This window comes from Patiria miniata, unplaced genomic scaffold, assembly GCF_015706575.1.
Source record: "Patiria miniata isolate m_02_andy unplaced genomic scaffold, ASM1570657v1 HiC_scaffold_20, whole genome shotgun sequence".
Lineage (NCBI taxonomy): Eukaryota > Metazoa > Echinodermata > Asteroidea > Valvatida > Asterinidae > Patiria > Patiria miniata.
The window spans coordinates 25028488-25172666 of record NW_024037059.1 but is presented as its reverse complement, the minus strand read 5'-3'; the positions used below and the strand labels follow the sequence as shown (position 1 = coordinate 25172666).

Sequence of the window (144179 nt, the reverse complement as noted above, 5' to 3'; positions counted from 1 at the left end):
GACTTTGATGGATTCAGGATCTCAACAGTTTAACTCCTTGGCTACATGTTTGGAGTGTACGAGGTATATGTACTACACCTGTGGATTATGATGGACTCACTGGTGGATTTTGATGGACTGAGGACACCAACATTTTTTTGCATGACAAAATTGGTGGATTTGGGCGGATTCAGGATACTTTCTAGTAAAAGTACTCAAGGGGTTAGGGTTAATGACTTTCTTAATCTTCAAATTCTCGCTGATCTTAGGGATGTAGTGGCCTTGTGGTCTGGTTCCTAGAACCCAAGATCTTATGGGTTATTCTGCAGATTATAGTTTTGGATCCAGTCTGTGGGATTGTGGTGTATGTGTCCTTGGGCAGGACACTTTTCGTGTATTGCTACTCCCAATCCAGGAATAAAATGGTTACTGTGATGGCACAGATGGTTACTGTGAAAGATTTACAATTATAAGGCTTTCCCAAGGAACTTCTTTAACATTTGAGAATGAAACTATTATATGTGTAATGTGTAATAAAACTGTTTTTGTTTTTTTTTCGGGGGGGGGGGGGGGGGGGGAGAAGTGCCAAAAAAAACCTGGTTTCTCGGTGTTGGCAGAGGGAGGTAGACAAACCAGCGAAAGCTTCGGCCCAGTAATTTTGCACTACTTCCCCTCAAATTGTGTTGCATTTGTATGCGAGGAATTCCATAAATTATTGGGTCCAAAGTGTGACATTTTTCCTGTCCCTTTTACCGTGGTACTTTGTAATATGCCATTTCAAGTATCATTAAAAATGACTTCAAATTATTGTTTGTATTTGTTGGGTAGGTAGTTCGCTATTCATGATCACTCTTGGAAGGCGACTGCATTTAGGAGTGCATCAGAATTATAAAATCGTAGACGTCAGATGTCAGACGTTAACAGGGACAGGAAAACTCAAATTGATAAAATGACCCATATGAATTAGCACACCAAGCTAACAGGCCCAGTGACATCTAATAAGTGTTTTGCCAGTCAATATTGAAGCCTGCCCTATCTACAAGGGAGTGAATGTCTTTTAATGTCTGTACCTGCAGGTATTTATGCAGATACCAGGCGGCCGTTTTCCCGTCGTTGACCGACTCCACGGTGGTGTTGGCCTGACCAGCCAGGTCACCGCCACAGAAGATCCACGGCTCGCTGGACTGCATGGTGTCAGGGCTGACCTCCGGTAAACCCCAGGAATTGAACTGGATGGGGGACATGGCCGCTTTGACTGGGGGGAGGGGGGGGGGGGGGAGAGATGACAAACAAACATTAACTTCCAAGATAAATGGAAGACATCAAAGAAAACTGTACTTTATTTGGTTACTGTACTTTATTTGAATACTGTACTTTATTTGGTTTGAATCCTGACGGGGAACATGGTGCTTGTGCGCTTGGGCAAGGCACTTTACTACGATTGCCTCTCTCCACCCAGGTGTAGTAAATGGGTACCTGGTAGGAAGAAATGCCTTCAGTGCTTGAGCGCCGTAATGACAGCCATGCTAAAGCCAGGGTAATAATAAGAGTGCCAGGAGTGTCACTTCGTGACGGACATGAGCGCTATTCAAGAAGCCAATATTATTATTATCATGCCGGTACCTTACATGTAAGTAATCACTCCTTAACGAGCCCTAGTAAAGCTAGTCCCAGAGACCACAAAATTCCAGAATTTCAGAATGGCTAAAAAGTTTGTAGGAGAAGCTGGGACCAGCAGAAGTGATAACAAGTGCGTCTATAAATTTGCCTACAGTAGCCTACCTTGCTGATCATGGAGCGTTGAGCCGAATGCCGAGATAATGTAATCTGCCTTGAGACGGACTGTCTGCTCCTCGTCCTCTACCCACTTGCCGTTCTCGTCCTGCTCAGTGCGGCATAGCTCCAGGCCAGTGATGCGATCAGCCTTCATGATGACCTTCCGTGGAGACAGGAACGGCATGAACTCACATCGCTCCTCTCTGGCTAGCTCCATCTACATGTATAAGAATATATGAAATGGTAGAAAATTCCCAACTTCCATTTAAAACTTTAATAAAGATGAAGGGTTTGTCCTTGAAACTCAGTATACAAATATTGAATGCTTCAAGTGGTGTAGTAAAACTAGCCTCCCGAGTTGATCCATGAAGCTTTCTATTTTCCCGAGGCGAAGCCGAGGGAAAATAGAATGCTCCATGGATCACTGAGGGAGGCTAGTTTGACTTCACCACGAGATAAAGCATTCACTATTTGTTTTATAACACTTCACCCACAGATTCTACTTGTTTTAATATTTTAAGTTATTTAAATCTGAACACAGTGAAAATATACTGCAATTTCAGTACAAAATTGGTAGAAATGTATTTCTCGCTTCCAAACCACCCCTTCACGAAATATTCGAACCCAACTCTGTGGCGCGCTCTCTTGGGAACCATACGCGCTATGCACAATGCTCAACGCGCACACCAGCATACATGTGCACACAAATACCGCGCCATGGGTATAGTACTTTGGTCGCTAATGGTATAGCACTTTGGTTGCTACGGGTATAGTACTTTTGGCCGAGCACAGAAAGATAGCAAAAAAAAGTGTCATGTGACTCGCTCTCGGGCAATCAAGACACTGAATCTGTGGGTGAAGTGTTATAAAAGATTCTATACATATTGACCAGCTATGTGGTCACTAATGCAGCCTATGGACCAAGAGGGACTGCGAGTTACCAGAGGGACTGCGAGTTACCAGAGGGACTGCGAGTTACCATAAACCATTCCTATTTCCTATAGACCCTGAAAGATGCACAGACATGCACTAGTGACCGAACAATTTGTCAATATGTGACAAACAGACATTTAAAAAATTCTTGGAACTTTCATTCAAAAGAGTGCAAAATCACAGTCGGCCATGAAGCATTTTCTGACCATTGGCTATATTTTCCCAACTAAAACGGATGGGCTCAGTTAAACTTTTATTGTTCATGCGTTCTCAGAGAGTGAAGGAATTTGACACTTCGCATGTTACAACTCAAAAGGCTAGTCAACAGGCTGGTCATTAGGCTATATTTTTGTAGCTGGGGGTGGTGGGGGGATTGGGGCGGTGGAGAGGGTACGTATTACTGACCTCTTCAGGCACAGCTCTGATGGTGGTGAAGCCTTTACGGAAGACGATATACACCCTCTTAGCACCACAGCGGAGCGCCGAGGTGGCGCAGTCAAAGGCCGTGTCACCAGCGCCTAGGACGATGACGTTACCGTGAAGCTGGGGAAGCTGAGATTTACAGCTGCACATACCTAAATAACAAAAGGAAAAATACAACATGGTTTGAGTGCAAAATTCTTGGTCCTGAAGTGTTGGCTGATTTGACGTCCTGAAGTGTTGGCTGATTTGACTTCCTCCAAACAAAACGGAGGGAGGTACCGGTAGTCAAAACCAGCCAACATCTAGGGACCAGAAGTTTTGCACTTTTTTATTTTGGCCAGAAATGATGCAGAACGCACGAAAATGCAACAGCCTGTCTGATGGGTTGAGTTTACCTGCTTTGCTAGCTTTGGCAACTACCGGTAAGTAATCTTTGGATGTATAGAAGCCCTGCTCCTTGGTCAACCGCTCAAAGATGGGAATGCGCTTGGCCTGAGGGAGTCCGATTCCTAGGAAGACGCCCTCGTACCCAGAATCTTTCAGTGACTGGAGCGTCAATCCATTGTCTCCTAGGCCTTTGCCAAGCTCAATCTGTCAGTAAAATGAGGATAGGATTTGTACGATCACAGACATGAGTACTAGCAAAGCAACTATGGATTATAAGTAGTTAGTGTTGTGTTCTTTCCTAGGAACTAACTGACCCTGTTTTACCACTGTGCCTTGGATATGATTTTTTTTTGCACTGCTGTTATTTCATGAAGGGGCTGTTTGGAAAAGTGCAAATAAATTTTCATCTTGGAGGCTATTCAAAATTAAGTTTCAAAGTTTTGAATTTTTCAATTGGTCTGACCTGTACCATTGGTTTGGCCAGGTTTACCACACCATTCAAAGCAGTCAATATTTTGAAACTACAAATCGAGACAGACTAGTTGAGCTGGCCGAACAGACTTAGCAGTGGTTAACTTCAACAGATGTTCCTGTGTGATCAACATGGAGGGTTCAAACGAATGACGACGATCTACTCCATACAACAGGAATGGGACTGATTCAAAGACCGTCTCGATTTCGATAGCCCACCTTCACACCAAGGTCTTTCATCATGTCCACCTCAAACGAGACCACGTCGTACGCCAGTCGGAACTGGGGGATCTCAGAAGAGCTCAGCCCACCGATGTAGTCCTCCTTCTCGTAGATGGTCAGGTCCGTGTAGCCCAGCCGGGCCAGGAAGGTAGCACAGCTGATGCTGGCCGGTCCGCAGCCAATCAGGGCTACCTTGGAGTGGTAGCTCTCAGGTAGCTGGTCGGGAGGGGGCAGGCTTGGGTTCCGAATTTGGGGGATTTTCATGAACTTGAAGACCTGTGGAGAGAATCCTGGGTGTCAGTTCAGAAAAACTACATGTTCATGGTCTCGTAGGCATAGTTTTCTACAGAGGGCAACTTTCAAAGATACAGGGTGAGTCAAAAAAGCGGAACCCAAACCCCAAAAACTATTTTTCATATTTTAAAAAAATATGTAGCACCAAAAATAATAATGACTGGAAAACTACTTTTAGTTGAAAAAAAAATACTGAAATTGATCAATGCGTTCAAAGAATATCTTCATTTAAAAACACAATGACCCCAAAACCTCTTTCGACCAAAAATGTGATTTCAAGAATTGTCGTCACTCTTGTCATCAAACATCACCAGCGATAAAACCTCATAAAAGTTACAAATATTCAACAAAGTCCTTTTGAAGGCCCGTCTTTAAAAAAAAAAAGGGATTTTATAAATCATACTGTTTGCCTAACCATGGTTGTTAATAAAGATATGCTTACTACAGTCATTGACAGTTGTTGAAACAAGTAATCTGTGTCATTTTCTTTGTTGTTCAGTAGCTTATGAAATTGGCTTTCCAGTCATTATCACTTTTAGTGCTACGTATTTTGTACAATGTGAAATATAATTTTGGGGGCCTGTATTATCCTTTCGGACACTGTTTCTGATTTTGACAGCTTGGGACACCATTTTCATTGGCGATTTTAAGAAAACAAAATACATATGAAAGAAATATTGTTTCTTTCTAATGAAGCAAGTTTGGCCAGTTTTTAAAAATTTTGGCTGAAACTCAGGTCACAGCACAGTGTGATGTTTGAATAAAATCAAAAGTTCCCCAACATTCATATACAGGGTGAGTAAAAAAAAACGAAACCCAAATGTCGGGACCATTGTTTTAGTGAAGTTCTGCATGTAGCACTTTCAAAATCTAGTATATGAAAGCCCAATTCATAAGCTTTTTTTTAGTTCAACAATCATTCAAATCACTCATGTACTTTTCAAGTTACAGAGTTTTAAACACAACCCCCGTTTTAAAGTTCTGTCCACAGATCACAAAAAAGGTGTGCGTTCTTTCAGCAAAACGAAAACAATTCACACACATCCTTATGTGATTTGTTTTCGTTTTGCTGAAAGAACACTGAACTTTTTGTGATCCGTGGACAGAACCTTAAAACGGTGGTTGTGTTTAAAACTCTGTAACTTGAAAACTACGTAAGTGATTTGAATGATTCTTGTACTAAAAGAAAGCTTATGAATTGGGCTTTCATATCCTAGATTTTGAAAATGCTACATGCAGAACTTCACTAAAACAATGGGCCCGACATTTTTTATTTTTTTTTTTTTACTCACCCTGTATTCCCATTGATATCCATGTGTACATCATTACAACTGCAAATTTGGCACTTTACAGACAAAAAAATGGTTTCTGCATGACTGCTGCCAATTCATGCGTGTAGTGGAAGACCCTGCATGTGATACCATGCAGTACGAACCATGTGGCTTTTTAATAACTCTGCATTTACACAACTGCGTCAGCATTGTCACCCTCAAGTAAAGCTCTGTTATTGATGTATAGATAAACGTGACATACATGTAGGAATGCTGGGCACAACATGCTTATTTTGACAGAAGTCAACCTATTGTAGGCATCAGCTTTAAGTTAATGATGCATGTCGTGATTCATTATACCACTGTTGCCTGTTGTGACAGGGTCCATGGTGTTTTTACACCCAATGGGGCAAATGTTACCCGAAGCAAAGCTGAGGTTGCTATTTGCCCCCGACGGTGTACAAAACACCATGGACTCGTCACAGCAGGCAACAATTGCTTTGTTATACCACGGTAATAGATTACTAACGTCTGAAACTAGGGGTCTTTTTACTGTTGCGGTACAGAATCTGCTGCTTTTGACAAACTTTTCGCACGGAATTTTCCGTATTGGTCTTCCTGCTGATGCTGTCCTGTTCAAATTTCTGATCTCGTCTTTGGAACAAGAGAGAAACCTCTTCTTTGGAGGCGACCTGTTGTCATCTGCTGACATTATTACAGTGTAATTATGGCAAAATTTGCACAGTTAAAAAAAGCAGACGAACAGTGACGAATGATGTAAACAACAATGGCGGTCATAGCAGAAATATTGCTTCACTGTCCCCCGTGGCACATCTAGTAAAAACATGTACATAGTAACAGCATAGCTACAACCTCATACACGACATCACACAAATATAATCGTGACCTATTGAGGCAAAATGAAGAATTTCCCCCAAAACCTTGTTTTACGTAATCGACGTCTAAAATCGTATATGCTAGAAAAATCATGTAAAAATCAATATTGATTGTTTTGAATTTTTGAGTAGCCAAGGTATCGAAGATTCATAATATGCATTTTTGTTGAGAAAATATACCCACAAAAGTGGAAAAACTGAAGAACATGTACCAGGTATGGTGGCCTTCATCGCTGTACATGTGTGTTTTGTGGCATGACACGTTTGATCGACGATGGAATAACAAATCATATTGTTGAGCCTCGGCAATAGATTGTGATGTTATATTGGGTGAGAACCAAGCATGTGATGTGCTACAAACACGCATGTATAGTGTCAGGGTACACCCCGTGGTACATGAGTGATGTACCCCACGGGGTACATTACCTTGATCGTCCCCACTGCTGAACGTGTTGTTTCTATCGCCTTGTGTAATAGAAATAGCCCGGGTAAGAGGCTTCAGACAGCATGCAGACAGCGCGCACACGCGTGTACGCATGTCGGATAACGCGCTCTCATAGAACATGGTCACAGCTGTGATTGGCTCCTAACGGGCAGGGATAAATGCATTGGTCTATTCAGTGAAAAGGTAAATTGATTTGTGTTCCCGTGCAGTGAAAAAAATAGATTGTGCGAATATTCACGGTGCAGTAATCGCGGATCTCTTCAAAATAATACTTCCGCTATTACTGCACGACAACTGGAGGAAATCCACAATTTCAGACGCTTGGAATCTATTACCATGGTATAACAAAACAATTGTTGCCTGCTGCGATTGGGGTCCATGGGTTTTGAAAACCCTCGGGGGCAAATGGCACCCTCGGCTTTGCCTCACCATGGACCCCATCACTACAGGCAGCAATTGAATATTGTGACATCAGAACTGTGGTACACGTTGGTTTGCGAAAAAGCGATATCTTACAACCTCTTCTTTCCAGGATTATTCAAAGTATCTTACCTCGGTGGCAAACTGCTGTAGTCCGCCGATGTTGATGGCGCCCTCCTCTGACGCATGGAGGTTACATCCTCCAACGCAGAGGTCACTGGTAGGGCATACCATACCACATGTCAGACCCAGGGGATTGTCTGAGAAGATTGCCTTAGATGCTCCATAGTAGTTCTGACAAAAGGATATTTGCAAAACAAAATCTTCCATGTTATAAAAAGTACATTTTTTGAACTCATCTTTAAAATCCCAGGATATAATAAGATACACCCACAAGGATCTTGGCTGGTATACTGCGCTCCGTTTAATATGTACATTATAATGGAAACCATTGTTGGAATTTGCATCAATGATCAGTTCCGATGATGGAAACGGGTAGGCCCAGGGGCCAAACTAAAAGACGTCATCCCAGGATATACAAACTGAACACATAAATAAGACACACCCACAAAGATATTAGCTGGAATAATGCACTTCGTATTAGGCTTGGACGGTATTTCGGTATAACCGGATAGTCAAGGTTTTTTTTAATAACCGACTAACACCGACTAATGATTCATGAATACCGAAACACCGGTGAACTCGGTATGGAATTTCAATACCGCGGTATTCTTCCTTAGTGTTCAGAATCTTCGCAAAAGCCTTTCAAACAGAAAGACAAGCAACCTCTTTGACATGTTTGATTCCATTCTTTGTGGTTTCAGGCATCCAGTTTCATGTCTGCATTGTCAATTACCGTTGACAGATTGAACACAATTGTCAAGCTCTACTAGAAAATCTGATACTTCGGCAGCTGCAATACCACAAAGGCCTTTGAAGTTCTGCTAACGCCGCCGTGTTTGCGGTTTTCTTTGTGTGTAAAGTGTCTTCACTGAAAGTTCAAACAATGTTTTACACATGGGAATGTTTTGACGGTCGTGACAAAAACTGGTCGTCTTAATTGTTTCTCCATGGTTGTTTCAGAGAAATCTTACATCATCATGCGTAATTTTTGCCAAGAATATCAGCAACAAGAAAAAAAACCGTATCAATCTTGGTTATATGACCGCCAAAACTTGCAGGCTTCAGTCTAGTGCTATATGCGTGCGAGATGCACGTGCAAAGGGAAGGGACGCCTGGATTCACATGCGATGCTGAGCCGTCCGATCCGGGGAAAATGAGAAAAAAATATTTCAAGGAAAGCGCAATATCAAAGCCATCATGATGTCTCATCATGGGCCTTGGGAATAAATGTACAATCAAGCAGTGTCGGCACCGACGCGCAAAAGGAAAAAAAATCTGGACTCGCCTGAATATACGATGCAGCGAGTGTGAACCGTCCGGGAAAATTAAGAAAAGAAAATATTCCAACGAATGATTTCTCATCGTGGGTAAAAACTCTTGTACGATCTGGAAGCGTACACTTTAGTGTTTACGAAATTCCCCGAATACTCCTACGTCATGTGCGTCATGTGCGTGGCCGTACATGCCAGTGCATGATACGCATACACGTGGTCCCACACTGGTTCCGCACAGAGAGAGTCGGAACACGTGCTTTTCCCCACCCACTGCATTTATCGATCTAAAGCCGTGTCCGCACTCGCCTTTTTTTTGGAAGGTTTTACCGAGACGCGACGATGGTGAGATGAAAAATGGTCAAACACCCTTTTAAAAGAATCTGATTGGCCATCTAAATCCACGCTCGGAACAATTTTTTCATTCATGTTTTGGTTCGATTGGTCCGTTAGTTATTCATCGGTACCGACGTTCAAAGGCAAGGGACTCGCCTGAATATGCCGAGTCGTCCAGATAAAAATCCAGAAAAGAAAATGCTCCAAAAGAAAGCGTAATACAAGAGCCATGATTTCTCACCGTGGGAAAACCCCCCGTAATGCCCGCACGATCACACGTAAAGCTACGCCCGTCATGCTGGGCCGCGCCCCCACAAGCACAATTGCACGTGCTTTTTCCCACGCACTGTGTAGATCAAGCTGATTGGCCATCTAAAACGGCGCTCGAAACATTTTCCATTCATGTTTTGGAATGATTGGTCCGTTCGTTATGAAGGTCGCGGCACCGACAACTTCATATTTCAGCGTCCACAATTGCGCATGCGTAACGTTGTGATGTTTACTATTATCAATCACGGACCGATCACGTGAGAAGGAGTACGATATTTTTTATAGGAGTCCGATTTTCACATGACACCGGCGAAGCACGTAAGGAGTCGCTGGTGGCCGGCATAAATTGCATGAGCCTTTTGAATCACTCACAATGGATACCAACTGAAAAGCATACGTTCGCTAGGATCGGGGGATCGTCGCGTGGTCGGCCTCTGGCATCGGTCGACGATCGGCATTATTTTTTAGTGGACCTTGTCAAGTCAATGACCTACAAATTCGAAAATGCAATACCACAAAAAGTAAGCTTCCCGTGTTTAATAATCTGTTACAATGATATTTTGTTTTTACAAACAAATGGACTGATAATGAAACCAAGACACTTTTAGTGTAGGAGATTTGCGGCGTGAAGCATTTGCGTGATTTATGCTGCGCCGGCGGCTTATCAACTCGGCGCGTGGTGCCTGGTGGTTAGTTATTTTTTCTTCTGATAATGACGTAACTAATACCCCACTTAACATAATACCGCGGTTTTAGTGAATACCGCGGTTTTTTTGTCACGGTATACCACGGTATAGTACAAGGCAATACCGTACAAGCCTACTTCGTATATTGATCACAGAACTATGGTACATGTTTTTACACGTACAACGCAATGGGCTGCCGAGGAAAAAGAATAAAAATGAAGTGTAGCAGACCAAGATATTCGTATCATCACTTGCGCAAAGTCAATGGATTTGATACACTTGTCATAATAAAAAACCTTTTCTGACAAGGCATTTGTTTTTTACACACACACACACACACGAAGTTAATTGTAAAACAAATTTTGAGGTTATATTTCTGTTATTTTTACAACATTGATATATAACCAATTCTCCGTCTTAAATCACATTTGCAAACCTCCGTGGTTCGTGACATCCCTCAAACATTGACAATAACAATCAAAACGGTCACCGCGTACTGGACGGATAGTAAATCATAATTCCTGACTTCATTAACATAACAATAGCGCACTTTCCACGCCTATCTTATAAACTTGCCTTCGCTTGAGTGATTGCGCTGCAGTGAAAACGTGTTTTGTATTGTCGTTAGCAACCCGGAAATAACGCGGCGACCGGAACGGTCAAAACGTGGCGATCTTTAAGAGAAACAGCCTAAATTGGGGGCAGTATTTGAAAAAAATCCAATTTTTTTTTCCAACGCTGGTCAGCCGACCAGCATTGGAAATTATTACAAGAATACCACTTTTCTTGAAACAGTCAGCACACCAGGTGCCTTGATTTTACAGGATGCTTTAGACTGTCATTCACTAGCAGTCCAGTAAGGTATTTCATAATAATTTGGTAGTTTTGTTTTTTGATGTTTGCAAATGTTGTATTCCCTTTAAAATATCAAATACATGTATATGTTGTTACATTTTAACACATGTTGTATACTGGAGCTCCTGCAGAGTGTGTGGTTTTATAATGATGTGGTTTTCTTCAAAATGACAGCATGCCAGAAAGCATAATTTCACAGCGAGTTTAGTGCCATTACTATCTTTAAACCAAGTCAGCTTTTGAACAATATCTTTGTCAGTTACTTTTTGGATAGCAGCAAATGAAATACAATGTACTCTACCTTTAACTGTTATCTGTTTAAAGGGAATATACATCATTTGCTTTAGCTGTAATTTTCAGAAATGGATGGAATTGGGGGGTTGGAAATATATAGCAAATATAGTTACACTGACTTTTTTGAGGTTTTGGGTTCGAAAATGCTATAAAAACCAAGAAAAACAATCATTTTCCTGTAGTCTGGTTCCCTGACTCCATATAAGAAGAAACAGAGCAGTTTACATACATTGGGGAATTGTAAGGTCAGGGAACCAGTCTAGCTGGCTCGTACCCGTTCATAGGTTTGTTATCGATTGCAAACAAGTGCGATGGTCAATTGGGGCCAGTATTTGAAAAAAGCCAGTTTTTTCCAACGCTGATCGGCCGATCAGCATTGGAAATTGATACAAAAATACCACTTTTTTTTAAAATGACAGTATACCAGGTGCCATGATTTTACAGGATGCTTTACACTGTCATTCACTAACAGTCCAGCAAGGTATTTCAAAATGATTTGGTAGTTTTATTTTTTGATGTTTGCAAATGTTGTATTTTCCCTTTAACTGAAACCTTGAAAAAAAAAAGAGTTACCAACCAAATCATTATTTGATTTCATACACACATTTTGATGGCACGGGCCACTTATACATGCACATGTAATCAGCTACAAAGAAGCGTGTTATGTCTGGTATTTGCGTCTGTGACTGATTCATGTTAATTCCTGGAAATTTTGTAATTGTATCAAATTCCTGAAGCTCAAAATTCCTGAGAAGTTGGGCTAGGCAGGAAATGCAGGTAGGGCTCGAAACAGTCACTAAATGATTGATTTAATACAGGGTCCAATTGCACAGCCCTGCTAACCACAGAATTCCACAAATAAATTTCAAAATGGCAATACAAAGGCTCAAATATGAAAGTAAATGCAACCCAAAGATGTGCTTGAAAGATTCTATTGCTAAAAATGACTGTACGGATTTCTGAATTCATTGGTGTGTGACCGTAACCTGCCACAGTTAATTACAAAATAGTCATGTCACTTAATGCTGAACAATAAGATATACACTGCTGTATTGTGATCTACAGAAGTATGTGAGTTGTGAACTGTGTATATAATCATTGTAGTGTGCAGTCTGGTAAAAAGTGCATTAGTCATATGCGGTTTTTTTATTAGACATACATGTACAAGAGCTTTTGTTTGGCACAATAAAGCCTGCCCAACCAATAAACCCAAGGGCATCAATCGCTTTTCAAAGGTTTTTTTTTTGGGGGGGGGGGGGAAATACCTTGATCAGAACTAATGCAAGCGTGAAGCGCTAATGGCATGGGGTTCGGGGCCCGCTTAAGGGCCCCAAACATTTGTGGATTCTAGGCGCTCTGTGGTGCGATCTGAGGCAATTTCTGGCCAATTTAACAAGTTTTCTTCAGCAAAAGATTATCATTTAAACATCATTTTCAAGTTTGGAATAATTGAATCAGCTATTCTGAGCTATAGAATCATGCTGCAATTTTTATTTGGAGACAAAAAAGTGGGAGGGGGGGGGGGGAACAGGAGCATGCCCCCGAAACATTTTTGGATTATAGACCCTCTGTGGTACAATCTGAGGCAATTTCTGACCAATTTAACAAAAAAAATTTGCAAAAGATTATCATTTAAACATCATTTTCAAGTTTGGAGTCATTGAATCAGCTATTCTGAGCTATAGAATCATATACAGGCTACAATTTTTATTCAGGGACGAAAAAAGTGGGGGGACAAACGATATGATATCCCCCACTTTAAAAAGTTGGGGGACTTGACCCCCCCCCCCCCCTAAAACCTGACATGTCCACTTACCTTGTTGGCAATACTGGTGATGAAAGATTTGACATCAAGCTGTGTAGGGCAGCTTTTCTGGCAGGGCGCGTCGGCGCATTTCAGGCATCGTGCGGCCTCCTTCAGTGCTGCCCTCTCACTAAGCGTGGTGTGCTTGATGTCGTCAAAGTTGTTGTCCAGATCCCCACATGTCTGTTGGGAAAAAAAGTGTTTTTCAAAATGTTTCTTTGGGGATAAAAAAAAAAAATTCTGATGTTCAAAATAGACATGTGGCCAGGCCCATTGCAGCCGTGAGCATTGGGGGGGGGGGGGCATAGTACCAACTACGGAGGCCCATTACCATAAAAAAATACAAAATACATATGTATGGCTTTTGCCGGGGGGGGGGGGGGGGGGGGGCAAGTGCTCGCCAAGGGGGGCCCGGCCCCACCAGGCCCCCCTTGGCGACCGGCCTGCATGTGGCACTAATGACAGACAGGGACCAGCCTAGACAGTTTAATTTGTACCTGACTGACTGAATGACTGACTCTCTGTCTGACTGTCACTTGAGATTTAGCCTGGTACCATAGTTGGCTGATGAAGAGAGTGCTATTGTATACCCCATAATAGGTTAAATCCAGCCTGAGTTCAGGGGGGGGCCCATAGTACCAACTAGGGAGGCCCACTACCATAAAAAATACAAAATACATATGTTGCTTTTGCCGTTGGGGGGCAAGTGCTCACCAAGGGGGGCCAAGTGCTCGCCAAGGGGGGGGGGGGGGGGGGGGGGGGGGGGGCGCGCGCTAAGTGCTTGCCAAGGGGGCCTGGCCCCACCAGGCCCCCTTGGCGACGGGCCTGCAGGTGGCACTTATGACAGACAGGGACCAGCCTAGATAGTCCAATATGAGACCCATTATGTGGCACCAGGGTTTACAAGGTGCTGCGGCCACTGCCAGAAACACCAGGGCGAACCCCTTCTCTTAGCGACAAGTGTTACTGGGTTCTCGCATTACACAACACACGGGACCTACGGCTTTACGTCCCATCCGAAGGACGAGGCAATAGTGGTAAAGTGCCTTGCTCAAGAGCACTTAAGCACCACGTTCCCACGGTCAGGATTCGAACCCGTGTACCACGGCACACGAGTTGAACACCCTAACCATTGGACCACAGCACCCCACTAATAATATATTAATAATAAAACTAGGATCTTGGTCTCTAAATTTTTGCTATAAACTATAAACATTGGACTCTCAGTTTTTGCTATAAACATTGCAAGCTTTGAACAATTATCCTCACCATATAACTGGTTTTGTATTTTAGAAAATACCGTACTGTGGATCTTATTTTTAAAAGCGTTACGTACGTAACGAAGGACAGACATTTTAGATAAGGTCACAAAGCAAGCGTAACATTTAATGATCCCCTAATGTTGTCTGATTTAAGAAGATGCCTACCCTGGAGGAATGCCATCAGTCAAAACCTAGAAAACTTGGAGTCAATGTGAAGAATTATTTGATATTTTATAATTAGGATTTATACGTACGACCAGACTGGACATTTGTCACAAAAAGTCTGTTCCTGTTCGTACATAACCCTAATCACATCATAACTTTGAAACCAGTGCAATAACTGTTAAATTTTCGCTTGATAGCAATTAAGATGGGTTGATAATGTCAAATGAAGGTGCCTATTAGAAACTTTGTCCTGTTAAAGCACCCTTTTCCTTGCAGTGTGTCTGTCCATGTTACGTATGTATAACACAGAAAAAACAAACAAGTTTGCAAGTTTTCATGCTACGAATTCGCAAAAGCTTAACGCATTTCAACTTCAGTGAATTTCGCAGCAAATATTTTGTAACATCAAATTCACTTTGCACTTGCATCCATGCGAAGCATGACCCGGCTCTAAATGTAGTCAATTTGGATGTGGTCGGTACTAATAGAGATTAGAGATGCATTCCGTGATAATCTTACCGCACAGGCCTGGGGTCCATTGCGTTTCCAATGCTTGCGACTACCCTTCGTCGTCTTGGTGGTGACCACGCTGGCGTGCTTCAACACTCGCGGGTTCAGCGCCAGTAGATTCTGTAGTTTGTGGTGAAACAAAACAAAAACCATGAATTATCCTGTTTTTCGAAAATGTCATTCCAAGGGGAGCAGATGAAATGGCAACAGTACTGAAACACTAGCGGGTACCTGACTTATTCAGGCTACTGCAGTGCACCTGCCAATCAATTAAGAAGTCAACACAAAATACACATTTATCTGGTTAATTAACACTAACCTTCCCAAATCCTTTAAAATCCTCTATGCAAAATGGAGGCTTTTGCAGGATTGAGGCTACATGGCAAAAATGTATGACTGATTTTGGATGATGCACTGTGTCAAGGTCTTGGGCCGGACCATGTGTTGTTTTTGCTCAGCCGTGCATAAATTTAGGCCTACATGTATATTACACTTGAAATCATCTGCACTGCTCCAGGATGTCTCTGGCTCTGCCTCAACATATTGACAGTGATTGCTGGAGGATTTTGCAGGATTGGGGCTGTGGTCACCCCTCCAAGGACCACATTTAAGAAATAACGGAGGATTTTTGCAGGATTGATGCTGTATGCTATTTTTACATGGAGGCAATTGGAGGATTTTGCAGGATTGAGGTTATATCCTAGCAAAAAGTCATGGGGACATATAGGTTAATGAAGACTATTCAAGTGAGTAAAAAGGTGTTCACAAAAATGTTCTACATTGTACAAGTAATGTTCTGCAGCCGAATTTACGTAAGTAGCTAAAGGCAAAAAAGTTCTGCTTTCGATTACACGGCATTTGAAAATAGGGTAGGACATGTAGGTAGGGAAATGTTTTATTGTTGCAAATTTTGTTTGTGTACGATCATATGGAGTTGTCTGCGTGTAGTCAAGTGTAAAAGGTAGTAAATGATGGTTTTGTTTTGTTTTTCCCTAAATTCTCACACACAAAAATTAGGGTAGGGGCTGTCAATATACGGTAGGTACATGTAGGGTAACTGGAAGCAGAAGTAATTTTTTTTTTTTTGGCCTAAGATCCACACAACAAATAAATTTCAATGAAGAAAATACAGAACAGAATTCTAATTGACACAGGCTCTTAATGACAATTCAATATGAGCTTAACCCTTATCCTGCTAAATGCAACAGAAAGCAACAAAGGTAAACAGTTGTTGCATACTGTTGCATTTTTTTAGCAGTACACTCTAGTCCCGTGCTTTGTTGCATTTAGCAGGGTAACTGCTCATAGGTCCAAGGCAATTCAACATAATCCACTGTTGCAGTTGGTTGCATTTAGCAGGGCAACTGCTTGGTGCCAAGGCTGGTATGCATTGGGTTCACTGCACATTGCAACAGAAACCACTGTTGCAATTTGTTGCATTTAGCAGGGTTCTCTTTTCAGCAGAGTTGCATTTTGTTGCATTTGGCAGGGTGGCCAGAGAAAACCTCTTGGGGTAAGGGTTAATGTACTTTAGCTCATAATTAGCATTCAAATTGAAGTATACATGTATATGTATTTTTAGATGTCATTATTTTTTTGCCATCTGACCCGACCATTGACGTCAGGAACTGGTTTTAGATTATGGGATGGGGTACCCATAACCAACTTTACAAATTACTTCTCAGACAATAAAAATGAAAGGTTTTGAATGTCATTCGTGGGGAGTTTTCAAAATACAGGAAAACAAAACATATTTCACGTTTATGATTGCTGCTCAGGAAAGTTGCAATTTACACCGTAAGCTATAAATAAAGCTTACTGTACACACTTGCATTGATGCACAGATGTGGTAGTATTATCGTTCAGACCTTTATGGGATTGGGTTTTTTAAAGGGAATGTACATCATTGGCTTTTGCTGTAATTTTCAGAAATGAACTATTTGGGTGGTTAGTATAATAGATCACATATTGTTACACTGACATGTTTGAAGTTTTGTGTTCGAAAATGCTGGAAAAACCAAGAAAAACAAAAATATTCAAGTAGTCTGGTTCCCTGACTCCACTAAAGATGAAATGGATAAAAAAATGCCGGAAAATTGTAAGGTAAGGGAACCAGTCTAGCTGGCCTGCACCCATTCATGAACATGTAACCAATAGCAAAACAAACTTTAGACTAAAAAAAAATTGGTAAATTTGGAGCAGTAGTTGAAAAATAGTTAGGTTTTGCCAACGGTGGTCGGCCGACCACCGTTGGAAATGTATACAAATATACATACCATTTTCTTGAAAATGACTTCACACCAGGTGCCATAATTTTACAGGATACTCTAGACTGTCATTTACCAACATCCTAGTAAGGTATTTTGTAACAACTTGGTAGTTTTATTTTCGATGTTTGCAAATGTTGTATTTTCCCTTTAACGGGTACCCGTGGTGTTTTTTTTCAGTTGGGTACCCCGTTCCGGTACTACCCGTACATGCACACCACCAGCATAGCTATATCAGGTTTCATAACAATCACAGCCAGTCAATCCTGCTGTATGCAGGCAGGGAGCACTCAACTGTTAAAAAGGTCACTTGATTTATTTGGACTGCTGGGCTGGCCTTGTTGAAATTGCCAGCCAGATAGGGAGGGTTAAATTAATGATGCATGAAATTTGAATGATTTTTTGGTTAAAAAAAAAAAAATTCTGTCACCATCTGTACTTTTTGGTAAAATGGCATTTCCCTTTTTTTTGCATACAGTGTGCGCTGAGTGTTTTTTAATCACTCAATCAGCTGTTTAATGAAGCATGTAATTTGAAGATATTCTAGATCCTCAATTAGAGCCATCGCCATATGTTCGTTTTGTGTAACTTCATAATATTTTTTAACTAGACAGTTGACGCTTGTGTCCTTTTTAAATGCCATGCAGTGTATGCTGAGTTCCTGTAACTGAGGCAGTTTTATTTTATCACTTGGCAAAATCTGTGATTTTTTGGGGGGAATAATCAAAGAAAACTGGGAGAAGCCAAAATCTTCGTCTCAATTTTAATACACTAAGTTTTAAATTAAAAAAGTATTCCATTGTATTCAAATTCTTTATAAAGGGTTAGTAAAAAAACTGCAATAATGCGCAGGAACAATCTTTTTTTTCAAAACCAAGTTGAAGTTTTGAATTTTAAAACTTTGTAAGAATGACATATTCGTTAGTAACCTTGTGTGAACAGATGAAGTACAATGTAAATCGCATTTACCGTTTGTCTTTTGTAAACCTTTTTACTGCGGTAGCCGATTTACGTTTTTGTCCACTAAGCGTCTAAAAATTGCATAAGAGCACAAAATGTGTCCCCCAGAGCCGTTCTTTCCATGAGGTCTAGAGCTGAGACATGCATTGCCTTGCAGGGTTGCCAAGTAGTGGGCAGAGCTGCAATTGTGTGAACAATGAAGGACACATAAACTACAGTTTAGCCCAGAAAAACGTTGCATATAAACATAAAGAAGTGAAACAGAAAAAAAAAATGCTTGAGCTAAGGTTGAGTCAGTTTTAAATCTGTGTTGTCTCTAATGTCTTTATTGTACCATTTTCGTTTTTAAGCAAAATTCTGATGCTTCGTGGACAAAAACGTAAATAATGAACCGCAGTAAAATGGTTCACGAAAGACCATTCACAAGGTTACTACGAATATGTCATTCTTAAACAATTTAAAAAGTTCAAAACTTCAACTTGGTTTTGAAAAAAAGATTGCATTATGGCTGTTTTTGTTCACTGAAACTTTCAAACTTTCGCGAGTCCCAAATCCACATCATGAACACATGATGTTAATACTATCTAACTACAAAATCTCGCAAAGGATTTAGTAAACATAATATTCACAATGGTTGTGTTCTAATATTGATATGAATTGTCCATTTTATAACGGAAACTTGAAAGTACTACCAGTACATGAAATATAAAATTGCGTCATTGGTTTTGAAAGTACCAGCCTAGTTGAAGTTTCCGCTTCGCAATTTTCAACCGCCACTGACCCCAACTGGGGAAGTTGTTACCAGTTGTTTGCTTGAATTTCTCGGTGCACTGAACGCTACAGTATGCTATAGAATTGGTCACGAACAGGAAGATAACAATAGCCCTAGTCCTCAGTGTGTATGAATGCGTGGTTGCTGAATAGCTGTGGTTATAATTATTGTTATGCTTAAAGCAGGGTTCGACCTTCACTTTTTTGTTCACCAGTCAGCCAGAAAGAGACTCTTTACTAGCCCACAGGCAAATTTCACAAGCCTGCATGATTTTTTTTTTTTATAGAGTGCATCACTAACAACAATGTGCATACGTGTAAAACGTGTATCCTGAGGTGATATTGTCAGTGTGTTTAACAAACATCTATGATATAACCCTAGATATAAAATTAGATATGACAAATTGATAGGCCTACTACAGGTTTGCTGTCTGAATTTAATGATTTATTTTTCCTGTTCTTTCAACTTTGCTGTTTTTTTTGACTCGCCAGCCGGGCTACTAATAAAGAATAGTTTGACTAGCCCACTGCTGTTTTGACTAGCATTTGGCTAGTGGACTTGTCATTATGGAATTTTGTTTACCTTGTTAAAAGTTTGATATACAAAACTGGTTGTATTAGGCCGAGTAAAAAAAAAAAAAGTTTCTCGTCCGGGGTTTTTGAAAAAAGGGAGGAGCGGGGCTTTTTATTTTTAATTTTTATCAAGATGACCGCCTTTTCAAAATTTCCTGCAACCGTTGGTGTTCCACTGTTCAAAGACACTTTTAAAGATGAAAGACAAGTTGGACAAGAGAACTGAACATATTTACAGTGTCATTTAGAGTTGTATTGGTATTGGTATTTATTTTCCGATGAATTTGTAGACTTTTTCAGTGTTTTTCTACTACATTTTTCAAAAATAAAAAATAATAAAAAAATCCAGGCGGCCTCCAAAAAGGAAGCGGGCGGGGACGAGAAACTTGTTTTTTTTTTTACTTCGCCTTAAGTACAACCAACCAGTATTCATTTTGCGTTTCTAGATTCTCTTGACCATATTAACCTTGAAGGATCTTTATTGGGACCTGGGGATCGATGATACAGTTATCTAAGTAAACAAACGTTTAGAGATTTACAATGTGTCCAGGTCAAAAGCTTCACCCCACTATCAACTATGTAAACACAAACTGACCTCTGTTTTGTAATTTACTGTGCAGTGGGTTGTTTTTTCTGATACTTGTTTTTTACCTTTTTTAAAGGGAATATACACCATTTGCTTTTGCTGTAATTTTCAGAAATGGATGGAATTGGGGGGTTGGAAATATACAGCAAATATAGTTACACTGACTTTTTTTAAGGTTTTGGGTTCGAAAATGCTATAAAAACCAAGAAAAACAATCATTTTCCTGTAGTCTGGTTCCCTGACTCCACTTAAGAAGAAACAGAGCACTTTACATATATTGGGGAATTGTAAGGTCAGGGAACCAGTCTAGCTGGCTTGTACCCTTTATAGGTTTGTAATCGATTGCAAACAAGTGCGATGGTCAACTGGGGCCAGTATTTGAAAAAAAGCCAGTTTTTTTCCAACGCTGATCGGCCGATCAGCGTTGGAAATTGATACAAAAATACCACTTTTCTTGAAAATGACAGTATACCAGGTGCCATGATTTTACAGGATGCTTTACACTGTCATTCACTAAGAGTCCAGCAAGGTATTTCAAAATGATTTGGTAGTTTTATTTTTTGATGTTTGCAAATGTTGTATTTTCCCTTTAACCTACATGTAGTCTGAAAGTTGGGACTGTAATTCACAAGACCTAGGTAATGCAAATAGATTTACATGTATGCATGAAACAACTACTCCAACACTTAATATCGTTGCATCTAAACCCATTAGCACTTGCATAAAAACCACAGAATACTGGGGCGGTTTGGGGCGGTGTAAGGAGTAATAGGCAGGGCACTTTTGGGCGGTGCTGGGACGAATCATTGAAAGCATGTATGCAAAAGAAACACTGAGACATTGAGTGCTGAAAAACATGCAAAACGAAAACCAGGCCAACTTTACTCACTATTTAGCCTGCAAAATTCTGTAAAATTTTCATTGGCAAAGGAAAGGTCCTTGTATTTCACCAACCAAGTTTGAACTTTGAAGATTAAACTCAATTTTGGAGACTTTTCTTCAATTTTTTTTGCACATGAGAGGGAAGTCAAGTGATTTCAAAATGAGGTTAAAGACTAGACTGGTACATGTCCAACCATGGTCCAACTATTTGAAAAGACTGACCTCTTCATTCAGTGTCATTAGTCTGAAGGCTGACTATGGAAAAATGTGTAGAAATAGAGACTAGTACCAGACATGCCAACTGTTTCTTTTGGAACAGTTGATTGATGCAGTACTGAAGGGTGCACCCATGTAAATAGGCCGAAAATCCGTTGTGGATTTGAGCATTTTTTGCCTTGGGAAACATCACCTTTGGTCTATTTCGGACTGGGAACTTGAGTTGCAAAAAACATGCAATAAGTCTCGTTCAAATGACGTCATTTCCTACAGACCATCCACAGGCATCGGCATTTTGAGCATCAACTTACATAACGTGCATTGGCTGCGTCGTATTTTGAACACATTTTGAGCAACAAGCGCGCGTGTTTGGAACATTTCAACACTGCGCAATGCGTGCTTGATTGCGTAAAATACGCAGTTGTAGTTCTCCTACAGAGATGGCTGTCATTGAGCGAGCCCTATACAAATTCAGGCCAACTTACTCACTGTTTGGCTCACTAAATTCTCCAAAATTTTCATGAGTCCAAGACAAGGGCCTCAGTATTTCACCAGCCAAGTTTGAGGTCTCAATTCAATATTAACTAAAAAACACTTTTTTCTTCAACATTTTGCACTGAGTGTAACTTTTAGCCAAGTGATTCCAATTCGTCCAACTTTTTGGAAGGTTGTCATGGATTTTTGCATAACATAACGTGAATGGTTCTCAACTGTTCAATGAAATTGCACAAAGTAATACCATGGTATAAAAAACTAACAATATATGGATACTGTGTTATTTGAAAAGAGTTCAATCCAATGCAGAAGATGTGAAAGATGAGATGAATGACAATAACAATGTAACAGTTTCACAAAATACTGTGTGCAAAAGTAGGACAAAATCGCTATGAATGTGGTATCCTGATGCCACTTTAGAAACAGAACAACAAGTTGTTCATTTAACTTTGTCACGTTTTGATATTCACATTTAGACTTTATTAATTTTCTATCGCTTTAAAGGGGTGAGTGTGCTTCTATTTCTAAAGCATAAATAAACAACAAAGTCTAAATGTGAAAATAAAAACTTGACAAAGTTCTACATTTTCTGGTACATGTTCCAAGTGTGGCCTTTATTTACGGAGGTAGTCCAGTAAATTGGCCACATTTATGGGGCTAGTCTGGACCATGTCTTTATCATTGTTTATTTTAAGGGGGATTTGTGGAATTTTTCTGTGTAAACTTTTTCAAACAAAAGTGGAAATTGTTCTGTCCCAAATGATTGTCAATGATTGTCAAAGTCATGTTTTTTTTTTGCAAATAAACCTTGAACAAACACCAAGCCTACATACCTCAATATCGGCAACATCTTTGCTAAGAGCCATTTTCTTCGTGGTTTTGTATAAATAACATCCGTTGGTCGTAAACACTCGTCGTTGGCACCAGCTGTTTTTCGGCTCAGATTTATACACGTTAAGTTGCGCACACGAAGTGACACGTCATGCACGTACAAATTTACAAACAATACAACAATGGCGAAGACTTCGTTGAGGGATTCGGAACTTCGGTGTCACGCACGCACGTTTGAAGTTGAACTAGCTAACTTACAGTAACTCTACAGTTAGACAAACTCTGGCCTAGACTGTAGTGTCTGTGATTATGACCCTGTAGAGGAAGTGATAAAACTCTTGGTTTGCGTCTAACTCACAGACATGAATTTACCACAGAATTTGTGGTCATCGAAACCGTACAACATAGGCCTAGCATGACATAATGTGCGATCAATACCGCGTATACATGTGCATGTACCTAGAATTCGGTTCCCAGTGCGCAGAGTAGACTTCCATTGACATGATCGATGGGAGCCAGACTGCATTTGGCGACTGGCCAAAGTGCGTGACCTTGAGCCTCGCCGTGTTAGCCAATGGAAAGACGTAGTTATGGGGGCGTGCGTGACTATTCCCCACACCCACACACACAGGCGTGTAGATCAGCAGAGCTACCTATTTATACATACAGCTCTATGGTGACACAAATACAGATATGACGGACCCCAAATAGACAGTCCCAAATTATAGGGGGGGGGGGGGGGGGGGGTATTTAAGCCCCTGGGGATCGTACTCAGCGCAGAGTACTTCTGTTTTGCCCCCCCCCCCTAAAGTTTATATAGGCCTATGAATATTGATTACCCCTGTCGAAGATGGCCTTTACAAAATTAGGGAATAGCTTTTTTTTCAGACGTCGACTTTTATGCTAATTTACAAATGACACTTGATTACAATAATACTAGATCCATCAAAAATATTGCGGTAGCCGCTTATTTAAAGGCATATAGGATCATTTGCAATATATCCCACAAAGTAACCGAATTTGTATCAAATTGCTTACTTTGATTAAAGTTTGTATACTGGTACGGTACTAATAACCTGTGAAATTATTGGGAAGTTATTGTCTTACTTGCTTTCTTTTAGAAGGAATCCAGAACTGTAGGTGATTTCCATCGATCAGTTTTTATTGACAGATTTTTGGAATTTTCGTTCTATTGACGAAATCGAGTTGCGTAATCAAAATGATCGCGGTTATATTCACTGTTTTCTGCAAAAACTGTAATATCAACTAGCTGAAACTTCATCAGGTATAGGCCTAAGGTTTTGAACATTCTTATGTGAATTTTGAGCAGTGATATATTGGAAACGAATAAAATGCATGAAAAGCCGGATGATCCTATCATTATTGCTTTTTGTGACCTTCCCGCTAGACCCCTGCAACGGTCGGTGGCTGAGTGGTTATTAATTTAACGCTCCTGTACCAGAAAGGTCTTGGGTTCAAGACCTACTTGAACATGACATGCTTTATGACATTTTTGCTGAGAAGCCGTGTCGGACATGTCATCACCTATAGTAAATAAGTTTTTACGTCGGTGAAGGGTAAAACCCAATCTACCTGATGGAAAAATGATCATATAAAAATGATTGAAGCTTTAACTGATATTATGTGATCGCGATAATGTGTGTATGTTTTATATACGCCGAGGCTTGTCAGCCCGCTCATAAGGAAAGAAGTTCTTTGCTACCATGCATGCATCCCTGACTATACTGGCGCCGGACGAAGGTGATGCCGCCCTCTCTGGCATGCCGTGGGTGCTTGTTTGGCGGTTCATGACTCTATTAATGTGTTCTTCTGCCAACCCCAAAGACGTGAACCTGGGTCCTCGGTAGTGCACAAGCTTTATGGGACATGTCAAAACAAAAATTGGAAGTCCCCCCACCGTCCAGCACAGGCTGACGTTTGATTTTATACGGGCCTGGTTACAGACAAAATCTCCTGGCTGGGTTTCCAGCACGGATGGTCTCAGTTGGTCTGTCGGCGCGGCAAATTTGATATCACACAAAACAAATTCGGCCATTTCGCCGATTGTTTTGGTTCGGGCAGAGGCCAGTCGTGCAAAATTCGAATCGATGGTGGGAGGCCTGGGGGCCGGGAGGGGGTCATTAAACGATTGGGGGCGCTGTTTGTAACGCACAGACATTAAAAGAATGCGTCTACTTCCTGGTGATGGCCGTTGACACGCTGCAATAGCATCACCTGCAATGAAGCGGTGAAAGTGTAATCAATGATGATGGGAATGATGTGGTCTGGACTGAAGACGTGAAGCGTGTTCGAGTCTTCAACAGCGGAAGACGTCCGGTCGCCACACAGCTAAAAGCATGCGTCACTGCTTGTAAATAAAATTTGTTAGCTTATCTACAAAAGGGCGCCCTAACTATGACCATAACTTCGCTACTTGCCATGCCCCCAAATTGGTCAGTCCCTTGACCTAAACATCTGAAAAACAAAAGGCGAAATTATGCATTAAAGTTTAACTCCTAACTAGGTCAATGTTAAAGTGTTGTCTGTAGTCTCTCGCCGGGCTTTTGCCATTGTACCTGTCCGGTATAATGTCCGGGTCGTCTTGACATGACGCTGGGTTGATTGATGTTATACCTCTGTCTTGCAGGGTGTCACCCCTTGGTAGGGACTTGCTCTCATCTTTACTCCTTGTCGCCGGTACAGGATCATCCACCCCGGCCCGCCACTCTGATGAATGCAGTTGGTCGAACCGCGCTGTCTCGACACTCGAAGTCCGAGTGCTGCCGTCTAATCATAGCTAGGCTGCTTCTTTCTGCTGTTCAGTACCAGACGTACGTGCTGGGAGACGGGCAGATGTGCTCTGAAGTTTGGTGCGTGGTTTTGGAGTCGGCCTCGTCCGGGGTGGAATAATATAGGCGTAAGTAATTCCATAGTCGAGACATTACCAAAATGGGTTGTCAACTATACGTGCACGCTGACCCTCCGAAGCCTGAGTACTTCCTCCGATTACTGCTTTGCTGGCGTGCCCTAAGAAGGCGGAGTTCTGCTTCCAGCAGCTCAATTCTCTCGTCGATCTCCACATCTGATGTGCTTGTTGACGGTAGTTCGTCTTCTTTCCCCTGTACTGTCCAACCGGTTGTGTGGTTGCTATACCTCTCCCTCAAAATCAGTGAATGAATTCGTCGCCTTCCCGCCTTGGAAGGTAATGTTGCTATAGGTTAGCGCTTTCCCAATAATGTAGTATGCAAGAAGTTCACTACAACGCCTATCACTTGTGACACAATTTGTGTCTCGATCGACACAATTTGTGCCAAGGATTGCTCTCTACCGACCCAACGAGCGGTTGTAGAGACAGGCGCTTGCAGTTGCTTCCATCCACACACCGGGTTGAACTAGACCCGATGAGTTTTACTTAGGCGGGCATAGGGGAAGGGATTGGACTGGAGTCTGATGTTTCTACAATACATCACTCAAATTTGATGTAATTGAAGTAATCATTAAACATACTATCACCTTGTATGATTAAATAAGTAGCGCCTATATCTCGCTAAACAGATTAAAGGGAATATACATCATTTGCTTTTGCTGTATTTTTCAGAAATGGATGGAATGGGGGGGGGGGTTGGAAATATATAGCAAACATAGTTACACTGACTTTTTTGAGGTTTTAGGTTCGAAAATGCTATAAAACCAAGAAAAACGATAATTTTCCTGTAGTTTGGTTCCCTGACTCCATATAAGAAGAAACAGAGCAGTTTACATATACATTGGGGAATTGTAAGGTCAGGGAACCAGTCTAGCTGGCTCGTACCCGTTCATAGGTTTGTAATCGATTGCAAACAAGTGCGATGGTCAATTGGGGCCAGTATTTAAAAAAAAGCCAGTTGTTTCCAACGCTGATCGGCCGATCAGCGTTGGAAATTGATACAAAAATACCACTTTTCTTGAAAATGACAGTATACCAGGTGCCATGATTTTACAGGATGCTTTACACTGTCATTCACTAACAGTCCAGCAAGGTATTTCAAAATGATTTGGTAGTTTTATTTTTTGATGTTTGCAAATGTTGTATTTTCCCTTTAACATTAATTATAGTGACCAACACAGAACACACGATGATTCTTTTAATCGATGGGAAACTTGATCATATCGGCTTCACCTACTGTGATCTATTCACTCTCCTGAAAAGGTGCACTTGACTGATCTATACGTAAACAGCTTACTATAGTATTGGACGTGACTCTGAAGGGACAACAACGGACTGGACTCGGCGTGACGCGGACTCCGGAACTATGACGGACTGTATCAGTTTCTTTCTATTCCAACAATACAAAAGTAAATTGCCCCCTTTTTTTTTTGGGGGGGGGCAGATCACCCTATCGCCTGATCCGCCGGATGCTGAGAAAAAAAAAACATATCAATAGCTTCTTTATATAGGTCGACTAGTTTTCAGTATTCGCTATATGAAGGGGGGGGGGTCAGGAAAGTCAGGATGTTTTAAATTTTATTTCCACCCCCCCCCAAAAAAAATAAAACTTAAGTACGGACACAAATGCAGTATAAAGTTTAAAGATGCATTCACCAAGATGCTCTTCTAGTTTTATCCCCAACATATTCCATTACGTTGCAATTTTGAATTGAACTAATTTCGACTTATTCTTTTCCTGCGGGGTGGGCTGGTTCCAGCCCTGCAATCAGTATTGATAATGTAGAGACCGGCAGCCAGTTAGTTCACACAGTTTTTTTAGAGGGTGGCGGACGTCTAAAATGAAGGGAAAAATAACAACGATTGCGGTTGTATTGTGCAACGAAACATGCAAATACTGATAACTTCTGGATAAAAACTGAATTTTGTTTGGTAATGGGTTACTTTAGAGGCTGCAAATAAGTCTATTTTTCGTAGGGTTATTATTCACTCTCCGCATCAAAACCCGGATCTACACCACCTGTGCCTACCAATCCTCTTATATGGATCTGAGACATGGACGCTACTCAAGAAGGATGGACGTAGACTCCAAGCTTTCCATATGCGTTGTCAACGCCGCATACTTGGGGTGAGATGCTCTGATTTCATCACCAACGAGGCCAGCTCTCAGAAAAACCAGGCTGGAGGATATTCGCTGCATTATATCTTCACGGCGTCACTCCATCTTCGGGCACATTCGTCGACTCCATAGCAACACCCCAGCACACGCCGCCCTCAAGCTGGCCGTTGATGCATCTACAGGAGTCAAGCCTGATCCTGGTTGGTCACGACCACGCAGCCGACCCCGAAATACCTGGGTGCGACAGCTTGAGGCTGACCATGCTCTGTCAGCCCCTGCCTTTTGGCTCATCTCGACTGATCGGTTGGCATGGGTGGCTCAACGTCTCATAGCTGGATTTGGAGACTGATGATGATGATGAATCGCTGGCGGATTTTTTTTTTTTGATGTCTCACTCGATGTAAATAATTTTTTGTATTACTATTACATGTACAGTTTAAATTTAAAAACAAAAAACATATAATTACTCTTAATGGATTGAACTTGCAAATAGCACCAGGAAAGCAATAGCGTAGCCAGATTTTGGATCAAGGGCGATCTAAAGATGCACTTTTTTTTTTACTGAGAAAGTGACCACAATTAAAAAAGCGGGGTGTGTTAACCCCTATTTATACATTATTCAAAACAGTTTACCCATTGCTAGTGGTGGAAAGCCCATCACGTGGTGGCCGGTCTTAAACGGATGAAGGAAAAAAAAGACCGGCTGACTGGTCTTAAACACTTTTCCAGTGTCCTAGAAATCTAGTGCCTTTTACCGTTTTATTGGTTGAACGTTTGCGCAATACTACCAGTGAGTCAGTATTTCATAGTTCTAAATTCACAACGCACCGCCACAGCTACGTTCTGCGCGACATCGCGCAGAACGACTTACTTGCGAGCTGGAGCAAATTATTGAATGAACTCAAAGTTTCAATTTTGACTTGTTTTGTTTTGGACCGAAAAGTTTTGATTTTTTTGGTAACATGTGCTTGGTCGGTATTAAACAATATGTTTAAGACCGGTTGGAGTCTGGATGCTGATTATTACCAACGCCTTCGGCTCGAGTAATAATCAGCATCCTGACTCGGCTCAGGTAATTACAGGGGCGGCGAAAACGGGGAGGGGGGGGGGCGGGGTTAGTTCCCCAGATTTTCCCAGGCTAACAAAAGTGCCCAGTCTCGCTGTCATATACCGTCATCGTCACCACGAAGTGACCTTAACCCACGCAAAGTGGAAAATGTGTGTTTCGAGATACAAGTGATTTAAGTTGACGATGATTTGCAACGGTGATCTGAATATCGTTTATCCTCAAAATTCATATTTTGTTGCATTGACCGTCGCCACGTAATAGATCTGTTCTGTTGCAAATTTTACCGTCAATCTGGGCGATGCTTCTGCCTCCCTTGTGCCTCATTTTGGCCAACCAACTTAGCGTGCATTGAACGATGAGTCTGGCGACCGCTGTGGCTCCATTCGGCGCGGCGACCACGGCAATAACCCTTGAGCCACCATGGCCGTAGGTTGCACAGGGGAAGCACAGGGGAGGCAGGCAATTGGCTCAGTGGACGCACAGGTCGCTTGTAGCTCGACATGAAAATGCCCGACAATTTGGGTGGTTCAAGGGGGTCCGCTCATAAGTCCGACGCCTCAGGTCCGACGCCTCATAAGTCCGACAAAATCGCATCCCCTAACCAAATAAAGGCCCATAAGTCCGACGCCTCATAGCTCCGACGCCTCGTAAGTCCGACAAATTAAACGCCTCGTTTTTCCGTTGTCGGACTTATGAGGCGTCGGACTTACGAGGCGTCGGACTTATGAGGCGTCGGACCTATGAGGCGGAATTGTATGCCTTATGGTCCGACGCCTGCGTCGGACCTATGAGGCGTCGGACTTATGATACGGCCCCGCTCAAGGGATGCACAAGGATCGATGGAGCAGTTACATAGAAATATGATTTTCTCGGTTTAAGCATTTTAGCGACCATTGACCGTCCTGGCCATTTTTTGGTCGCTCATAGGTTGAACTAAGGTCGCAGCCCTGTGTTAAGGGGGCCTAATACCCGGCCACGCTGCCACCCGGCTGCCGGATGTTAATTGTACCACTCGGTACTTGTAAATTGGGAAGTAAGAACTGGAAAGTAAATTGGGAACACGGTAATAATAATGGTACAACCTGAAAAGTATGACTGGAAAGTAAATTGGGAACACGGTAATAATATGTTACAACTTGAAAAGTGGAAAGGAGCAATAATATATTGGTCATTGAGTGGGACAATCTCCATCGAGTCCCGCGATGGAGAATGATCCCCATTGGGTGAACAGTAAAATTATCACATGGGGTAAAAATGTAATTGTAAATATCTTATAGGAAAGTTGCTATGGAAAAGTTCCGTGGGAAAATTTTGAATCTCTTGGGAAATATGATATGGAATCATTCTGAAGCCATTCATGGGAAATCCCCATGGGAAAAATCCCATTAGGAAAAATCCCATTGAAAAAGTCCCATGCTACATGGTGGCCAATTTTCCATGTTATTCCAATGGGAGATTTTTATAAGGAGTTGCTTACGTACCCCTTTAGAGCACACCAGAATAATAAAGTGCTCCCCCCCCCCGCAAATGTGATTCATTTCTCCAAAAAATCAGTTCCAGAACAAGTTCACATCTCTAATTGAATGGCACCACAATAATGAAATGACTACGTAACGTGAAATAGGGGCAGAAAAGAAAATGTGAATATACCCGGTATTCCCCTTCTCTTACACGTTGATAAATGCAAGGGAGGGGTGGAGGGGGGGGGGGAATGTTTATGTTTATGTTTTTAATTGTGAGGGGGCGTGTCCCTGCTGTACTGCACTCTGTGCGCTAGCTGCGTAGGACTGTACGTGTACGATGTGTCACATGATCAGCTAGCTGATCCAAATTCAACATGGCTGCCACCGTGTATGACAGATGACATGGACGAAGGTTATCTGTGTACAACTCAATATCCCATCGTTTTCAACCTTCTCTCAAACTGCATTGGCCACTGAAAAGTCGAAATGTCATCCATAGAATAATGGAGTTCCTAAACAAACCCATGTCAGAGTTTTGGAAAAGCACTAAGGAGACGTTTGCCGAGATTATGGATATGAACGACAGTGTAATCGGCGGCGGCAAGCAACAACAACAGCGGCCGGGCGCGGCGGGCGGTGCGGAAGGGAGCGGCCCCGGTGAAAATACGGAAGGGAACGGGAGCAACGAAGGACCCTCGCAACAAACAACTAGAACTGCAGGTAACACGGGTAGTGCAAACCAAGAAACTGCCAGACCTCGTCGGGAAAAACCCCATCTCTATCAAAAGCATTCCGTTTCCAAAACAAAAAGACCACTTAGCGAGGATTTTCGAAAAAAGGAATACGATCCCCCTTCAGAAAACGTACATTCCACCCACCATGCACGCAACCAGCCGAAAGAACAAAGTACACGCCATTCACTAAATGCATCCTTTGGAAAGTTGTGGAAGGATATAAAGACATTCAACATGAATCCTGCATCAAATAGTGGAAGTAGTAAGTCTGAAACAACAGCTACCAAAAAATCTCATCATGGCAAAGTGAAACCAAGTTTACTTCAGAGCAAAGAGCACAAGACTGTAGATTCCACCGTAGAAAATGAGAACCAGAAGGTGTTACGAAGTCACCGGACTCACAGCCAAAGTCGATCGCGACAGGGCTCGCTGTCGGACAGCCAACATTTCCGCAGCAACTCCACCGACCGAGCCTCTGTAATGAAATACAGAGAGGCCATTGACAAAAGCAGACCGTTTCTGCGATCGGCATCAGATGATGCGATGCTCTCTCAACAAGTATCCGAGCCGGTCATGCAGCGTGATGGTGAGGAGGATGCGGAAGACATCTCAGCAGAGAAATGAAGACAAAAATTCTCTCAATGTGGAACAATGTCAGATATGGTAAGATACATTACCCAGCCCCGCCCTGCCTCCAATAGCATTGTAATTGTAACATTATTATTTTTTTTGTAACAAGCTGAAGTGTTTTTTCCTTCGTTTTGTGTGAATCAATTCCCCCCCCCCCAAAAAAAAGCGGACATGGTAAAAACAAATAAAGTAACAATTTCATCTAAGTTCAACATTTTATTAATTAATTATTTGCACTTGACTTACCAAAGACTCGACGAAAATTGGACTTGTCACTTACTGCACAAGTCAAGTTAGTTATAGAGCCCTTCCTGGAGTGGAAAGAATTCCAAAGCTGGACATCACTTGACACCCTGTGCACAAACCCTATAGTATGAGACTTGTCTGAAAAATTCTTAGTGTTTTCTCAGTAAATGCTTCAGTATTTTTCCTACTAAATTGACTTTTTAGGACATTTATCGCTTTCTGATGGCTGATAGGTGATCGCAGGGAAAAATGAGTGATGTCCATGTATGGAATTCTTTCCTGTAAACTTTGTAAACGAAGCACATCATGTACATGTGTGATGTACTGTTGTGCATCGGGTCGGGTTGACCAGGCCAAACCGACCCGACGAAACATTGAAGATATAAACCGAATTCAAAACAAAACCGCTCTGAACTCCCTAAAACCTACCGATCCGATGGGACTCAAATTCAAGGGAAACCGAGCCGACCCGAAACCGAACCGAACCCCTCCTCCCAAACCCCCCCCCCCCCCCCACCGATCTGCACTCCCTAAAACCTACCCGACCCGACTTGACGGGACTCAAATTCAAGGGAAACCGAACCGACCCGAAACCGAACCAAACCCCTCCCCCCCCAAACCCCCCCCCCCCCCCCACCGATCTGAACTCCCTAAAAACCGACCCGACCCGACCCGACCTGACGGGACTCAAATTCAGGGAAACCGAACCGACCCAAAACCGAACCAAACCCCTCCCCACCCCTTAAAAATAACCCACCGATCTGAACTCCCTAAAACCTACCTGACCCGACGGGACTCAAATTCAAGGGAAACCAAACCGACCCGAAACCGAACCGAACCCCCCCCCAAAAAAAACCCCACCGAATATCTGGCTTGGGCAACTGTGTCTACTTTTATGTGCCTGAACTTACCCGCCTCGCATGAAAACCATCTCTCAGTCACTGAATCATACTGTACGGCACTCACAACGTGACCAACTGGTGGGTCTTCATGTTACTAACTGTGCATGGTAGACTGCATTTTGGTGGTACTGGGCACAGTGACTCTGTAATATACATTGCACTGTGAGAATTTCCGAACTGTTTCATTTTTTTCTGGTTTACATTATTTCATTAAGGGTTTTTCCAAAATGGCTTAACCAACCCAACTGGACACGAAAATCGCAAATGCAAAACTGAAACTGACCCGACCCGACTCGAGGTCGGTTTTGGGTCGGTTTTGCACAACACTACTATGCAAGGGTCTATTGTTCATGATTATTGTTTTGTTTTGGTGCTTATTTTGGGGATACAGCGCAGGGAATAAATTTCTGAACAGAATTTAATCGTGCATTAAAGGGGCACTAGGTCCTGAAATCCCCGAAAATGTTATGTTTTGGATTGTTTACTTAGCCTATTTCAAACATCTGGTTGAAAGGAAACCAACCTAATGTCTTACCGTTCCCGAAAAAAGACAAAAAAACCCCGCTTGTTTACATCGGACATGACGGAGTAGGCCTACGAATACGTTTTTCGTGTCGTTGTCATGTACGCTATACACGTTGTGTGTCCCGGGAACAGCGCGCGGTGACCAATCACCAATGCAAAAAATTGTGGTTTCTTCAACGTCCACAAAAGGCGAACACTTTACGCGTACGAATGAAATCACAACTAGCATCCAAACAATTCGAATTTATGGGGTCGCAAAAGTGGACCCCGAAATTTGTTCTCGCACGCATAATACAGGGATAGCACAAAAACGCCCAGTTTTGAAAGGATATTTGTGTGGATGTTTATACCCTACTTTTAAAAGTTATTTCCGATTATCATCATCTTGTTCAAAGCGCGTTTTGTAGCCCAATTGGGCTGTTCGAGGACCTACATGTAGTGTCCCTTTAATTAGTCTATGGATGCAAGTGTCTATGATGTATGCTTTTCAGATCATGCACAGCTACACTGCATCTTGACCTCCAGATTCTGACTATTTAGTGGGCGTCTTCAACCTGATGTCGTACAAAAAAAACAAAATATGGCAGCAATTGACCAATCAACAGCTTTGGCCAAATTTCTGCTCTAAATGACGTCACATCTTGTAAAGATGTGGCTGGCGCATGGGGGCACATAAAAAAAGTTGTACTGTTGCATTGAACGTCTGAATCTCAGACTAATGGGGGTCAGGGGTCACTTCTGAACCCCCCCCCTCCTTACCCTAGACTAAGCTCTAATCCATGTAAATGCTTTGATAATTGAACCAGCGGACCAGGCCAGGTGCCTCCAGGATCTGTTTCTGCCCGATTACAGACCAATTTCCACCCTTAATCCACAAAATCCTTTGAACTTGAACCCGTTTTCAGCATTTTTTCGCTCCCACCATCTTTTTGCCTCCTTCAGTCCCTCACTCAAACTCAGATGAAGGAAGAAAAGCTGAAAGCTTCTTGGCGCGTTTGACTGAGGGTGATATTGCAGATTTTCCCAAGCCCACATTAGAGGAACTATTTTTCCATTCCAGAAATCTACCTGAATCCTCAATTAATTCTGCTTCAACCATTGGAACATTCATGATGTAATAGTCGGTTGGCAACAGCTGATCAGACTTGTCAAAGTCACAAATGTTTAATAGGCTTGGACGGTATTGCAGTATACCATGACAAAAAACATGCGGGATTCACTAAAACCGCAGATTTATGTTGGGTATTACGTCATTATCAAACCCAAAAATACGCAACTCAACCACGACATGCTGAGTGGATAAGCCGGCATAACCACGCAAATGCTTCATGGCAAACTCTCCAACACTTACATGTGTATGTAAGTGTCATGGTGTCATTATCAGTCCATTTATTTGTGAAAATATATCATTGTGATACATGTAGATTATTAAAACTTAAAAGTTTACTTTTTGTGGTATTGTATTGTTGTTTGAATGTGTAACGTCTCTGACACAAGGCTGATAATGCTAATCATCGACCAATGACAGTCATAGCGCCACGACACGAACAAGCGTACATGTGCTTTTCAGTTGGTATATCCTGTATCACTGATAGTGATTCAATAGGCTCATGCAATTTATGCTGGCCACCAGCGACTCGTACAGTGTGTGTGCATGCGCAACAACAGCGCCTGGCTTCGCACTCCCGCTCCCGCACGCATGCATTATAAATAGATGACGAACTTTCTCCAGAAAAAAATTACTAACTCAAAATAGTTCTACTCAAGATACGATAGAGTCATTCTTGCTCCCCGTTTCATCACTCTATTTAAATCAAAAAGTTGATTAAGTGTTGGCGTAGGCTATAATTAAATAATAAGCTATTTTTTATCAAAACTACCCGCGTATAAGGAGTCTTTCCAAATCTGTTTCTACAGCGGTTTTCATCCTCGAACCTGTTACTCTAAGCCGACACTTGCCTTTAACGGCGATGATTTCCAGACGATATACAAATTAACACACGCATTAATAAGCCAACCCTCAGACTGATCTTAAGTTAAGACGAGTTTAGCTACATTGCTAAGGAACTTAGGACGTGTTGCACACGTCTTACGTTTGGTGAAATTGCTCCTGGGCCCAGGATGGGACGACTCGCGAATTAGGAGGAGTTACCCTTCCTAAGACGCGTCTTAGCATTTCGTGGAATCGGTCCCTGAGCATTTTCAAAAACAAAAGCAGCACTAGACAAATTCAATAATCAAAGTTTCTTATGTTTTGTTAAGCTTGGTCGAATTCCATTTATTTTTAGCTGCGGGATAGCAGCTCAATAATCAACATGTCTTGCCGTTAGTCCGTATAGTTGGTTAGAAACAAATGATGACATTGTCTATTGCTCCTACATGTACATATTTTGACCAATTTCATCCAAACTTTGTCAAAAGTATCAGTAGCCCAGCCCCAACATGTCACATGACCAAACTGGGGTCATAGGTCATCATGGGGTCACTGGGGTTAAAAAGCTGATTTTTTTTTAAACTCAAAACATTACTCCTTCCAGAAATTACATGGTACAATCACGGGACTCATGCATGAACACGAATTTGTTGGCCCGCAGCTTCCAATAGGATATTTCCAATCAAGCTTGTTCAAAGAAGCAATTCAGTATTAATTAATTAATTTTTCTGGTTCAAATTAAAATAATAGTTACCTTGGCCTGTTGTATTGTCAAAACATCCTCTATGCCTACCACTGTTGTACTATCCATGTGGGTCATTCTATTAATTGTGGGTCCCAGTGTTACAAAGTGGTAGGTTTTTAGAAATTTATATTAATTAATTGATTCAATTATAAAAGAAAAGAAGAAAATTCAAGTGCAGATTAAAAACCATGTACCCAGTTTCTATTCACTGTCACATGCATCACAACAAAGACGCGTACATGTAGTATGCTTCAGACTTTGATGTTATCATCAGACACGTGAATATGATTGGGTTGGGAAAGTTGGCCAAGGCCAAAACAAAAAATAGTTCTGCTTCCGATTACATGGCATTTGACTTTTTTTGTGTACGATCATATGGAGGTGTGCCCGTGTAGTACAGGGTAAAAGGAAGTAGTTTATTGTTTTCGGCGTTTTCCCCCCTCATTTTCCCCAAAACAAATTAGGGTAGGGGCTGACAAATAGGGTAGGTACATGTACGGTAGGGTAACCGGAAGCAGACCTATTATTTTTTTTCGGCCTAATGAATAGAGTCAAAGGTCAACCCTTTCAAGATAAAAAAACTTGACTCAACTTGACTCGAGTCCCAACGGGTAACTGACTGGACTTGACTCGGGTCACTGCGAGCAAGTGACTCGACTCAACTCAAATCCTTCATCAGAAGACTCGACCCAACTCGAGTCGAAGCCTAATGACACTCGAGTACCAAAACTGTGCAAAAAATATATTTACGGTACATGTACCGTCAATTTGTGGTCACTTATTGCGTAAAAATATAAGCTGCATCACAGATTCTTTAGTCCCACCTCGTGGTTTTATAATGTAGCGCAAAAAGTACTTTCCTGGAACCAGACGTTAAACACATTTCCAAATTCTTGGTTTAATCATTGGCTTCGGACGATTTCATAAGCCCTTAATGGAACTCAGGCTAAATTTACATCCTTCGGAAGTACTTCGGAAGTAATTGTTTTCTACATCAGAAATAGTTTTGTATGCTGCAATTTGGTCTGACGTTAGCGTAAACATTATTTCAGACCCGAAGGCAAAGCAGAGATAAAACCGAAGTTTCACTTTGTGGTTTTTTGTAACTTTTACGTAGATCTATGGTAGAAGTCTCCAGCAGAAACTGTCTATTGGTACCATGCAGCATATTTCACGTCTTTTGATTGTCATAATAAACTGGTGCCTTGTATTCTTTCTTCCATTCTGTAATTTCTTAGATGGTGTTAAAATATCAGCGACTCAGCTAAACTCGAGCATAAATTTGACTCGACTCAACTCGACTTGACCACACACTGTGACTCGACTTGACTCGACATTCTTCACCCAATGACTCGATCGACTTGAGTAACTTCTTTGAAAATGACTCGACTTGACTCAAGTCACACAATTCTGTTACAACTCTGTAAAAAGCAGATATCCGATGTTATGGGGATAAAAAGCGTATCCTAAGTTTATACAAGGGCCAATAAATATTCGCCGTCACAGTAAAATTGCACAGGGAACCACTGACCCAACCAACGAACGCAAGGGCGTAATCCCCAAATTATTCGGCTTGTCACTCAGACGTCATCCAAACGTCTCTCAAATTGGATCAGGAAGTTGGACAATGTGTCATTTCCATGACTCTTTGAGGTCACGGTTATACTGGGGATAGAGACCACATGATCCCCCTTCCTGACCCGTTGGGGCTGCCTTGTCAATCAAGTGGTCTCTCGGACTTGAATGCAGCATTGTTGATGGTGTTTCCCCTCAAGGCAGTTGTGCCACATTCCGGTGCATCTTACAATGTACATGCACATGGGAACATCAGATATTCTGATAATGGTGTTTACTTTGTACCAGTGGCATCATGGGCGTCAATCGCTTCTCAAAAGTGTCAGGGGGGGGGGGGACATACCTTGAAACGCAAAGCCCTTACGGCGTTGGGTTCGGGGCCCACTTAAGGGCCCCGAAAAAAATTGGATTCTAGATGCTCTGTGGTGTGATCTAGGGCAGTTTCTGACCACTTTAACCAATATTTTCTTACCCAAAAGAAGATAATTTGATCATTGTTTTCGAGGTTGTACATAATACCGGAAAGGCCCTGTAAATGAGACACGAGATCAAAAATCTGGGGGGACATTTGATATTGTGTCCCCCATCGTTCAAAAAGTTGGGGGGCGTGACATGTCCCCATCCCCCAGGATTGACGCCCATGAGTGGCATAACTACTGGGGTTGGGGTTAAGAACTCCCATAACCACCCCTCCCCCCCAAAAAAATACAATACAAAAAGGGGTAGGGGGAGGGGGGATGGGCGGGGGGAAAGAAGGAAAGAGGAGGGCCAAATGTGCTGGCTTAAACTACATGTATCAGTCTCAGGCCATTCCTCAAACCCTGGCTTCGTCTCTGTTTCATATCCGTGTGACAAATAGAAATTTCATTTGGTAAATCCCCCATGGAAAATTTCTCGCCACACCACTGCTCGGTGCGATAGCAAATTTATGCGAGTGTTAATTTGTGACCAAGTCACAGCAACATCCACGCTGCCAGTTCGCAAATTGTTAAACACACTTAAACTTGAGAAAACCTGGTGTATGCAGATTCACTTGTCAAAATATGAGAAACAAGACTACGGTTCATCATGGCCTGACCTGCTGATACAGGCCAAGTTTCCCTGCTTTGTTACTCACCATGAACTACATGTTATTAAGAAGATTTCCTCTTTTTATCCTGGTCTGTGTGTATTTTAAGGAAGCCACCTTTTAAGAGGGCCAGTGGGTTCGTCCCTAGGTTGCTCTAACTACGGTAGCTGTGCACATACGCACACACAAGAGTGTCGTCACAGATCAACACGCAATAGTCTGATGCTGAGAGTTACCGTAGTGCTGGAATATTGAGAGTTCTGCATCTCCAAAGGACTATTCCACTTTAATTTGCAGTGCCTTGGAAGACTCCATTTCTGGAAAATATTAGGACTTTTGTACTAGTTGTTAGTTCTTCAAGATGTGAAGATTCCTCAGCCTGACAAGAGTCGTTCCTTTTTGAGGGACTGCTCATAGATGTAGAAATCTACACATGTATTCAGTGATACATGGTGTGCCTTCCCCAGATGTCAAATTTGTACTCGCATACCATGGAGCTTCAGCCCCTTTGGAATTGTAACAGCATCAATGAGAAGACAAGACATTAAGATCTAGGAAGAGAAATTCTAAATTCCTCGCTTCCAGTAGAAATTGACAATTTTTGATGCTGGTTGGTATCTTGTAACGTGTGACCAGGGAACAAACCTGATTTTTTTAGAGACCGTGAATTTGAACTTGCAGGACAAAATTGTTGCGTTGGTCTTTGATGTCCGTCTAGTTACAAATGTACCTGCAGCTTTGGCGCAAACTTTCTTTTAGTGGGCAAGCAGCATTTATAAACACCTGTGGATTGCTGAAAATTTCCTAATATGGACCATGAACTTTCTGACTCGTTTCTGAGGAGTTTGCCGGGAAAATTGATTTCATGGAATTCACGTTGGAAGTATGTTTCCTGCTAGTGATGTACTGTCATGTGTCCACAACTGAAACTGTGAATCTTAAAATAGAATTTTTTCCTCATCCATATGGAAGTTTTGTGGCATGACGTATATGTAATTTCATAGTATTGAATGTACAGGATAGAATGGATAAAAGGAAGTAACATCACTGATTGAGTGTGTTTGTTACGAGTTCTGTTGATCACAATGCCCCGGAGACGACTCCACCGTGTTCTTGAAGTGGCTCGTAGCGGCAAGACACAGGCTGTGTTTGTTTGTAGGAACTATGTCATGAGCAGCTTTCTCTTCTCAGAATTGTTTTACGGGATGAAAGTGAAGAAGCGTAAGTCTAAGCACCGTGGATATATCGATACTACTCGATTATTCCATATTATTGTGATATTGATATCGCCGATGGCAATTTTTTAATCATATCTGAAAAGTCATTAGATGAATATTTATAAAATTTCGCTCAAAACTTTCTGAACTAAAGCACGCTATTAAAACCAATTTTCAAACTGTAAAAAGGCCTACAAATGTAAACAAGCAATTATATTTGTGACAGGACATTGTATTCCCTTAAAATTCTTTCGGATTTTTTTTTTTGGTGAAATTTTGAAAAGCACGTATATTCCAACTTTAAAGGTAATGGACACCAAATTGGTTTTTTTTTTGCTGATTCAAGGAATGACAACACAATAAATCCGAGGCGGGTTTATTAAAAACGAACCTGTCAAAATTTCAGCTCAATCATTTGCAGAATGCTGTGAAAATGCATCTTCATTATTTTTCCCTAGAGAACCTGTCTCTAGAGAAAAATAATTCTCATTCACGGATATGTAGGCCCCTAACCGATTGCAAACTAACCTAATTTGGTAACTTGGGAACAGTGTTTGAAAAAATAATTCTCTCGACCATTTTACCATCGTTACCTTGCAATGGTTTAGTCCGAACCAGCGTGGGAATTGATGGTATCCTCTTTTCTTGAAAATGACGGCGTAGTACTGGTAAATGCAATATTTTCACAGGACGCTTGATGCGTTTTTTTACTCGCGTAGGCCAGTTCCTAATATTTTGGCAGTTTTGTTGATGGTATGACTATCCAATATTCAAAGTGCACGCAAATGTCATTGTCAGACTTTTGACAGACTTGATTGCACAGTCATGGTTGTGATTGATCTAAACGTCATGGGGGTGGGGCTTAACGGGGTTAGTGACAGTGAATCAGTTGGACTTTTTGTTTGTGTATCATGTATTTTGTCTGTGTATGTACATGTATGTGGTGTTAAGTGTGAGGAACATGGGTTAGGTTCAGATATTGTGTATTACTCTGAGCCAAATCCTTCATGACTCATCAATTATTTTCTAACCCCTCTTTCTGTTTTGGTGCAGAAACACATTGAACGTGCACGTGTGCACACACTCTTGTTTTACTATACTCTCAAGGACAATGCTTTGTGTTTTTCCCTTTGTCCCTTAATATAGCACTCTCCAAAAGACAAAGTACACAAACTTACTACCGAGGACCGTTCCAACAAAACACTCAACTCCAAAGGACTGAAAGGATCTGTTGTTGTCCCTTTGTGTGTCGGTCCTCGGGGGTTATGTAGAACACGTACAATGTACACCCATCTTTGGAAACACGGGCCATTGTGGACCCCCTATTGTCCGTAATCCTCAATCAACTTTTTAGCAACAGCTCTCATTGGGTTTGTACACGAATTTCAATCGTGGACTATCTGTCAATCATGGACGTATGTGCCCTAACCCTTTTGTCCTAGGTCCACAATCGCTGATGTTTACACACGCACACATTCCTGCTCCGTAACTGTGGGGACTACACATGAGTTGTCCCATGGTACCGGTACCATGGGGACCAAAGATGATGAGAAGACAGCAGAAAGTCCACATAATATGGTCCTAATTTGCCTAACAAAAAAAACTTCCCCATAACGCGATGACGGCTCGCCTGGCACAAGTATACACATGGGGGTGCAACTTTACGTTTCATTCAGGCAAACCCTCGGGGCTCTTGAAAGTGGTAAAAAGCATCCTGTCTGGTAAGTGCACAGAGCCCATTGCACGCACAATGCCATAGCATGTTTGCCTGGACGTCAGGTGACGTTAGCAATGAGTTTGAGTGCCCCTCCCAGTGGTCTTCCCACACTCTGTCTTAAACCATTGAGGGGGTACTTTTGCCCAGAGTCCGTAGGGTTGCAGACCAGTAAATAAACTGCCATAGACCTCAGTGATAAATACAAACAATGTACGCGCACTTCCAAAAATTATTTAGAATACCTATAACCTTCCATGGTGTTTGAGACATGCATCAAATTAAGGCTGATTTCATCATCTTTCATTTTCTGTTCAATTTTTTTGGGGTTAACCAATGTCTTTTTGGATAAAATTCCATCCAAAGATGATCACCCCTATAAGTAGTCCTGAAGCCTACGCTCCATATATAGAGCAGAGCCTACATAGAGCATACCAAAAAGAGCCATTTAAGGGCCTACCATACTTACGTCCAAATTTCACAGAAATAGGAGTTTGCAGTCCTCTGCACGGCTTCCACCCTACTTTTTTTTACAAGCATTCAATTTCGTGGCCCTCAAAATGCTCTTACTGTAGAATTAGGGGGCATGCAGATCATGATTTGACCAGCGTAGGCAATTTTGGGCCTGTTTACCTGCCTGCAGCCATAGGCAAGTTTTCATGGTAAGATGATATAGAAATTATATCAAAATCGGGCTGAAAGTTTATATGAGTTTGTGGTTTTTATTTTGGCAGGTTGGACTGTGAAAACAAGAACAGCATTCAGCCTAGCCAAGCCGATCTATATCCTGGGAAAGTGTTTCCAGCATAGTATAGAAGGTGAGACCCCGCCTAGAGGATTTGCTTTTCACGCCTGAAAGTTACAAAACTATCGCAATGACAGTTTGGGTACAGTACATGTATCTTCCATATGACAAGGGGACCACTTTGAGTTAGCAGTTTTTTTAATTTTTTTTTTTACAGTACCTGAAACCACCCAAAAAGTTTTTGAAATGTGAATGGACATGTAGGCTTATAATACATGTAATATGTGTTGAATCATTTCTTTCTTTCTTTTTTAATTTTTAAAATCACCCTCAATATTCCATAAAAAATGTACGGGAAAAGTTACCTAAGTTTCCCGTCCATTATTTGATGGAAATTTGAGAATAGTGTCAAAAAGCAATATAAATAATCACTCAAATTATCTTTGGAAAAAGGCTGCATGTCCATTCATGTGTTGAAATTCTTCTTTGGTGGTTCAGAAATAACACAAAATCACAACCATTGGGAAAACTGCTAACGTGACGGTAGCAAAGTGGCCCCCTTTATTGTGTTTCTTGTCATACACAGTAAAGCTGAAAAATGCAGCAGTGTAATCTCATGAAATACACTGTGCATGTGAGTGGCTCAGAAATCAAGCTAATTTAAAAAAAACCAAAAAAACAAATCTGCATGTGCAAGAGAAAATGATATCAGTTTTTTTTTTATTTGCAAACTAGTAACAAACCTATCACATTGTGAATTGCACACTTGTTTGATTTTTGGAAGAGTAGTAGGTACACAATACAGGTTGAGTAAAAAAAAAAAAAAACCCAAATGGCATGACCAATTTTTGAAAGAAGTTCTGCATGTAGCACTTTCAATATCTAGAATATGAAAGTCCAACCAATGAGCTTTCTTTTAGTACAAGAATCATTCAAATTACTCATGTACTTCTTAAGTTGCAGAGTTTTGAACGCAAACACAGTTTTAAAGTTCTATCCACGGATCACAAAATGGTACACGTGTTCTTTCAGCAAAACGAAAACAATTCACATGTATGCATCCCTATAAGAATTGTTTTCTTTTTGTTGAAAGAACACTTACATTTTTTTGTGATCCGTGGACAGAACTTAAAAACTGTGCTTGTGTTCAAAATTCCGTAACTTGAAAAGTTAATGAGTGATTTGAATGATTCTTGTACTAAAAGAAAGCTTAATGACTGGGCTTTCACATCCTAGATTTTGAAACTGCTACATGCAGAACCATCTTTTTAAAAACTTGGTCCTGCCATTTGGGTTTATTATTATTTTTTTTTACTCTCCCTGCACACTGGTCACAGAAAAGATGAACATGTATACATACAAACTCATTATGTGAACAAAAATTCTTCAGAAAAAGTTGACACTGGATGATGAATTTGGCGTGTCCTCTAACTGTTTTTGTGGGATGAGCATCCGTATGAATCATATTTGACACGTGTATTAAATTCTGTCAGTTCTGACACGTGCATGTGATGGGAGTCATTCAATGTACATGTACAATGTATGAAGACTGAACACAGGCAGATTGTCAGACAGGAAATCATCAGTAAAATGCCCTCAACTCTGCGGTGTGCATATACGTGTAAGCGGTTGGAATGCGGATGTAATACTTCCTTCTCATTAATTGTAAGCACCATGTTAAGCCGCAAACATGTCTGCAAGGTTGATAGGGCAGCAGAAAGGCTGGTACATACTTGATGTATATACGTACATATTAAAGCTGTAGTCCATCATTTGCAGCTATCCAAAAAGTGACTGACGTAATTATTGTTGAAAAACATACTTGGTTGAAAGATAGCAAGGGGACTAAACTCCCTGTGAAATTATTCTTTCTGGCATGCTGTCATTTTGAAGAAATCAACGAAAGAAGACCTTTCCAACGGTGCTTCTTAAGACGCACCGTTGGAAATTTCCGTTAGCAGTTCATTTTTTTATTCAGGGAAGCGCACGCAAGCGTTGACACGACGCACACACACGCGCGCCCTCTATAATTCGTCGGATCAGTGCGCAACATCGCGTAGCTGCATTCGGCTCAGTAAGAACGTGTCTCGGACGCTGAATTCAGGCCCAATTCAAAACATGATTCAGCAACTTTTGATTTGAAATCGAGATCCTAGAATGTTGTTTTTCTCAAAATATACAGCCTTCGCTGAGCTGAAACTTCATCAGGTTAGTTGTTTAGCACCCTTCTTCAGATTTTGAGTACATTTGTTGCTTCAAACGAACAAAATGCACAAATTACAAATGATGGACTATACCTTTAAAGAGTGAAGGGAATTTGTAAGGGTAGCGGTGAATGCCACAATGAAAATTCAGTTGTTGACATCATGAAAGTTGCCATGTTTTCACTTGAACTGGCCTGAAGAGTTATTAACCAGTTTGTGTTGGAGGACGTGATAATACGCACTGGCTGTTTTTACAGAGGCCTGGCTGACGGGTTAAGATGTCAAGATTGCCTCGACTCGCCTCCGGGTGACGTCTAAACATGCTAATCCCTCGTGCCTTTTGTACACACACGTAAAGTCTGTGAAGTCTGTAGAGGTGGACCGTGTGTTGATCTTGAATTTGCTGTGCACAACCGGCCTATTGTTGTACAATTTATGCTCCAGTGCACACCCCGGAGTATTGAAACATATGAGGTTTCGGCAAGAAATATCGTACAAATACTGTTGAAATGACTCAATTGCGAATCAGTATTTGTGATGTTTGGCTGAATATCAGAAGTTGGCTGGAAAATTCTGCCTTTTGCGGCAAAAATACTCCTGGCGCGAAATGGTTAAAGATGCGTTCTCCGTGCTTTTTTTGAGTTTCACCTCAAATAATAGATTTGTCTTTTCAATTGCTGTTTTCCTCTGAAAATACGATGTAAAAGTTATTCACTTTTGAATGAGACATCGAACGAAAAAAATCCAGCAACGTTTAGTTCTTAAATTTATTCTTCACAAAATTGGAATGATTGGCTGCCAGACAATAATTTAGCTCTCGCACATGTCGCAGGGCGGGTTCATTTAAGCGCAGAATGAAAGCCCCTTTTTATGGAGTTGCAGACGCCGAAAATCGAAATGAAGTAGGTTTTCAGTTAAACAAAACATACAAATTGAAAAGACATATTTCACTTCTTTTCCAAATGTCTGTTGTCCAGACTCCTTCAACTTACAATGTACTGAGTGATTTGAACATGGGAAGGAAAAACACAATTTTTAAAAACCGAAATCATGTTTATCACAGTTTTTCTTTACGCGACGTCAAAATCAATGTTAAAGGTTGCTTCATTGTACAGGGTGAGTCAAATAAAGTGAAACCCACATGTTTGGACTATTGTTTTAGTGAAGTTCTGCATGTAGCACTTTCAAAATCCAGGATATGATAGCCCAATTCATAAGCTATCTTTTAGTACAAGAATCATTCAAATCACTCATGTGCTTTTCAAGTTACGGAATTTTAAACACAACCACCGTTTTAAAGTTCTGTCCACGGATCACATATAAAAAGGTGTGTGTCTTTCAGCAAAACGAAAACAATCTACACACATCCCTATGTGATTTGTTTTCTTTTTGCTGAAAGAACACAATACCTGTTTGTTTTTAACGTGTTGTTCAAAATGTTCAATTTGTTTCTCCTGACAATTTTTTTGTTGTTGTAATTTGGAAGTTTTCAACTGGATCTGAAAATATGCTTTTATTTTTGGTTGCTCTTTTGCACACATAACTCACAAAAAGATATGTCTGAATTGTTGTCTGGCCGCAAATATTAAAACAATTGTAGAGTCAGACTCGAGTCCAAGCCCGAGTCACGAGTCATTCATCCCTGTCTCATGATGCCTGTAGATGCGGAGGAACGATTACCAGGCCTGGATGCAGTCAAGTCGCCGGCCATGGAACTCTTCAAGAGGGAGTTTTCCTCTCGTATCTGGCTGACCTACCGTCGGGAGTTCCCTCAGCTGGCCGGCTCCTCCTACACCACTGACTGCGGCTGGGGATGTATGCTGCGCAGCGGGCAGATGATGCTGGCCCAGGCTCTGGTCCAGCATTTCCTGGGCAGAGGTGAGATTTCTGTTTGTGTCCTTCTTTTGATACCGGTACTTTTAATTTGTGTAGGAACTGATGACAGTCTTGCCAACTCATTAGAATGAGTGTTTCTTACATTTAAAGGTGGGGTAGATCATTTGTCACGGTGCATTTATTTTCGTTTGAAGTAACAAAAGTGCTAGAAATGTAAAGATAAGAAGGATGCTTAACAACTAACCTGATGAAGTTTTAGCTCAATGAATGATGTATTTTCCAAGAAAACAGTATTCAAGGATCTCGATTTCAATTCAAAAGTTGCCAAGTCATGTTATGAATTGCAGTAAAGTGACTTGCTAAAGGACATAGGCACCATGATCCTCTGGCTGTACACATAACTGTGAATTTCAGGCTGAAGCAGAAGTACTTTCGAATGTTTGATCATCAACCTAAAATCCAAATACATTTTCTGATTCAATTATTAGAAAAAAAATGTGAGCGTTCTGGAGAAGACGATGAAAAAAGACCGTAATGTAATGTTAATGGTAATGCCACACTTTTGTTGAAAGGCACTTTTGCGTATGATTTTAGAACTTCCGTGAGGTATGTTAGCTCAAATTTCTTCTTTAAAATTGGTCAATAATCAGCCGTTCCGCTATCTGTTCTTTGTACTACATGTATTTTAATAAGCTCTTTGTCAATTTACGACAAGTGCAGGCACACACAAATCCCATTCAGTGGCCTGATGTCTAGGCTGCTGGTGCATGTTTAACTTGATCAGTGCATTTCTATTAAACTTGAATTTAATCAAATATTCCATCAGGTCCAGTTGGAATAATCGAATACAAAATTACTAGAAAGTGCACAGCCCAATAGTATTAAAGAGGTTGTGGAATGCTGAAAGTCGTTTTGTTTTTTATATTTTTTTTATTGTAGAGTAGACCCATATATATCCTAATGACAAAGTCCCATTCTTTTGTAATGTGCGTTTATATGTTTATAAAACTGAAATTCATCAAGTAATTTGTTGGTCGGCGAGCGCATAATTGAAATCAACAGTCGTCGGGTTCTTCGTAAAATAAGAAAAATTGTGACGTAATAAACAGGACTCGTTTATACTACGCTGCATCGGGAGTCCTGTTTATTACGTCACGATTTACTATGCTTTGTTTGCTGCCCCCAACGACGACTTTTACACAAATTGCACGTTCGGGTCAAAACAGGACCTGAAAAACAGCTCTCAAAAGTACCTTTTGTACTCATTTCATGACAGACACAATAGTCGTTTTTATTTCATCACACCTTAGACTACATATACCTGAAAAATGACGGAAATGTCTTCGAGCATTCCACAACCTCTTTAAAGGTAGAGTACCAGAATATCGGTTGCAGCTATCCAAAAAGTAAAGTTCTGACAAAAGTATTGTTGGAAAGCAAACTCACTGTGAAATTACTCTTTCTGGCATGCTGTAATTTTGAAGAAACCAATAACAGAAGGTCATTTCCAAAGATGCGTCTTTAGAGTTTAGACGCATCTTTGGAAATTTCTGATAAGATTTCCTATTTGAATGGCTTCCTGCAAGTGGTGACACGACGCACTCACTTAGCTAAAACTTCATCAGGTTAGTTGCTAAGCACCCTTCTTTAGATTTGGAGCACTTTTGCTGCTTCAAACAAAAAAATGCACAAATGACAAATGATACACTCTACCGTACCTTAAACCCTAACTGCCCTGAATCCTTCAAAATCCTCTTTGCGAAAGTGGAGGAATTGGGAGGATTGAGGTTACATGGCAAAAGTGCGTTACCGATTTTGTAGGCTACACTTTGTCAAGGTCTTTGGCCGGACCTTGTGTTGTTTTTGCTCAGCCATGCATAAATATAGGCCTGGATTATGCTTGAAATCCTCCGTACTGCTCCAGGATGTCACTGGCCAAGCCTCAACATATTGACAGTCACTGCCGCAGGATTTTGCAGGACTCAGGCAGTGGTCACCCCTCCACGGACCATATTCAAGAAATAATGGAGGAATTTGCAGGATTGAGGCTATTTTTCCGTGAGACCAATTGGAGGATTTTGCAGGATTGAGGCTACAACCTAGCAAACAGGCCTAGGCAGTTAGGATTAAAGGACAATTCAGTGTCATTGCTTACCACTATGGGGTTTGGTGAAAAAAACCCAAATGTTGGTCAACTTTTCAACAAAAAGCTAGAAGTTAGCTGAACTCTTTTTTGGAAGTTGGAGTATTATTATTATTATTATTATTATTATTATTATTCTTCTGGTTTATTCATATAAAAACACGAGGTAGGCAGCCACAAAAGAGTCGCTGATATAACCACGTTTACACTTTACAGGAATTAAAAATGGTTAAATAGCAGTTAAAAGGAATAGAAGCATAAAATTACAACAAAGTATAGGATCATGTATACAGCACATAACAGCACAATATTAAAAAAACTGATTTATAAACTTTTTAAAAAATTCAAAATTGAAGACAGATCATTCAGGGAAGATGGTCTAATAAGAAGTACTCACTTGCACCTACATTGTAAACAATTAAGAATTACAAAAGTTTAGCTAAGACAGGAATTGTAGACTTCATGTATCTATCAGTCTTGCACTTGGGTACAACTAGCGTAGACGTGGAACTGTCTGAGTATTCTGGTAGTGGTGTTATTCAATTTAAGAGGGGGGAGCATATTTCTAAATCTGGGGGAATGTAATAGTTTTGTGCCAAAGTTATACAGTAAGGTGTCTCTCCTAGTTTCAAGGCTAGAAATACCTAGAACGTCCAAAGCATTGGAGTAACTGTGATACTGATGAGAGCCTAACATAATGCGACAATCACGTTTGTGTACATTTTCAATTCTATAAGCCAGTTGTTTACTTATCGAGGTATGCCAGACTTGGCTGGCATACTCTAAAACTGGTCTGATGTAGCATATGAAGACCGAAACTAAGTCAGCCAAGGGAGCGTCATATTTCTTTAAGATACACAATGTAAATAATCTTCTAGAGGCTCTAGAGACAATATCAGCAACATGAATGTCCCATTTGAGATCACTCTGAATCGTGACTCCCAAAAGTTTCATGTGATTAACCTTGTTTAGGGATATGTCATTAAGAGTATGCCTTTTGGAAGTTGGAGTGTGCCTGAAAATGATGAAACCTTTCCCAATCCTCATTTCCATTTCAGATTGGAACTACTACAATGAGCAGACCAAGGAGGAGCAGCGTTACCACCACGAGATAGTGAGATGGTTTGGTGACCAGCCAGATGACATGAGTCCCTTCTCCTTGCACCGGCTAGTAGAGATCGGCAAGAGCTCTGGCAAGAAGGCTGGGGACTGGTACGGACCGGCCTCGGTCGCACACATCTTCAAGTGAGTCGGAAGACATTCTCTAGCCTTCATATATTCATCAGGTGGATTAGTTTCAAATTAGATTTTGCCCTTCACCGACGTTTAAACACTGTATACTCAGTGTGTTACCTACCAAGTGAAAGTTGGGGAAAAAAACCCAAACATTATTATTCCATGATATTTACTACATGTATTTAGCCATTTATTAGACATATCAAAGATTGCAAACATCGATACATCTGAAAATAAGAAAAAAATCACCCCTATTCATTTTTTTTCTCATTTTTCTCCACACGGCCTGTACCCAGTTCCGTTTTGCCAGAATCTTCACAAAGGGTAAAACCTAATTTGATTTATATCACCCGACGCAAAATTCCATCTTATCATAGTTTATGCGGTACCCGCTGCTATGTACATCAGATTCGAACCAGCCAACCGATCCCGTTAGCTCGGTGGTCGAGTGGTAAGACATCTGCACTAGAAAGCAGGAGGTTGTGGGTTCGAGTCCCACCCGAGTTATTTTTTTCCAACTTTCACTCGGGAGGTAACACACTGAGTATACAGTGTTTAAAAATCGATGAAGGGCAAAACCTAATTTGATTTATATCACCCGACGCAAAATGCCATCTTATCATGGATTAGTTTCAGAGCGAGGGTTTTCTATCTTCACAATGTAACGGAACTTGTCAGCAGAGCTTTAGCTAATGCCTCACACGTTGATCACAAATTGTGAGGGGATCTGGCAAAATGAGGCAGAACTGGGCAGAGGTCAAAATGAGGGTTCGGAGGTATTAGGAAAGAGAATAAAATTCTCTGTACAATACTGTTTGTTGCACTTGAATCGGACATTCTGTTGACAAGTTGAAACTGTTTAAACTTTGCATTTATTTACATGTCAGAAAAGTTAAATACTGAGAAACAAAGGCCTTCAAAGTGTAAATTTTTTATAGTCTTGAAAATGAAAAATGCAAATTGCTTTTCCTTAAAAACACTATTATTCCGTGGTCTAATACTACATGTATTTCTTTAAAATATGTGTATTAGACTATCATTGATTTGCAAACACCAATAAATCTGAAAATCAGAAAAAAAATCACCCTAAATCAGTTTTTTGCATTTTTCTTATCTACGACATGCCCAGTTCTGTCTCATTTTGCCAGAATCTTCACAAATTCCTTTTGTCTCATGTCAAGTTACACATGCACAAGCTATTCAAATGAACGGTCAAAAAGGCATTCCATTGTTAATGTTCATCCCCTGTTACTTTTGAGTATTTACAAATGAAAATTCCATTGGATACAAATCTTACCATTGTTTGCACCAGGCCCAGCTTGGTTACTTTATAAGCATAGTCTAAGTAAAATTTTCACATACATCCCTGCCCGTTGTCACGTATGCAACCTCAGGACTAGTGGGTGAGTCCAAAAAAAAAGGGAAACCCAGATGGCAGGACCATTTTCTTAATAAAGTTCCACATGTAGCACTTTCAAACTCTAGGATATGAAAGCCCAATTAATAAGCTTTCTTTTTAAGAATCATTAAAATCATTCATGTATTTTTCAAGTTACAGAATTGTAAAACACAACCACTGTTTTAAGGTTCTGGCCACGGCTCAGCAAAACGAAAACAATTCACAAACATCCCTAGTGAATTGTATTCGTTTTGCTGAAAAAAAAACACTTTCTTTTTCTGTGATCCGTGGACAGAACTTTAAAACGGTGCTTGTGTTTAAAATTCTGTAACTTGAAAAGCACATGAGTGATTTGAATGATTCTTGTACTAAAAGAAAGCTTATTAATTGGGCTTTCACATGCAGAACTTCATTAAAAAAAATTTGTCCTGCCATTTGGGTTTCCTTTTTTTGGACTCACCCTGCACTGTTGTTTTTGTCTGTAACACTAATCGTTGTCAAATGTGTGGTACCATAAACACATTGTATGGTTTCCCATCCATGATGTGCTCTTATTACAAATTGCTAAACTGTTTTGATAATGTTTCATGAGTTTATATTTGTACTGTCTTTATCCCTTTTCCAGAGAGGCTATGGATCAGGCTATGGATCTGAATCCCCTGTTGGAACAAGTCTGTGTCTATGTGGCTCAGGATTGCACCAGTGAGTTTTGACCTCAGTTTCAGTCTCAGTTTCATCTTATAAAAGTCTCACTTTCGACAAATTATCCTACATACATTTACATCGACATTTAAATCTAGGGCCCAATTTCAAGATGCAGCTAAGCACACAATTTCTGCCCATAGCCTTTGTCCATTTCACAAATACTGTCAGCAGTAAGCACAGTGAAAAGATCCTTAACTACAGAGAGATTGCTTAAAATACCGACGTGACATTATAAATCTCTATGGATGTAAAGTTCTGGCATGTCTATGCTTAAATACATGTTTGCTAATACACGTAGGTTAACACAATTTTACTGCTATTTTGAGCACTCAAGACACTTTTGCCAAATGTCATGAGCAGCACCATGATAATGGCAAGAGTTCTTGACAGAAACTGTCTGTTTCTTAAGGGTAAGCGAGTTGATAATTGCTACTGTGAAATTTTTTGGGTTAAACTCAAAACTCAAAACCTGGCCCGGTAGCATTTATGCACAATTCATAAATACCTAAGATTTTTACCCATTCCTATTGGTCGAGAGCCCGTCACATGGCTGGTCTTAAACGGGTGATAAAACATGGCCGGCTGGTCTTAAATACTTTTCCAGTGTCACATGAAATTTGGACTCCTATGAAATCAAGTGCCTTTTACCATTTTATTGGTTGAACATTCACAATCCTCACATAGGCATGCGCAATACTACCAGTGAGTCAGTATTTCATGGTCCTAAATTCACAACGCACTCACCACAGCTGCATCTGCCCGTCATTGCGCAGTACGTGTGACGCACGCGCCAATCTCCATAAAAGGAGTCGTTTACGTCTTTCTCGCGAGTTGGACACTCCATTGTATTGCTAGAGGGATGAAAAAACTGAAAATACAATTTTTAAACAAAATCGTTGGACATTTTTATTTTTGACTTGTTTTGACTTATGGCCCAAAAAGTTTAGATTTTTTGACCGAATGGATATTTATGAATGGGAATAAATATGTGATGCGATCAAGCTACATGAGTTGTTTGTCAGGAATTTTCATTTGGAGATACAGGCCAAAATAGGGCCATTTCAACACATCACTTCATCACATCTCTTGGTGTTCGGACTTCCATAATTTTTGAACTAAAGATGGTATCAGCATGCAGTTTTCACAGCAGTAATGCTGAGATTGTGCTCTTTTCAAATCTGTAATAAAAAAAAAATTGACTGGGGTCGACAAAGGACTCATTTAGCTTGATCGCATCATATGCTTGGTTGGTATTAAACACTATGTTTAAGACCGGTTGGGGTCTGGATGCTGATAATTACCCGAGGCGAAATATCAGTATTCAGACTCCAACAAGTCTTAAACATAGTGTTTAACACCTCCCAAGCACACATTTATTCCCATAATCATTTCAGTGTTGTGATGACATCAATTGCTGAAGCATTTAATATACAAATGACAATATCAATGAGTTCTGAAGTACCGGCTGAAAATGTGGTTTTTGCTAAAAGGGAACAATGAGAGTATATATATGTGACCTTCCAGCACAAACCCAGTCAGAAGTCGCACGGCCGTATTTTGAGATTCAGCCTATAATACATTGTACATGCATTGTACATGTGGCAAAAATCATCAAAATTCAGATTTAGGCATTAGCAGCTAGAATAATGAATATATTTCACTTCCAATAAAGTGAATTTGTACAATTTTTGAGGAGTTCATTTGGGAAACTTTGACGACAAATTTCTCGATTATTAAATTTGGCTAAGGCCTGAAAATTGGGAACTGGAAAAACCTATAACTTCATCAGATTTTCCCCAGTTCCAATATTGTGTGCATCATTAGAAAGCTTGTTCAATGTCCTTTCCAACGCGCCCCAAATCCCAGTTTTCAAAAATTGGTCCAAGTGACTGGTTGCTAGAGGGTCACGTGTTCAAGACAATAATGAAAACGAAATGCATTCAAATGTTACAGGTTGTGGATATCTTACTGGGATAGGGTAATAACTATATAGCTTTTTTTATTCATCCATTTTCAGTCTACAAGGCCGATGTGATTAAGTTGTGCAAGCGGAAGCGTCCTGGTTCCCTGCAGCCGGTGTACAGTGACCATAGCTTGCCAGTGGCGCCTCCGTCGACCGTTTCTCCTCCCCTAAGCTCCACCCATCAGCAGCCTTCTGAACCCTATCCAGAAGCAGTTGGTACTTCTTCCTTGTCACCTGTTGTACACACACCTGGCCTTGATTCAAGTGATGTGAATCGGGCCGATGAGAAGGAACCCACGTCAATGCGGCAAAGCACTATCCAACAGTCAAGCCAGACTGACTTCTCAAGCAGTAGCGAACTGAATGGAAGCTCCACTCCCGCAATGCACCCACCGTCGGTGTTTACCACAAACTCGCACCAGGCCGATATCACCCCAGAGCCAAGCTTGGCCCGGCCTAAGAAATCGCATCCGCCCCCAGTAGCAGCCAAACCAAAGACAGTGCACCGGACCCACTGGAACGGGAACAGCCCAAAGGCTGAGGAACCATCCCCCAGACCCGAGACGGAGGATACACAGAGGCGGACAGAGCCGAGTGATGTTGCTCACCAGTCTGACGGGGAACCAGTGTCAGCCTCGTCAATGACGCAAGACGAGAAACCGAGGAATGAAGGCGATGGATCCTCAACGTCTGACAGGGAACCAGTGTCAGCCTCATCAATGACGCAAAATGGAAAACCCAGGAATGAAGGCGATGGATCCTCAACGTGGTGCGCTGTGGTGATCCTTGTGCCTGTCAGGCTAGGTGGAGATGAAGTCAATCCCATCTACGTCAGCTCCGTGCAAGCTCTGTTCACTCTAGACTGCTGCATTGGGATTATCGGCGGCAAACCCAAGCACTCACTGTACTATTTAGGATTCCAAGGTAGAATAGCTGATGCAGATTTATATCTCAGTAGAAAAAATTCACAGTGGGCTCAGTGCGGGACAGAGTTGTAGTCGAGTACTTTCCGAGTACCAGCTTAGTTACCAGAGATTATGATGGTTTAGTATGGAGAAAGCTGCATAATGCAGACACTGAACAGTAAATCCCCACCAAAAGAAATTAAAAACACTTTAGACAGAATAGATCAGAATCTTGTACCAACAAACCTTTTAAGACAAAAGTATCCGGAAAGTACTCACCGAGTACTTTTCAAGTTCTTTTAGGGTACTTCTGTCCCAAAAGGTTACTTAAAAAGGGGTTTTATGTAACCAAAGTCTCAAATTAACTTTTTCTCTACTAAACACTGACCTCATTTTGCTGTCTACTGTCAATGTTTCTCTCGCGTTGTTCGCAAGAAACGACTCAATACTTGGTAATAAACAAAGTACTCGGAAGTACTCTACTACCACTCTGGTGCGGGAACAAAAGAGGGCGCATTTTTACCACTTTTAAGAGGCCCTTGGATGGAACACTGCTTGCCCATACTGTGCTGGTTCGCGTGCGAAGTACCCCCAACTTTTTTATCCTGAATATGCACAAAGCTAAGCCATAGCGTCTTCGCGCGAGCTTCAGGCGTCGTCTGCATGCCAACATGTTCGAATTTAACTTGCGATGGTCTCCCAGACTAATCCCCGCCCCCAATAATTTTGGATCATTCGAAATACGCAGTGGATGGACCAGGAACCAGTCTAGGTCTCCCCCAACTCTCCTTTTCTGGCCGTTGAAGGGGTACTTGTGCACGGAGCCCATAGACCTTACCACTTGTAGTATTATGCCAACAGGCAACTGAAAGGCAAAACAAACACTGAAGCATCTTTCGCACGTTGATTGTGCCCACATGAAATAGTCAATGGCAACACAACACAAAAGATGTGTAAATGCACTGCAGAATCAAGCAATCTGCTGAAACTCTGATCTCTGGAGCCAATGATCAGTGTTGTAGTACTTGTACTTTTTTGAGGGCTGACATTTCTACAAAAAATAGCAAATAACCAAGCTACAACAAAAACAACAAATTAGGATTCCATGCATGATCTGTGTAGTTTCTCCCTCACTTTTCCTTCTGTGAAATTGTCTGCGAGTTTGTCTTTCTACGTTTGAATTGACTAACTTTTTCAAATTTCCCCCCCCTTTTTCTGTAGAGGAGAAATTGATACATCTTGATCCTCACTACTGCCAGCCCGTTGTTGACATGAAAACCAGGGAGTTCTCCCTCTCTGTAAGTTTATTACTTTGTTTATTACTTTATTTATCTTCAAGTAAACTTGAATCCTCGATCCTGATTGGTCGATCCAAGGCAACAAGCCGTGCTACATATAACCATGTAGCACAGCCTCGGTCCATACCGCACTCTGCGTATTCTGCTGTTCCAAGATGCGAGCGACATTCCAGCTGCATACGCTAAACTGCTGAATGCCCGTGTAAAGCGTGCTCGTTCCAACTGCTGTACTGCGCGTCAAGTTTGCTTGAAGATAAATTTGTAATCACGCTCGCGCTCGTGGAACACGGAAAATGTAGTGTGTCGTGTCCCACAAACCACTCGGCCTTTGGCCTCGTGGTATGTGGGACACAGACGTACTACATTATTCCGTGTTCCACTCACGCTCGCGGGATAACTTATAGTATTGTTCACTTGTTGAATACAGATTTACTATTTAGCAGAATTTCCATAGGGTCACTGTTTAAATTAAGGGTCGTAAAACGGGCTTGCAGCTAGCCGCGAGGTCTATGCTTAATTCGAGGGACCAGTGTCCTAGTGTATAATGACTTTAACATACATGGCCTGTCACTTGCACCGTGTGGAGACTGTGCAGGGTATATGGCCCAGAAATGGACGAGTGCATTAGGACAAAAAAAAGGCTTCGGTTTGTGGTATGTGCACACGTAGCCATGGGAGTCGGTAAAATTAAAAAGTTTTTTCTCAATGTAAGATGGTGTCTCAAAACTGCCAAACTCACTGGTTTGACTGGAATCCTGCTGCTGCACAATTTTAACGTGTTTTTAGATGGGATTACAATCGAGAATAAGCTTTATGTGGCCCCTCTGGGCTCCCATATGGTTTGCACTAAATTTAGTCGTTCACCATTTGCAGTCATCAGGCGACATTTGAAGGGAAAAAAAGGATTATTTAAAAAAAAAAAGCCGTGTCGATGCACATATTTTGGGGCAAGCTCCATACCAGAAACCGAAGACTTTTTTTTTGGCCTTGTGTTTTTTGGGGGGAGGGGTGCCCCGGTTTCATGGTCTATGGCATATTTGTACATAAAAATGGTTAAGAATCCTTAAAATAAATCCTGCCTCCAGATCACGTCAAAAATCTAATCGATTCGTACTTTTACCACGGACCACCCCTAAAACAAATTTCATGAAAATCCGTCCTTTACTTTTGAGTTATCTTATTCACAGACAAACCAATGCCGATGAAAACATATACCGGTACCTCCTGACGAGGGTCAATAACTAATAAAGTTTATGAATTTAAAACGTGCAGTCAATCCAATCATGTGTTTTTACAAGAACTACAATATGTCGAGACCACTCTAAAACTTTTTAATGATGTTTTTGTCTGGCAGTCATTTCACTGCATGTCACCTCGCAAGATGGCTATTAACAAGATGGATCCAAGCTGCACCATAGGCTTCTACCTGCGCACCGAGGAAGATTTCAACGAATTCTGTGAAGTTGTTCCATCGGTAAGATCTAACTTGAACAAAAGCCATTTGGTTACCCATACATTCGTGGGAGGAAAGGCCCAATATCACAGCATTGACCCAACTATAGTCAGCATCGTCCCAGCTTTAGTCATCAGGATGGTCTCTTGAGAAATGGCCGCATTGAGCTGTATGGTCCTTAGCCTTGGTCAGTGTGTTCGATGATAGTGACCTATGATCACTGGTCGGCCGCTAACATAAACAGTAGCTATGCAGTCATACGTTCTGTATGGAGTGACCTCACATGGCTAGGCTTCAATATGCAAATCAGTTGGTGCTGAACGAATGCCTTGAAACAACCGTGCGCCAAGGCATTTAAATGTGTTTCTTTATTTTGTTGCTGGATTTCCAGCGACTACCTCATATGCGAATATAGATGAGATTATTTTATTCAGTACTTGGTCGTAGAGGCTGATATTTTACATGGATAGAGAGCTGGATAGTGTGGCTACATTCTCCGACAAGTTTGGAGTTGGCAGACCAAATATAACTCGATATAAATCCAGAAGCAGAATAACGAAAATAGCTTGAAAAAGACAAGCCATTGCGACAGTTGTTTCAGGGCATTCGACTAGCACCAACTGATTTGCATATCATAGCCTAGCCACCTGCAGTCACTGTTCGCACTTCGTGCAACATGTGAGTGCATAGCACCAGTGTTGTAGTCGAGTACTTTTTTCCGAGTACCGAGTACTGCCGAGTGCTTAGGTTGCCAAGTACAAGTACAAGTACTTGTACCTCCGAGTACAAGAACAGGTCTCCGAGTACGAGTACTCTTACTTCCAAGTTTGAGTACGAATACGAGTACTGTACTTTGGAGTTCGAGTACGAGTACTTCTATTTCCGAATACGGCCATACGGCAAATAGTTCATTGTGCGTAATTGGCCCAGGCCAGTCAGACCGATTAAATACAGACCCACTCACGGCTAGCTGTTAAATGTGTTTGTCCGGACGTGCACAGAGGAAAATCAGGAAACTTCGATTTCTCCACAAGCCAATCAACCATTTCAAACTGAAAGTATCGATAAAATAAGGCTGTGGTATATAAAATCAAGCTATACCATTTCCCCCCGAGTACTGCTATTGGAGTACGAGTACTTTGATGATCGAGTACAATTTCGACATGTCGAGTACGAGTACTTTGCTGCCCGAGTACGAGTACCGTCATTTCGAGTACGGGTACTTTGACATTCGAGTACGAGTACTACAACACTGCATAGCATGCACGTCTACTGTTTATGTTAGCGACCAACAATCGATCATCAGACACTATCGTCAAACACCTTGACTAAGGCTATATAGTCCTGAGGGTAGTCAGATAGTATAGGGAATGTTTCATCGGCCCGATGATTAGGGGTAATAGAAATGTTAGGTGCTTTGATAAATACCCATCAAAACCTGTTAAGCACAATATTAATACCCATAATTATTTTAGCAGTTGTAGCAATTAGATTTGGATATTTCGTTCCTGTAGATTGTCCAGGGTCCACCAACCGCCAACTCCAGAGACTACCCAATGTTTATACTGCGAGATGGTAGCTGCCATGATTGGAATAGCCACCACGCGACTGATGAGGAGAAACCAGAGCGCTATCTCCGGGTGCGGCACGTCAACCAGAACGGCCAGCTCATTGCCCCCATGCGCGAAACCGAGGACTTTGTATTCTTAGACTCCTGAGCTGGACACCAGTGAATTGCTGGTGCCCGTCGGGTAACAAGAGACTTTTTTGATAATACGTTGAAACCCTCAAATAAACATGAAAGTGGTATTTGAATGCTACTGCAATTGACACAGTGGCATCATGAAGAAAGCTGGGAATCTTGGAAAGGAATCTTGTCCGACCTAAACTTCTCCGACGCATTTCCGTTTTTTTTCCAGGATGAGGTTATGGTGGAAGAGTTGTTACTTCCTGTACCTTAACCACGATAACCTAGTTTGAAATGTCACTTACAGTCTGGCGTAGATTGGGTTATCCACTCTTTCTGGACTGACTCCAATTTTAAGAAGGTTAGGAGGTTTGGATGTGAAATATTCTCACTGATTTCAAAGCAAATATTTTACGTTTTCCACAGAAAGACAATATGATACTTGCCCGCGCAAAACGTGATTTGGACATTTTCAAAACATTTAAGGTTTTACAAATTCTGTTCAACATGATCATTCTCATTTCGTTTCACATTCATTTTTTGAAAGGCTTCAAAAACTTCAGATAAAAGGGGTTTACAGCATTCATTAACTAGTTTCGCGCAGGATGACGTGTTTATATACCCCCAAAGGTTTTGCGTTATTCGGAACAGATGACGGATAAACACGCAGGAGCGAGGCCAGAAATATATGTCAGTGACCTGCTCGCAGCGAGTGAGGCCGGAAATATGAGTGTGCTGCCCGAGGGTGATGGCTTCAACCCGCCTGGCTTGAAGTCGAGTGAAAAGTAATCCCACGCCTCATTCCGTTCTTGTCAAAATAATCCTGGCATGAACTGGTTAAAGATTAAAAACACAGCACACCCCACTTGTTTCATTTAGGAATTAGTTAATATTATTGATCAAATTGAACGAAGAAATAGGCTGGAGCGGGGTCTGAACCTTTGCCCTTCGGAATACCATACCGGTGCTCTAGCAACTGAGCTGTTCACCCCCTTGTTTTGATGGATGCTGAATTTTCAGTTCTTTGATTTGTGATGGGGAAGTTTTGGTAACATGAAAAAAATCAGGTTTTAGAAGGACACCCTCACGTGGTTTCATGTTTTAAGTTCCGTTTTGTTGATCCTTTATATATGTACATGTATGTCTTGCCAACGAAAACTACAAAATGACATTAACCACTTCGCGTCGGATGACGTGTTAACACGATCTGGCTGATTCTACACACAGGCACGGCTGACGGGTTAAAACGTCAAGCTTGCCTCGACTTGCCTCCGGATGACGTCTAACCATGCTAATCCCCCATTTGTTTTGTACACGCACACAAAGTCTGAGAAGTCTGTGGAGGTGGACTGTGTGCTGTACTTGAAAGCTGTGCACGAATCGTTTTGGTAAAATTTTTCACTCCATTACACACCCCAGAGTATTGAAACATATGAGGTTAAGGCAAGAAATATCTTACAAATATTGTTGACATGACTCTCGTGAATCAATATCTGTGGCGTTTGGCTGTATATTAAAAGTTGGCTGCTATATCTTGCCTTTTTCGAAAGTCGAAATTATCCGCTAAAATAATTCCGGCGCGAAGTGGTTAACAGATTAGCACAAGGTAGTCTCTATGTGAGCCGTCAAACCTCAGTGCAAAACGTAGAATCTTTTGTTTTGTACCTTTACCCAGCCCTAACCATACAATAGAAAATTCCTCCTTAGGTAGGGTAGATCATTTGTCATTTGTGCATTTTTTTATTTGAAGTACACAAAAGTGCTCAAAATCTAAAAGACGGGTGGTTAACAACTAACCTGATGAAGTTTTAGCTCAGTGAATGCTGTATATTCTGAGAAAATAATATTCTAGGATCTTGATTTGAAATCAAAAGTTGCCAAGTCACGTTTTGAATTGCGCCTGAAATCAACATCCCGGACACATTTTCATTCAGCCCATTGCAGGAAGGCAACGTCACGCACTGAACTGACGAGTAAAAGCAACCATGTGCGTTGTATCAACGCTTGTGCGCATCCATTCACGGATTCGCCGAATTACAAACCAACTACTAACGGAAATTTCCAGAAATGCGTCACCATTTGACGCATCTTTGGAAATGGCCTTCTTTTGTTGTTTTCTTCAAAATGACAGCAAGCCAGAAAGAATAATTTCACAGGGAGTTTATTGCCATTACTATCTTTAAACCAAGTAGTCTTTTTAACAATAATTTCATCAGTTACGTTTTGGATAGCTGCAAATGATCTACTCTACCTTTAATATTAACCCATTAGCAATCGTACTACATTGTAGCACATTGTGTTTATTCACTGAAGAATCCAATAAACCATTCAGTGCTGGCCAGCTGGGCAGCTTTCTAGCACTACGTGGAAGCGGTTTTTCAGGCAGATCAGTAATTAATTAATGGGTTAATGTGTCACTATGTATAGATACCAAAAGAAGAAGAAGAATTATGCTGTTAAACTTGGCATGTGTATAAACAATGTATATTAGTAATGAATAATGTATCTTGCCCTAATAACTTCCCTTGTCTAAAATTTAATGCACACTGGAGATCACATGGTTTTATCTGACCAAGAAATAAGTGTACATGTACAATGTTCCGAGGCAATTGGCCCATACTTTCGTAAATGTGTAGTGTGTGCACTCAAAGATAGTACACCCAAACGTCAAAATTGAGTTTCATTTATGAGTAATAAGGCCAAAAAAAAAAGTCTCCGGTTTCTGGTATGGAGCTTGTCCAAAAAGTGGTGCGGCGACGCGGCTTTTTTTTTTTTTTTACCTGACTTTTTTGCTTCAAATGTCGACTGGATGACTGCAAATGGTGCCCGACTAAACTTAGTGCAAATATATGGGAGTTCAGAGAGGCTACATAAAGCTTATTCTCGATCATAACCCCATCTAAAAACACGTTAAAATTGTGCAGCAGCAGAATTCCAGTCAAACCGGTGAGTTTGGCGGTTTTGAGACATCATCTTTCATTGAAAAAAAAACTTTTTCATTTTGCCGACGCGCATGGCTACGGCGACGCGCGCGCATACCAGAAACCGGAGACTTTTTTTTTTTGGCCTAAGGCCACAAACTTTACGTCAACTCAGTTTATTTTTCTCTCTGATATACATGTATAAACTGTACAAAAAGGGAGAATTAAAAAAAATGTACTGTAAATAAGATACTAGATTTGCAAATAATCGCAAAGCACGTACAGAGGCTCAGCCATGCTACTTATCGATTAATTAATTGATAGAATACTTGGACTCGTCAGTGTTGGGAATTTGATTATTTTCATCGTGGTGTTCGTCTCTGTTCGTGTAGAAATGTTGATCTGTAATTTATATCTGCAGAAGAGTGGACGTGATCTTGTCATTAATTGTGCAATGGACTGCTCAAGCTGTATAGTAAAATGTAATGTGGATCCTAATCCCAATCACATTATCGTCTCACCTACCAATGTTGCAAATCAACACGGATCCGCTGTAAACGAAACCGAGTACCGTATCATTTAACATGAGGAGGTACGGCATACCAGTCACACTTAAAGGTAATATACAACATTTGCTTTTGCTGTAATTTTCAGCATTCAGAAGAGGATGGATTTGGGGGTTAGTATTTTATAGCAAATATTGTTGCACTGACCTCTTTAAAGTTTTGTGTTCATAGATGCTGGAAAAACCAAGAACAAATTCTGTTCTTTTAGTCTGGTTCCCTGACCCTACTTCAGACGAAACGGAGCAATTTATCGACGTCGGGGAATTGTCAGGTCAGGGAACCAGACTAACTGCCTTGCACCCGTTCACAGATTTGTATCCGATTGCAAACAAAATGTGGACAAACTAAATTTGGTATATTGGGGATCGATGCAGTATTTGAAAAAAAAAAAAAAAAATCAATTTCTTTTCCAAAGATGGTCGGCCGACCATCGTTGGAAATTTTCTTGACGATGACCGCACACCAGGTGCCATGATTTCACAGGATGCTTGAGACTATTACTCACTTACAGGCAAGTGTTAGGTATTTCATAGCAATTTTGTAGTTTTGTTTTTTTGATGTTTGCAAATGTTGTATATTACCTTTAACCGGGTTGTACACGGATCAGCTGTAGATTTGTGATTTTCTACCGGGGTAGAGTCTACCGACTCCGTTGGTGACCAGGGTTAGATATTACCCATGTAGAGCACCAAAATCTCTGTGTTCCTGAAATATCTGCGTTCCCGAAATCTCTGTGGTGGGTCCGAGTTTTGATTTGAAAGGCCCTATGGAGACACTTTGTGAACGCAATGTATTACTTACTGAGTGGTTTTTGCACCTATACATAACTTTGTGGCACAACCAACACAACGCTCCCTACAGAAAATGTGTTTGTATCTATGCAACCAACTTAAAAGTTGTCACAGATCTTGTGTTTAAACTGAGCTCGTTGAAGCTGGCTGGTCTCAACATTGGCTGCATGTAATTGGCTGCGTGAGTGTAATACCTTATAGTGCATATATTAAAAAAACTCTGTTGGTTTATGCTTTTGCATAACTTGTAATTCTCTCAGAATGTATCATGAACACTGCCTATTAGTGGTTTTTACGCCTCAACACATGCAGTGTCCCAACTACGGTTGGAACAGTCCCAACTATGGTTGGAACAGTCCTAACTATAGTGGAACAGTCCCAACTATAGTTGGAACAGTCCCAACTATAGTTGGAACAGTCCCAACTATAGTGGAACAGTCCCAACTATAGTTGGAACAGTCCCAACTATAGTGGAACAGTCCCAACTATAGTTGGAACAGTCCCAACTATAGTGGAACAGTCCCAACTATGGTTGGAACAGTCCAACAACTATAGTGGAACAGTCCCAACTATAGTGGAACAGTCCCAACTATAGTTGAACAGTCCCAACTATAGTTGAAACAGTCCCAACTATAGCCGGGATTGTCCCAACTATAGTCAGGATGATGCCATGGTTAGGCAGTAACGCTCAAAGCAGAAAGTCAAACTTTGTTCAGTATCATCTGTAATTTGTATTTGAAGAAAATGCACACATTTTACTACAGTGTCTCTAAAACCCTGTTGCCCCCTCAAATAACATCATATTGATCTTATAATGTATGGAATATCCCCTTGCACAGCAAGGGTCTATGATATGCGAGCAGATTCTGTGATTAATTATGCAACCAGACTGCATCTTGACCTCGAGATTCCAACCATTCCGCGGCGCCTTATATCAGGTCTTCGTTAACCCCTTGTTGTATTATAAATACATGGTAGACAAATTGACCAATCAACAGCTTAGTCCACATGTCTGATTGAAATGATGTCACACTTTCTGAAGTTGACTGCGATTGGCTGGCGCGCGCCGGGTCGTACATAGGCCTATCAGACATTCGTCATGTGGCTCTGTCTGATACTCGGACTAGGAATTTGATCCGCAAACGTTGAACAGGAAAAATGACATTTATTCATTGTAAATGGATTTTTTGGCCCGTGTTTGAAAACTTATATCATTACAATGAAAACTCTGCATAAGCTGGACAAAGAAAGGGCTTATTGGTCTTACGCAATAGTCAGCCATATTGAATTGAAAGTGAGGTAAAATCTTAATTTTTGCAACTTGTGAAGAGAAATGAAAGCAAGTTAATATCTAATTAATTCCAGTCTGCTTCAATAAATAATTTAAACTTTGTACTTAAATATTTCCTAATGTTTAAAGCCAGGTAAAACAAAATGACAGTAAAATAAAGCTGCATTATGTCTGCATAAATAGTCTGGTGCCATCCCATTCAACAGTTAACAATTAATGAAATACATTCAGGGAACTCGACAAAAATGGCCAACTCGTGCATAAGGCCCATAGCGGACTTACAGTTGTCGTTCTTGGTTAGATAGACCCTTTGCTCTGCAGCCATCTTTGATGTCTATGCTTCTGTTTAATAGGGATATGCATGAGCAGACCATGTGCGTTCTTTAACATAAAACACTTCAAAAATGGTTACTGACTGCAATCAATCTATCATTGGACTTTTCGTTTGTTCGTTTGTTTGTTTTGGTTGTAATGCCCTGGACAAAATATATGGGTTGATCTTAGATAATAAAATAAGGTATAATACTATACCAGCAGGCCTGGAAAAGGTAATTTAAAACATTTTTTTTTCAAACTTCAATCTTGAAGTTTGATTTATTGTTTATTTAAAACGCTAACTTTGGGACTTAGTATAACCTAGACATACACGAGCCAAGTTAAGAATACATCTAAAATCCTGGTGTAAAATTTCAACAATGTAGAACAAAATAGTTGTAGAATAGATGTTAGTCATCAACTTGAAGTAAACTTTCTCAAGAAAGAAAAGAAGAGAAGGTTCCCCAGTCACCAAAATGGGATGAAATTTTTATTTGTGTATTTTGTTTTTGTCATCACATTTTTAGCTTTGCTTTGAAGATAGACTCACAAAATTGAGCAAATATTAAAAAAAAAAGTTTATTGAAAATGCTAATTATTGGATTGAGCAATATTAAACTGAGGTTTCCACCCGTGATGTCATAATTTATGTAAAAATTCCATAAATATATTGTGTAGATATAAAAAAAAGTTTACTAGATGGTGTACATGTTAATTGGAAAGAAGAAATAAAACGTTTTTGTCTAAATTTGTTACTTAAACCTGCTTGTATTGATGACACTTCCTGAGTAATTTTTGTATGTGAGTGCAGTGAATTGTTTGTTGGAGTATAACTGTCTGTATTATCTGATGTTGTTAATTGCTCGGCAGTGGCGTCCATTTTTTTTGGGGGGGGGGGGGAACAGTGGGGCCATGAGCATTTTATAGGGGGGGGGGCACCAAAGGGCCGGACCTCATTTGATTGTGCTCTTTTCCCCTTTTCTTATCTCTTTCTATTTCACAAATTCGTAGGAGGGGGGGGGGGGGGGGCGGACAAGGGCTGACCAAAACACAGCTTTTTTCGGGGGGGGGGTGGCAAAACAAAATTTGGCGACGTCATGTCACTTAAAAAGAAAAAAAATTGCTTCTTTTTTTTAGGGGGGCATGCCCTCCGTTTTTTTTTTTTTTTTTGGGGGGGGGGAAGTATCGTCTGCACTCCTCTTTTGTTTGGCTTTTCTATTGTTACGTTTTTGCAGGTCCAACTTATAGTTCTCCAGCCAATTATGTTCAATGTATATGCGTAAAGATAGTTCCCAAATAGCAAAGATTTTTTTCAGGGTAGTCCGGAAGGGACATTCGTACTCGTGATTTTTATTAAAGCTAGAGTCCATCATTTGCAGCCATCCGAAAAGTAACTGGCGTAATCATTGTTGAAAAACAAACTTGGTTGAAAGATAGTAAGGGAACTAAACTCCCTGTGAAATTATTCTTTCTGAGAAGCTGTCATTTTGAAGTAATCAACGGAAGAAGGCATTTCCAACGGTGATTCTTAAGAAGCACCGTAGGAAAATTTAAATTAGTAGTTCGTCATGTTATTCAGCGCAGCGCGCACAAGTATTGGAACGACGCAAACGCGCGCGCGGTTGTTGTAATTCGTCGGATCAGTGCGCGACGTCGCGTATAGCTGCAATTCAAAACAATTCAAAACATGGTTCAGTAACTTTTGATTTGAAATTGAGATCTTAGAATGCTGTTTTTCTCGGAATGTACAACTGAAGCTTAGCTGAAACTTCATCAGGTTAGTTGCTCAGTATCCTTCATTAGATTTTGAACTATTTTGTTGCTTCAAACGAACAAAATGCACAAATTACAAATGATGGACTGTAGCTTTAAACAACATCATTTGTTTTTAACATCGCCTTTACACACTTTATGGACTGGGGTTGTAATCCACTATTGATTTCTCATTGTTTTATTTATGGGAAAGACTTTACGTCGATCATTCGTCTGTTTGCGCGTACCCGTAGAGTGAATTTGCAAGGCGCGGTGCTTTTAAAAGTCTTTCCGACATATTTAAATGAGCTGAAGTTTTTTTTCGCGCCGTTCCGTTCCATCTGGCGCGTAATCCAATCAAATGCGCCCTTGGCCGGGTACCAGTCTCAGTTTAAATCACGTTCCAGGAACATCACTTTCAGATGGTTCTCGCTCGGCACGTGAGCACGTGGTGAATGCATGTGTCATGTAAAGCATGTACTCATAGCACGTTGGTCATTCAGTGCCCAAAATTTCCTTGAGCAAGTCAGGAATTCTGGCTTATTGCAACTCTGTTTTAATCCTCACGTTGCCACCTATATTTCCAAAGAGCCTGTGGTAAAACGTAGAAATTGTAGTGTTAAATATTTGCTGTAATATTCCCTCCGAGTTTATTGAACTCTTGTGTTGACGTCAACCACTTGTCGTTTCACTGCACACACAGTTTAAAGTTCACGATCAAGGCGGCCATCGCGAACTGCGATTGCGAAGTAAGTTTTTGTGTGTGTGTGCGACTTAATTGGACAAAAGACGATAAACCGTGACAAGATGTCGGAAAATTGGGACGATGACGACACCACCCCTTCTTCCACCACAACTTGGGTAAGAACTAAACATGCTAAATGTCTGAAAGAAACATTTTTTTGCCCCAATTCACCCCATTTTGTCACTTCGCCCCATTCATGCCATTGCCATTTTTTGCCTCGTCATGCTCATGATGGCCACTTTGCCATGTCTGCCCCAGAATTCGAAACACATTTTTTTATGTTGTAAAGTAAGGATGAACAGTTTCATATGTGTTGACCGATGATAGTAGGATAATTACAATTAAAAAACCTAGGCCTAGTACTAGTACTAGTACTAGCAGTCTGGTAGTGGATATATTGCCGGCGGCAATCCTGGCAAGCTAACGATTCCTTCCTCCATGCTAAAGGTTTGCCGTCTCCGGCTATATTCCACTGCCTTAAAAAAAACCGTAACTGTTTATCACGAAATTAAAGTGCACATTTCACACTAGCAAGTAGGCCTATCGCCGGGTCCCGTGGAGGTTAGACAACTCGACGGAAAGATGCCCATATCTGGCAATCACTTTTCACCCTGTGCGCAAACCCTATGGGACTGGTCTGAAAATTTCCAAGTGTTTTCTCAGTAAAAATTCAAAATTTTTCACTGCTAATTTTGACTTTTTAGGACATATTATCACTTTCTGATGGCTGATTTTCTAATTTTCTTCAAACATATTTCCATAAACCCCAGGTTTAAAATAGTCTGAGTAATTTTTTTTAACCTTGGGACATGGTCTGGCGATAGGTCTAAGCCGCATGGCCGCCATCATGCGACGCAATCGAAACAACCCAAAAAAGAACACCACATGTCACCCTCAAAACAGCCACAAAACTACTTACATACGCCACCCGACGTACAAGTAGAGATTGATGAGTGAGATCAGAAGATCGAGGTACTTAGGTTTATTTATGATCTGGTTAAAAAGAGAAATTTATCGGCGAGGTGCGCTGTCGCGAATACCTCGGATGACATTTTCAAAAGTTAAATTGGCCAACTTAAGTTGTCGCTCTTTGCTGCGGTCTAAACTGATGATGTGGTCTAATGTGGATGTTGGACAACTTGACCGTTTGCCAACTCGATTGAACCATGTTTATAGCTCCATGATTGAACATCCTAAACCGATACCACCTTTAACTTTTTTTAACTCATCCATTCTAACATCGTGACTTTCAATAACCCCATAAATTTGTCTCAAATACTTCGGTCCAAATCCTCCAATTTCAATCCATACCACTTTGGTTCGACATCTAGTTTTTCTGTAATTTTTAGGGAGGGTTGTTTTTTCCCCGAAATGACAGGCAGGATTTTGCTTGAGGTCATAGGTCGTGCACCTTTGACCTAATTTTTGTTTCATAACCAGGTTGTTTTATGGGGATAAATACTAGACTGTGTAATATATTTTAAAGATTCCAGGAAAGACGAAAAACATTCCTGAGAAAGAGAAAGAAAATTGTATATTCGCGTACGAATAAGACATTTGGCTAATAAACACAATCCCCTAAACCCTTGACTGTTGCTTGGCAAACCCAATTGTCCATGTACCTCATACATGATGATGTCATGCTTTGTTTACATGTGTGCTTTCTCACATGAACTGTATGGCTTTAATCCCCACCTGGCTCCTGTAGTAGGCACACATGTAAACAACGCATGATGTCAGTTTTGTTTGGTGTATTGTTCTTTGGCAGACTAAAATGACACCAGCTGTTTATTGCAGTCTAGACAGTCATTCCTGGATGCTTATGAAATATCCTAGACCCAATTCCTTGTTAAACATTTCCAGGATAGTTTATGTTTCCTGATGGTTTATGTTAGCAGGAAAATAAACAACAGTTTTTCTTAATAACCAGTCCAATGGGTAGGGTTCTGTTAAAAATCACAGTGACCCTTTCTCGTCATAGTCTGGTTACATTAATACATGTCATGTGATGGATTTTAAAAACAATTCAATCCTCTAGCCTAACAGTCCCCATCCAGTCAAACTCCAACACCAGGGTTTGTTGGAAATTGCAGGAGTGAGGAAGGTTCCTTGTAAATCTCGCGTTTTGGTGCCTTTTTTTGTTTTTATGCTAATGAAATTTTCATATTCATGAGTGAAAGTCATTCCAGGGAGAAACCTCAGTGTCACCTCTGCTTCAGCGTAAAAAGTCACTAGAATGTTGGGGTTTTGCTGTGGCTAATTTTCGGCTTTCATCGAATCATTTTTTTTCCCCAGTATTAACCCTTATCCCTTGGGCTCTTTTTCTAGAAAGTATCCTGAATCCACCGAAATCCATCAAAAATGTTGGTGCCCTGAGTCCATCAAAATCCCCCAGTGTAGAGACTGGAGGTATCCTGAATCTGCTAAAGTCCATCAGCAAAATCTTAATGGATTCTGGTGGATTCAGGATATTCCATGGTGGCATAAAAAATACAGCATGTCTTCAAAATCCATCACCTAAATTTCTGGTGGATTTTGACGGATTTAGGATATTATGCTCGCATGAAAATTGTGATGTGTGTTGTTGCATAGGATCCATCAAAATACACCACTTGCATGGTTCAACTGGTCTTGGATATGATGTGGGTTGTTTTTCCTTTCAACAATTGTGGGAAATTATGTACACTTTAATGTGTGTATTGTGTGGAAGGGTTATTTCAATGAGCCATTGTCCTATATTTAATGTTTACTGAAGCATGACTCATTCAGCATTTACAAAATGTATCTATCAGCACTGTGTGTAAACCGTTTCTTGCACTGATATCGTCTTTCAATGGATGTTACGATTATGTATGGAAGTGGCGACCCCAGCATTGCTTTGTCTGGATGTGTTTTGTACATAATCCATTGTTTCTGCTGAGGCCTGATAAGCCCCAGTCACAAGCTCCCATCCGCCAAGTACATACATTTGTGTACAGCATGTGAAAGACTTCGCAGGGCTATAAGCAGTATTTACTTGACCACAAAACATAGCCAACGAGTTTAAACTGTTGAGACCCTGAATCCCCCAAAGTCCCCCAACAGTTTAATATAGAGGTATCCTGAATCCATCAAAATCCTGCAGGTCCCCTAGGCTTAAATCCTCAGTCCATCAAAATCCCCCAGTAAGTTCAATATGGAGGTAACCGGAGTCCGCCGAAATCTCCGAAACAGGTGTTCGGATTTTGATGATTTAGGTACGTTAGGGTAAAAACACGAAAACTTTCTGGCAAAATTTAGGGTTTACAAGTTATAAAGAGTAAAACCCTTGAAGTCAAGGGTGAGTTCCGAAAGCGACATCACAGCAACAGCGCCCTCAGTTGTCCAGAAAAACATACATTTTTAAAAATACTGTACTTTGCAAAAGTTTACCAAAAATGGATGTCTGCGTATGCTTTGAAATTTGCTACAAATATGCATCAGTGGTACTGCTTACTTTAACAGATTGTTTAGAAAATTGACATACTTGGCAAAATCAAGATGAATAATACTCCTCTGACATTGCATTGTTAACTTAAAAAATAGATGCATTTAATAAAATGGTGAAACTGATTAATTTAAGACTTATGTACTGCAGAAATTGGGGGAAATGTTTCATAAATGAAGTGTTGCGCGACTTGCGCAATCAAATGTGGCCAAAAGGAAGTTACAACATAAGCGTAAAGTTTTTGGGAACTTGGCCACCGTCAAATTATTGATTTGTTTATTGTGTTATATTTTACAGGTTAATAAACTAAGTTTCCTTTTTCCTGTCTTCCCTCATCAGAATGGTGGTAACTACGGATCCTCGATGACGAATGGAAACTCTGCAAGTACTTTTGGTATGTTTTTTCTCTTGAAATTGCCAACTTCAAAAATTATCATCTTATTCAATTTATTATGGAATAGCAAATGGTTATTAAGTTAATTAAGCGGGTGATTGCAAAGTAAGCCGTGAAGTAAGGTGTTCTGCAAAACAGATTGTGCTTATTTGCAGAAAAACTACTTTAATTTTGCAAGACACAACACAGTGCATCAGATGGAAAAGTCTGGTGCACTTGGATGTGTTCAGCTACCCTACCAACTTTAGTGCATAAACAGTCTGAAACAATGAGAGCTAGTCTCTGTTGCACAATGCCACAGCAGTGTTCTGTTGTGTCCTGGGACAACTGACTCTAAGACGAACCCCTCTTAGACAGTTTGGCCTTTAGACTTTTGGCCTAATGGATCTTGCTACACTGGGCAGGCTTGTCATTTAGACAAGTGTTGCATTTTGCTGCGTTTGGCAGGGGTTTTAGCCAAAATACCCCAGAGAGTTGGGGTTAATCATATATGTTCTATTTTTCTTCTTTCAGCTGGAAGTAGCAAGTGGCAGCCAACGGTAAGTGAAAAATGATTCTGTGTGACATTGAAAGAATTGTGTAATAACTCCAGCTGCAAATAATCCATCAACCATGGGCATCTAGGAGCACTGGTCAAGGGCCACTGGTCAACTAGTGGTGGATTTGTGACCTAACTTGCGCCTGTGCACCACGAGGCAAACATTAAAGGGAAAATACAACATTTGCAAACATCAAAAAATAAAACTACCAAATCATTTTGAAATACCTTGCTGGACTGTTAGTGAATGACAGTGTTAAGAATCCTGTAAAATCATGGCACCTGGTATACTGTCATTTTCAAGAAAAGTGGTATTTTTGTAACAATTTCTAACGCTGATCGGCCGACCAGCGTTGGAAAAAACTGGCTTTTTTTCAAATACTGGCCCCAGTTGACCATCGCACTTGTTTGCAATCGATTACACACCTATGAACGGGTACAAGCCAGCTAGACTGGTTCCCTGACCTTACAATTCCCCAATGTATGTAAACTGCTCTGTTCCTTCTTAAATGGAGTCAGGGAACCAGACTACAGGAAAATGATTGTTTTTCTTGGTTTTTATAGCATTTTCGAACTCAAAAAGTCAGTGTAACTATATTTGCTATATATTTCCAACCCCCCAATTCCATCCATTTCTGAAAATTACAGCTAAAGCAAATGATGTATATTCCCTTTAACAAGCTCGAAACTATCTTGGAAGCTGTGGCCTAACAGTAGACCTGTTGTAGCCTATTATTAAAGTCATGTACATGTACATGATGTAAAAGTCTGTTTTTATAATGCACTGCGTGGTTGTGACTATCAATTGAAATAAAGGATTCATATTGTTGAATGTCGGTTGGTGCATGGAACGTTTTATAGCTGTATGCTACCTTAGGTACATGGGAACACCAAATTTGTGTGCAGATTATTGTGTGCAGTACAGTGCCAATCCCAATGCAAAGTGCTGTTAGTACAGACATCTGGTTTTGGACTCTAGTGACCCAATTGTCCAAAACTGAAATAATTTAATAGCTGGTCAGTGGAGACCTATGCAACTGTCAAAATTCAGGGCAATGAACCTGAGTCGTGTGTTGTTGCGCGAGGGCCAAAGGGACAAGGCGATTGATGGCCAAAAAAAGGCATTTTGTGAAGTTTGTTACTAACCAACAGAGAGACATGACTACTTGTAGAGCTGCTCAGCTACAGCTAAAAACATCATCGCAAAACTGTTTGGTCCGGGTTCCCTGTGCATTTGAATGCAACTATTGTAACCAGTGATGCAACTAACCTCAGTAGGTTGGTTGCAAATAGTTGACTAGAATAGGTCAAGCATCGTTGACTATCCAGTGTTCATTCAGTTAGTCGAGCTGTGGAGAACTATGGCTCCTGGGGAACTTGCTCCAATTGTAATAATATCCGTTCCCCTTTATTTATTTCACGTGGGTGTTCTGCTTGATGTTTAGAATATTTGCCAAAGAAAATGTCATTGCTAGGGAAACGCCCTTGACTGATTTTTATAGGTTCTGGAACAAATATTACAAAGGTCCCTTGAGGGGATTGAATTGGTTTGATTGTAATGTTTTCCTAGAAGTTAATCAGAATTGTTTTGTTACCAACAGGCCAATCCTGCTGGGCGTGGTCGCGGTCGAGGTCGATGGGGCGGTGCAACAACAAACGCCACACCAGGTGCCTCAACAGGTATTGTACAAAATTTAGTGAACTTTTTTACATTTTTTGTAACTTTTATGATTGAAAATAACAGTCTCTTCAAGTTCGTGTGCATGCATGAGTCTCGGATTGCGAAATCAGTTAGGAGTTAAGTGTTAAGTAAAGCAATTTTCTGTTTTGAAAAAGTCACAAATGAAACATGATTCAAATGACTGAGGCATAATGCTGAATGGAATGTGAATTGCTCAATTATTATAGGACCATGAAATGATGTGTTTAACGAAGTGAATGTGAATGTACTGATCTCACTGAATCTAGACTGTTTTATGCTCAGCAAACAAAAGCAGAAATTCAGAATTGATGACAAATAAAATGTCATAAAGTGTCAATAAATGTTTTCTTGTACAGTTGTGAATGGCTCTGGATGGAATGGTGATTCTGGAGGCTCAGACACGGGTGAGTCACCTTAACTTGCTTGAATCCTAAACTTTCTGCATCTTTGCAAAATCAATCAGGCCAAAAAAAAAAAGTCTCCGGTTTCTGGTATGCGCGCGCGTCGCCGTAGCCATGCGCGTCGGCAAAATGAAATTTTTTTTTTCAATGAAAGATGATGTCTCAAAACCACCAAACTCACTGGTTTGACTGGAATCCTGCTGCTGCACAATTTTAACGTGTTTTTAGATGGGGTTATGGTCGAGAATAAGCTTTATGTGGCCTCTCTGGACTCCCATATATTTGCACAAAGTTTAGTCGGGCACCATTTGCAGTCATCAGCCGACATTTGAAGCAAAAAAATCAGTTAAAAAAAAAAAAAAGCCGCGTCGCCGCACCACTTTTTGGGCAAGCTCCATACCAGAAACCGGAGACTTTTTTTTTTGGCCTAACACAGTCTTTTTGATTTTAACCTAACCCTCCTCAATCCTCCAAAATCTTCCAGGCGGTTTTTGGAGGATTTTGGAGGATTGAGGCTGAATGGCAAAAATATGTGTTTGGCCATTTGTAAAGAGAATGTACAACACTTGCTTCTGCTGCAATTCTCAGAAATAAATGGATTTGGAGGATTAGAAATATTGTTAAACTGACTTGTTTCGTTTTGGGTTTGTATATGCTAGAAAACCAAGAAAATATTCATGTTCTTATAGTCTGGTTCCCTGACCCCACTGAAGATGAAACGGAGCAATTTGTAGGCTTTGGGGAATTGTAAGGTCAGTGAATCAGTCTAGCAGGCTTGTACCCCTTCACAGGTGTAATCAATTGCAAAGAAAATGCAGAATAATTAAATATGAAAAAGTAGGAGCAGTTTTTGAAAATTAGCCAGTTTTCTCCAATGCTGGTCGGCCGACCAGCATTGGAAAAATACACTTTTTCTTGAAAATATCGGCAGTTGCCATGATTTTACAGGATGCTCCTAACAATCCAGTAAGGTATTTCATGATAATTTGCTCAGTTTGTTTTTTGATGTTTGCAAATGTTATATCTTCCCTTTAAACAAGTACATTTAAAACAGGCCAAGTACATGTTTATTCCCTTTCTAAAAAAGAAAAACAAAGATATATTTAAAGTTTTGCCGCCAAGTTCATAGATGGTTACTATCCTACATGTACTGAGCGTTCATTTTGCGTTCAGTGCTTTGAATAAGAAAACAAGTTTGTTGCCTGGAGAAGTGCCCAAGCGGTTTCTCAGTTTGGAGCGAAATTTACATACAGGCTGAAAATCCGCACCGCACCACATTTGGTCAGTTTTTGTACCTGACATGTCGGAATCAGGCATGCAACTTTTCCTCGGATCCGTCTATTTCCTTGTTTTTTACTTATCATAAATGCCATTACAAATTAAAAAACACTGTATAAAGTCTAGTGTGGTTTGCAATTTCCTTGTTGTTTTTCTAAATTCCCAGTTGCATGCCTGTGGAATAGGATTGTTAGATGACTGAAAATGTTACTGAACAGGAGTTTGCAGTGTACATACATGTAGTTGATGATGTTGCAATGTAGGGAATTCCCCTATTAGGAAACTGCAGGAATACTTGGCCAGGAAATCTCCATTTCCTTGCTGGTAAACTCCCATTAGTCATAGCTATCCCTAACAGTCCTGAATCCTCCAAATTTAATACATTTTTAAAATAGGGAGTTAGGGTGTTTAGCAGCATTTTTTTTGCTGTAATTTCCAAAAATGGATGATTTAGGGTTAGTATTGTATAGAAAATACTATTAACACTAGGCTGTTTAAAGTTATGTGTTCAAAACCAAGGTGTTCTTGTAGCCTGGTTCCCTGACCCTACTTCAGACTAAACAGAGCAATTTATCGGTGTTGGTGAATTTTCAGGTCAAGGAACCAGACTAGCTGGCTTGCAACCGTTCACAGATGTGTAACCAATTGTTAACAAAATGTGGTCTAACTGTGGGCAGTATTTGATAAGCATTCGGTTTTTTTTCTCCAACGGTGGTTGGCCGATGAAAGTAGAATTTGTGATAGACTTAACATGTAGGCCTCCATTGTTCATGATAAATATTCAAATTTTGTGAGGAAAACAAATACACCAGGCTAACTCATGTTCATGAGTTATAAGATATTCAAAATAACCTACTTAAAATGTTACTACACCATTATTTTGTAAAGTAACCCTCTATTCTCATGGCAACAACATTTAAGTTCAGAAGATCAAAAAACGAAAATTAAAAATTAGATTTACAAAAAGTAAATCAACCCTGTCAGTCACCAGTAGAAGTGATGTTGTGCACGATGTCAATAGGTTTCCACAGTGTTGTAGTCAAAGTACTTGCAACGGATCACTAGTGAATCACGGGGTGTCCAGTCCAAGTCAAGTCACAAATGTTGCAAATAAACTGTGACAAAGGCACCCCTTTGTTATTGTTCGTATCCTATCTCTTGTGACTGGACTTGTGATTCACTTATGACAGGACTTGTGAAGTAGTTGTAATCCATTCCAAGTACCAACATTGGTCCCCCCCCCTCAATTAAAGGGAAAATACAACATTTGCAAACATCAAAAACTAAAACTACCAAATTATTTTGAAATACCTTGCTGGACAGTAGTGAATGACAGTCTAAAGCATCCTGTAAAATCATGCAACCTGGTATACTGTCATTTTAAGAAAAGTGGTATTTTTGTTTCAATTTCCGACGCTGGTCAGCCGACCAGCGTTGGAAAAAACACCTATGAATGGGCACAAGCCAGCTGGACTGGTTCCCTGACCTTACAATTCCCCAATGTCTATAAATTGCGCCATTTCATCTTAAATGCAGTCAGGGAACCAGACTACAGGAAACTGACTGTTTTTCTTGGTTTTTATAGCATCTACGAACCCCAAATGTCAAAAAAGTCAGGGTAACAATATGAGCTATGTATTACCAACCCACAAATCCATCCATTTCTGAAAATTACAGCAAAAGCAACTGATGTATATTCCCTTTAAGGCAGGTTCATACTCGGCGCAAATGCAAATGCACAGCGATTTCGCAAAACTTGAACACGTTTCAACTCTGGCAAATGTTACAATGAACGTTCCATCACGTCAAATTTGTGTTGAATTTGCATGTACCACGAACTAGCCTTTAAAACCCCAAAGATCCCCATCCAGTCAAACTCCAACACTAGGGTTTATTGGAATCTGTTAGGATGATTAGTGCACTAGTAAACTGATTATGATTTACATGGGGTTAGGCATACCACAAATACACAGAGTCCAACTGTTTATGTGCACAGTTTTCGGTATGGTGTTGGGATTTGTAAGGATGAGGAAGGTTCCTAGTCAATCACCCTAGGGTTAAGGAGTGGAGGAAGATCCCACGAATGCCTGTGTGCCCGTTGGTCAGGGGTAATGATTATACCCCGGCAATGCCACATGCTGATATTGAGTGATTTGTTTGCCTGTTCAGTGATCACTAACTCTGGATGGAAGGGAGGCTTCAGTAGCGGGACTGGAGGCAGCAAAGGCGGCGGTGGTGGTGAGTGGATCAGTAATACTCAAACACATTCAAAAAATTGCACACAAATTCTAATCAATCCATTCAGAATAGCTTAAAAGGTTCATAGAATCAGCTGAAGTGGTAATGTTATGAAAATGAAATGCCCACTTTTGCCATTTGCATGGAAAGTTGAACCTATGAGCCTTATGCACGAGTTGGCCATATTGAATTGAAAGTGAGGTAAAATCTGCATTTTTGGAACTTGCGAAGAGAAATAAAAGCAAGTTAATTACTCATTAATTCCAATGTGCTTCAATGAATAATCTAAAATTTGTAATTAAATATTCGATAATGTTTAAAGCCAGATTAAAAAAAATGACAGTAAAATAATGCTACTGCATTGTGCCTGCATAAATAGTCTGGCGCCATCCCATTCAACAGTTGACAATTAAGGAAATAGATTCAAGGAACTTGACAAAAATGGCCAACTCGTGCATAAGGCCCAATGCCTACACATGTCATGCCAATGTGGTGTAGTGGCACATCACTCACATGATTACATGAAGCCTTGTTATAAAGACAGTCCCATACCAGCATAAGTCATAGTGATTATCAGTCATTGAGATAAGTGAACTTATCTGAGTCACAAGTGAAAGTGAATCAGTCAACGAGATAACAACAAAGAGGATACTAGGCTGGCCTTCTGGGACCAGCAAAAGTAAACAAACTGTCAACGAAACTTGAATATGAATTAAAAATGAAAGTATAGTGCCACTCAGTGTGAAGATACAACAGCATTTGCTGCACGCTGTGATTGTTCTCTAGTATTCATAAGCAGTCTGCAGATTTGAAAGCTAAGACGCTTCCTGAATCAACACACAACAGAAACATTAATTCATACCTTTGTATCGAGCCATATTGACAATTGTAATAGCCCCTTGTATGGATTACCAGAATCACAACTAAACAAACTCTAAGGCACACAGAACTCCGCAGCCAGGCTCATAACCAAAACGCGAAAATACAAACGTATTACCCCAGTCTTACAACAATTACATTGGTTACCAGTGAAGTCCAGAATCATTTTCAAACTTTTAGTTCTCACCAATAAATGCATCAATGGACCTGCCCCAGATATCTCCATGAATTAATAACTGAATACCGTCCCTCACAAAATCTTCGCTGCAGCTCACAACATCATCTAACTCCACGTACAGTTCATACCAAATCTTATGGCCAATGGACAATTCATTATCCAGCACAAGAAGAATGGAATAAATTACCTCACCAAATAAAGATCAGCCCATCCTTTGAACATTTCACAACTTCAGACACACTTGTTTAATGCTTTCAGAAGCGCATATAGACATTTCGTGTGTATATTGCGCTATATAATAATAATAATTTTTATTATTATTAGAAGCTTAACGTCAATGTGCAAACCAGTGGTCACAACATGCAATTGGTATTTGCAGAAAACTTTCAATTATTGTTGACTCGTTCTCCTGTAATACAGGTAACAAGTGTTTCAACTGCCAGGAGGAGGGGCACATGTCCAGGGATTGCCCCAATCCTAAATCTGGTGGAGGTAGAGGCGGAGGTGGAGGTAGGTCTTAGACTTGATGACAAATAAATACAAATCTGGATTAGTCTGTGCCCGTTGGTACCGTTTATTAGAGAGTCATTCTCTTTGGGCTTGATTCGTGCCTCATCGGACCCATATAAATAATAAAATTATTTGGGTCAATTAATTAATTTAAAAACCTGTGAAAATGAAGTCTTCTTTTCCGAATTGGTAAGAGGCCTATGCAAAAACACAAAATGCAAAAAAGAAAAAAAAATACCAATATCACCAAAATACTCCACACATAAAACTCTAAAACAAAAACAAACTGTTTCTAGTTAGTGAAATGTTTCTAAAGTCTCTTTTTTGAAACAAAATTTACGCAGTCTGCAAACTGAAAAGAATGCAGCGCTCAAAAAAATGCACGATGATTCCATCTAAACATCTTGATGTTTTCAATGAACAAAATTTTGGGGTTCACAATTTTGAACAGAAAACCTCTAAACTGAACAGTACCTTCCTGAAATGACATCACAGCAACAGCGCCCTCATTTGTCTGGAAAAGTATGGACAATTTTAAATGTGTAAAGAAGGGCACTTCTCGATACAATTAACCAAAAAGGGATGTCAAATAGTTTTGATAGATTTAAGAGTAGAAAGTTGCTCAGAATATGTTCCTATGAAAAATGCATTTCACGCCAACTTTAACTACGGCATTTACAGCTGTCACTCTTGAATTTGTTGTTGAAGTATGTTTTCTTTCATCCGTTAGGTGGCGAGTGCTACAAGTGCCATGAAACCGGCCATTTTGCCAGGGATTGCCCCAATGCAGAATCAGGCGGAGGCGGGGGAGGTAGGAAGTCACTGCTTTTGTTCCACGCGAATATGTACATTGGAGAAGCTTTTGAATCCAGCCCGTTGAAAATATTACATTGGCACTTACAAATGTCGCTCTTGATTTTCAATGCTGTAGTCTTGTCGTTCATTTCTTAGGTGGTGAGTGCTACAAGTGCCACGAAACTGGACACTTCGCGAGAGAGTGCCCCAATGCAGAGTCAGGCGGAGGTAGCCTGTTGTCTTTTCTGCCCTGCAGACTAATCCAACTCTTGTGTGATATGCTGTAGAAGTGTGTTGCATGGGGGGGGGGGGGGGGGGGGTCGTCTCAATTCAATTCAACTTCACATTTATTTCCATGCTTCATGAAAAGCAAGTTACAAACTTCTGAGAAAAGGTTAACCCATCCAGTTCGTTAGTAAAAACGTCATACACGCGCGCGTACCACTGATTACTAGCGCCCATTGGATAAACGCTGGAGGTGCGTTAGCTTCCGGTTCCATTCGTGCTATGCTACACCGTGTGAAGAACGCATGGTTGAACTGCGATGATGTCACACTAATGAACGGGATAAAGCAGTGAATATCAAATTAACAGCAAAATAAAAGAAGCAAATAGAGCATGGGGCTGTTTGCATGCTCTTGATTGAAGCATAACCCTATCAGTGAACTGTTGTGAATGTTTAAGGTAGAGTAGATTGTTTCTTTGGTATGTTCATGATAAGTTGTTCCATCAGGGGTGTGAAATCTCGGCTTTAAAGCTGATTTCAGCTTTTTTTGTTTTGGATTTCAGCTCTTTTCCCTCACTTGCTGTGTACAAGTATAGGAGATTTCCAAAGTTCAGCTTTTTTTTACACCTTTTTCAGCAGTTTTCAGCTATTTTTATCAGTGGTGACTCACACCCCTGTCTATGCATGTACCGAGTTTCAAAATTTTTCGTCGATGGCCGAGATCTTGGGGGGGGGGGGGGGGTCGGAATTTCCCCCCCCCCCCCCCCCCCCCCCCCCCCCGGCTGAGAGATGGTCAAAATAACCCAGCCCTTTTAGGGTTAAACATAACTTCAATTGTTGTGACTTTTTTTCCCTGCAACAGGTAACAAGTGTTACAACTGCCAGGAGGAGGGCCACATGTCCAGGGATTGCCCCAATCCTAAATCTGGTGGAGGGAGAGGCGGAGGTGGAGGTAGGTCTTAGACTTGACGACAAATAAATACAAATATGGATTAGTCTGTGCCCGTTGGTACCGTTTATTAGAGAGTCATTCTCTTTTGGCTTGACTCATTACTTGATTAGAACAAGAATGATTGTTAGATTATTTGGTTCAATCATTTAAAAAAACACTGTGGAAACGAAGGCTTCTCAGAATCGGGTAGAGGCATATTCAAAATACATGTACACAAAAAAGAACCTCCCAAATATTCCATGCATGAAACTTGTAAACAAAAGGAACTTTTTGTTGAACACAGAGACAGACATACTTGTCGAAAAGTATGTCAAGACCAGTGTTCTGAAAAATTTAGCAAATAAGTTTTTGTGGCACATCTCAATTCATATCCGGGGGACAAGTTCCAGACAAGTTGGGGGTAGAAGCATTCACTGTGTCCGGAAGAAGCTCTGCATTTGTCCTGGACATGTTCCGGGAAATTTCATTAGCAACTGCTTGACTCGCTGATACTGATAACTTCATTGCAGGAAGATTACGGGGAAGTTGTTCAGAATCCTGCAACTTATACGCGATACAACGCAACTTGGCTGAAATAAGAACCCTGCTAAATGCAACCAAATGCAACCAAATGCAACAGTGGATTCTGTTGTATCACCTTGGCACTATGAGCAGTTACCCTGCTAAATGCAACAAGATGCAACAGTGGATTCTGTTGTATCGCCTTGGCACTATGAGCAGTTACCCTGCTAAATGCAACAAGATGCAACAGTGGATTCTATTGCATTGTGCAGTGAACCAAGTGCATACCAGCCTTGGCACCAAGCGGTTACCCTGCTAAATGCAACCAAATGCAACAGTGGATTCTGTTGTATCGCCTTGGCACTATGAGCAGTTACCCTGCTAAATGCAACAAACTGCAACAGCTAGGCATACTATTGTTTTGCCTTGGCACTATGAGCAGTTACCCTGCTAAATGCAACCAAATGCAACAGTGGAGTCTGTTGTATCGCCTTGGCACTGAGCAATTACCCTGCTAAATGCAACAAGATGCAACAAAGCAGGGGGACTTGAGTTGCCTGCTAAATGCAACAGTGTGCAACAACTTTTTACCTTTGTTGCTTTCTGATGCATTTAGCAGGGTGAGCAGTGAATTATTGACTGTTTGAGCAGTGAAACTCATGAGACTTGACAAGTACACATGTGATGGAGGTATCCTCCACTCTGTTTGGATTCCCAGATGAGGGGCACTAACTGCCTGTGGGTTTGTTGTTAATACTTGATTTGGTTTTCTGTTTCGACTACTTAGGCGGAGAGTGTTTCAAGTGCCACCAGACCGGGCATTTTGCCAGGGAGTGCCCCAACGAGGAATCAGCAGACGCTGGAGCTGGGGGAGACAGTAAGCAGACTTTTGAATCCACCAGTGTAGCACATGTACCTCATACACACCAAACATATAGCCAAAGAGTTAAGCTGTTCAGATCCTGAATCCATCAAAGTCCCCCAACTGCTCAATATGGAGGTATCCTGAATCCATCAAAATCCTGCAGTACCGCTGGGAATACTGTTCTGAATCCATTAAAATCCCCCAATTTTTTTCAATATGGAGGTATCCTGAAGCTGCCGAAGTACTCCAAAACAGGGGTGTGGATTTTGATGGATTCGGGTACGTTAGTGGTAAAGGGAATGTACATCATTGGCTTTTGCTGTAATTTTCAGAAATACACTAGTTGTGGGGTGAATATAATAGATCAAATACTGTTACACTGACACTGTTTGAAGATTTGTGTTCGAAAATGCTGGAAACACAAAGAAAAACAAAAATGTTCGAGTAGTCTGGTTCCCTGACTCCACTAAAGATGAAATGGATCAATTGATAGATGCTGGAAAATTGTAAGGTAAGGAAACCAGTCTAACTGGCCTGCACCCGTTCAAGAACATGTAACCAATAGCAAATACAATTTGGACTGAAAAAATGGTAAATTTGGAGCAGTGGTTGAAAAATAGTTAGGTTTTTCCAACGGTAGTCGGCCGACCACCGTTGGAAATTTATACAAAAATACCACTTTTCTTGAAAATGACTTCACACCAGGTGCCATAATTTTACAGGATGCTTTAGACTGTCATTTACCAACATCCTAGTAAGGTATTTCGTAAACATTTGGTAGTTTTGTTTTTCGATGTTTGCAAATGTTGTATATTCCCTTTAAAGCAACAGGGGAAAAGGGCTAAAGTTCTTGGAGAATGATGGGGATGATGTCCCAAGGGTAACATGATTGATGAAGTCCATTCAGTGGTCATTCATAAACTGGTACAATACGTCACATGAACATTGCTTGGTCAGGGAATATTTCTCAGTCGTATACCATGGTATTACAATGGAGTGTGAATCGCCCTTTTTGTCGGTTTGTCAGGTCGTCCCCCTCCATCAACCTACATACCCCCCGCACCGTCCGAGGACGAGGAACAGATCTACAACTATATGCAGCAGGGGATTAACTTTGACAAGTATGACGACATTCCCGTCGAAGTCACAGGTAAAGTACCACTCAAAATGGGACTAATATTTGTTAGGCACCTAGGATCATTTGCATCTATCCCTAAAGCAATCCATTATTATCAAAAAAGCTTCCTTGATTAAAGATCGTATTGGTACTAAACACCCAAAGAAATTATTTGGTCTGGCTTGCTGTCGTTAAAAAGAAATCAAGAAATGTAGGTGATTTCCAACGATCAGTCAGTCGACAGATGTTTGGAAATAAAGAGTTACAAAGGGGTAATTGAAGTTTTAGCTTGGTGGATACCGTACATTTGAAAAAAAAGACAAACATGTGCATAATTTTGTCTCTTGTAATTGGATTCTGTTGCTGATGCACATTAAAAAAAAAGTGTGCCAACGAGCACCCCATTTTGAAACCACTTCCAATGTGCCAGTTGATTTTGGAGGATGGTAGTTCTATTCCCAAACGATACTGTTTCAGGCGGACTAATTTCACAGGGTATTTGATACCAGTCCCATCTTCTTTAAATCGGTAGGTAATTGCACATGATTCTAGGTGGCTATAAGCTCTCTTAGCAAATTAAGCATACAGTTCACAAATCTTGATAATATTTGTTTTTACTTTGGAGATGTGGTAGTTTGTGGGCACAGTTTACATAAAAACCAAAATATTTTCTGAGCCTCTCATGATGAGTCATTATATTTCCCCCCTTTTTTCCTCAGGCCGAGAGCCACCACGTTGTATCCACAGCTTTGAGGAGAGCACCCTTTGCCCCGAGGTGAAGTGCAACGTAGTCAAGGCCAAATATAGCAAACCCACGCCGGTCCAGAAGTACGGGATACCGATCATCAGTGGTGGACGGGACCTCATGGCCTGCGCGCAGACTGGCTCAGGCAAGACGGTAAGTTGCTATAATGCTCACTGGAGATGAGGGGCATGCGGACGTTATGGGCAGAATGCAGTACATTGTATACCCTCTGTTTGGTGCTGTCATGTGAAAACCTCGACCAAACTTGGTGACAATAATCTTTGGGTCAGGGCCTTCAGATGACTTTTGAGGTCAAAGGTCATCTAGGGGTCTAATCCTCATTACTAGTTAATAGGTACACTAATAAGTATGCTTACTACAAATATAACCTTGTTTGAGGGTGGATAGTCAATACTAGCTCCCCGAGGTATGGGAACTAGTGTGTCCACATCCAATATCTTCGGGATCTAATATCAACTATCTGTCTGCACCGACGCAAAATTATCCCTGCACCAGCCACAAAACTCGAAAGAAGTGGACGGTTGTTGCGTCAACGGGCAGTAGCCTACGACGTCTGATGATGATGATGTTTGTAATAAAGCATGTTATATTTGTTATACTAGACCTCATATGTATTCACCAAAAGTTTGTCAAGTAACATAGGGCTGTCAAGACAGTCCTAAATTGTGCATATGCCGTAATCGTTTCATTTAGCTTGGACGATGTTCTTGTGTGCGCACTACCCTGTTCCATAGTTCCAGGAATTTTTACTGCGTAGTAGTCTATCACACAGGCTACCCATGCGATAGACGACTGTGCATGCGTATTTACCTTATGCATGAATCAATGAGTGTATTTTTTTGTAAATCGCAAAAAAAATTCTGACGTGGTGGTGAACAGACCAGTAAGAACTCGGCTCTTGCTCATGAATATGTATGAGGTAAAATGATGCTTTCTGCTGAACAGTGTTATGAATCAATCCCTTAACTGTGGTTTTTCTTTTTTTTTCTTCACATTCCTTCCTAGGCTGCATTCCTCCTGCCCATCATCAACGGCATGCTGAGCGACGGAGTGACAGGCAGCTCCTTCTCCGAGTTCCAGGAGCCCCAGTGCATCATCGTCTCGCCGACCCGTGAGCTGACCAGCCAGATCTACAACGAAGCCTACAAGTTTGCCCGGGGCACCATGCTGCGCCCCGTGGTGATCTACGGCGGTACCAGCGTGGGGCATCAGCTCAGAGAGGTCGGCAAGGGATGCCATCTCTTGGTGGCTACCCCGGGCCGCCTCATGGACTTCATCAACCGTGGAAGGGTAGGTTGGAGAAACTTCAGATGGATGGTCTGTTAGTTTGGGGACAGGCAAACAGGTTCACAGCTCGCAGGATCTGTTGGTGTTTCATTGACAGATTGGTTAACCCTTTAGTCATTGTAGCGCCCGAAACCGCCCTGTCTATTACTCACTGTAACCCCCTGAAACTGCCCCAGCACTCTATGGTGTTATTGATTTTTCAGTGAATAAATCCATTGTAGTACAGTGATGTCCAGTAGTCAATTTCACGGCACTGCTAAGCACAAAAATTTGCTTAGCACAAAAAGTCTGGCTTATAAAAGCAGGTTACCAGCCAAAACTCCATGTGATGTATATTGCTCGTGATTAGTATTCAGCTGTTGTTTGCTATAGCATGAAAATCACGTGGAGTTTTTGGCTGGTAAACTGCTTTTATAAGCCAGGCTTTTTTTGTGCTAAGCAAATTTTTTTGCTAAGCAGCGCCGTGAAATTGGGCCCAGTTGCTAAGTGGTTAAAGATGTAGAGCCCATTCTATTTTAGAGATGCAACCAAGAAATAGAAATTTAAAGAAAAATATAATCAACATGCAAAATGAGGAAATAATGAACTCCCCATTATTAAGTTATGGACAAATTCGAATGTTTACAACTCCTGACAAACTTGTAGTCATGACCCTAACTCCCATAGATTATATTGGGCATGAAGTACCATAAAACACTACAAACACCACACTGTTAGGCTGTAGTACTGCATACTGCAAATTACTTGTCGTCGTATTTTGTAGCCTTAGGGGAGGTTGGGGTTTGAGAAGACTTCTGATCAGCAATGCCCAGTTACCTCTCAACACCATGTGATTCCTAACCCCTAACAGATCAAAGTTAGCAAGTGCAAGTACCTGGTGCTCGACGAGGCAGACCGCATGCTGGACATGGGCTTTGGGCCGGAGATGGAGAAGCTGATCTACCTACCCGACATGCCCAAGAAAGGAGAGCGCCAGTGCCTGATGTTCAGCGCCACCTTCCCCCAGGAAGTCCAGCAGAAGGCTGCCGAGTATCTGGAGGACTACTTGTTCCTGACGGTGGGGCGGGTCGGCGGTGCCACGCCCGACATTACACAGACGATCATCGAGGTGGGCAAGTACGATAAGAAGGAGAAGTTGTCGGAGATGCTGATGAACAATCCTGGTGAGTATGATTCACCAAGGGAAGAATGCAAAATCAAGCGAGTGTGAACTTCGAGGTTAAACCCTGAGATACCCTGTAAAAGCTTGTTGAACCTTGCAAAAACCTTGAGGTAATCGTCGAGTGACCGCTTGTTTAATTTCGCATCCTGCCCTTGAACATGAGCTGTATTATTTGCATTAGTGCGAAAACATAGGAATTTGATTCTATGCTACGTGTGATGACATAATTGATTGTGCTGTTCATTTAAAGAAAGATATTTGGTTGTAAGGCCCTTGCATATTTGTCCTTCGAAAAAAATATAGGTAAAATAATGAGCAATTTTCAATTTTTTTTAAAATGGCTGCCATTGCTTGTTGTTCTACCTATATTTTGTCAAAGGCCAATCTGCGATGGCCCTATAGCCAAACATCTTTCTCGTGACATACTCTGACTGTGTGCCAAATGCCATGCTGGTGTCATCAAAGGCACAATCCAATCACCTATCTGCCGTACTAACTTAGTAGGTTTTATTGTTTCCTGATTGAAATCATGAGGTGTTCTCAGTGGATCACGTTCAGAGTTTTTGGTATGCAGGTCCAAAATAGTTAACCGGACTGGTCCAACTATTGATGACTTGTGCCTACCTAAACAAAGTGCCAGTGAGTTGGGGTGCTTTAATGAAACACAGTTTACCCTATTGTGTAAAAAAATTGGAATGTTATTAAGGTATCTGCTATTCTTTTCTTTTTTCCTCCAAAAGACGAGCGTACGCTAGTGTTCACCGAGACCAAGCGGGGAGCTGATTTCCTGGCCACCTGCCTGTGTCAAGAATCCCTTCCTGCCACCAGCATCCACGGGTAAATAGTCTGAGTGGCCTCATTCCTTGACCTTCCGGGAAAAAAACAAGCCACTCTTGGAAAACAATTCTGCAGTGTATTGCAGTGTAGCCTTGAGTGCAATGTATGAAAAGTTGAGATAGTGAAGAAAATTGCCAGAGATAAATTACGAGGACAATACATGTCATCAAGCACAGATTGATAAACTAACCAATGGCTGTAGGTGTGGGGGTGCAAGCTCAATTCTAGTGTGCATCTAGACTTTCTCCCGGTTCTAAATGGGTAGCATTATTTGCGTCCTTAGCAGCATATGTGAGAGCTCCTTAACCCTAACCCCCTAGGCCCTTGTTGCTTACAACCATCCTCAATCCTCCAAAATCCTCCAAAATTTTGCAACTCCGCCTAAATTTTTCAAAATTGTCAGACAGTCCTGCCTCAAAATGCAATCATCCTCAATCCTCCAAAATCCTCTTGTGCTTCAATCACCATTCATCCTCAATCCTCCAAAATCCTCATGTGCTTCAATCACCATTCATCCTCAATCCTCCAGAATCCTCATTTGATTCAATCACCATTCATCCTCAATCCTCTAGAATCCTCCAAAACCGCCAGGAGGATTTTGGAGGAGTGAGGTGGGTTAGGGTTAAAGGTACTTTTTTTGTTCATTTCAAGTATTCTGAACTAATATTTGTGTTTCAGCGATCGTGAACAACGTGAACGGGAGGAGGCCCTCGCAGATTTCCGAAGCGGCAGGGCCCGTATCTTGGTAGCTACGTCTGTGGCTGCGAGAGGCCTTGATATATCAGGCGTCAAGCACGTAGTGAACTATGATATGCCATCTAGTATAGAAGAGTACGTGCACCGCATTGGTCGGACTGGGCGTGTCGGCAATCTCGGCAAGGCAACCAGCTTCTACGATGCGATGAGCGACTCGCAGAATGCACGAGCACTGATTAAAATCCTGGCTGATGTGAGTAGACTTGACAGATCTGTACCTGTGACACTTTCATGTTAGTGACACTTATGTTTATAGTGACACTGTAATGTCCATGACACTGTAATGTCTGTGACAGTTTAATATTGGAGTCTCTTTAAAGCCAGAGTCCATCATTTGCGTCCATCATTTGCAGCCATCCGAAAAGTAACTGGCGTAATTATTGTTGAAAAACAAACTTGGTTGAAAGATAGTAAGGGAACTAAACTCCCTGTGAAATTATTCTTTCTGGGAAGCTGTCATTTTGAAGTAATCAACAAAAGAAGGCATTTCCAACGGTGATTCTTAAGAAGCACCGTAGGAAAATTTAAATTAGTAGTTCGTTTTGTTATTCAGCGCAGCGCGCACAAGTATTGGAACGACGCACGCGCGCGCGGTTGTTATAATTCGTCGGATCAGTGCGCGACGTCGCGTATAGCTGCAATTCAAAACAATTCAAAACATGATTCAGTAACTTTTGATTTGAAATTGAGATCTTAGAATGCTGTTTTTCTCGGAATGTACAGCTGAAGCTTAGCTGAAACTTCATCAGGTTAGTTGTTCAGTGCCCTTGTTTAGATTTTGAGCACTATTGTTGCTTCAAACGAACAAAATGCACAAATTACAAATGATGGACTGTAGCTTTAATGTATGTGTCACTGTAATGTCCATAAAATGTAATGTCTGTGACACTGTCATATCTGTGACACTTAAATGGCTATGACACTGTAATGGCCATGACAGCCTAATGGCCACCACACTAATGGCCACAAAACTGTTACGGTTATGTTTGTGACATTGTAATGTCTGTGACCCTCTAATATCCGTCACACTGTAATGTTCGTTACACTCTCATGCTTGAACACTGTCGTGTCCGTGATACTGAAATTGCCGTGACAATTGTCCGTGACATTGTCATGTCCGTGATGCTATCATATCTGCGACACTGATTAAGCTTTCAGTTACTTCTGTTAGACTAATGATATCCTAGTTTACAATCGCAGTTAATCTTCAAGTAATGTTTATTCATTGACAAGTGCAAGATTCAGTTGGGACTGAGGAATAGTTTGTTCAGAATTCCATCTTAACCGAGAGTTGCCTTTTTTGCCGTCTTGCAGGCTCAACAAGACGTTCCTGAGTTCTTAGAAGCCGCAGCAGACTCAGCCGTTGGGACTTTCCATGGCAGCGCTGGTGGCAGCTTTGGAGGAAGAGATACTCGAAAGGTGAGAAGGACAAGGATTGACTTCAATTTCGCAATTTCAATTCCTTCCCATCATGATACCAAGGGTTTAATTCACACTGAAAGAAAATTGGGCTGGTGAAAAGCCTGGGGCGGCCCGAGGCAAAAGACAACAAATTCACACTTGAAACCTTCAGCCAAGGTCCACCACTGAAACTGCTCCATAGTAAGGCTTCCACTAACTCTGTACCAGAGCAGGGAAGAATTTTTTTTCCCAGGTTTCAATTGGGGCTCTTGTTTTCCTATGATTGGTGAATTGGTCTCAAAAGTTTACATTTGAAAACGGAGGTTTTGGCAGCCACCTTGTCTTTAGGTAGTAGTACATGTGTTGTTCGCAATCTTATGTTCAACATTTGCATGTGGGACGCATCTTGGTATTGCCAGGTTTTCATTCAATCTAGGCCATGCTTGTGCAAGGTAATTTAACCCCATGGGCCCGGGAAGCGGTCATGGCCGCGGCCGCTAATCCTCATTGGAATGCAGTTGCCAGCTGTGGTATGCCGCGGCACACGGCTAGTGGGTAGTTCCACAGCTGCTGCTTTTGTGCAGTCCCGCTACCACACAAAGGCTGTGCAGTCATGCGGGCCACTTGCTCTATGTGTGGAGGAATGTCCCCATTATAACCCGTGCTTAAGGGGTTAAACCAAGCATGAACTTGTTGACAGATGTGGGGCAGACGTAGATTGTGCAAACCATGGTTTGGAGGCTCTAGTGTAACAGTAGACAGTCCTATAATAGACACAAAAAAAATATCAAATTTTGATCATTTTGATCAGACCCTTACATTGCTCGGCTTGGGTGTTACGCTCAACCTTGTTCGGTTGTTTTTCCTGACAGCAATTTGGTGGGCGTGGCGGTGGGCGTGGTGGTGGGCGGGATACCGGCAACGAGTGGGGCTCTGGTGGTGGCGATTACGGAGGCGGAAACTTTGCTGCCGATGGAGCAGCTGGCGATGAGGAATCGTGGGATTGATGATGTCACGCGCCGTCCTATCCAAGCAAAAGTATCGCAAACAGGAATTGCGGATTTTACGAGCAAACTGCTGCAGTTGAGAATGGACAATGTCTTTATGTTTTTTAACGGATCTTACTGAAGTTCAGGAATATGTTGATGACCTGCTTCCGAGGTATAATACAGCGAAACAGAGCCAGTCTTTTCTTTTAAAACAAGCAAAAGTGTAAAAATACTGCAAATGTTCGACGCACGGTACAAAAAAAGAAAGAAAAGACTTGTTGAGTTTACAATGCATGAATGGCCAAGGCAACCAAATGTGATTATCGTAGGGTTCGACAAAAATGTTGAGCAAAATGAAAGAAGTTGAAATCATTTTGTTCTTTTTTTTACGTCAAAGCGGAGAGAAAGCTGGAAATCATTGGCTCTATCGAGTGGCGAGTTGTAACATTAATTGTAAAAAAGTTTTTAAAAAATGTTTACATGTAAGCTTCCAGATATGACAGAAAGTTCCCAAAGTGCATGTTACTTCCTACGGTGGATTTATATTTGTTCATACGTTTCAGGTGATTTTGATTTTAAGTCTTAAATTGAGTTCATGATTAGGGCAGGTTATTTTCCTTATCAAAAAAATAGGTGCATGAAAAAAAAGTCTTTTGTTACCATGTATTTTCAATCAAAACAAAATGTTTGACTGGTACAAATCGGACCATTTGGGCATTGAAACCCTCCCTCTCTCAGTGACAATCCGGAGAGAGTTGCCCTGCACGTCAAAATCTGTCAGATACTGGCCTCATACTGGTACAATTGACAGCCTGTGGTAGTTTCGTTAACTGAGGGTACGTACCATGCCTTGACTGACATTGATAGATGTGGTGGGTCAGCCCTGGTGAGTGCCTGTCAATGATTGATTTAGCTCAGTAACAACAAAGGCACAAAAGGCTTGCTCAATCTTCCAGCCAAACAAAGGCATTGGCCTTTAAAATGGCTGCCACACAAGCTGTACCAGTATTAATGGTCACCCTATCTATCAAACCACTTCAACAGGCTTTGACAGGTACACCGTTTAAAGGGGCACAAGGTCCTGAAATCCTCGAAAATTTCATGTTTTGGATTGTTTACTTAGCCTATTTCAGACATCTGGTTGAAAGGAAACCAACCTAATGTCTTACCGTTCCCGAGAAAAGACGGAAAACCCTGCTTGTTTACATCTGACACGACGGAGCACGAATACATTTTTTGTGTCGTTCTCAGTGTACAATATACATGTTGTGTGTCTCGGGAACAGCGGTTACCAATCACCAATGCAAAAATAGTGGCTTCTTCAACGTCTGCAAAAGACGAGCACTTCACGAATGAAATCACAACTAGCTCAAATTTATGGGGTCGCAAAAGTGGACCCTGAAATTTGTTCTAGCACGCATAATACAGGAATTACACAAAAACGCCCAGTTTTGAAAGGATAGTTGTGTGGATGTTTATATCCTACTTTTAAATGTTATTTCCGATCAAAATCATTTCGTTCAAAGCGCGTTTTGTAGCCCAATTGGGCTGTTCCAGGACCTAGTGTCCCTTTAATCCATAGGGGTTTCTGGTAGTTGGTGACCAGCCTGTACAAAAGCTATTGAGAGAGGTAGGGGTTAACTTCATTGACAGTTTGTGATAGTTATAAGTATAGGAGGATTTAAAGACTTCTGCCCAACTTTGGTTACTTGTGCCTTGAAAAACAGCTTATGTTCTGGAGGTAGCTGATAAGAATACAGTAGAACGCTGCTATAAAAAACACCGTGGGGTCCAGAAAAAAATGTTCCTTATAGTGGTCGTTTGTTATAGTGATTGTGCATTATAACAGAATTTAATATGTTGGGAGCCACAGAGGATGTTCATTATAGCGGTGGTTGTTACAGCAACGTTTCACTGTATAAAGCATATGTGTTAATTTCAGAAGATTTTGTGTTAATTTACAACTCGAAAAACCATGGGGATTGTCGCCTGTTTTGGTGTTGGAGCAATCATTAGACGTCTTCGATGTGCCGTCGGCCAAATGAAATGCGCCGTGCACATCGGGACATTCTGGTACCTGCATTGTTTGCAAAGGCAATTTCACAGATCTTCAGAGGTTCATGCTGTGTGACGTATGTTCTTTCTCCGCCTTATGAAAGCCTTGTTCGTGAACTGACGAGCCAAAAGAGAAACGAAACCAAAAAGAACAGGAACAGAAAGAGCTGATTTTTTTTTTTTCACTCGAGTTATTGGCTGGAGGCAGTTGCATAGCTGCAGAGCGCACAAAGTTGAAACGGGTCAAAAGATGGTGCTAACAGAAATTTCTTTCCAGTGAAGAGGAATTGCAATATACATTGTGGGATTGTTGGATATCGGCCAGTTTTTTTTTTTAGCCTGTACATTTTCTGAGCCACAGTTTCATGCGTGGAAACTCGCTGGAATGTGGCATGAGGCAAAAAGTATTCAGGACTGCATGCGAATGTGTGCGTGTTCAGTTTGGCGTTGCCTACTAAAAAACAAACAAACCAAAGTGTACATTATTAAAGTCATTTGCCAAAAAAGATATAACTATTTATTTTTGCATTTAGTACTTAAAATACGTTAATCGAAATCGAACTGACAACATAGTTCCGGTCGCTGTTTATAAAAGGATAGGGTTGCCCATAATGCACATGTCAGCCACACATTGGTATTGAAATGTGTTTTATGGCAGCCATTTTGCCAACATTCCAGAGCCCCAGTATAAAAACTGGGCACAAAAACACATCAACCTTTCAGTGGGTTATTTGGGGACATTTTTCAACATCTGCCATAAATTTGACATTCCTTTTCTTCAAGAGCTGGAAAAAAAAGGTCTTTTGAGCAGTTCAACACATTTGGAAGACTGGAAACAAAAATATTCTGGTAGAATTTTGCCCGCAGTGCAGCACAAAGTTCATAGTTTTACAACTTTCTGATTTTCAAGAGAAATATAGCGAACCGTAGAAAGCTGCCGTGCGCAACCATACTTCAGGGATTCTTTTTGTGGTTCATCGGTACTGCTTTCAGGTGGATTCCAACTTGGAGACAAAGACTTCCAAACCAATTCAGCTTGACCAAAAAGTTGATCAGTTTGCATTTGCATGCATGAAAGTGCCAGTAGGTCTAAAAAAATGCCATTATATTTGCCAACCAACACGTCCAAATATTAACAAAGTCTAATTTATATTAAGTAGCTTTTATATACTTGCATTAAGTTAATTTATATCAAACAAATTTAACTGCTTTATAATCATAATGTTTATTTTTTTTCCGTATCATATTAAAATCTATTTTTTATTAATCTTTGTAGTTTAGGTTGTTTCTTTAAAGTGAGATTAGATAGATGTTAGTTCCTGTTCCCGAAGAAAATTAGTATTTTGTTGCCGGCATTTCAGGTTTTCGTTTTAACATGTACTTGCATCAGTAATTGCAACCAAATCTTTGTTTTGCACAGGAAATTGTATCTTGCAAAAAAACTTCATTTTTATGTTGTGATTATATCAGTTAGTTATTTAGGTGTTGAATAAAACTGTTGCATTTTTGAAAAAAAAAATCGAGGTTAGGTAGTGTGGCTTTAGTGTTCTTCTTCATCGTCTAAATAACTGGTAAATACAGACTTTTTACATACACTAGCCATATTTGGTGGTGTTTTACTAAATTTACATAATGACGTGCAAACAAGAGTGGCTTATTTGCATACAGAGCTGCATCTGACAGATGGTATGGGCTCCGTGCACAAGTACCCCTTCGACGGCCAGAAAAAGCGACTTGGGGGAGACCTAGACTGGTTCTCGGTCCATCCATTGTGTATTTCCAATGATCCAAAGTTACTTTGGGCGGGGATTAGTCTGCGGCACCATAGAGCTACCTCTATGGTAAAAGACCCTGGGAATAAATGTGCAAGTTGGCAATTTACTGGGTAAATGGGTAAAATACAGGAACTATAAAAGACAACAATGAGATTGTGTACTTCATGGACAGAGTGAAACCAGAGGGCGCTAGATTTCCATAATCAAGCATTCTGGGTTCGCAAGGGTGCACTGAACCAATTGAAACCCTACAAACTGTAAACTTTGATGAACTACGTTCAGGGCCAAATAACATGCAAGCCGACATCACTGGGCTTTTTCAAACAAAAATTAAATTATTTTCTTATCCTTCTGCCTATTTCTTTTCAATTTTTGGTGGGTTAGCCGATGACATTTTTAATTATTCACAAAAACATAATCACCTCCCGAAAAGTGGTACTTCCCAAGACTGCATGCCTCCATTTTACAAATGGCATCCTTCCACTTTCTCAGGCAAATAGGACCCATTTTTAAACTGTAATTTTATCAAATCTGCTCTCGGATGGAAGCCCAAAAAACGGTAAGTCAATCCTCAGCTATATTTACACAATTCCACCTTTTTTAAAGCCAATCTCCTTTTTTTTTTTTTAAATTGTGCAGTCACTTTTTATGCTAATCAGCTGGTGTAGAAATTCTAACTTGAATTAGTTCACTGCACCCGCAACACTAACAAATGAAAATGCAACACCATACACAGAGCAAGGTTATCTTAAAGGAACATTTTAATACAAAAGCATACAAAAATGAACTGTACAGTTATCAAAATAAATAACTTAATCGACTTGATTATTAGAAAACTATAAATACATTACATATTTACATAAAATATATACAATGTATATATATTATATGCCTTTTTAAAAGAAATACATCTCAATCTGGATTTGGTGAAAATCATTAGAGTCAAAAAATAGTATACTGTGCTCAAGTTCCTGAAATATCTTCCTGCTTAGAGCCATGTGGGAACATCTTCATTTACTTGGAAAACTTTGCTCACAATACCCTGTGAAATGATTCCGCCGGAAATGGTATCATTCGGAAGAAAACTGACATCTGAAGGTGGTTTCAAATTGGGTGCTCACGAGTACACATTTTATGTGCGTTATACATGTATGTGTTATCAACGGTACCCAATTATGAGACCCCAAAAATTGTGCATATCTTTTTCTCTGTTTCTCAAAATGTGCAGTATCCACGGAGCTGAAACTTCAACAGGCTAGTTTTTATACACCCACTTAAAATTTTGATAAAATTATCCTATGTACTTTTAATGGTCCCGATGACATAGAATTCCAATGCAAGTGAAAAGTGCACTTGTTAAAAAAATTTCAACAAGAAAGGAGTGTCTCTTGTTTAATACAATTTAGTCATGGGCATTTGCATGAAACTATGAATCTCACTCTTCATTAAAATGTGATGAAAATTCCCTGTGCTAACAAAAATCATCTTATCTTTAAGTACAGGGTGGTTAAATAAAACAGGAAGTCTCAATTGAAAACAAGTACTGCTTGTCCATTTTGTCCACGGCGACTGACATTTGACTGCCGCAATAAGAACACGGACTGAAATTTGCATCTGCTACCAAGTAGAGGGCAGAGAGACAGAGCAGCAAAGTAAACATCCAAGAAGTTAACCAAACAGTTCTGTTCAGGACTACCATTACTTCCAAAAGGATAAATGACCATTGTTGCAAGCAATACAAAAATATAATGAACGAAATAAATAAAGAGAGATTAAGAAAGCAAAACTACCTTCACCCCATTTCCATTACATTCCTAACAAATGACAATTGAGACCGAGGACAGATTGCAGAATCGGCACTTTTTTTGAATTGGCCATAACTCAATAACTATTTACCTGATTGGAAAGATTTTTTCGTTGCTGAAAAGCTAAGGGGCTACACTCTTTAAATGTGTATGGATATTTCCGATGTAGTTTTTGAAAAGTTGTAAAAAAGAGGGGGCTTTGAGGGTTCGTTAATCCTGAAAATCAATTTTAGTTCTCTGTGTGGTCCGAACTGGACTACGTTTAGTCTAATTAATGCAGGTATCTGATCACTTTCTTATGGTTGGAACTTGTTTCCTATTTTGGACGAGCCTAGAGTTTATATCATCACCTTTCTACTCTGAGGGTCATGATTCATTTGACTGTGCAACAAGAAGCAAGAGTGGATCAATTTGATAGCGGCTCCGCACACACAGTTCCCATAGGAATGTACATGGGCCTAAATTAACGTCTAATGTGAGGGACCCGAGAGACAGAAACCCCTGTAAGTAGTTGGCAATGGTATGGTCGTTGAAGTTACGTCCGGGCGAGCCTGGGGTATTTTTTTGTTTTGGAGTGTCAAAAAAAAAGGGGAAATTTTGTTGGCAAGGGTTTTGATTGACTGGTGAGCACCAAAAGCAATAGAGATGAAAACATTCTTCAAGTTTCTGTCTTCCAGGCACAGGATTAAGGAGAATCTGCTTGATTAACACATGCTGCAAGAAAGAGCAAAAGAGTAAAACTGTTACGAAACAGACAAGACAATGTAGACAAAAGTGACATTTCTACTATCCAAAAATTAACCACTTTGCGCCGGGATTACTTTTGCCGTAAATTTCAATTTTGCAAAAGGCAAAACTTTCCAGCCAACTTCTGATACACAGCCAAACACCACAAAAACTGATTCGCAAGAGTCACTTCAACAGTATTTGTACGACATTTCTTGCCGAAACCTCATATGTTTCAGTACTCCTGGGTGTGCACTGGAGCGTAAATTGTACAATAGGCCGTGCATAACGGCCAATTCAAGATCAACACACGGTCCGCCTCCACAGACTTCAAGGACTTTGTGACTTTGTGTGTGTGCAAAAGGCACAAGGGATTAGTGAGTTTAGACTTCACCCGGTGGTGAGTCGAAGCAATCTTGACGTCTTAACCTGTCAAGTCCTCCAACGCGAACTGGTTCATTATCGAGTACAGTATAACATGTGCAACAGAGGTGGCATATTCAGTCACAAAATAGCAACCCCTGAAAAATTCAGTCCAATATGAGAGATGTTTGGTTCCGAGACAGCATTCAGAGTGGAGTACACTTACGTTTGGTGGCCAGCAGTGTGTTGCCATGGTTACAGGAGATGGATGTTATTGTGAAGGGTTCTTCCTCATTCAGCTCCACCTTCTGTGGGATTCCAGAGTGGTCCTCCTGTCGGCCCAGTCGACCTCTTGAACTCTTGCCCCAGGAAAACACCTGGCCATCTAAGATGCAAAGGTTTCAAACAAGAAAAAAAGACTGTTGCCTTTTTTCACGAACAGTAGCATACAAGTCAAGAATGTCGACAACATCAATACCTCACTGAGCTTAACACCGTCAATATCGGAATTTTCAATAATTGTTATATCGGAAATCTAGTATTGATAATATTCAATACAATGATTATCCCATGTAAAAGTTAAAGACCATAAATATGACAATTTGATACAAAAAAAAAATCTTAAGACCCAATTTTCCACGGCTTTCTCTGGAGCATATTGCTCAAACTTTTTAAAACAAATCTCAGCACTGACAGTTTAAACGGGCGGTTTCTTTTGAGGTTTTACATTGGGGAGACCACAAATTCCAGAGCACAGAGTGATGCTGCTTGGCATTTTGTAACGGATTTTTTTTGTTTACCATCAGCATCACTTTACAGTATGTCCCCAAAAAATGTCCGTCTGACTATTTTTGAAATAACTATAAAACCATGAGGTCAATTTTGAAAATGTTTGGCTGTGCAGATACTCCTAAGCCTTGGCCCAACCCTATGAGTTTCATTTAATGTCAGTCTCGCATCACTGCATAATTGTCAATTGATCGCAACAACATTTTTGGACACTGTGACCAAGTTCATTGCCTTATTCAATATCAGTATTGTGTTCAGTAAGCTGTGTAGAATCCTTCATGTTGTGAAAAGGGCTGCGGTTGGGATTGGAATCATTGGCCTGGCTATCAATCATTATGGCAAGACCTCAGTTTAATGCTCAAGGGCAAACGATTCCAATCCCAAACCACATCAGCTTTTTTTCTGAACATGCAGTATTGTACACAGCTTAAATAACACAGCACTGAAATGGATTAAGGCAAGGAACTTGGTCTCAGTGTCCAAAAATGTTGTTGTGATCAATTGCCAATTGTGTAGTGATGCGTGACTGAAATTAAATGAAATCTCATAGGGGTTGAGACCAAGGCTTAGGGGTATCTGCGCAGCCAACATTTTAAAACTGACCTCATCGTTTTGTAGTTATTTAAAAACAGTCAGACTGACACTTCTTTTAGGACATACTGTAGATGCCATGCAAAACTCAGGTGAAAATTGCATCTTTCTCCAATCGCCAAATGTTGACATACATGAAACTTGAGGCAACAAGCCGGTCTTACCTGATCCTAAAGCAACAGTGAACATATCCCCACATGCTACCGCCGTTATCTGCACGTCATCGTGGAATGTTGGTCGGCAAGGGATTCTTGGGGTGTTGGTTTCAGTCTCGCAACCGAGCTGACCAAACTGGTTGGAACCCAGCGTGAAGCACACATTATCATCTGCAGACCAAGAAAATAAAAATGTGAATGCTTTTATCAAATCGGAAATCTGAAAATCCATTTGCAAAAGATTCTTAGATGAGTAAATGAGTTATTCATTAAATATTCTACATGAGCATATTTGTGTTTTTAAAATTTTTATTTGTCATTTGTTGAGTTTCAGTCACTTAGTCGAGTCTGAGTCCCAATTTCGAGTCCAAATTGTTAAATCTGAGAAAGATTCGTTGTCGATAGTGACTTCGGTCCGAGTCCTAGTCAACAAAAATGTGACTCAAATAGGACTTGAGTCTGATTCACTTGCAATGGTGTTATTGGACTAACACACTGATGAAGACTGTCCCACAAAAATAAAATACAATCAAAATAATCAGGCCCCCCCCCCCCAAAAAAGTCTCCGGTTTCTGGTCTGCGCGCGCATCGCCGTAGCCATGCACGTCGGCAAAATTAACAAGTCAATGTAACATGCTGTCTCAAAACGGCCAAAGTCACTGGTTTGACTGGAATCCTGTTGCTGCACAGTATTAATGTGTTTTTAAATGGGGTTATGATCGAGTAATGGCCTCTCTGGGCTCCCATAAATTTTGCACTAAATTCAGTCGGGCACCATTTGCAGATGGTGTTGTAATTTTGTAATTGTGTGTCTGGAAGCCAGACTGACAGAGTGCTGGTCGTAAACGCTTTTTAATTAGCGCAATATTTAAGGGAGCAGACTACTGACCAGCCTGGCAGCACATGCACGATGTCGATGTCGCTGTATGGTCTGACATTACCTTTTTCTCTGAGTTTTGTTTTGACTATCCTGATTTCCCGTAGAATGTTGGTGTTGGTTGAGATCATAAGTGGGTGCACAATTCTCAAGCCTTATGGCCTTCCTGAGGTCACCTCAAGCTCCACCCTGAAGGATATTTGTGAGAGTTTTAAGGGGATCAAAGTGTCATCTGCAACATCAGCTGACATTTGAAGAAAAAAAAGTAGAGGAGAAAAAAAAAAAAAAAAAAGCCGCGTCGCCACACCACTTTTGGGGCAAGCTCCATACCAGATACAGAAGACTTTTTTGGGGGGGGGGGGGGGGGCTTAGACAAATCAAGGCCAAAATTCCTACCTGTAACCAAGGCAGCATGAGCTGTTCCTATGGCAACACTATGGATTGACAGCTGATGAATAGGGGATGAAACCACTGGACTGTAGGTGTGCATCTCATCTACTTTACCGTTTGTCTTCTTGTTAGGACCGACATCATCTAGGCCTAGCTTGTTATATCTTTGGGGAGAAACAAAAAGAATCACACAGTTACATTTTGTACACAGACAATGCAACTTGCATAGTGCTTGTGAGACTGACAAGCATATAGTGACACAAGAAACTTAGAACAGTCATGCTTTTGTGATGGTACTGGGGACTTTAAGTTGATGCAGCATCTCACATTTTGTTTAGTTGCCATTTTCTCCTTCTTTTCAAATGGCTAAAAACTTATTGAACAGAAGTAAGTATCAGTACTTGTATATGTTGATTAACTTCCATGAAATGACGTCTTGTCCAATTTCTGCAATAAAATATGGTGGAGTACATAAGCTACACTGTTGCTTAAAGTTTATTCGAGTCGTTGACACAGCTAAAAGCAAGACTTTTTGTCGCAGTGACTCAGTGCTGTTTAAGAGCTCATGAGAAAAATATCACAAGCTTTCTAGGCTAAGATTCAAACCCTCAACCTCCTTCTAGAGTATTGCACCCTAGCCTCAGATGGCACTGAGAATGCAGTGCTTATGGAGACCATGCACAAGTACCCCCTCAACGGTTACAAAGGGCGAGTTGGGGGAGACCACTGGGAGTGACATTCAAGCGCAATACAGCCGACTTTGGGCAGTCCATTCTTGACACGGATATATTGTTCGTGCAACCCCTGACAGGATAGGCGGTGCATGATCCTGTTCTGAGTGCAGTGTTCGTAAGTCGTGTTCCCGCCATTCGAGCGCGAGAACAATTATACCCATGTCAAGAACAGACTCCCCGAAACACAGCCAGTACACTTGCAAGCTGGTACGTGCACGCGGTGTGTCCCTACTACTGGGACTCTTGAAGGTGGTCATGCACTGAGAATAAAGTACGTCGATTATACAGCCTGTCTAAAAAAAAATGGTACAATCAGAAAAAAAATTGGTTAAATATGAAATTTCATAATAAGTCATTCTTACTTGGCATAATAATAAAGAAAAAAGACTGGGCTTTCCAATAGTGTTTGTTTGATCTTATTTGCTTTTGTCAATTCAGAGATATAATCAATTTAGTGCGATTCACCAAAATTGATTTTGTGCCACTTTTATGTATGGGCAGAGTTGTTTCGAGTACTGTGCCATGCTGTCTTGAAGCTCACAAAAGATTGCAACTTAGCAAAAGAAACAAACTCGATTTTTGTGTTCCACAGTAAACTGGAGTTATCCCAGGATTGACAAAAGCAAATGAGATGAAACAAAAAGTATTGGAAAGCCTGGTCTTTTTTCTTTAGTGTGATGCTCAAAACGACTTACTTATGTTGAGATTTAATATTGAAAAAAAAAAAATCGTTTTCGACTGCACCATTTTTTTTGAGACAGGCTGTACATGTAAAAGAACATCGCATGAAGGCAAAATTAATTTACATTTTGAAGGCACAACCTTCCATCTTACAAGACATCTTCATCTAGACTGCAATGCCAACACAAACCTGTTGCTTCCACAAGCTAGGACTTTCTTATCAGTTGTCAGCAGTAGAGAGCAATCCAAGCCACAATGTACAGAGGCAATGTGAGACTGTACAGGGAGGAGGACACTCTGTGGTGAAGCAAAGGATTCCTGGCTGTCTAATCCCAGCCGTCCTGCATACAGACAGGTAAGAATACATGGTGTTAAGGCAGGGTTCTAGACCACAGAACTGGTGGGGTTGGATATTCAAGTCTATATGAAAGGAAAGCAATTTCTGGTGTACTATTTTTTAGAGTTTTGGAAAAAACTTGGAATGAAACGGTGGTAAAGTTTAGCTAACAGGGAAATTGCGTTGTACTCAATTCACCTTATTTGGGACTATTGGCTTCAAAAACCCTGGCTTTCATCTCTGGATTCTGGTTTAAGAAAGCTTTAATGTCAAAACAAAATGGAAAACTGTTCAATTTTTTGGCCTCAAACTACAGGATTGGATGTTCGTCAAGCATAACGGGGACCGAAGTTGAGCCGAGTTTCCCAAGTCATGAGCCCAATATCTCCTGACGTCTAAGCCGAAGATATGAAGCTGAGAGCTTGTTTCTGTCAAAAAATGTCTCTACAAATCTCCAGGGGTTGTCGTAGAGCCAAATGTTTTCATGCTCAGCAACAATGTGTATTGATATTCATTGGCCGGTAATCACTGCAGTTTTACCATTGTCTCCTCTGCCCCACGAGAACACTTCATTATCATTGGTGACAGCCACGACATGCGATGCACCGCAGGATACCATGACGACCTCGTAACCTAGCAACTCTTCTACAATCTTAGCTTGGGAGACGTCGTGATAGTCACCATGACCCAAGCTACCATGGGCTCCACTGCCGTAGGTCATCAATATACCTCGGTCTGCAACATGACAACAACATAACAGAAATTTGAGTTGTTTACCAGACGGCTATGTTTTTTTTTTTTAAATTTAGAAGTCATCTAAATAAACATCCAGGATAAGTTGGGGCAAAGCCATCTGCAACAGACCCAGTGTATCAGGTATTTGTTGTCATACAGTGTGAGAAAAAAAAACTATACATTTTAAAATCGGCCATAGTTTTATTCTGTAGCAAAATCGATAAGATGTTTCCATATGTACTTTTAGAGTAACTCTTCCTGCTTCTGTTGGTGACATTTTCACTGGATTCGTTTTCATGCATCACTGCACAGGAGACAATTAAAGGGGTCGGGTGAAATCTGACTTGCACCAACTGGTCAGGGCTAAATATGAATGAGACAATTTAAAAGAAAATATCTTATCTATATTGCTACAGAATAAAACTATGGCCAGTTATAAAAGTGTATAGTTTTTTTTGACTTGCACTGTATTCTCAACTGTTATTCTGACATCTTCTCGCAGTGAAAATGTTCAGAATCCTGAAGCCAATTTAACGGATATCTGCACAACTTACACTATGCGTAGGACTTATGCAACCAATTTAGTGCGCAGCTGCGCAATAAACTAACGATTTCACAAAACTTGGCGTAGCTGTTCAACGTTTTAAATAATGTAAACATCTTGGACGAGGATAATATCAGCACGATCGCCTCGGGAAAATAGAATGTCCATGGATCACCTCGGGAGGCTAGTTTTACTACACCACTCGAAGCATTCAATATTTGTTTTATAACACTTCACCCACAGATTCTGCTTGATTTTAATATTTTAAATTATTGAAATTTGAACACAGTTGAAATAAACTTCCATTTCAATACAAAATTGGGGGGAAATGCATTTAGCTCTTCCAAACTACCCCTTCACGAAATGTTTGAACCCAAGTCTGCAATGCGCACACCAGCATCCATTTGCACACAAATACCGCGCCGTGGAAATAGTACTTTGGTTGCTAATGGTATAGTACTTTGGTTGCTACGGGTATAGTACTTTTGGCTGGGCACAGAAAGATAGCAAAATTAGAAAGTAACATGTGACTTGCTCTCGGCCAATCAAGACACAGAATCTGTGGGTGAGGTGTTATAATGTGAAATATTGTACAATTTACGCAATAATGAGTAGGCGCAAAGTGGAGTTACACCATTGCCTAAAGTTTCTTTATATCGGCTGCTGCAGTTAATGCCTAAATATACAACTAGTCTATTCCAAATGAATTTGTCCACAACACAATCCCCACTATTTACAGAGATATCATCGCAGAGCTGACATACCGAAGAATAAGCAAAAACCCTGTTTTGAGTAATTAGAGTTGGACATTTTTCTGGGCATCGTTTTTTACCATTAATTTTTCGATAATAACCCTTTGGGTGTATATTCCAAATAAAATAGGAAACGTAGTATCCATCAGGTTACTTATTTAATCAGAGAAGTTGTGCGACATGTTTTTATGATCGTATACGTTCTCATCAGTTTGTCAAATTACAAAATCTCTCATAGCTGGTTGTTCTTGACACTGTTTGTATTGATTTTTTTTTCCTAACAAATTTTCAATTTCTGTAACGATGAAACCAAAAGACCCCTACTTTATTCCGATTTCGAGGGTCAGCGACCCAATGAAAAAGGGCTTTCATTTTGCATGCAAATGAACCTGCCCTGCGCGATCCGAATTATTTGCTGGCTGCAAATAATTTACATTTTGGGAAGAAATAATTCAATAACTAAACAGTGTTGGATTTTTCTCAGTGGATGTTTCATTCGGTGAATAACTTATATATTTCTAGGAAAAAAGCTTACATTGCTAGGAAAAGCACTGGAAAAAACAAATCTCCTTTCCGAAGTGAAACTCAAAAATAGCATGGGAACGCATCTTTAACTACCTCCCACAGTTAGAAAGTAGTCCAATCAAGCAACATCTCCCAGCCAGTACATTATTAATAACTCCATCTCCAACCATTGCGGATATTTATACACAATTCACCTGTTAAGCAAGCTGTGAACATGTCTCCACAAGACACATGTTGGATAGTGACTGCTGATTGGCCTTCTAGATAGCGGGGGATGAAGCTGGGGTACTGCTGATCCACAGCTCCTGGTAGCATGGTAGAGTCCGTGCCTACAGAGGATGACTGGTGACAAAACGTCAGCAATTCTTGGGTTATTTATCCATGGACTCCAAGCAGTAACGTTGAGTTGTGCAGTAATGACCACAACGATCACGATTTGCTGGTTAAAGGTACAGTCCATCATTTGTAATTTGTGCATTATGTTCGTTTCAAGCAACAAAAGTGCTGAAAATCTAAAGAATGGTGCTGAACAACTAACTTGAAGTTTCAGTGAATGCTGTATATTCTGAGAAAACAATATTCTAGGATGTTGATTTCAAATCAAAAGTTGCTGCGTCGCGTTTTGAATTGCGCCTGAATTCAGCGTCCGAGACACGTTCTCACTTAGCTGATTGTAGCTACGCGATGTCGCGCACTGATCCGACGAATTATAGCAACAGCGCGCCCGTGTGTGTCGTGTCAACGCTTGTGTGCACTTCGCCGAATAAAAAAAATGGACTACTAATGTAAATTTCCAAAGATGTGTCTTCCATTGGAAAGGTATTCTTTCATTGTTTTCTCCAAAAGGACAGCTTGCCAGAAAGAGGGAGTTTAGTCCCCTTACTATCTTTCAACCAAGTATGCTTTTCAACAATAATAAGTCAGTCACTTTTTGGATCGCTGCAAATGATAAACTGTAGCCTTAAATAGGTCATTTGCAGTTGATACGCCACAACTTACAATACTTAAAGTGATTGCGCAAGTTACCCCATAATTTCTTACGTAAGTCAAGGACTTAAGCACTTGGAAACTTTTGTGAAATGTCATTACTTAAAAGTTGCACAGTGTGAAAATGCTGTGCAATTTACGCAATAGATTGGTGATGGTGATGTGTAGCCATTGATCTCCATTAGTAAGACTGGATAGGACACAGCACCCTCCATCTTGAGCACGCACGAGTAGTCTTTTAGTGAGGGTTTGAAAGTTTGAAATGCGTTCGTCACACATAGTACCATGCAGCACGCGCACATCACGCATGCACGGTCGCAAACGTTAAACCCTCACTGTACTACCCTGCTGCTTGTGTCTGCATTTTCCGAATCTTCACTGCGCACAAGTATACGCGTGTCCTATCCAGTCTTCCAAACACAATATTTTCCATTAAAAACGTTCTTGGTACTTACTTCCCAGATGATAAGTCTTCCATTCTTAGTGACTGCTACCCTCTGAGTGCGACCGGTCGAGACCTGAGCAATCTGTATGTCACTGTGTGGGAGGGGGAGTCTGACGGGGGTATTGACACCATAACCCCAGCAGTAGACAGTTGAGAGTGGCCGGAGCTTAGGCAAGCTGGAGCTGCTGCTGTTCAGAACCAAGTTGGAGCCTGATGGCAAGATTAGAAAATGTATGACATGTTTATTATTGACCCTAACTTCCTAGGCATTTTTGCTAGGATGCAACCTGAACCCTGCAAAATCCTCCAACTGCCTCCATGTAAAAATAGCATACAGCCTAAATAGGTCTCTCTCAATGACGGCCATCTCTGTAGGAGAACTGCAACTGCGTATTTTACGAAATCAAACACGTATTGCCCAGGCTTGAAAATGTTCCAAACACGTGAGCTTGTTGCTTGAAATATGTTTGAAGTACGAAGCAGCCGATGTGCATTTTGCAAGTTGATGCTCAAGATGCCGATGCACGTGGCTGGTCGGGAGGAAATGACATCATTTGAGAGAGACCTATCCTGCAAAATCCTCTGTTATTTCTTGAATGTGGTTTTTGGAGGGGTGACCACAGCCTCCACCCTGCAAAGTCCACCAGCAATCACTGTCAATATGTTGAGGCAGAGCCAGTGACATCCTGGAGCGGTGCAGAGGATTTTAAAGTATAATCTAGGCCTAAATTTATTTGCAAATAATCCTACATGGCTTTAAAAGGGATTGGTAAATAGAGCTCAAAATGATTTGTTGACTGTTCAATGTACTTTTCTATACTCAGTAGCTCTGGGTAATATAGTGACTGTAGGATTCAAATAAACAAGTCCAGTAAAAGCCACTACTACGAATCATTCAAACTTAACCACTACACGCCAGGATTTTGTCAAAATTTTTGATTTTCGCAAAAGGCAACATTTTCCAGCCAACTTCTACACAGGCAAATGCCACGAACATCGATTCGCAAGAGTGACTTCAACAGTATTTGTACGATATTTCTTGCTGAAACCTCATATGTTTCAACACTCCAGGGTGTGCACTGGAGCGTAAATTGTACAACAATAGGCCGTGCACAACGGCCACTTCAAGATCAACACACGGTCCGCCTCCACAGATTGCTTGGACTTTGTGTGTGTGTACAAAAGGCACGAGGGATTAGCGTGTTTAGACGTCACCCAGAGGCAAGTCAAGGCAATCTTGATGTCTTAACCCATCAGCCGTGCCTGTTTATAAAAACAGCCAGTGCGTGGTATCACGTCCTCCAACACGAACTGGTTAAGAGAACTGAGCAAAAAAAGGAACTACATTTAAGATTTATATACTCACTTTTCCGAGACAGGGATTTAGTGCTGTCCTTCCGATTTGAGGATTGTACCTTGGAGTTGGCCGAGTTTGATGTCACTACAAATGGTTTGGGAATCCTGCACAACAATAAACAAGACAAACAAAAATTTAATTGGATCTTCTTTTTTATCCTTAAAGGGAATATACATCATTTGCTTTTGCTGTAATTTTCAGAAATGGATGGAATTGGGGGGTTGGAAATATATAGCAAATACAGTTACACTGACTTTTTTGAGGTTTTGGGTTCGAAAATGCTATAAAAACCAAGAAAACAATCATTTTCCTGTAGTCTGGTTCCCTGACTCCATATAAGAAGAAACAGAGCAGTTTACATATATTGGGGAATTGTAAGGTCAGGGAACCAGTCTAGCTGGCTTGTACCCGTTCATAGGTGTGTAATCGATTGCAAACAAGTGCGATGGTCAATTGGGGCCAGTATTTGAAAAAAAGCCAGTTTTTTCCAACGCTGATCGGCCGACCAGCGTTAGAAATTGATACAAAAATACCACTTTTCTTGAAAATGACTGTATACCAGGTGCCATGATTTTACAGGATGCTTTACACTGTCATTCACTAACAGTCTAGCAAGGTATTTCAAAATGATTCGGTAGTTTTATTTTTTGATGTTTGCAAATGTTGTATTTTCCCTTTAACGTTTGAACTAAACTTTTTTTGGCCATTAATATGTTAACACATGTACAGCAAGACGTAACCAAGTACAAGCCCACAAAGTAGGCAGAAACTTGTATGTATCAATGACAACAAAAAGTACAAACTAATTCTGCGACAGCCATTTTTTTGTGGTGGCACCAGGCTTGTGCGAGTCACGCTTGTGTAATACGCACGCACTCATAAATTCCACCTCATGGTTCAACCTCATAAAGTTTGTTTGCCGAATTAGTTTATGGATTTCTATAAGACTGCCCAACATGTTGTTTTGGCAAATAGCCAAAAAGCCTGTCCTGTGCCATATTGCCTCAGGTACCTTGCTAAATGTAAAAATATCTATGCTGGAAAGAAAACCCTGCTAAATGCAACAAAATACAACCACTAGATTATGTTGCACTGTGCAGTGAAGCCAGCCAAATGCAACAAACTGCAACAGTGGATTCTGTTGTAGCAGCTGTGGCAGAGCAGTTAGCCACCTGCAAACGACTGCAACGGTGGATTCTGTGGTAGCAGCCTTGGCACTATGCAATGTACCCTGCAAATTGCAACAAGATACAACAAAGCACAAAATGGGCAACTTGGCAGCAAGTTGCAACTTGAACAACTTGTTTCAAAACTGCTGCAATCTGCAGCATGTAGCAGGGATAAGTTTATTAGAGTTAAGCCATAGAGCTATATTAAATTACTAGAGCGCTAACTCCTCATTCTTGCGCGCGGAGACACTTTGAAGCCGTCCTGGGCGCAGACATTTTGAATTCATGTGCGTGTTTGTAGAACATAATGAAATTAGATGGGTAGAATTTTGAAAGTGTACTCTAAATGCAACGCGCAAGTAGAACTACGCAAACAACTTAAGCGCGTCACGGCGGTTTAAAACAAAGTCACAGTAATCATCTGCATTGCGCTGTCTGCGTATAGCAAAATAAAACGCTCATATGCTGATCGTGTGTTGCGGTTTTGGGCATATCGGCTTCGATAACGCACCTGTATAGAATACAAACGCAGATAAGCAAATGGGGGTCCGCTCATAAGTCCGACGCCTCATAGGTCCGACGCCTCATAAGTCCAACAAAATCGCATCCCCTAACCAAATAAAGACCCATAAGTCCGACGCCTCATAGGTCCGACGCCTCATAAGTCCGACGCCTCATAGATCCGACGCCTCATAGCTCCGACGCCTCGTAAGTCCGACAAATTAAACGCCTCGTTTTTCCGTTGTCGGACATATGAGGCGTCGGACCTATGAGGCGGAATAAATAAATTTTATGCCTCATAAGTCCGACGCCTCATAAGTCCGAAATTTCGGACTTATGAGGACGGCCCCAAGCAAATAGCCGTACAAAAGCCGTACAAACTTTGAGTTTTTCATAGGTTTGTGTACAACCATGGATGCGCCCAGCAGGCATCACTTTGAACATGAGTCAGCGCTCTAGTAATTTAATATAGCTCTATGAGTTAAACAAAGTTGCTGACTAACTTGAGAGGGCATTTGACGCGTCCTATCTCCATGTAGACATTGGCCAGTGTTTTGATGATTATCGGCTCCGCTATCACCTTGTTTATGGAGGGTCTCTTGTCAGGATCCAAGTGAAGCATTTGGAGTAGGAGACGTTTCAAGTAGTCGGTGTAGCGGTCTGAGATTGGAGCGATGGAGCCACGCATTATCTTCATGACTAAGGCTGGCAGATTCTGGAGGGGTGTGCACAAAGGAAAACATGGGGTCTGATTTAGTCTCAAATTTGATTTGAGTCTATAGACTCTGTGCGCAATGTTACACAGAGACAGTTGGAAGGGACCACTGCGAGGGACTCATTGTTGACGGCACCTGAGGCTTAAAGGTACAGTCCATCATTTGTAATTTGTGCATTTTGTTCGTTTGAAGCAACAAAAGTGCTCAAGATCTAAAGAAGGGTGCTGAACAACTAACCTGATGACGTTTCAGCTCAGCTTTAGCTGTATACTTTGAGAAAAACAACACTCTAGGATCTCGATTTCAAATCAAAAGTTGCTGAATCATGTTTTGAATTGGGCCTGAATTCAGCGTCCGAGACACGTTCTCACTGAGCCGATTGCAGCTACGCAGTGTCACGCACTGATCCAATGAATTATAGCAACCGTGCGCGCGTGTGTCGTGCCAATGCTTGTGCGCGCTTCACCGAATAACAAAAGGAACTACTAATTTGAATTTCCTACGGTGCTTTTTAACAAGCACCGTTGGGAAGGCCTTCTTTCGTTGATTTCTTCAAAATGACAGCTTCCCAGAAAGAATAATTTCACAGGGAGTTTAGCCCCTTACTATCTTTCAACCAAGTTTGTTTTTCAACAATAATTACGCCAGTTACTTTTGGGATAGCTGCTTTTAAGCCCTCTTCACACGATGCCAAAAAACTAGCAAGGTTTGAGAAACAGGTTTATGCACACTCAGAAAAATGAGTCACGGATACTTTGCACCATATGCATGTGATCAAATGTGCGCATGTTTGTCCCTCACAGTGGAAGTCTCGAAAAAGGCATGCGCAACACTGCCAGTGAGTAAGTATTTCAAAGTCATAAGCCCCTGTCACACTTTTGCGTATCCTAATTCCTTATGAGTTCCTTAGCAAAAATTTTCAATACGCAGCCGTACGCTCAAAACGTCAAGTAACAAATTCAGCGCATCAACTGCGTATGAGTTGTGGCAAGTACGCTATCTGTGCGTTTCTCATCAGTTACGAATAAGTACAATGCGCTGCCCGCTCGCAGGACGAGCGGTACTAATTCGTGCAATACGTCGGCATTCGCTATGAGTTCGTTCAGCATGTGCTGCATCTTCGCTGCAAGTACGCTATGTATACGGCGGCTCATATGCTGACGGGGTGCGTGCCGGGAGGTCAGTTCATGAGGTCACCGGCATGTTCTACGCAACATCACGCAGTATCACGCAGCCAATCTTCATTATAAGGAATTCTTCACGGCAACTCGCGAGAGGGCAATACCATAGCACAGCTAGAGGGGTGTTTCGAAAAACATGACATTAAACTTGTTTACCAAAAAGATATTTATGAATGGGAATAACTGTGCTTGGCTGGTATTTAACACTTTTTTTAGGACCGGTTGGAGTCTGGGTGCTAAAAATGACCCTCACCTTCAGCTCGGGTAATTATCAGCATCCAGACGCCAACCAGTCTTAAAGATACTGTTTAAAACTGGCCAAGCCCACATTCATTCCCTTATTTGCAAGTAAACCACAAAGGGAAACTGACCAGGCGCATTTTAATTTTAGAGGTGATCAAAGAAACTGACCAAGCTCCAGTCAATTTCTTTGTTCAACTTAAAAAAAAACCAAATCCTGAAAGTTGTTTTGCTTTCACTTCACATGAAAAATGAACCAGCTTTCAGAATGACAAGATAGAAATTCAGCAAGTATTGACTTACGTCTGCTTCAAAGGCTCTCTTCAAAGTGAGTAGTTCGTATAAAACGCATCCAACAGCCCAAATGTCACTTTTTTGATTGTAGCTGGAACAAAAAATGTTAAGAAAAGATGTACAAGAAATAGTGTGAATATTCTACACATTTAATCAGTCAGAGAGTAAAAAATGTCTTCCACTTCCCCGTTCATGCATTTGTATGCAGTCTGGTAAAAACGAAAACAATAACAGTGTGAGGACCCGGTCTTCACTGCGTGATAATGACTGGATTGGGGGATGGCCACTTTATTCGCTTGTTTTTTTTAGGCGGTCATTATATCACGTTAAAATACCACCCACGTGATCGAGTCTCAACCAATCAGAAGCTATCAACTCTCCAAGGTATCTTTTACTGACTGTTTAAAAACAAAAAATATCACCACTTGAAAATACCCTTTGTATCATGACATGACAGAACAAAACCAAAAATACTATTATTTCCAGTTATGAGAATTTTACAGGCTTCATCCAGGAAAAAATTCCTGTGTAATTCCCAAACATGTAGTTAAAGAAGTATTGTCAATGTTTACAAAAGAAAATACTTTTTTTTCTTTTCTTACTATGAAATAGACTAACTGTCTCATGAACTTATATCTAACCCTAACAGAACTCATCAACCCATCAAACCCCAACGGCATGTTTTGTTGGAATCTGTCAGGATGGGTACAAGAACCCCTAATAACTGACAGTCTTTTACATTGGGTTGACACACCTCCAGAAACAAAGTCAAAAATATGTGTGTACAGTTTCCCATATGGTGTTGGGATTTGCCAGGATGGGTATGGCTCCTAGTAAACCATGCTAGGGAGTTAGGGCTAATGAAATAATGAAACCGATATGTGACCATCGATACCAAAATGAATATTGATTTTACTCATCAGTTCCCTATTGGGGTGCACTTGACAGCAAACAAATAAGAATGAAAAGTTTCAGCACAATTATTTGTTATTAGCATGACAGCAGAAGGAGTTTCAAGCCTTTGGCTTGGACGACAAGGATACGGTTTGCCCTCACACAGCTCAGGAGAGATGTAGCACGGTGTGCCTACCACGGTGAAGGCTTTGCTCTTACTACTGAGAATCTTGGAGATACCAAAGTCTGCTATCTTGACAACGTCGCGTCGTTTGTTGAGCAAGATGTTCTGGGTCTTGAGGTCCCGATGAAGGATCTGCTTGGAGTGGACATGTTGGAGGGACAGGAGGAGCTGGCAGAATAGACGGAGGACTTCCTAAATAGGAGAAAGAAATAGAAATCTTATCAGTGTTTACAGAAAATAAATTGCTTTCTTTGTAACTAGTCATCTGGTTAAGGATAATGCAAGAGGATGCGCACCATTCGTAGGTGAGAATGTCCCTCGGCACGCTACCGGGTGTATTTACCTACTTACACCATCCAAAAATTCTTCATTATTGCTTGAACGAAGGCATTTGCACATTTTCATTGTTGAATTTCTTTAAATGGGAAAATGTGTTTTTTTCCACAAGAAAAGAACAATGACGTCAAATCATTGTTATTAATAAGTCAATTAGTTACATTTAAAGCATTAAAAAAAAAAAACACCAGAAGTTGTAGAGCTGCGATGGTAGCCTACATAGTAGTAGCTAAAGAATTGAGCTAAGATCCCCTGTTCAAATCCTGCTATGTCCATTGTTTTAAAAGACTATTTTTCTGCTCCAACTTCATCGATAGTTTTTATTGCAGGAGAAAATGGACAACTAAAACCTAAGTGTCTTGCTGTGATTCTATGATCTCTTGAATTATTTGTATGTGGTTTCACCTTCCTACGGGAAGAAAATATGTGTAAGATGCCGAGTGGCATGCCATTAATGTCGAGGAAATTGTGTGACGTCACAGGAGGGTGTAAATGAAAACTATATTACAAAGTCTAATTGGGTATACAGAGTATAAATGGGTACCTGTGAGGGTAGAGACCAGTATGCACTGATCTTGAGCTTCTGCAGATAATAGTTAATAGTGTATTTAATAGTTATTTACTAATCACTCTTAGCCAATGTTCTAATCACTACAGATCAGGCTAGCAATTCATAGGCCTAAAAAAAGTCTCCGGTTTCTGGTATGCGCGCGTGTCGCCGTAGCCATGCGCGTTGGCAAAATGAGAAAGTTTTTTTTTCAATGAAAGATGATGTCTCAAAACCGCCAAACTCACTGGTTTGACTGGAATCCTGTTGCTGCACAATTTTAACGTATTTTAGATGGGGTTATGATCGAGAATAAGCTTTATGTGGCCTCTCTGGTCTCCCATAATATTTGCACTAAGTTTAGTCCGGCACCATTTGCAGTCATCAGCCGACATTTGAAGCAAAAAAAAAAAACAAGTAAAAAAAAAAAAAGCCGCGTCGCCGCACCACTTTTTGGGCAAGCTCCATACCAGAAACCGGAGACTTTTTTTTGTTGGCCTTACCCCTTCTTCTAGTAGAGCGTTGCCTCTGTGCTGAAGATAATCAAATAGCGTTCCACCTGGAATTAAAAACAACAAAAGTGCTACGTGTTTTGGGCACAAAATTACTAAACGAGACAAGGGAAGCATAATTAGGGATTGTCCATAAAGTATGTACGCACGAACGTGGGGGGGGGGGGGGGGGGGGTAAGGGAGAGAGGGGTGGTTAACATTGCATTCACCACGCATGCATTTTGTGTATACATACATGTACGTTAGGGATGGCCCTTAAAGCTAGTCCTACAGCAAAACTCTATTGTAAGAATTTCAAGGAAAATCACAGTGCCCAATGTTTATGAGTGCGCAATGTACAGTGTCATAAACAATATGACAGACTTTTAATTGGGTTTTGTTTTGTTTACCTTCGTCAATGTATTTTATAAAGGATGTAAATATACAGTTTTGTCTGAGGGCTTGTGAAAAAAAATAATTCTGCAAGCTTACTTGGGTGGGACTGGAACCCACAAATTCCTGCCTTCTAGCGTAGATGTCTTTATCGCTCAACCACCCAACTTGACAGGGTCGGCTGGCTGGTTTGAGCCTGAAACTTTTTATGAGATGAAATTTGCTATATGGAGATGAAAATTTTATAGCATTTTTCGTTGCCCTTTGCTGTCTCTGCCTTATAAACTCCATATCCTCAGTGCTGTCCGAGGGCTTGCGAGACATTATTTTAAACGCTTCTTCTGGTGGGACTTGAACCCATGACCTCTTTCTTACTAGTGCTGATATCTTACCACTCGACCACAGGGCTTGCCAGGTCGGCTGTCCTGTTTGAGTCTGATGAAGCAGCAGGTGCTGCAACCATACATTTTATAAGATGAAATTTGCATCTGGGAGACGCAAATTCCATCTTAGTCTGAACATTTGGGACACCCAGTGCTGTATGAGAGTCCCAAAACCTAAGGTATTGAAAACATGCAATACAAGAAAATAGATTGGCACCTGAAACGACCAGTCCAACACTGCTTCAGTACTGCATCAATCAACTGAGCCAAAAGAAACATGTGGCATGAAGCGGAAACTAGTCTCTATTCACTACACATTTCTCCATAGTCAAGCCAGACTAATGACACTGAATGAAGAGGTCAGTGTTTTCAAACAGTTGGACCATGGTTGGACATGTACGTGTCTAGTCTTTTTAGCCCCATTTTGAAATCACTTGACTTCCCTCTCATGTGCAAAATAATGAAGAAAAGTCTCCTTTAAAAATTGACTTGAGTGTACAAACTTGGTTGGTGAAAGACTGAGGACATTTTCTTTGCCCCAATGGAATTTTTGGAGAAATTTGCTGGCTAAACTGTGAGTAAAGTTGGCCTGATTTAGTTTTGCACGTTTCAGAGCACTCCAGAGCCCTGTCTAATTCCAACTCTTAAAATTTCGACTTGGTCAACTTTTGTTTTGAAGAGCGACCTACTACACTGTACCTTCAGCATATTCCATGACTATGCTTAAGGCCTTGTCCTCCAGGAAGTTTTCGTAATACTTGATGATGTTCGGATGATCCAGCATAGCGAGCACCTTGGATTCATTGACGGCTACCTGGCGTTCTTCTCCCGTCATCTGCTCCACGGGGATCTGCTTGATGATGACAAGCTTCTGGTCGCTAAGACGACGACAGAGATACACGGTCCTGTTGGGAAATATCATACGTATGCGCACATATGGGTTACGATCACATGACATGTAGAATGGATGCATCAATGACTATTTTGCGTCTACATTGGTGACGATTGTCCGTGCCCTAGAACCTGAAGCCACAGTGTGTCTTGTACCATTCATGAAACAGACGTTGATGCATCCTGACATGCAGAGTTGTTTTCTACGCGTGTTGTTCATATCAATTTATAATATGTGTGATTTGCAAAAAAAATGTTAAAAGTTTAACAGCGGTTTTCACACATATTGATACTGATTCTTGAGGTCAGACATCCGGGAACTTTCATTGCACTTCCATGTAGCAACACTGTCCAGTGCAAAGAGAAAACAAACACGGACAAAAAGGGAAGTGAACGTACATTGAAGAACGGCAACATTCTAGATTTCATGTCAGATTAAATAATAATAATAGTGATAAAGGCATTTATGTGGTGCTTAAAGGGAATATACATCATTTGCTTTTGCTGTAATTTTCAGAAATGGATGGAATTGGGGGGTTGGAAATATATAGCAAATATAGTTACACTGACTTTTTTTGAGGTTTTGGGTTCGAAAATGCTATAAAAACCAAGAAAAACAATCATTTTCCTGTAGTCTGGTTCCCTGACTCCATTTAAAAAGAAAAAGAGCAGTTTACATACATTGGGGAATTGTAAGGTCAGGGAACCATTCTAGCTGGCTTGTACCCATTCATAGGTGTTTAATCGATTGCAAACAAGTGCGATGGCCAACTGGGGCCAGTATTTGAAAAAAAAACAGTTGTTTCCAACGCTGGTCAGCCGATCAGCGTTGGAAATTGATACAAAAATACCACTTTTCTTGAAAATGACAGTATACCAGGTGCCATGATTTTACAGGATGTTTTACACTGTCATTCACTAACAGTCCAGCAAGGTATTTCAAAATGATTTGGTAGTTTTATTTTTTGATGTTTGCAAATGTTGTATTTTCCCTTTAAATACCTAAAAGCACCTCAATTTCCTGGTTTTGAGGCCAATATTGTCAAAACTTGAAAAATCAAAGTTGCTGTGTATTTTAGATGAAATAGTGGTCAAAACACTTCAAAAAGTGATGAAAGAAACGTCAAAATTAATGAAACGAGCATTAAAATTTGTGTCGGTGATGATCCCTTTTTTGCCGATATTGTCCATTTTCGTTAAATGACAAGCACAAACTCTCCCATCACAGCCTAAATCCTTTATGCAGCAAAGGATCCTCTTTAAAATGAATATATACAATCAAGTTGAACAACCGTTTATTTGTAGCATCATTTGATTTGTGTGTAGACAAACGAAATGGCAGATGTATCGTTCTGCGCGGCTACAGGGTGCTATACAATCTTTGGCCAGCACGTTGCCAGACTACATATGTACATGTGCATCCAACTTATAGTCATGCTAGTCTAGACTGAAAACACATTTTTCCTAAAAAATATTCGCATTGCCAAGTGGGAGATAAAGTGGAGGCTTAGTAGTATGGAACATTTTCCGGTTCCTCCTTTAAGATCATGGTCATGAACTGATGAAGGTTCAACACTGTACTGTAGTCAGTGTACATGTATTAAGTGTAACTAAGTTAACGCAAGTTTAGCTCAGTCACCCGGCGGCTAGCCCCACTAGTGTGGCCGCGGTATGCTGCGCTGAACCTCTGAACCTCAGCGCAGCATTCCGCGGCCACACTAGTGGGGCTACCCGGCGGCCGGCGCGGTACCACGACCACGACTGCTTTGCAGATATTTTGTCAGATTTCCTGTATCTTACGCATGAATGTTACATACCCATAAGCTCCTCTGCCAACCACACGTATTTTCTCATACTTGTCCATCGCATTATTTGTTCCACTTCAGTAAAGTTGTTTCGATTTGGTCCCGACAAACTTTCATTGCCCCCGATATGCCCGGCCACAACAAACTAAATATTGCAAAAGTGAGAGGCGGCAGAGGGCGCACTTGTAACTTTTTGGGAAGGAGGAACTAGTAGTAGTAATACTAAATAGTCCGGTTCGTATTTATAAAATAATGGCTTAATTAATTCCAAACTTTTGGATACCTGCGGGTCTAAATGTTTCCAAGGTCATCTTATCATCTGATCTTAGCCACCATCTTGGAAATTCAAAATGGGGACTTTGTTACCCCGGCCCAATGGCAATGAAACCCACTGCAGCCCGGCCTGTTTTCACAAGTACAATTTGACATTGTAGCCTAGTATTTCCTCATCATTCAGACACAAAAAGAGCCTAACTTCACGAATGTTGTCAACGGTTACCATGGTGACCGATTTTAAAAACTGCTTTTCATAAATGTAAGGTGCGTGTTATAACATCAAAATAACAGTTTTTTTGCTAGACAAAAAATAATTATTGTTTAAGCCCTGTTTTAGACATGTTGAGCAGATAACGTCTTGGTTGTTATGACAACGAAGTAAAAAATAACTTTTTCCTAAGTTAATGGTATTTTTATAAAACATTTAAAATATGTTTTTTTTCTGCGCAGACATTATGTCAAGAATTTGCCTTCAAGTTTCAACCAAAATGATCTGCAGCGAGTGTCGGAACCCAATTATGGCTGCAATCGACACGAAAGAATTTTTAATCCTCACCGTTTTCTGTTTTGTTTGTTAAGGGTTAGCTGTTTTGGCAGAACTTACGGGAGGAAATCCAAAGTAGTAGCATATTCCAACAGCGATTAAGTTTGGCTGAGTAAGTTAAGTTTTTTGTTTGTATAACCAAATCACTATAATTATGAAAATTTTGTACGATACCCCCAAATTAGATAAATCCCTCACGGTAACCTTGATCTATATAATGTAGGCCCTATACTATGGAAATTCAATGCAAATTCTAGAAGACAAAGCGATGCCCCCAAAATACTGTTTTAACCCAAAAATGAGTGAACTGTTTAAAGAGTTAATAATGTGATAACTTTAAAAGTGACAACTCTTCAAACAGTTCCAAAAATTACAAAAAGCAATCTTTCGGGTAAATATGAATCCGAAAGCTACATTTCCAGTCTTTTTGTGCAAAACTGCCAACACATATTGAGATAAGGTTTGAGGAGCATTGCGATCCTAGGAAGTGGGCACTTTGTCCTTACGTATTTTTTAAAACAGGAATTAAAATGCTTCATTTTTTAAAAGAGAAAACAAAGTACATTGTAGTAAAGATGGAGAAGACAAAATCCAAAGGGAATCGAACTCACATCAACGGATTCGTATATGATGTAATATCTACGACACTAAGGCGGTGACTCAATCGAGGTGGTTGTTTTAACATTTATATTATTGCATGTATCACATTACACCCTCCAGCATAATTGTAGATATAGTTCGTCCTTCGAAATTCGAAGATGACAGCCAACATCTCCATACTAGTTGGTGTTGTGTGTTCGCAGATGGCTAATAAGTCCAATTCTAGCCAGGAAGCTACGGTCATACACTGGACACACTAGGTTGGGGTGGGGGTGGACACGTAGGGAAGCATCTAGCTGACGAGATTTTCGTTGCTGTCGTTTCAGCTCAGCCTCCCTGATGCGACGGGCTTCAAAGCTTGATGCACCATCGTGTGATAATCTTCTCCATGCCGTTCGATCATGGGCATGTTCTTCCCATGAGCATGTTCGATCATGGGCATGTTCTTCCCTGTCTATATAGTAGCGATACGAGCAAGCAGAATAATAACGTACTGCAACTTTTCAGTGTATTTATTCAGTTTATTTATTCAGCGTATTGTTTTTCACCCTATATACGTATAAGACAGGTTTCGTTTAAAATAATGTACAACTATTGTACACGGTGAGTCAAAAGAAGCGAAACCAAAATGTCGGGACTATTGTTTAAGTTGAAATTCTGCATTGTAGCACATTCAAAATCTAGGACACGAAAGCCCAAATCAAAAACTTTCTGTTAGTACAAAAAATCATTCAAATCACTTGTGTACTTTTCAAGTTACTGAATTTTAAACACCACCACCGTTTTAAAGTTCTGTCCACGGATCACAAAAACGGTGTGCGTTCTTTTAGCAAAACGAAAACAATTCACACGTATAACATCCGTATGTGAAATGTTTTCGTTTTGCTGAAAGAGCACTTACCTTTTTGTTATCCGTGGACAGAACTTCAAAAATTAAGGTTGCTGCGTTTAAAATTCAGTAACTTGAAAAGTACATATTGGAATGATTCTTGTACTGAAAGAAAGCTTATGAAGTGGGCTTTCATATCCTAGAATTTAAAAGTGCTACATACAAAACTTTACTAAAACAATAGTCCCAACATTTGGGTTTCGTTTTTTTTACTCATCCTGTATATGTTTTTTTCGATCTTCAAAATGTAGAAACTTTGAAGCATAGGGCCTACATTTTCGGAAGCAGAAACTTAGTGTCCCAATTCAGGGGGCAGCTTCACATGGGACCACCTTCACGTCTTGCCAGGGTTTTATCATCCCTTTAAAACTATCCACGTGACGGGATCTCGACCAATAGGAACAGGTATACTGTCTCAGTTATTTATGAATGTTCCCTCATACCATGTGAGGCAATCAACGCAACGCATATTAATGGTACACATTTTCTTATCTCATACAATGCGTGAAATAAGAACAGTTGGGTTGGGTTGAGTTTCCTCAAAATTACGCTTGGTGGCGCTGTATATTCCCCGAATGCACGCACCAATCCATGTGGCCTTTTTTCTTCTTCTAGCATGATCAAGAACAATTCATGATCAGAGAAAGCGTTAGGCAATAACAAAGTGTTTTCGTCTTTTTGTGTCGTGACTTAATATAACTTAAACTGGCGATCCTTTCAATGTACCTACAGTGGGGTTTCCAGGGGAGTGCGGAGGGGGCGCCCGCCCGCCCCAGCAGCGGGAGTGACCGAACTTTTCTCAAATAAGGCCATTTTCACTATTGAGAGCCCTTCCGCCGCCCGGCACAGCACCAACCCCCGGCAGAAACTTCTCCTTAACCTTTACCTTTTTACCAATAATGGTGAACCTCGATCTTTGGTATTTGGATTTTGTTCTCATCCTTATCGTACTCTAAGTATCGAACGAAAGCAAGTTTTGTCTCGCTCATCCACACTGCATTATCCCCGACAAACATGCAACATTTCACCAAATGGAAAACATTATTAAGGTCGTCGATGTTCCACAGGTACATCGGGCCGCGACCACAATCATCACATGCAATACACTTATTGCCAAAGACATAATTGATCCTTAGCAGGTATTGTTTATAAATATCATCGTCCGAGATGATGTCCCTGATGAATTTGCCGTCGAGATTGAACAATCTCACATTAGAGAGCGATGTGGCGAGGAGGAATTCACCGTTGAAGTGAAAGTGCGATGATTCATCATCTGGGTCCCAATCCTCAAAGTCCACACCAGGCACGTCAAAGTGTCTGATGCACTCCCCGGATTCCACGTTCCATATCTTCATGACATTTCCCCAATGGGCACTAATCACGATGCCGTCCCCAAGGTGACACGAAATTAAGTAATTGGCATCACTGACGATTGTCTGCTTACAGACACCACTCTGTGCGTCCCATAATCGAATCTTACGGTCGATGTAAGCACCTGCAACTGTCTTGTCAAAATAGTCCACGCCAATCGGTCGGCACCGGAAGGGATCATCGGAGGTGCTCTCAAAGACGAAACGAGATGTACCATCTATAGCATTCCAGACCCGTATATCACCGTCAGCACGTACCTCCCTCATATCCCCGTCTAACTCCGCTGCAATACTAATAATGGTGTCACCATCGAAGAATAGACGAGACACATCCAGACGATGCCCCGACATGACTTGCAGCTGCTCTCCAGTCTGGGCGCAGTAGGTACGAATCTTACCACCACGGCACCCTACAGCTATGACGCCATTCTTCATTTTGAGCGCCTTGTCTATTCTACCGATACCCACTTTGATGCGATGTCGACGTTTTCCGCTGGAGATATCCCATATATGTAATGTGTCATTCGAGAGAGCACCGGCAAGAATATTCCCTTCACCAGCTAGGCCGCGTACTGTCACCTCAGGTTCAGAACAGTCATTTTTTCTGGAACTCTTAGTGTAGCCAGCTGAGCCAAACTCGAACGAGACAACGTGATACAGATTGTTCTTCCAATTTCGTTCCAGATGTCGTGCCTTCATGTATATCTCCTTCCATTTGCATGTATTCACCAACCCTGGCCAGCTTGAACCAGTGACAACCGAATCAAAGGCAAAGGTGACACTGTCACCAACGCCCCCATCCCCGCCATGTTGAGGTGATGAAGGTATAAACGGGGGTTCAACACAAAGATCAACGACTGCATCAAACTTCTCCCATCGCTTCTCTCGGCAAAGAGGGCGCCATAGAGCATCGTAATTGGCGGCCTCTCTCAATGATCGATTACATAATGCCACGTGACACAGGTCCTCAGCTGAAAGATGTTGAAGTACGAGAACCTTCATCTCATTCGGCAGGTTAGAAAAATGGTCTTTTGTTGGAACTGACAACGCCATTGCTGTGAAATACAAGGTGGAGAAACTATTTTTAACACTGAACCATTTTTGTTAAGAATATCTCTTCTGGTTTACATGACCATGTAGAAATATGCCATTTTAAATTCCAGATAGAATTAATTAAATGCAGTCAGATTTCGAGCGCCCATTTCTTTTTAGTTCAACGATACCACATGGCTTGGATGGGCCACCGTGCGTTATGTGCTCCGTATTATGGTAGCATGATACGAGTGAAGCATTCTAATGCAGGGATTTAAAGTGATTATTGTTAACGGCATTGTTGGAATTGTTTGCTAAACCGACATCTTTCTAGTTAAGCGAGAACAATAAAGATGTTCTTGATCTATGCCTAAATGTTATAGCTGTCTCCTTCATAATTCTGTAGGCCAATATATGTCGTCCATGATCATTCGTATTATAGGCCTATACACGTACGAAACCATGAAAGAAGAAGTGCACAGTCGTTATATGCACGCTGAATATGGGGCTACTCGACTGTGCAATAGACTAATGCGTTGCAGGTACATCAGAGGTCGTTCCTTGTTATCTTAATTTTAACAATGAATTAAAAGCAAACGATTCGTTCTATCTCAGCGATGTATAGTATTGCCGTATATCTGAACACATAGCACTTATACAACGGGCAAGGCTTCCGTTAACTATGTACATGTATATGCCGCTTACCGTCACACTGTGCAAACGGTTCTTCCATGCACAACAAGCAAATATTGATACGTGAAGATAATTTCGCCTGTGTAAATAAAACAGCCAACGCTATACAGGTTAAAGGTTGCGTATTGTTCGAAAGTCAGACTCTACTATACGGAGGCCTCTGTGGAACGTTAACATATATGGTTAGGGCAATGTATATTGTATCTAAACATCGATCCATAAAAAAATAAGCAATTTCTTAAGCTTCGCTTTTACATTGGCGTACGCACTAACTTTGCTCTTTACCACGGGACACTTTTAAACAGTGCACGCGTACATACCGTGAAGTGAAACCACCGTGCATATTATATACTCGGATGCAAAAAAAAGCTCCAAAGACGGAGACGAATCAGCAGGCCCCTTGGCGACACCAGGCCCGACTATGCAGTAATGGGTAACAATTAATAGGCCCCTGGGTAACACCATATGCATGCCCTACCATTATAATGGGCATGCAACAGCAGGCCCCTGGGTAACACCAGGTCCTAACAATGGGCAACAGCAGGCCCCCGGGCATATAGGCCCTACCAGTAATTAAGGCCCCCACCAGTAATTAAGGCCCCCACAAGTCTCCGGTTTCTGGCATAGAGCTTGCCCCCAAAGTTTTTTTTCAACTTTTTTTCTTCAAGTGTGTGTCGGCTGATGTTGCAGATGACGCTTCGATCCCCTAAAACTCTAAAAAAAAAAAAAAAATCCTTCAGAGTGGAGCTTAATAGGTGACCTCAGTAAGGCAATAAGACTTGAGAATTCTGCACCCCTTATGACACGAACACAGACTCCTGGGCAACACAAGGCACGACCAGTACAGGCATCAGCCTGTTGTTACCCAGGAGCCTGGTAATGCCGGGCCTGATGTTACCCAGGGGCCTGGTGTTGCCCATTACTGGTAGGGCCTGGTGTCGCATAGGGCCTGGTTTCGACGAGTAACGGGCAACATCAGTTGCGACACCATGCCCTACCCCTGGGCGACACCATGCCCTACCAGGATAATTGGCAACAGCAGACCCCTGGGCAACACATTAAGGCCCGACCAGTAACTAGGCATCAGCCTGGTGTTACCCAGGGACCAGTTGTTGCCGGGCCTGGTGTTACCCAGGGGCATGCTGTTGCCCATTACTGGTAGGGCTTGGTGTCGCATATAGCTATAGGGGCCTAGTGTCGACCAGTAACGGGCAACAGCAGCCCCCCTGGTAGGGCCTGGCTCGCCCATGGGGCCTGGTCGAACAGTAACGGGCAACAACAGCGCGCCCCTGGGTAACACGTACCAGGCCAATGGGCAACAACAGGTTGGGCGACACCAGGCCCGACCAGTAATGGGCAACAGCAGGCCCCTGAGCGACTTAAGGCCCAACCATTGATGGGCACACGTGGTGACGTGTCACTATCGTATCATTCGCTAAGGCATGCGAAATAAAACCAATGAGATCCTAGTTATAGAATCCAATTAAATTTCACACCATACCATTTTTTTTTATTACATGCTCTGTTTAATAGTAGTCGACATTATGATGTTTCCGCTCTATGAATAATTATTCCTTTACCAACTGCAATGTGTTATTTGAAAGACTCACTTTGAAATAAACGTAATACAACTTGGCAATACGAGAACTTCAGTGAGTCAGACACAAGCTATTTTGTCAATTAGACGACGAATGATGAATCCTGCGTTTTCACGTATTTTGCTTCGTATTTAAAGAAGAACTTGTTGTGCTTTTCAACAATGTTTTTCTTCACTTTGTTCTTTCAATGAAACATCTGCAACCCTCCGAAGAGGCTTTAGTTTGGGTTGCTCTGTGCCTACGAGAAGGGAAGTATTGTCGAGCCAACAATAATTCCTTTTATACAACACCTGAATAAATCCTCATCATGTGATTGGTGGATCGTTGATCACATGTCTGAATTATTCGTCCCAACGCACGGCGCACGCGGCGCGCAGCGCACAGTGCAATGGAAGTTTTATTGCACAGTGAATTATGGTGGCTTTAAAGGGACATCGCACATATATATTGACGCCAATATTGACGCAAATATTCACAACATGGCCTCCATGTCGTCAATGTTGGCGTCAATATTTGCGACTTGGGTCCATGTCGTGAATATTGGCGTCAATATTGGCGCAAATATTTGCGACTTGGAGACTACGTCGTGAATATTTGCGTCAATATTGGCGTCAATATTTGTGACTTGGAGACCATGTCGTAAATATTGGCGTCAATATTGGCGTCAATATTTGCAACTTGAGTCCATGTCGTGAATATTGGCGTCAATATTGGCGTCAATATTTGCAACTTGGGTCCATGTCGTGAATATTGGCGTCAATATTGGCGTCAATATTTGCAACTTGGGTCCATGTCGTGAATATTGGCGTCAATATTGGCGTCAATATTTGCAACTTGGGTCCATGTCGTGAATATTGGCGTCAATATTGGCGTCAATATTTGCGACTTGGGTCCATGTCGTGAATATTGGCGTGAATATTGGTGTCAATATTTGCGACTTGGGTCCATGTCGTGAATATTGGCGTCAATATTGGCGCAAATATTAGCGACATGGAGGCCATGTCGTGAATATTGGCGTAAATATTGGCGTCAATATATATGTGCGATAAAAGCCACCATAGTGAATAGAACGTCCGTTGCACGGTGTCACTGCTGCTGTGGCACTGTTTTAAATAGAGATTGAATGTGATGGTTCTCAACCTGTTGAATAAATTGCATAAATTAAATATGATGAACTTGTCGAACTTTGAAGCAGTTTTTAACCTGAATAAATTAGCTATTCAAAGTCAACCAATCAGATGACAAGAATTTATTCAAGTGTTATACAAAACAAATAATGAATGTTTCACGTTCGTGCAATGGAAAGAATAATTTCATTCGGTGACAGAGGAAATGTTCCATTCCACTCGGCTTCGCCTCGTGGAATGGAACATTTCATCTGTCACCTCAAGTAATTATTCTTACCATTGCACTCACAAACATTGCAGGTACGCGATGGTACGCGATGTCGCGCACTGATCCGACGAATTCATAGATAAAGAATAAAACGACTAGATCGGCAGCGCGTCCACACGCGCCCATTCATTGTGCGATAAATCTCCGCCATTTTTGTTGTCTCTCCTGGACGTGCACTCAAATTAACGTAAAGTAATGGAGCTAAATGTATCTTTCCTCCAGCACGTGACCATAGAGTTATATTATAAAAACTAGAGCGCGCATTCACTATACCGCACGCACAATGCAGACGTGCCACCCTGTAGACCTCGCCGCCATTTTGTAAGTGGGCAAAAAATACTCGGATGTGCACACTTCAGGATTGACTGCAATGCGTATCTTGTTGTTTTACTGTTGGTTCCCCCCGACGATGCCTTGTTTTACCGTGCTGTTTTGCCTAACGTTATGTGTTGTGCGCATGTGCTTTGCTCACTTACAAAATGTCCTTGCCAGCACGGGGTCACGTGATGAGTGCACTCTCTAGTTTTTTTAATATAACTCTATGCACGTGACCTAGCTCAACGCGCGCGAAGCTGGAAATGCGCAACGAGTATTTACGCAATGCGCACACGCAATAGCGATGCATGGTGAACTGTGCGCGTAAACGGCGTTGCGCTCGTCACGTTTTCGCGCATTATTTGTATCTTTCCTCCAGCATGTGACCCTCTATCTATCCGGTTCGTTAGTAAAAACGTCATACACGCACGTGCACCACTGATTACTAGCGCCCATTGGCTGCAAACGCTCAAGCTGCGTTAACTCATGTTCCGGTTCCAATCGTGCAGAAAGTGCTGGAGGTGACGTCACACTAACGAACCGGATGGACGAATTATAGCAACCGCGCGCGCGCGTGTGCGTTGTCTCAACGCTTGCGCGCGCTTCGCCGAATAAAAAACGAACTAGTAACGCAAATTTCCAACGGTGCTTCTTAAGACGCACCGTTGGAAAGGCGTTCTTTCTTTGATTTTTTAAAAATGACAGCTTGCCAGAAAGAACAATTTCACAAGGAGTTTAGTCTTCTTACTATCTTTCAACCAAGTATGTTTTTAAGGGAATAACAGTGTGAGGATCCGGTCTTCACTGCGTGATAATGAGCAGCTTTGGGGGTGACCGCTGTTAATGTTCGTCTCGGTCCATTAACAGCGGTCACCCCCAAACCCGGTCATTATCACGCGCAGTGAAGACCGGATCCTTGCACTGTTATTCCCATAATAAATATCTTTTTAACGAAATAAACAGTTAAATGCTCCAATTTTGTGACTCTTCTGTCGACGATATTTCTAGACCTTATTTTGTTCATTTAGCTTACGGTGAAAAGCCAATATTACTATACCTAATACACTCTAAAAACAACTTAGTCAAAATATTGACTGGTTTTACTAGTTATTGAAAATTGACTAGGAATTTAGTTAAACATGCAAAGTTTCATACTATGACTAGAAAAAGTTGTTGGGTTCGACTCCAAATTCAGTTATTTGCATAACTATTTTTCCCAAGTCAATAATACTGACTGGACAAATCTAGTCAGATTGACTGATTTTCAGTTGCACCCAGCTGACCCTGAATGGCTAGTCACATTTAACTGGGTTCTAGTCAAATCTGACTAATGCTTTTTCAGAGTGTACAGTTCATGATCGAGAGCCGAACTCTCACTGGTCAATTCACCATCACGTGCCAGATGTTATTTTTGCTGTTTACCAAACGCTCGCGCGTGGATTCAAGCACAGGGTAAATACGCATTCTTAGTAGACTATCGCACGGGTTACCAATGCGACAGTCTACTACGCATGCGCTTTACAAAGCAATCGTGGAACTTCGCTCGTACCCCCCCCCCCCCCCCCCCCGCCCTGCAAACAGGACGCTGGGATACTCTGATGAATTCACGCTCTGATTGGTAGGATTTTGCGCGACCAGCGACCTGCGCGTCATCAAGGTCATGACTCTGCAAGGTTTGAAACGGCCGTTAAGACTGATTCATTACTCTTTTTATTCCAGTTTAGAGATGTTTTTTTCTCGTTGAAAAGCGTAATAATGTAGGAACTTCTGTAAAACTTATCTGTGTTGTAAATTTGCAATTCCCGTCACTCGCTCAGGCTCCATTTCGAATCAAGAACGGTCAGATTGCATTATGCGACGCTCTAAATTTTGTCCACATGGTCCGCAATGAAACAGAAATCACATCCGGTATGGAATGTGCGCAATCTTTGGGAAGTTTTCGGATAGTATTTGCGTACATTGTCTTACTGCGGTCTTGAACAGCTGCAGCCAGATGCTTTATACATAGCGTCACCGACACCACGAAGTAACACTCTACCGTGTTAAACCATATTTTTTTCGATTTTCAGTTTTTTCGATTTTTAAACATTATTCATCAAGGCCTACCATTGCACGATTTTTCAAGCTTCAAGAGCTTTACTTTAATAATTATGCTAAGTATCCATGGCAACTTTTGCGCAAAAGTGACAATTTTCGTTTTCACGAAGTAACACTCAAGTTCCATTTACCATTGCAATGCATGGCGCGCACTCTGCTCATAAGTGAGCAAAAACGTTTTCACGAAGTAACACTCTTCTTGTAATAAGTTGTATGAGCGCGCGCGCGCTGACCTGAAGTTGCACTTTCCTCGTGTTGAACACATTAAAGAGTGTAGGCCTACTTCGTGAAAACAAAAATTTACAGTTTCGCAGCCTTTTCGGTTTCACGAACTAACACTCATCTTTTTTCTCTTATTTCTTGTTTATTTAATACACAAACGGGTGAAAAACAGAAGATTTAATAAATTCAATTCATCAAGTGTCCACAACGAGTAACCCAACTGAAAATACTCTGTCGTTTTGACGCAAAGTGTTGTTTTAGAAGGCGTTCAACTTTAGTTGCCGTTTTTTTCGATTGCTAGTTTTTACTGGTATGTAGATGGGTGTTACTTCGTGGTGTCGGTGACTAAAGGTCATAGGCCCCTTCCTTCACAAGATTCTGTGAAGCTCATCAGAGCATCCCAGCGTCCTGTTTGCAGGGCGGGGGTACGAGCGAATCGTGAAACTGTCGCACGGGTGTAGTACGCACGCGCGAACATCGCCCAAACAAGCTACACACGAAGAGAGATGGCTAAGGTTGCACGGCGCGTTATTTTCCCGAGCTCAATGATGCCGAACTAGAGAATATTTATGGCAATAAAGATGCCTCCTAAGCAAATTGTACAAAGAATATATACAAAGAATATTGTACACAAACTACTGTATTTACATAAAAAAATTATGTTCTAGATCCCCCTCTGACCCGAAACGGTTTCTCCGTAGCAATTGGTTAAATTAAATTCATTTGGTATTAGCAACATTAACAACCAACTGTGCCTTAAAAAGTGATTCTTAATTTCTTCAAATTCTACAATCCCATGACATCGAAAATGACACATCACCCCTGAATACCCCCTCCTTCGCAAATTGGACCCCGGGTATACGTCACTGCCAACTGACGGACAAACAAACAGATTAACAGACGACCATAATACGCGGCTTGTCAAAATCCACTTTTCCACCAACAAGTGGATAAGAGTGGCCTTTACAGGGATTTGCCCGCCGGGAGAAATTATTTTTTCTAATAAATAGTATTTTAGAATGTGGTAAATGGAAGTAAACACTTTTGTTGTTTTCAGTGCAGACATTATGTGGTATTGTTGACAAGTTGATCAAATGGGAGCGTGTCATATTTACATAGCGGTATTGTGAAATGCTGGGAAAACCAATAAAGTTCGCAGATAATAATTGGACTTTGTACATTCGTCACTATTCTAGAGGAAAACACTCAAATCAAACACCCTCACTACAGATTCGGAGACAAAAAAAATGATGGCGATTTTTATATGTTTATAGAATTAAACCAGGTACGAGGGATGACAAATAGTTTTTAGAATTACGTTTCTGTAGTTTTTGCTCATCCCCTTTCCCTTATCATTTGCTTCGACCGGTTTTTGAAACTAAAAAGCTAGAAAGAAATAGGTAAAGAACACCCAAGTTCCAGCCCTCCCGTACTTCAATTTGCGAGCGATCAATACACCTTGGAATTTCCTAGTTTTTGAGTAAAATCCATATTTCGTGATACCTTGTGGAGAGAAGTTGCTCTGTGGAGACGTATACACTCTTTTGTTCCATATGGTGCACATGTCTCCACAGGGTACCGTGTACCAGATCACTTCTGTGCATACAAGTGTGACGTCAAGATGACGTCAAGGTTATAAGGTTAGCAAGCGATTTTAGTTCTAAAAGTGACCGTATTGTTTCAATCCTAACATATTCATACTAAGTAGTCTGATAGGCCATGCATGTATGACCATTTCATGTAGTGTATGTGAAGTCGCTTGACCTTTACCTCCGGGGTTAACGGTAGGGCAACGTAAGGTGAATGACGTCATCATGACGTCATTACATATTAAATTACAAGCGATTTAAGGTCATCATACGTTCAACTATATCATACTTTCTCCTGAACTGAATTTATTACCGGGTTTATTTTTAGTGAGGTGGTAGATATTGTCTATGGCAATATTTCTGATTCCCGAGCACAAAAACGTTACGTCCGGTATTTCATATTTTCATATTTCCAGAAGTTCTCTTTACTTTATGTTGCACAACCTGCATAAACTAAATCAGTATTAATAATGCTCAATTTAAACTGATGACGTGATCAGACCGGGAAAGAACGTGAAAATAAAATGTGACTTTAAATCCATCGATCCCTAAATGCATTTGCTCAAATCAATAAATGCTTACAAGCCAAAACAAGTTTTAATTTCTTACTTTTCCGGTTTGTTTTGCATAAAGATATTTACAACTGAGTTACAAAATAATAAATATAATGGTTCAGCAACCCATCACCCTGCGTTACTTTGTTACAAAGACAAATATCTCTAGTTTTCATTCAAATTCTATTTCTGTTTTCCCCCTTTTTTATTCAGCGCTGAAGTCAGCCGCAGCGAATGAGTGAAGACGTAGTCCCAAAGGAGGATGGTTAATCATGTGGGAGAGACTTTAGGTTCATTGCATCCGGTCGCTCATTGACATTTTTTTCTGAAATTCATAGAAATCATTTAAGTGTTAATGATGCCAACGATTTATTGTCTAACTTAGAAGAAAATAATTATGCTAGTAAATGTCTTGCATGGGTATGAAAAGATGAAATGATTCTCCTTTTGATCATTTACTGGAATACAAGATACCCTTAATTAATGTCTAGTATAATTACTTATCCGAGTTTATACCTCTGGTTCTTTTCAGAACCATTCTCTTAGTTGAGAAATTATTCGCACATGGTGTTTCCGCAAACCTTCCAATATTTAGTATCTCCACCATGCAAAGCCTCAAATCTTACTTATCCGTGCATATTATGCGCACGTTGACAACCTCATAAATTCATTAGAAAAACCTTTATTTTCAAACTGATAAAGATGGTATTCATTGTAAGCTGCATTCGGATAATAAACACGTTAATATCCATCTAAAATTATTGGTCCATATTTCTTCAGGATTATTGACCTTGCCCTCATTGTGTGAACATTGCTCCTGATTAATCGATTGCAGGGAGACTTAAAAATTGGGTAAAATACTTATATACAAACACCATGGAATCTGTCGGAGGTGATCCTATTTCTGTACACCGACGAGACGACTGTCCCAGTGATGCCTCGAGCAACCAACGGACATTGACGTAACTGTAACGGGAGGGAGGAGAATGGGGCATGCCCCGCTCCAGATCCCCCACTTTGTATGACCCTGCTCAGAAAGTAGAAAAGGCAAGAATGAGCTTTTCTCTTCTTTAAAAAACACCGAATACTTCCATTAAAAGAGCTATCACCAAAATTATCCCTCCCCAAAATGGGACATCTGTATACTGAACAGACCAACCGACAAACATTATTTTGAGACCTCAGAAATTTGCCCTTCACCAAGCAGAGGATAGAAGGAGTCTTTTAACGAAACGGGGAAAATTATTATGATAATGTGTTCTTTTTATCCTACTTATATATGTGGGAGATCCACTGTACTGTATCTTTAGACTTGTTTAACCTGGTTATAAAGAGTGAGATGTAATTGTTCTTTGTGAATGACCACCATCACCACCACCAAAAAAAACCCTTTTTGTTTGAACCAATGTTTATAACCGGTGTTTAATAATGGATCGTTCGAGGGCGACTGATCCTCAAAGCAGGGAAATTGTGGGGAATTAGCGAAAACCATTGAGGCGCTCCATACTAATTTTGTTATTCTATGCGTTCCATATTTCTTCAGCCTCACGAAATGTATGCATTTGCCACAAAATGTTCGACTTGAAATCAAGTCTGTAATGAGTGGTTTTAATCGCGTCCGCCGCGCGCGACTGCCAAGCTCTGTGCCGGGGGTACGACATACCACATGCTGTCGTAGTAGCGGGGACGCTACGTACATTTTCGACCCCATGCGTGTGCGATCCCATGCGTTTACTGGTATGGACTGACCATGCCGCGCGGTGCACGTGTATGTACATGTATATGTACATGTACATCGTACTGTACATGTACATGTACATGTACTGTACATGACTTTTGCATGACTGGTTGTAGCGCTCACGTTGCGTGAACGGCGGTGGCATGGCCGGTATGCAGATTCTGGCGCTGATGACGGACATAAACCACTATAGTCTAACGACTTGCCATCAAGTCTAACAAAATGTATGTACATGTACATTTGGGACGCGCACGCAAAAAAACACAGCTACCACGTTTAGGCCAAAAAAAAAAGTCTCCGGTTTCTGGTATGCGCGCGCGTCGCCGTAGCCATGCGCGTCGGCAAAATGAAAAGTTTTTTTTCAATAAAAGATGATGTCTCAAAACCGCCAAACTCACTGGTTTGACTGGAACTCTGCTGCTGCACAATTTTAACGTGTTTTTAGGTGGGGTTATGGTCGAGAATAAGCTTTATGTGGCCTCTCTGGACTCCCAATCCCATATAGGCATATTTGTACTAAGTTTAGTCGGGCACCATTTGCAGTCAACAGCCGACATTTGAAGCAAAAAAAATCAGGTAAAAAAAAAAAAAGCCGCGTTGCCGCACCACTTTTGGGGCAAGCTCCATACCAGAAATCGGAGACTTTTTTTTTTGGCCTTATAGTCAGTTCGACTATTCTGCAGACCGCAATGTAGGCCTTTTCTTATTGTCGGGCTGCATGCACGTTTCAGGCCTTTTTGATGAGCCTGGATCACTGGGTTTGAACTGAGCTGTGCTGTAATCCAATCAAGAAATATCCTTTTTTGAACCCGGATACTGGGGGTTCTTAATTTTACTGCATCGCCACTAAACAATAAAGAACGAAGAAATTTTGGAGATAGAATCTTTGTCATCCGTGTTTTGATTAACCGGCGAGGCCTGCCGACGAGGCGACCCTTTGAGTGTGTGGATTCACCGCTACATATACTTTGTTTAATCAGTGGAGATTTGTTGACGTAATTTATGTTGACAAATGTTGGTGCTTCCGGAGTCAATATTTACATGTCGGAGTACTTTTTATAGCGATGCTGTGAAATCAAGGGGAAAACCGCCATGTATCAGGTTTACTCGGAACCAAACTAACTTGGACCCACGCCAACTCACTCAGACCCACGCCAACTCGCCAACCATGCCAACATGGCTGGACCAATCAATATGCATACCTGTCCACTATTGATTTCACTAAGGCCTTTGATCTTGTGAATCATAATGTGGTTATTAAAAAACTAATCGACCTTGGAGTTAGAAAATCCATTATCCCCATCATCTGTGATTTCCTTACCGGTCGTACTCAAAATACAAAACTTAACAACCATATCTCTGCTTTGAAATTCATTTCTTGCGGCGTTCCTCAGGGAACTAAATTGGGTCCTATCCTTTTTCTCATTCTTGTTATGATGCTGTGATAGGAAGTCACAGACGATGGAAATATGTGGATGATCTAACTCTTGGGGAGACCGTAAAGTGTGGCGAGCAGCCATCACTGCAAACTCATCCTGATGATCTGTCCCAGTGGTGCATAATAAATGATGTTCTGCCCAAACCTGCCAAATGTAACATAATGAAAATTAATTTTTTGAAGCGTGAAATACCAAACCACATCTTCACTCTCAACTCGGTTGCTCTAAGTCAAACAACTCACATGAAACTCTTGGGGATCATTATTCTAAATGACCTCAAATGGGAAAGTCATATAACTGATATTGTGTCTAGGGCTTCACGTAGACTTTATACCTAATTGTCTATTAAAAAAAAAAATACGATGCTCCCTTGACCGACTTGGTTTCTGTGTACATATGATATATAAGACCTGTTCTAGAGTACGCTTGTCAGGTCTGGCACAGCTCCATTAGCAAGTACTTATCTCACAGAATAGAGTGTGTTCAAAAACGTGCCTGCCGAATCATTCTTGGTTATCAACGTTATGATTGTTACTCTAAGGCCCTATAACTATTAAATGTATGCCTTCATTAGAATCTAGAAGAGATCATATATTTTTAAGTTTTGGTTCCAAGCTCATGAACTCTCACAGGTATAGGAGTATGCTGCCTCCTCAGAAATCAAATTGTACGGGAAGAAAACTTAGAGACAGTACCTCCTCTACTCTAATCATTCCTCGTTGTAGAACCGAGAGATACAAAAATTCGACCATACCAGCACTGTCCAGAATTTTGTAACCATAGGAGAACAGATTCCTTTTTCAAATAACCTCCACGTTTGTATACAATTTTTACATGCATGTATGTTTTTGCAAATTGTACAACAACAGCAACAACAGCAACAACAGCAACAACAGCAAAACAGCAACAACAGCAACAGCAGCAACAGCAGCAACAGCAGCAGCAGCAGCAGCAGCAGCAGCAGCAGCAGCAGCAGCAGCAGCAGCAGCAGCAGCAGCAGCAGCAGCAGCACCAACCGCTTGACTCTGTCGAAGCTAGCAAATGGGCGACACATATGAAGCCCTCGCTACAGAAGAAGACTTCCATTTTTCAAAATCATGGCTAGGAGGAATAATTAAGGAGGAATAATTAAGGAGACTAACCATCGTGGCTAAGAGGTTTTTTTTAGAAGGAATAATTGAGGAGACTGACCATTCTTGCTAGGAGGATATTTTACAGAATGGATAATTCATCACGTGGGAGAGACTTTAGTTTCATTGCATCAGGGGCTGATGGACATTTCTGAAATTAACAAATTATTTAATGTAAACTAGTGTCATATGTATTTAAATTGTCCAGTCAGCAACAGTACGATTCAAAGTAATTTGCAAACAATAACAGTAAAGTAGTAAGTGTATCAGTTCTTGTTTTTTTTTTTTTTTATAGTATTACCCGATTTCCTGTACCAGTCACGTTTATTTATAGACACGTTTCTCTCAGTCTCGAGCACTTCAAATGATCTAGACTGAGATATGTTTTACTTAAAACTATGTGATTTGTTATTGACTGTGTGGATTCGGGAATTTTCTCCAAATGCTGTATGGAGTGGACCCTGCCCTCACAATCGATCGATGTTTACGATCCATAGAATGGTTATCCCCAGTGGAACAATCAAACAATAGTTCCAATACTAAGAAGAGGAATAAACAGGTCCAAAGCGCAGTTCAGTGGCTGGGGTGTACGAATGGGGGGGGGGGGGTGTATAAATTGCTGAGGATGGCGCTCAGTGGATTAGTAACAAAACAATTATTGCTCCGTTTTCATCTTAAGTGGGGTTAGGGAACCAGACTACAGGAACATGATTGTTTTCTTGATTTTCCCAGCATCTACAAACACAAACTTCAAACAAGTCTGTGTAACAATATTTGTTGTAAAATACTTACCACCCAAATCCCTCCATTTCTGAAAATTACAGCAAAAGCAAATGTTGTATATTCTTTTTACAATCTTGAACACAAGTACAGCACTTGAGTATAGCACTTGCCTTCAGGTTCCCCCTCGAAAAAGTGTGTGCACCCCGAGGTGCCCCCTCAGAAGTTCAACCCTATTTACGCCACTGATCGAGCTTGGCATTAAACCAACAACAACCTCTCTCGGATCGTTCCCATAGGCCATCCAGGGGGCCTGGGCGGCCAATGGGAACGGAGTACGTTATTATTGGATCTCTCAACTATACTGCGCACGGAATGAGTGTAATCACAGCTATAGTGGACGTACATAGGTCTAGTGAGCAAACCACACAATTTACATTCACCTATAAAAGGCGGTTACCAGCGCCCATTGGATTATAGTCTCCAACATCAAACTTGTCAAATTTTAGAACACCTGTTTTAAAAGGGATCGACGCTGTGCCAACTATTCTACTTCACATCGGTAAGCAGGACTACAATCGTTTTCTAATTATACTTTTCATGTTCAATACAGTATGCTAATTAGTGGATGCGTTATTTCATGTCGGAAAAGTCTGGTTTCCTGACCTGACAATTTTCCCCGCCGCCCAAAGGTCTAAATTGTAGGTCAGTCGGCGGTATTTTTATTTGCAGCACACATCGTCAATAGATCATGATTATTCAGCTAGTTCGATGTTTATTCATAAGACAATAATGCTGACGTCACACCAATACTGTCACTCAGTCATGCATGTACATTAAAGCATTTCAAGGAACCGCTTTCGTGGAGCTGCCACAGTGGATGGTGGAGTGAATTATGGATCGCAAGATCTGTGGTTCCAGCCCATGCTCATATTCATGAAATATTTCTTGTTGGTTGGGATAGGTTTAATTGAAGGGAAACACTACGAGAACCTAAGTGTCTTCCATCCAGATAGCGTGATAAATACTCATGTTAGGGTGCGTGATGTGATTGGTTAAATACGATGTATGCTGCAGGAAAAAAAAAGACGCGGTCAGGCAGCCTCCGCCGCTAAAAATAAACATGACGACAAGTTGACGGCCCTTTTTCAAAGCACGGCTTCGTTTGCGAATTCGCTTTTTCATTTTTAGCTTTAATGTTCCAATCAAATATTTCAAAAACATTACTTGTTTCATAATATGTCGTACAGTTTGATATTTTTGTAAGAAAACATTGGCGAAGGTTGACCTGTAATCGTAGAAGTAAGGGACCCAAATATCATCTTAGCAGGCGAAACCAAAAATGAGACAACGCTGAAATTTGGAAAATCCCGGTTACCGTCGCCAGATTCAAATAGGCCTATACAACAAAGCTCGCCCCTCGTATGGTAGTGCATAATATTGATGCACAAAATGGTCATTGAATTTTAGGTTTCTTGGTACAATTAGTAAATAATAATTATCAACTTAGGTTCAAAATTTTTAATAAGCAAGGTAGTTAAATAAAACCTATTTTATACCTAGAAATACCCGGGCGCTAATCTAAGATTTCGACGAAATACATTCGGCAAACTTCGGTCATTTTTGAAAAAAAAAAGGCATTCTTCCCGTTTTATTCACGTGCGCTATATATATTTTGTATAGGTACTAGCGGCTACCTGACCTAAGATTCATCAGAAATAGTCAGAATATTTAAGTCTGGGAACCATACTAATGTCGGAAATTAGTCAAAGCTAAAGAAAGGCTTTTCAAACGGACAAAATATAAAATAAACTTTAAACAGAAAAAACAAAAGGCATTGAACAAAACCTTACCCCTACGTTATCCCTGGCAGTATTATCTAAATGGATTTCAATAAAGCATCGAAAGTAATATATTATTTACACAATCGTGTTCATAGTAAAGATTTGAAAGTAAAAAATCCCTTCATGTTCCACAATGGCTTAGCTTAATAGCTTTACTGCAAATTTGACATTTGTAATAAGTTCTGAGGGAAAAACAATTATAAACAATATAGATTTTTACAAAAAATTGACTTCAATGAAGTTAATTTGATGTTTGTTATTTTTGCTTCCATTATAGAATGATGAGGCGAGTCGGAATGCTGTGGCTATCATTATCATTATGTTGTAAGCAGTCAAAAGTGTATATCTTTTGCAGACTTATAATGTAATCGGGATGCATCCATTGTAAATGTACACTCTTTAATTTCAATCTTATTACCAAATTGCAGGTTAATTGATTGTTAAGGTCCTGAACTGGTTTGGGGGTTGGACGAGAAATTCCGACAGTGATAGGATGCATAGACCCCTTGCTCTTCAAAAAGTGCATTTTTTTCTCCAAACAAATTTTAATTTGTGCACAAATAACCCGCCCCACGAGAGCCGAATTGTCGTCTAGAAGCCAGTAATTCGAATTTTGTGCAGAAATAATTTAATAGCTAATGGATTTTTGGTCAATGTCTGATTCAAAAGTGGATAACTAGAAACTCGAAAATAGCACGGGAAATGCATCTTTAAAGGGCAAATGAACTGTATTTTTTTTAATGCAATCCTTGAAAAGGCACCTTTGTGTCCCATTTAACCTCATTTTTTATTTTTTATTTTGCCGTTTTCAAGAGTATCTTGGTGCCTTTTTGGTTTTTGTGTTAATGAATATATCCATTTTTATGATCAAAAGTGTGATGTCATTTCAGGCAGAACCCTCAATATTGCAATTACTTTATGTACAAAAAGTTGTAAGAAGTTTGGCTATTTGGCTGTCGTAAACTTTCTTTTCTTTAGTGATTCGTTGTTGTGCCGGGTTATGGTAGAAAGCGAATGAGCAATTTGTTTCTCACAAATGTTTTCAATGAGTTAATTTTGATTTTCACAATTTCAAAAGAAAACACGCCCAAGTTGTCTGGAAACGCATGGGAATTTTTTTTCGTTGAAAGAATTGCACTTTCCAATGTGGTAACCAAAAAGGGATGTCCATTTTTAGTTTTTATATGGGTTTCATATTAAGAGGATAAGAAAGTAACATAAAATATGTTTCCAAGCAATATTCACTTCACGGGGCCATTAAATAAAACCAGTTGTGAATGATGGGCCTACCGTTCGGGAACTCCTAACTACATCGTCCATTGAAACACGCTTAGCAAAAAAAAAGAGAGCAATATGATAATTAATAAAATTAGATATCATTTCTTGTTCCAGGTCTTGTTCAATATTGTGTATCAGACGGATTCGTCCACGCGCACACTGATGGAACCGTGTTCTTGGAACGAGGCCATCGTGGGATTGTACCGTGTCCTCTCGTCAAATCTCACCAAATCCCGCCACGTGACGTCGACGCGATGTACTGGCACTATGACACCATCAGCGGGACATCCCTGCTCATCTCGTACTTCTTGGGAAGAGTGGCTCCCCAAAACGGGATCCCAGAGGGCGTCTATGATATCGACAATGAGTTCAATCTCATCATTGAGAACGTCAACGCCTCCAATGAGGGAACCTACTACTTTCAGTTGAAACCGCATTTGAAAATGATAGAAGAGGGAAAGGTCGAAGTTCGAGATAAAGGTGAGTCCATTTCGTGATTTTAATCCCGTTATAGTTAAAATTAACTACAACAAAACAACATAATAATGTATAATTATAATTGGGGACATTTTGTACTCAAGCTTTGATTATCTAGTAGATTTTCATGACGAAATTTCATGGAGCTTCTAAACAGCACATTTTACGTAAGAAGAGGTGTTAAGCAAAAATCAAAAGGAGAACCAGTCACAAGCAATACACTCCCATGGAATATTGGCTGGTAACCTGTTTTGCTAAGAACATATTTCCTGCGTTCCGCCTAGCAACTCTAGCTCTATATGACATTGACCCCAGGTCTATAACATAAATGATATTCGGTTCCCGAATTTTGTTCTGTCTTACGGAGTCTCGGACACATTTCCCCTTATCGACTAATGCCAGTCTCTAGCTTTATGTTTTGTTGGCAACTCGTCATTCCACCAACAGTTTCCCCAAGTCGTCCATATCCTACCGTCATCGGCTGCAATCAAGACCACGATGCAGACATGTGCGAGGTGAGATTAAGACACGACAGTGTGGTGCATAACCTGACCTGCGTCATGGATCAGGTCAAACCTGCCGTGGAGTTGAGGTGGCTCCGTGCCAGTCCACATGGATACACAGTGCTGGATGCTTTCAAAATAATCATGCCTGTTATTGTACCGGCTCACACGGGTAACTACGAAAGCCCGTTAATGCCAACTTTTTTTTTTTTGAATTTTGTGTGTGTGTGTGTGTGTGTGCATTTTTTTGTTTTGTTTTGGAATTTTGTTTTGGATTTTTTTAAAAACTTTTTTGGGGGGAATTTTTCTTTTGACACTTTACGAAACGAAGGTTTGGTACGCGGGCATTGCCGTACTTCATGTCCATAAGGTACAAGAACGATTTCAGGCCATAGCGGAAGTGCCGTTTCTTGGTCCATGGTTTCATAAAGGCCGCGCAGTCTATTTTGAGTAACTTTTGGATTTTTTTTTTGGGACTTTTTTTGGGGGGGGGGGAATTTTTAAAAAAAAAATTTTTGATTTTTTTTTTTTTTTGTAATTTTTTTTTTTAATGTTTTTTTTTTTGGAATTTTTTTTACCTACCTGCCGTCAGCGGCGCCTTTCCCCTGAGTAGTCTGGTTCCCAGACCGAAAGATTCTGACTATTCCTGATGAATCTGGAACCAGACTACTCAGGGGAAGGACGCCGCTGACGGCAGGTAGGTAAAAAGAAAAAAAAATTCCAAAAAAGAAAAGAAAAAATACAAACACAATTTTTTTCAAAAGTTACTCAAAATAGACTGCGCGGCCTTTATGAAACCATGGACCAAGAAACGGCACTTCCGCTATGGCCTGAAATCGTTCTTGTACATTATGGACATGAAGTACGGCAATGCTCGCGTACCAAACCTTCGTTTCGTAAAGTGTCAAAAGAAAAAAAAAACAATTCCCCCCAAAAGAAAACAATTTCAAAAAAACCCAAACCCCCCCCCCAAAAAAAAAACCTCCCCCAACCCCCCCCCCCCAAAAAAAAATGTTGGCACTAACGGGCTTTCGTAGGGAACAACTTTGAAAAAAGCTTACCTTTACTGGTCAAACAGACCCCTTGAAAACACATATGGTTAACTTTTTTTAAGTGCTAGTGTCCAAATTAGTTCACCGTAACTTAACTCTGTCCTATTGTAAAACGAGAGTTATTAATTGTTGTCAAACTATCGGATGAAACATAGTATTTGTGCTGGTTCCAGAAGAAGACCAGCCTTTAATTGAGTGACTGACTCACCGGCTGACTGACATGCTGACTCACTTGGGGCAGTGCTATTGTATAGGATATTCCCGCAAAGGCATGGAATAGGCTAAATCCTAGATACACGAAAAGACTTCGTGTAAGTATAAGAGTGAATGAGTAATTCTTAATCAATTACATATAATTTTGTGCGCTCTCGGACCAACTTTACTAGACTTGCCTCGTCTCGTTTTAACCGAATCTGCCTGTACTTGTTTTCCCTACTCAATCAGGCTTGACGTATATAACTTCAGCATCAATCCAAGTTCCTTCAGGAGACGATGATGCGGAATACGTGTGCGAGGCAGTGGGTGTTGCTGTGGGAAACAGAACTCACACGAGGGTACGCCTTACCAAAACGGCAACTGATGGCACACCGGCAATTTATGTCACAATAGCAACTCGTGACATGACGGCAACTCATGAAAATACTGGTAGGTTCTGCATCCTCTCTGGGGACTCGGACGATTTAGTGTGGAAATCGCTCTAACTTCAGGTTGAAAAAAAAAACGTGGGGGAAAATCCTGTAGAAACTAAAGTGAACATGCTTTCTCGATTGAGTAAATGTCACTAGAAATTATATTTTTACTAGTTCAAGCCGTTGGAATCCAGTCCAAGTGAAAAGAGGGAAAAGGAAGGTGAAAGTAGTGAAATACGTACGGTGGTCGCGAGTGAGATGCGGAATAAGCGAAATGGTTGAAACACATGTGTGCAACAATTAAATCATGTGTCTTATATTTAACTTCAAAGGCACAACGGAGGCTGACAAAGTACTAACGAATGACCACGATCCAATCCAGACAAGTGTCGGCGTGAATGTGTCATTGGTGATGTCTTCAGTCTCGCTCATGTGTAGTCTTGTCATCATTCCATACATGGTAAATATTCATTTGTTCCGTGCTCATTTGTGTGAGTTTGACAGAAACATCCAAAACTTAACAACAAAAACAGATATTAGAATAATAGACTACAGGTAAAAGAACATAATTCAGGTTGTATTTTAAAGAAAAATTGTAATCCAAAAATAACGGGCTTGCTAATGTGTAAAAGTTATGAACTTGAACGCTGTCAAAGTGGCTCCATCTGGGTAGTTCATCAGCTTTTTATTGATGTCTTATTTGCATCTCTTTAGTCATGGATGACACGAGCACCATTGATTTCAAAACAAAGACAAATTGAACTCTGTTTCCAGAGTTTGCCGAATAAGTGGTAAGTTAAAGCTCACAGTGGACAGTGCGTTAAAAGATGCATGTGCAGGTGGTGGTAAATAAAATGATAAATAGTACTGTTGCCCATGAAAGATTTACCATTTTAGGGGAAGGGATCAGGAGAGGCGATTTTTTGCCAACAGTTGGAGAAACCATCAGCAGCATGTGAAATTTATGAAGCGAGGGAGGGGCTTGACTTTCATGCCGGAAGGGGTACTATAAATGGTGATTAATCAAATTGTACAGTATTGTTATTATTACCCTAAATTTTGAGTCAGTGAAGATTTTTCTAATTGAGAAAGACGTTAAAACTGCCGGCGATGACCTGACGGGGTTTGTGGTGGGCGCATGTTTTTTATGCTTTAAAGGAAGCGATTTTTTTTCTGATGTGAGATATTCATTTACCATTTTCTTGTCTCTGGGCGGGGTGCATACCTATGTTCCCCAAAACCGATGTTCCCCGAAATCCTTACCATCTAAGCCTTACCCTAGCCCTAACCATATCCCTAACCATAACCATAATCCTAAGGACTTCGGGGAACATCGGTATCCGGGAAAAATAGGTATTGGGGAACATTGGGTAGACCCCCTCTGGACGATCCACTGCTTATCCTATTCTGTGAATGAGCTTTTTAGCTGCAGTGTATCATGTTTGTCATTAATGCAGGTGCATCTAAAGAAGGAACTCAATGGACGCATTCGTACATCGAAGATGGAGTCTAACATGTGATTGAAAACTACTTCCAGCGATTGCCATGCTTCTCAAAATTGTTAGAAAGGTTAGTTGCAAAGCGTCTTGAAAAATTTATTGCTAAATTTAACATACTGTCACAATCTCAGTATGGCTTCAGGGCCAAATATTAAACTGAACTTGCCTTGATTGATTTAGTTGATAAAATAACATCTAGTCTGGACAAACGTGAACATACAATTGGTATTTTTTTGGATCTTTCTAAGGCATTTGATACCATAAATCATGATATTCTAATTAATAAACTACAAACATATGGTGTCAGAGGTACTGCACTCGAGTGGTTTAAAGATTACTTGAGAAATAGGAAACAATTTGTTGTCTGGCAAAATAAAAAGTACAATTACAAACCAATCTCATGTGGTGTACCTCAGGGCTCAATCCTAGGACCTATCTTATTTCTTATTTATATTAATGATATTTGTAATTCTACTCGACTTCTGACGTTCATCTTATTTGCAGATGATACAAATATATTTTACAGTAGTAAACATTTGAATGATGCTGTTGACATAATGAACAATGAGCTAACTAATGTATTTGAGTGGTTTGTATGTAATACATTATCTTTGAATTTTAAGAAAACACATACGATGGGCCCCTCCTTTGGAATAAAATTCGATCTCTCTGCCCAATGACCTCAATTAGAGCATGTAAATTGTATTATAAAAAAACTACTTCTCACTACGGCTAATATCAATGGTGATTAAGAGCAAAATTATTACTTTATTGCCAATTTAAATTATTAACAACACATGTAAAGCCAAGGATGGTAAATTTACTTCAAGTAACTTATTCTTTTTTTAAGTTTTGCATGAGCTCGTGAATTTAATGAAATCACATATTATTGATATATCCTATGATTATTCATGAATTGTATAACTACATGTATTCTTTGTGAAGGGGGCAGACCTAGTACAAGCTTCGGCTTCTTGTCTGGCCTCCCCATACTATTATTTCAAAGTTTCGTTAAAATGTTTACCTGATGTATATTATTCAACTTAATTACCTTATAGTATGGAAATAAACCTGAAACCTGAAACCTGAACCTAATGATTCACATCATGTGAAGTCATTAATAATGAATTCATTATCTGGAGTGTCAATTGAACAGGGTGAGTTAAAAAAAGCGAAACCCAAATGTCGGGCCTATTGTTTTAGTGAATTTCTAAATTGTTAAATTTGTTAAATTTAGGATATGAAAGCCAAATTCATAAGTTTTTTTTTTAGTAGAAGAATCGTTCAAATCACTCATGTACTTTTCAAGTTACG

The 144179-nt window shown here is 40.9% G+C and overlaps 6 protein-coding genes across 11 annotated transcripts in view; 3 read left to right on the top strand and 3 right to left on the bottom strand.

Moving 5' to 3' along the window:
* Nucleotides 1–23110, bottom strand: part of LOC119728305 (dihydropyrimidine dehydrogenase [NADP(+)]-like) — a 33295-nt gene extending 10185 nt beyond the window's left edge. Inside the window, exons 1-9 of the mRNA XM_038200496.1 lie at nt 22677–23110; nt 15103–15213; nt 13169–13339; nt 7650–7811; nt 4189–4467; nt 3507–3702; nt 3094–3263; nt 1762–1972; nt 1050–1234 (exon numbers count right to left, since the gene is read on the bottom strand). Coding sequence (XP_038056424.1) covers nt 1050–1234; nt 1762–1972; nt 3094–3263; nt 3507–3702; nt 4189–4467; nt 7650–7811; nt 13169–13339; nt 15103–15213; nt 22677–22709 — 1518 coding nt within the window. The 5' untranslated portion in view covers nt 22710–23110. The remainder of the gene's footprint in view (nt 1–1049; nt 1235–1761; nt 1973–3093; nt 3264–3506; nt 3703–4188; nt 4468–7649; nt 7812–13168; nt 13340–15102; nt 15214–22676) is intronic.
* A 7482-nt stretch (nt 23111–30592) lies between these two features.
* Nucleotides 30593–60805, top strand: LOC119728522 (cysteine protease ATG4D-like). Its single transcript, XM_038200795.1, has 9 exons — nt 30593–31648; nt 42276–42359; nt 46153–46368; nt 49528–49714; nt 51730–51806; nt 53827–54696; nt 55899–55975; nt 57330–57449; nt 58943–60805. Exons 1-9 carry the CDS (start codon nt 31606–31608, stop codon nt 59144–59146), a joined length of 1878 nt encoding a protein of 625 aa, XP_038056723.1. The 5' UTR covers nt 30593–31605; the 3' UTR covers nt 59147–60805.
* Nucleotides 60806–67154: 6349 nt separating this feature from the next.
* Nucleotides 67155–91391, top strand: LOC119728304 (probable ATP-dependent RNA helicase DDX4). 6 transcript variants are annotated; one of them, XM_038200490.1, is made up of 19 exons: nt 67155–67612; nt 71302–71356; nt 71870–71895; nt 73496–73574; nt 73953–74000; nt 77445–77513; nt 78991–79080; nt 79811–79891; nt 80032–80103; nt 80964–81053; nt 82342–82431; nt 83447–83569; nt 84256–84434; nt 85308–85592; nt 86440–86752; nt 87492–87588; nt 88267–88537; nt 89659–89763; nt 90618–91391. In XM_038200490.1, the coding sequence occupies exons 1-19, from the start codon at nt 67559–67561 to the stop codon at nt 90750–90752; spliced, it is 2262 nt and encodes a 753-aa protein (XP_038056418.1). In that variant the 5' UTR covers nt 67155–67558; the 3' UTR covers nt 90753–91391. The 6 variants fall into 6 exon arrangements, with proteins under 6 accessions (XP_038056418.1, XP_038056421.1, XP_038056420.1 ...); XM_038200493.1 differs by lacking the exon at nt 79811–79891; XM_038200492.1 differs by lacking the exon at nt 80032–80103 and having other exon boundaries at nt 79811–79882.
* Nucleotides 91392–96827: 5436 nt separating this feature from the next.
* On the bottom strand, nt 96828–117537 carry LOC119728303 (serine/threonine-protein kinase Nek8-like). Its single transcript, XM_038200489.1, has 15 exons — nt 117395–117537; nt 115386–115591; nt 113923–113978; nt 112502–112728; nt 111468–111549; nt 109531–109742; nt 107367–107461; nt 106011–106210; nt 104763–104910; nt 102553–102747; nt 101866–102016; nt 100267–100424; nt 99003–99164; nt 97685–97843; nt 96828–97083 (listed from the first exon to the last, which is right to left on the bottom strand). Exons 1-15 carry the CDS (start codon nt 117439–117441, stop codon nt 97055–97057), a joined length of 2127 nt encoding a protein of 708 aa, XP_038056417.1. The 5' UTR covers nt 117442–117537; the 3' UTR covers nt 96828–97054.
* A 2314-nt stretch (nt 117538–119851) lies between these two features.
* On the bottom strand, nt 119852–122881 carry LOC119727223 (F-box/WD repeat-containing protein 7-like). Its single transcript, XM_038199089.1, has 2 exons — nt 122799–122881; nt 119852–122116 (listed from the first exon to the last, which is right to left on the bottom strand). Exons 1-2 carry the CDS (start codon nt 122824–122826, stop codon nt 120582–120584), a joined length of 1563 nt encoding a protein of 520 aa, XP_038055017.1. The 5' UTR covers nt 122827–122881; the 3' UTR covers nt 119852–120581.
* A 1152-nt stretch (nt 122882–124033) lies between these two features.
* Nucleotides 124034–142313, top strand: LOC119727932. The gene is made up of 6 exons (XM_038200011.1): nt 124034–124135; nt 136064–136145; nt 138820–139185; nt 139630–139697; nt 141182–141382; nt 141699–142313. The coding sequence occupies exons 1-5, from the start codon at nt 124034–124036 to the stop codon at nt 141185–141187; spliced, it is 624 nt and encodes a 207-aa protein (XP_038055939.1). The 3' UTR covers nt 141188–141382; nt 141699–142313.
* Nucleotides 142314–144179: the final 1866 nt, after the last annotated feature.

What these genes read in the sequence shown, in the direction of transcription:
- LOC119728522 (XM_038200795.1), top strand. Translation starts at nt 31,606, where the DNA reads ATGAAGACAAAAATTCTCTCAATGTGGAACAATGTCAGATATG. An exon ending in CCAGCATTTCCTGGGCAGAG is followed by an intron (nt 46,369 to 49,527) that starts GTGAGATTTCTG and finishes TTTCCATTTCAG; the next exon opens with ATTGGAACTACTACAATGAG. An exon ending in TGTGGCTCAGGATTGCACCA is followed by an intron (nt 51,807 to 53,826) that starts GTGAGTTTTGAC and finishes ATCCATTTTCAG; the next exon opens with TCTACAAGGCCGATGTGATT.
- LOC119727223 (XM_038199089.1), bottom strand. Translation starts at nt 122,826, where the DNA reads ATGGAAGAACCGTTTGCACAGTGTGACG. An exon ending in ACCGTTTGCACAGTGTGACG is followed by an intron (nt 122,117 to 122,798) that starts GTAAGCGGCATA and finishes TGTATTTCACAG; the next exon opens with CAATGGCGTTGTCAGTTCCA.
- LOC119727932 (XM_038200011.1), top strand. Translation starts at nt 124,034, where the DNA reads ATGGGGCCTGGTCGAACAGTAACGGGCAACAACAGCGCGCCCCTGGGT. An exon ending in GGCGACACCAGGCCCGACCA is followed by an intron (nt 124,136 to 136,063) that starts GTAATGGGCAAC and finishes ATTGGATTATAG; the next exon opens with TCTCCAACATCAAACTTGTC. An exon ending in AACTATTCTACTTCACATCG is followed by an intron (nt 136,146 to 138,819) that starts GTAAGCAGGACT and finishes TTCTTGTTCCAG; the next exon opens with GTCTTGTTCAATATTGTGTA.
- LOC119728303 (XM_038200489.1), bottom strand. Translation starts at nt 117,441, where the DNA reads ATGGACAAGTATGAGAAAATACGTGTGGTTGGCAGAGGAGCTTATGG. An exon ending in TAAATCCCTGTCTCGGAAAA is followed by an intron (nt 106,211 to 107,366) that starts GTGAGTATATAA and finishes TCTTGCCATCAG; the next exon opens with GCTCCAACTTGGTTCTGAAC. An exon ending in CTAGCTTGTGGAAGCAACAG is followed by an intron (nt 100,425 to 101,865) that starts GTTTGTGTTGGC and finishes TTCTCCCCAAAG; the next exon opens with ATATAACAAGCTAGGCCTAG.
- LOC119728304 (XM_038200490.1), top strand. Translation starts at nt 67,559, where the DNA reads ATGTCGGAAAATTGGGACGATGACGACACCACCCCTTCTTCCACCACA. An exon ending in ACTTCATCAACCGTGGAAGG is followed by an intron (nt 85,593 to 86,439) that starts GTAGGTTGGAGA and finishes AACCCCTAACAG; the next exon opens with ATCAAAGTTAGCAAGTGCAA. An exon ending in TGATTAAAATCCTGGCTGAT is followed by an intron (nt 88,538 to 89,658) that starts GTGAGTAGACTT and finishes GCCGTCTTGCAG; the next exon opens with GCTCAACAAGACGTTCCTGA.